The sequence below is a fragment of the Meles meles genome, chromosome 14 (genome assembly GCF_922984935.1).
Source record: "Meles meles chromosome 14, mMelMel3.1 paternal haplotype, whole genome shotgun sequence".
In the NCBI taxonomy this organism is placed as follows: domain Eukaryota; kingdom Metazoa; phylum Chordata; class Mammalia; order Carnivora; family Mustelidae; genus Meles; species Meles meles.
The window spans coordinates 26065577-26209755 of record NC_060079.1 but is presented as its reverse complement, the minus strand read 5'-3'; the positions used below and the strand labels follow the sequence as shown (position 1 = coordinate 26209755).

Sequence of the window (144179 nt, the reverse complement as noted above, 5' to 3'; positions counted from 1 at the left end):
GTGGTATTATTTTGGTAATAACAAATATTACCACAATATTTGTAAAAGATTTTTATATTACTAGGACTGTGTTTGAGGAAAAATTAAGGTACTCATAATGACAAAATAAGAATCTAGAAGTCTTAGGAAAAAACCTTGATTGAATTCAAGAACCTTATGCCCACCCATTTACGTAGTAAATATTTACTGAATACTTCCTAAGTAGCTAGCTGCATAAAGACTCCTTCAAAAAATTTATGATTCAAATAAAGACATGGGGAATGATAAATGGAACTAACATTTATTATTACACAGATATGTGTATCAGACTATATAATACAAAAATTTCATAGCAGTATGGAACAAGAGGTCTCCTACACTGAGACATTGACAATTAAGTGCAAAACAAGGTACATGGATAGATGGGTCTGGAAGGATTGTACTGGATTCAGCAACAGCAGCAGCACCTGGGAACTCGTCAGCAATGCAAAATTACCAGCACTACCCCGGGTCTTCTGGACACTCTAGAAATAAGGCCCAGAAGTCTGAGTTTTTACAAGCTCTCTGGTGCACACTGAAGTTTGAGAACTACTGGTAAAAACAATGACTCAGAGTTTCCATTCAGAAGGTGGACCACTGAAGGCAGAACTGGTTAGAGAAGATCTCAGGATCTAAGCTAGACCTGGGAAATGGGTACGAGAGGGGAAGAAGAGGTACCAAAGCAGGGTGGAGTTGTCCACATCCTACTGAATCTTTGACATGGTTTTCTCCTGGATCTTAAAGTCTTCATGTTGATGATAAGGGCAAATCCTTTCATTTTAACTGTATATGGTCTTATCCACTGGATAACCCAGTCTAGTCCTGGGCTCTGATACTTATCCAATGTAATCTCTCTGTTAAAACAGTTCAAGCAGTCCCTAGAGTCTTAACAAGATGACATTATTAATTCCTTAGCCTACAGATGAAATTCTCTCCCCTTTCAGGCTATTGCTACCCTGCTTATCTTACAAACTCATGTCACTATCTCTTGCTCTTCCCAGGACAAATGGAAGTGAATTTTAAAAGGAAAATGTCCTGAAGTATAGAAAATAGAGAGCATGAATTTTAATCTACCACCCCATAGAGAATTGCACATTTTGAAGGATTATTTAAAACTTGGAAGGCAGCTTGTTCCACAGTTGCAGCTGCAGCTTAATAACCAATCACAGCAAGCCCTCTGTAGAAATTTCTAGCAGTTTTGCAAATAGTTCGAAGGCTCATCAACCTGCTTCTCAGAAATGTCTATTTTCCCAGGAAAATTCACATTTCATCTGCCAATGTCCTACCCTCCTACACACCCATATTTCTTTCTCGTGCTCCTCAAGATCCCACGTATGGTGAGAATGAGTTACAGTTAAAACTTCATAGTTAAAACTATGCACTGCAACAGAAACAAGGCTTCCATTCCAGGCCACCCAGTGAAATCTGATAGAGATTGCCCACTTTAGGCAGAGCACACTATTCTCATTTATTCATTCAACAAACATCTGTGAATATTTCCTGTTGGGAGAGGCAAACCCATCCTGCGGTCCTGAAAATTCTGTGTGTTCTTGCTTACTGTGACAGATTGCAAGTCTCCTCCATTTCCTGATAATGAAAAAGATGAAGGCGTGGCCAAGGGTAACTGCCACATAACTATTTGTTGCCGCAGGGAGGGGAATTTGCTTGTTTCTTGCAGCAATGTTTACTGCTTGCTCAGAAAGGTGCTGGGCATTTGGTCCTGGGCTCCTCTGCTGCAATGTACATAATGTGTAGCCCCCATTAAACTCATCATGCCCCACAAGTGAGTCAGCACCCACGTTGCTAATGCTCCTGCTGTTTGCTCTTCTGTAAGTAATAAACCATGTTGTACTGATCCCTTAAGTCTTGTTGTCTCTTTTGGCTCTGAGAGAGTAGCAATGTGTTTGCTCCTTGATGTCATTTATGAGATTGGTGTTTGTCTATGACACCCACTATGTGCTAAAACCTGTGAGAGTCACTGCTGCCCAGTATTCCGGCATAGAAGGACCACAAATTCTGCACACTCAGCTTCTCAAAGCACCACAAGGGATGCTTGTATGGGATTTAGGCTAAGATAAGATATTTTCTGAACCTTCAAGCAAGGTCTTATGACAACATAAGCCCAAAGGAAAAAAAAATCTGGTGTCTGGCTGATGGGAATATCATTACCACAGTGATCACTCACCATCTGATAGGCCATGAGGACTCAGTGATTGTTGGTGGGGCACAAACAGTCTGACACAAAGTTGCGATCCAGCTGTTAAAAGTTTCACTACTGATGAACTGGGATTGTGTACAGGAAATGCATTAGCAGGCAAGGTGTAGGAGGTAGATAGAGGAATCTGAAATGTATAGAAAAAAACAGTAGCCATAGGATAGTGATCAATCAGCATCATTGGTGTTCTGGAGAAAGATGAACACCTGAAAGCCAAGCATGAAGCCTGAGGGCCTCTTTGCCACATAAGAGAAACTCTCATGTCCTATAACAGAAAAGTCTGAGTGCTGAACTTCAAAGATGATTAAGACCCAAGCAAGGCAGGTTTGTTATGCCAGGGTCAGGCCCTCACGGTAAAAACCTGGGATCCTAAATATGGGATAGGGACATGAGGGTGGACTACCCTGATGATTTTCACACCCTAGACTAACCCTCTGAAAATATAGACTTAATCCCTTCCTCCCTGTTAGGAGCTACAACACACTCCCCTACACCCACCCCTGGAGGATGATACAGAGGCCTCTCCCTGGCTAGACAACATGTACCTCCCTCAGTGCCCACATCCCTCCTGGCCAGTATTAGAGTAGGAATATAGGGGACTAGGTAAGTAGGTGAGTCCTGGCCAAGATACAGCTTATATTAGGTCCACTGAGTCCATGAACCCAAACAGGGGCTATTTCCCCAGTCCCAGAATATATATTTGGGATTGATATAGAATTAATTCTCATTTTTTGCAATAGTTGTCCTCTGTAAAGTCACTGCAAATGCTGAATTAGTGAATACTAAACCATCACTCCTCAGGGAAATATAGGACTAGGTTCCCACAAGTGTCTGGTCACAATATTTTCATCAACCAATCAATATATAACCTTGCTTTATGTGTGTTTCTGTTTAAAATATCTTATGTCCTATATACTTATTTCATTAACATTGAACTCATGGTCAATGGCACCGTAACTCATGTCTGAAGGAAGCTTATCTAACACACACTTTCTCTGTAAGAGACATCACAGCCTTCTTGCTCTTAGGAACCCTACACAGCACTTCAACACTTCAGTACTACACCTGGGGGCCATTTTAAACAGCAGCCATCCCATAAAAGCACCACAATGCAAAAAAGTGGTACTTTACAGACTACAAAAAGAACATTTACTTACGGTCTGAGAGTTGAAACAAGAAGAGAGAACATCACCTTATCAACAGACTGTATCCATGCCTGTTGGGTGACTTGAATTTTTTACAACTTTGTCAATGTCCAGTAATGACCATAAAAGCACCATGAGTATTGATTTGGGACTCAATAAATTTTAGCAAGCAGGTGAACTTACAAATATGGAATCCATGAATAATGAAGGTGGACTGTGCATGATTAACGAATGGCATTATCTTTGCAACCGAAGTGTAACTTGGTTAGCTATATAGGCTAAAGCATACTTAGCTAACCCTTGTCTGAAGAAATCCCTGATTCCACACAGTTCTGCTCTGATTTGCATGGAGAAAGTATAAGGAGGTACCAACAGCTGAACCAGGTGCTTGCAAATCTAAACACTGCATGACAGTGAAGACTCTTTCACCAGTCCAGGTGTGCGAAACACCAGTCTGAGTGATGACTCTCCCATACACTCACCCCAACTAGTGAGAACTCACAACAGGCTTTCTCTCTTTTTGCCTTCCCCACATCACTTACAACAGTTAAGAGCATGTGAAGCACAGAGGGTTTTAATCTTGAGACAAGACTTCCACCCTAGGAGGATTAAGAACACAAGGAGTTGCCAAAGCTAACCTTTCATGTCTCCCAAGGCAGGAGCATGAATCAAATAGACTGCAAAGGAGAACGCTGTTTGATGCAGCCAGGGAAGTAAACCCAGGTACAGGAAGACCAGGAAATCTAACCTGGATCCTATCCAAAACATCTTGCTAAGAGAAACTAATTTTGGCCTCCAAAGCATAAACTATTCATTATCTGGCCCTTTACAGAAAAAGTTGGCCAGCCCCCATATTAGATTATGCAGTCAATGATTTGGTAAATGCATTGGTTTCTATCTAATCTAGAAAAGAGGGCCAGAAAGAGTTTACTTTTTTTTTTTAATGGATAAGAGGATACATTTACAGTTTTGCCCCAGGACTATGTTAAGTCTCCTGCCCTCTGTCATAATAAAAGCCAAAGAAATGTGGGTACCTTGCCAAAAATCACATTAACCCATAAAATCAATGATGCTATGTTGATCAAGCCAGATGAGCAAGAGAAGACCAGCATACTATATGAATATGAACTCCTGGACTTGAGAAAGAAACTCAATGAAGATTCAGGGCAAACAAATTCCATAAAGACTTTAGAGGTTTAACAATAAGGAGTGTGCTGAGTCATTCCTTCAAAATAACAGTCAAGATAATTGGAGTACCTGGGTGGCTCAGTCCCTTAATCATCTGCCTTAGGCTCAGGTCATGATCCCAGGATCCTGGGATCCAGCCCCACAATGGGCTCCCTTCTCAGAGGGGAGTCTGCTTCTCCCACTCCCCCCACCTCAGCTTGTTCTCTCTCTTGCAAATAAATAAAATCTTAACAAAAATTAAGAGTCAAGTTATTGTTCTTTGTTCCCCCTTCCATGAAGAAAGAATACTTGGTGAGCAAATTCAGGGTTTGGAGGCAGTATATTCCATATCTAGAGTTACTGCTCTAACCTATATGCCAGATGAAAAAAAGCTGCTTTGAGTGGAGCCTCAGGTGGTTCCAGCAGTCCTATCACTTGGGCCATATGACATGGCAGACCTGTGGTGATTGATATTTTAATGGTCAGAAAAGGTGTCATATAGAATTTATGGCAAAATTTGATGAAAAAAAATCACAACTCAGTCCCTAGGGTTCTGAAGCAAGGTCATGTTATCTAAAGTGGAGAATCAAACCTTTTTAAAAACAACTTCTGGCAAGATACTGAGCCTTGTACTAGCATGGAACACAAATGGAAGAAACGGAAAACTTGGTAACTAGCATACCAAATGACCATGTGGTCAGGATAACCATCATGAGTCCTGTTAGGCTGAACAAGTCCTTAGATAAGGCAAGTCCAGCAACAGTCCAACTGGAGATAAAAATATCATTAGGGAGGGACGCCTGGGTGGCTCAGTTGGTTAAGCATCTGCCTTCAGCTCAGATCAAGATCCCTGGGTCCTGCATTCAAGCCCCACATCAAGTTCCCTGCTCAATGGGGAGCCTGCTTCCCTCTCTGCCTGCTGCTCTCCTTGCTTGTGCTCTCTCTCTCTCAAATAAATAAATAAAATCTTCCCCAAAAAAAGTCATTAGGGAATTGTAAGTTAAAACCATAATAGATACCATTACATATTCAATGGACTGGCCAGAAACAAAGATACTGAAAATACCAAGTCTTAGAAAGGATGTAGAAAATCTGAAACCCTCATATTTTACTAGTGGCTATATAAAACGGCACAACCGCTATGGAAAATTATTTGTCAGTATTTTTTTAAAGGTTTTAGTTATTTATTTGTCAGAGAGAGGAAGAGCACAAGCAGGGGGAGCAGTAGGCCTAGGGAGGAGCAGGCTCCTGCTGAGCAAGGAGCCCAATGCAGGACTCAATCCCAGGACCCTGGGATCATGACCTGAGCTGAAGGCAGACACTTAACCAACTAAGCCACCCAGGTGTCCCAGTTTGGTGGTACTCTTTAAAAATTAAATATATACTTATAACTACTCATCATTATAAAATATTTCTCTTAATCCCCAGTCATATTCCTAGTATAAAGAATACTCTATATGATACTAATGTAACACTCTAGCTTTCCTAAGTTTAGTGTTTGCATGTTTTTATCCTTTCTACCCTTAACCTGTATGTTATCATATAAAAAAATGGGCTTCTGGTAGACAGCATATAATTGAGTCTTATTTTTTTTCCAGTCTGATCATCTCTACCATTTAATTGAGAATTAGACCATTTATACTTAATGTAATTATCAATATCATTGGTTTTTAAATCTACCATCTTGCTATTTATTCTTTTTTTGTATGTGTCCATTTTATTTCTTTTCTGTGTTCTAGCATTCATTGTTTATGCACCACACCCGGTGCTCCATGCAATACATTCCTTCCATAATACCCACCACCAGGTTCACCAAACCCCTCATCCCCCTCCCCTCCAAAACCCTCAGATTGTTTCTCCGAGTCCACAGTCTCTCATGGTTTGTCTCCCCTCTGATTTCCCGCAACTCACTTCTCCTCTCCATCTCCCAGTGTCCTTCGTGTTATTCCTTATGCTCCACAAGTAAGTGAAACCATATGATAATTGACTCTCTCTGCTTGATGTATTACACTCAGCATAATCTCTTCTAGTCCCGTCCATGTTGATACAAAAGTTGGGTATTCATCCTTTCTGATGGAGGAATAATACTCCATTGTATATATGGACCATATCTTCTTTATCCATTTACCTTTTGAAGGGCGTCTTGGTTCTTTCCACAGTTTGGTGGCTGTGGTCATTGCTGCTATGAACATTGGGGTACAGATGGCCCTTCTTTTCACTACATCTGTATCTTTGGGGGAAATACCCAGTAGTGCAATTGCAGGGTCATAGGGAAGCTCTATGTTTAATTTCTTAAGGAATCTCCACACTGTTCCAAAGTGGCTGCACCAACTTGCATTCCCACCAACAGTGAAAAAGGGTTCCCCCTTCTCCACACTCTCTCCAACACATGTTGTTTACTGTCTTGTTAATTTTGGCCATTCTAACTGGTGTAAGGTGTTATCTCAATGTGGTTTTGATGTGAATCTCCCTGATGGCTAACGGTGATGAACATTTTTTCATGTGTCTGTTAGCTAATTGTATTTTATTTTCTATTTATCTTAACTCTTCTTTGGTCATTATTTCCCTTTCTTTGGATTAATTGAAGGCTTTTTTCCTTCTGTATTTATGAGTCTATTTCTGGTTGTTTATTCATTTGGTTTTTTAGATTCCACATATAAGTGAAATCATATAATGTTTCTTTTTCTATGTCTGACTTATTTCACTTAATACCCTTTAGGTCTCTCCATGTTGTCACAGGTTTTTTGTTAAATTTGTTTGCTTTGGGGGGTTCCTTTTTATCTCTGCTATTGACTAGTTATCTATATCTCTTTGTTTTTGGTTTTTAATAGTAGGCTTATGGCTTCAAATATACATCTTTAACCTGTCACAATCTTTTTTTTTTTTTAAAGATTTTATTTATTTATTTGACAGAGAGAGATCACAAGTAGACAGAGACAGGCAGAGAGAGAGAGAGGGAAGCAGGCTCCCCGCTGAGCAGAGAGCCCGATGCGGGACTCGATCCCAGGACCCTGAGATCATGACCCGAGCCGAAGGCAGTGGCTTAACCCACTGAGCCACCCAGGCGCCCTTGTCACAATCTTTTTTCAAATAAGATTCCACTTCAAGTATAATGTAAGATCCTAACAGAATTCCCCCATAGTTCATGCTATAATTGTCATACATTTTACTTCTACATGTTATAAACTTCACAATTCATTTTTTACTTTAAACAGTTAACCACAATTTTAAAAATTTTAAAAGTGAGAATAAAAGTTATTTACATTCACCCAAGTATTTACCATTTTCAAATTTTTACTTTGAATAGACGCAATTTTATATCTAGTATTATTTTTCTTCCCCTTAAGTCTTTAAAACTTCTTATAATTCTTGCCTGCTAGTAATAAATTCTCCCAGCTTTTGTTTGAAAAGATATTTATTTCATCTTCAAATTTTAAAGATATTCTCTTTGGTTATAGACTTTGAGGTTGACATTTCTCTCCCTGAATTTTGAAGATGTTGTTCCATTGTCTTTTGGCTTTCATAATTCCCCAACAATCTCCGGTAATTTTTATTTTTGGTTCTCTTTAGGTAGGGTTCTTTTTTCCCCCCTGAACTTCTTTTAAATTTTTCACATCTGTGGGTTCAGGAAATTGATTTTAATGTGTTTTGGTATAGTTTTCTTTGTGCTTATGATTTTTATACTTTAAAGTTCGTAGATGTGTCAATTTATAGTTTCATCAAATTTAAAATTTTTTCATTCATCTTTTCTTCAAATATTTCTTCTGCCCCATCCATCCCCTACTCTTCTTTCTAGGATTCCAAGTTTATGTATGTACAAAAACTTGACACTGTTCTATAAGTTTTATAGGTCACTAAGGCTCAGTTCTTTTTATTTTTCTTTGTTGTTGTTGTTTTTCTCTCTGTACTTGATGTTGGGTATTTTCAATTGTTATGTGTTTGTTTTTACTGATATTATCTTAGACAATGTTTAATATGCTACTAACACCAACCAGTAAACTTTTTATCTTAGATACCAAGTTTAGTTTTTCATTCCTATAAGTTTTTATTACCTTCCATTTCTCTTTTCACAATATTCATTTTTTAAAAAGATTTTATTTATTTATTTGACAGACAGAGAACACAAGTAGGCAGAGGCAGGCAAACTCTAGCTTCCTTAGCCTTTGTCAACTCTGATCACCGTCTCCTGAACTCACAAAATCATCATAGCCTGCTTAGGAGCAATACACAACCACTCAGCTTCATGACAGGGAAAGTGCCTTTAGGCAAAGAACTACAGTGACCACAGTATTTATATCACCCATTTCCCATCTTGCAAGAATCACAGCCTTCTGTCTCCTGGCTCTGTCTTCTGTCTCCTAGACAGTCTTCTATCTAATGGCTGAAAATAAATGTTTTTGTTTTTTTAGTTTTTTCAATATTTGGGGAGATAGTATCAAATTCAGTCCCTCCATCATGGTCAGAAAAGAAAGTCTATGTGGGGTGCATGGATGCTTCAGTCAATTAATTATTCAACTCTTGATTTCAGCTCAGGCCATGATCTCAGTGTCAAGGGATCAAGCTCCCTGTTGTACTCCATGCTCAGAGTGGAATCTACTTGGGATTCTCTCTCTCCCTCTGCTCCTATCCCCACTTGCTCTCACTCTCTCTCTCTCTCAGTAAATAAATAAATAAATATGTTTTTTAAAAAAGGAAATGAAGTTTATGAATGTATTTTGATAAGTTATATCCTCCATTTGTGAATGCAAAGTTTCATGATTATTTTATTATACATCATTTTCAACCAACATTCACCAAGCTTCAACTATATATAGCAACACTGTAATGCACTATAGAGAACACAAAGCAGCTAGGGGGAAGAGATTCCTTATGTACCAAGAAAATCCCATCAGAATCATGTCAGACCTGTCCACAGAAACCTGGCAAGCCAGAAAGAGCTGGCAAAATGTATTCAGGGCACTAAATGAGAAGAACATGCAGCCAAGAATACTTGATCCCGCAAGACTGACATTCAAAATGGTTGGAGAGATAAAGAGCTTCCAAGACTGGCAAGGTTTAAAAGAGTATGTGACCACCAAGCCAGCACTATAAGAAATATTAAGGGGGGTTCTCTAAAAGAGGAAAAGCCCAAGAATATCATTGAACAGAAATTTATGGAGATAGTCGATAGAAACAAAGACTTCACAGGTAACATGATGTCAATAAAAACGTATCTCTCAATAATGACTCTTAGCATGAATGGCCTAAATGCACCCATAAAATTGCACAGGGTTGCAGATTGGATAAAACAACAGGACCCATCCATATGTTGTCTACAAGAGACCCATTTTGAACCTAAGGATACATCCAGACTGAAAGTGAAGGGATGGAGAAGCATCTTTCATGCCAATAGGCCTCAAAAGAAGGCTGGGGTAACGAGTCTCATATCAGATAAATTAGATTTTAAACTAAAGACTATAGTCAGAGATACAGGACACTACATCATTCTTTTTTTTTTTTTTAAAGATTTATTTATTTGACAGATAGAGATTACAAGTAGGCAGAGAGGCAGGCAGAGAGAGAGGAGGAAGCAGGCTCCCAGCTAAGCAGAGAGCCCGATGCGGGGCTCGATCCCAGCACCCCGGGATCATGACCTGAGCTGAAGGCAGAGGCTTTAACCCGCTGAGCCACCCAGGCGCCCCAGGACACTACATCATTCTTAAAGGGCCTATCCACCAAGAAAATCTAACAATTGTAAATATTTATGCCCCCAATACGGGAGCAGCCAACTACATAAGATAACTGTTAATCAAGATAAAGAGTCATATTAATATGAATATATTAATAGTAGGGGATCTTAACATGCCTCTCTCAGTAACAGACAGATCATCCAAGCAGAAAATCAATAGACAAACAAGAGCATTGAATGACACATTGGACCAGATGGACCTCATAGATATATACAGAAAATTCCACCCTAAAACAACAGAATACTCATTCCTCTCAAGTGCACATGGAACCTTCTCCAGAATAGACCACATACTGGATCACAAATCAACTGACACAAAAGACTGATATTATTCCCTGCATATTCTCAGATCACAATGCTTTGAAACTGGAGCTCAACCACAAGAAAAAGTTTGGAAGGAATTCAGACACCTGGAAGCTAAAGACCACTTTGCTTAAGAATGCTTGGATCAACCAGAAAATCAAGGAAGAACTTAAACAATGCATGGAAACCAATGAGAATGAAGACACTTTGGTCCAAAACATATGGGATGCAGCAAAGGTGGTCCTAAGGGGGAAATACATAGCCATCCAAGCCTCTCTCAAAAAAGTTGAAAAATCCAGAATTCACCAGCTGTCTTTATACCTTAAAGAACTGGAGAATCAACAACAAATTAAGCCAACTCCACACACAAGAAGGGAAATAATCAAGATTAGAGCAGAGATCAATGAGATAGAAACTAGAGATACAGTAGAACATATCAATGAAACTAGAAGCTGGTTTTTTGAAAGCATTAATAAGATAGATAAACCATTGGCCAAACTAATACAAAAGAAAAGAGAGAAGACCCAAATTAATAAAATTATGAATGAAAAGGGAGAGATCACAACTAACACTAAGGAAATAGAAACAATCATCCGAAATTATTATCAACAATCATATGTCAATAAGTTAAGCAACCTAGATGAAATGGATAAGTTCCTGAAAACTATAAACTTCCAAAACTGAATCAGGAAGAAATTGACAACCTGAATAGACTGATATCTAGTAACAAGATTGAAGCAGTGATCCAAAACCTTCCAAAAAACAAGAGCCCAGGACCTGACGGATTCCCTGGGGAATTCTACCAAACTTTCAAAGAAGAAATAATACCTATTATCCTGAAGCTGTTTCAAAAAATTGAAGCAGAAAGAAAACTTCCAGACTCTTTTTATGAAGCCAGCATTACCCTGATCCCCAAACCAAGCAAAGACCCCACCAAAAAGGAGAATTTCAGACCAATATCCCTGATGAATATGGATGCTAAGATTCTCAACAAGATCCTAGCTAATAGGATCCAACAGTACATTAAAAAGATTATCTACCATGACCAGGTGGGATTTATCCCTGGGTTGCAAGGGTGGTTCAACATTCACAAATCAATCAATGTGACAAAAGAAATCAATAAGAGAAGAGAGAAGAATCACATGGTCCAACAATTGATGCAGAAAAAGCATTTGACAAAATCCAGCATCTGTTCCTGATTAAAACGCTTCAACATATAGGGATAAAGAAAGAGAACATTCCTCAACTTCATAAACTCTATCCATGAAAAACCCACAGTGAATATCACCCTCAATGGGAAAAAGCTGACAGCCTTCCCTTTGAGATCAGGAACAGGACAAGGATGCAGCATAGTATTAGAAGTCCTAGCAACAGGGATGCCTGGGTGGCTCAGTCAGTTAAGCCACTGCCTTTGGCTCAGGTCATGATCCTAGTGTCCTAGGATCAAGTCCCGCATCGGGCTCCTTGCTCGGGGCGGGGGGTGGGGGGGAGCCTCTTTCTCTCTCTGCCTCTGCCTGCCACTTTGCCTGCTTGTGTGCTCTCTCTCTCTCTCTCTCTGACAAATAAATAAATAAAATCTTTAAAAAAAAAAAGAAAGAAGTCCTAGCAACAGCAATCAGACAACAAAGAGAAATAAAAGGTATTCAAATTGGCAATGAAGAAGTCAAACTCTCTCTCTTTGCAGATGACATGATTCTTTATATGGAAAACCCAAAAGACTCCACCCCCAAACTACTAGAACTCATTCAGCAATTCAGTAATGTGTCATGATACAAAACCAACGTACAGAAATCAGTTGCTTTCTTATACACTAACAATGAAAATACAGAAACGGAAATTAGAGAATCGATTCCATTTACTATAGCACCAAAAACCATAAGATTAATAAGACTAGAACTTGCCTTTAATGAGATTCTAGTCTCCTGGGGGTGACACACTGCACACTGGTGTCTAGACAAAACATGTTAAGTATTATAACTTAAGTGTCAAAACAGTATAGAAAAAGAAATAATATTAACAGGATTAAAGATGGCTTCAAGGAAAAGGTGACATGTGGGCTGATCCAGAAAAATGAGTAGAATTTCAATAAGAAGTCAGATCAACAGAGAGTAGTAGCAAGTGCTTGGAGGACAATGACCGGTGGGCAATGTAGCCAGGTCTTGGATAGAAGAGGGAGAACAATTTAGGAGATGAGTCTAGATAAAAGAGCTAATGGACTACCAACATGTCAGTGATATATAAGGAGGGGCATAGCAAGAATACTCATAATTTTAATATTATATTCCTAAACCCTGATATTATCCACTTATCTCTTAAACCTTTGCTCTTCTCTCTCGACAGGTTCAATTAGCCAACTACTGCCCGCCCTCCACTTGTGCTTTTCATTTTTCTTAAACTTTCACCTCAGTCACTCTTGACAGGTGACTATTTCCATCAACATTCTGCCCAAAAAAAAAACAGCACATTCAGCTTGAGTCACTTCCCATGACAATGTCCTTGGTATGTTCATTCATTCATATATCATTTCATATTTAATTAGCAACTATTAAATTCCAGGCAGTATAATAGACATGCAGTAGATACAATAAAAATAAGACTGCCTTCATAGAGTTTGTATTCAGTGGGGAGACAGATAATAAGTAAACAAATAAGCAACAGAACTCTGAAATATGAGTAAATACGATATTACAACAGATAATAAGAATAACTGAGGCAACCAGCAACAGGACATGCTCACCCGAGAGTTTGTTAGAAATGGAGAACCATCCTAAACATATTAGAGCAGATATTATATCTGCTGCATCTGCACTAGATCCCACACACAACTAGCCAGTATAGAAACAAAGGGGAGGAGAGGTTTGCAGAAAAAACCTAGGTCATGATCTTTGCTGTGAACAAACATGGGTCCATAACTCAGGAGGGAGCCCAGAGCTAAAGCTGTAGATGTGGTACCTAACATCTCTAGAATGAAGCCTGGTGCAGAATTTGTGATCTTGAGATCATTAATATGGCTGTATCATTTTAAAAAGGAACTAGCAAACAAAATACTGACAGTTAAAGTTTTCAATCTGCAGAATCTTTTTTTAGAGAATTCCTGTGTCACCAAATGGGGGCTGTGATTTGGCAATCACAGGCAAATAGAACTTCTAACAGCACCTACTTGCAAAGTGGATTATACAGGAAAGAAGAGGAAGAAAGGAAAGGAAGGAAAGCAGAAGGGAAGAATGAAGGATGAAAGCTTAGAAAATCATTTATAATGCATGAAGAACAGCTGCCTTGATGCAAAAATCATATCAGAAAGAAAAAACTCATACAGTTTATCTCTCTATTCATATCACCACTAAAGCAATTTCATCTACTTGTACAAAAAGACTCTTAGGAGAAAAAAAAGCTTCCCTTTAAGTAGAAAATCTCTCTCTCTCTGGGTCCTGGTATCTTTCTCTGTTAGAATGGGAGCATCTTCTAAATCTGGAAGCTATTAAATGTAATGGTACCATGTAATATAATTAATTATAAAGTGACCCTTGGTTATCAACCACCCAAGGGTGAGCAGCAAAATAAGGGGGGAAAGTTACGAAGACTTTCAGGACCTGTCTCAGCATCTGGCCAGGTTGGAGGGAGGGTCACAGTTTAAAAATCTAAGGTTGTGTCTAATTACAGAACTGCACTTCTGAAGGTGTACATTTATTTATTAAATTCATAATATATGCTAATGATGTAAAAATTTTAAAATTTCAAATGCAGCAGAGTGAAAGACATATCTCCTTCCCATCTCTGTGTCCCAGTAACCCTCTAGATTTTGTTTGTCAACTTCAGAAATAAACTCTACATCTGCAGCCAAATATGCATATGTGTGCATACTACATTGGTAACACATATTTTTTTTAAGATTTTTTTTTATTTATTTGACAGAGAGAGAGAGAGACATCACAAGTAGGCAGAGAGGCAGGTAGAGAGAGAGGGGGAAGCAGGCTCCCTGCTGAGCAGAGAGCCCGAGGCGGGGCTTGATCCCAGGACCCTGAAACCATTACCTGAGCCCAAGGCAGAGGCTTAACCCACTGAGCCACCCAGGCACCCCAGTAACACATATTCTTAAAGTGGAAATATACTACACAAATTGTTCCACAAATAATTTTTATTTCTCCTTAATATATTTTGAAGTGTATTCCATATCTGTATATAAAGATCTACTCCATTTTAATGACTATGTAATATTCCATTACACATTTGTAATATTTTATTGAACCCATCCCCTCTTAGTAGATACGTAACTCCTTTCAATATTCTCTACTATGCTGCAATGAAGGATCCTATATTTCTGTCATCTTATAGTTGTATAACTGTACGCTAAAGTTCTAGAGGTGGCAAGTACAGGTCAAAAGGCACTCACATTTGTAATATACATCAATGCTTGCAAATGGGTCTCTATGGAGTTACCACTCCCACTATCACTCTGGAAGAATGTCTATTTCCCACACTCCCTCTAATAGTGTTAGCAAACATTTTCATATCTTGCAGTTTAATAGGTGAAAAGTGATGTCCTCGTGATGTTTCCATTTGCATTCTCTTTTAGGAGTAAGGTTGGGCATTTATTCATATGTTTGGGACACTTCTACTTCCTCTACCTTAAACTATTAGTTTTTTACCTTTGCCCATTTTTCTATGGGTTTGTTGCTCTTCTATTGAATTATAGGAGCTCTTCATATACTAGAGACATCAGTCTTCCAGATCTGCCACTTTTGCGTTCCCTGCCCAAAGAGCAGTGGCTTGACTGCACCTCGGATCACCGTTTAAGGGTTGCCCCATTTCCTGGGTCTGTTTCCAGTCTTCTCTGTGAACACCTGGTGCCACTGATAGAATAAGAACCTGCAAAAAGGTGTCCAGTCTGTCCAGTGCTGGGGGTGGAATGGAGAGCCTCATCCTCCTGAGGAACAGAAACACCATCTCCACAAGGTAGGCTCTGTGCAGTGGGCAAGGAGCACCTTTGGGCTAATGCAGAAGAGCCAGTGGGGCAAGTATGAGTTGGAGGCCCTTGTGGGGATGCCAGATGACCAGCTTAAAATGTCATCAGAAATGAAGCTCATTGGATCCTAAACATTTTAACAAATATGAACATTTCAAAGGAAACTCATGTTTTATGCTCTGCCATGGCTTCATCATTTCTATAGAGAAGAGGCTGGAAGGAACAAACTACAAAGAATGGCTGGGTTAATTGTCTTGAAATTATATTTCTTTAATAAACACAGGGCTCTTCAAAAAAAAAAAAAGTCTGTGATAGGTATTGCTGTGCAAAATGCTGTGCCAAAAAAAAAAAATCCAAATTTCTTTTCTCATTTGTTGTTTGTCTTTTGACTTTGATTTTGTAAATTTTGCCTTACAGAAATTTTGTACTTTCATTTATTTAAATACATGAATGATATTTCTCTTCAGCTTCTGGGTTTTGTGCCACACTTGAGTCTTTCCCACCATGATGAGTTTTTAAAAATTCTTCCATAGTTTTTTTAATATTTTCATTTTTTATTGAGGTATAATTGACATACAACATTCTGTTTCTTTCAGGTATATAACAAGATTCAATATTTGTATATACGGTGAAATGATCACAATAGTCTATTTAACATCCATCACCATACATAGATACAGAATTATTTTTGTGACCAGAACCTTAAGACATACTTTCTTAACAACTTTCAAATATACAATATAGTTTACTAATTATAGTTTCCGTACTGTATATTACATCCTTAGGATGTAATAAATCCCTATTTATCTTATACCTGATGATTCTTTTTTCTCCCCCCTACCACAACCCATCTAACAATGTCCCCACAATTTTTGCCTCAGGCAACCACCAATCTGTTCTCTATATCTATGAACTTGGTTTCTTTTTAAGTACTTTTATGATTTCATTGACCAAGTTTAAATTGATCCATTGTGAAATTATTTTTAGTATAATGATGTGTTCCAACACCATTTATTGAATTATCTACCTTTTCTCCACTGATTAAAAATACTTACGTTAAAAAAAAACTTACCTTTTCAAATTATAAGAAGTAACAGTTAATATTTTCTTAATTTTATAAGTATTTTAGGATAAAAACAACTATATTTTCATGTCTTAAGACATTTCTTTATGGGACAATCCAACTAGAAAATATAACAATTGGAAATATTTATGCACTCAATATAGGAACATCCAAATACATAAAACAGTTAACAAAAAACTAAAAGGAACTAATTGATAATAGTAAATAATAGCCAGAGAACTTAACACCCTACTTATATCAATGGACAGATCATTTAAACAGAAAATCAACAAGGAAACAATGGCTTTGAATGACACACTGGACCAGATGGATTTAACAGATGCATTCAGAAAACTTCCTCCTAAAACAATAGAATACACATTCCTTTGAGGGGGACATGGAACATTTTCCAGAATAGATCACACATTAGCCTACAAAACCAGCCTCAACAAATTCAAGAAGTTCAAACTCATACCATGCATCTTTTCTGACCACAATACTATGAAACTAGAAGTCAGCCACAAGAAAAAAACTGGAAAGAACACAAATACATGGAGATTATATTACATGCTAATACACAATGAGTGGGCCAACTAGTAAATCAAAAAGAAATTAAAAAGTATGTGGAAACAAATTAAAATGAAAACACAACAGTCCAAAACCTTTGGGATGCAGCAAAAGCAGTCCTAACGGGGAAATTTACAGCAATAGAGACCTATCTCAAGAAGCAAGAAAAATCTCAAAAATCAACCTAACCTTACATCTAAAGGATCTAAAGAAAAGAGAACAACAAGTGAACCTAAAGTCAGCAGAAGGAAGGAGACAACAAGAATTAGAGAAGAAATAAATGACACAGAAATTAAAAAGCAACAGAAGAGATCAGGAGCTGAATCTTTAAAAAAAAAATAAAAAAATAAAACTGATAAACATCTAGCCAGACTTATTAAGAAGAAAAGAGAAAGGACCCAAATAAATAAATCACAAATGAGAGAGGAGAAATAACAATCAACTCCACAAAGATACAAACAATCATAAGAGAATATTGTGAAAAACTATATGCCAACAAATTGGGCAGCCCAGAAGAAATAGATAAATTCCTAGGAACAAATAAACTACCATAACTGTAGCAGGAATAGAAAATTTGAATAGACTGATAACCAGCAGAGAAATTGAGTCAGTAATCAAAAAACAGAAGTCTAGGACAAGATGACTTCACAAGTGAATTCTATCAAACATTTAAAGAAGAGCCAATAGCTAATACCTATTCCTCCCAAACTTTCTCCAAAAATATATGAGGGAAGAAAACTTCTAAATTCATTCTATGAAGCCAGGATTACCCTGATACCAAAACCAGATAAAGATATCACCAAAGGGGCACCTGGGTGGCTCAGTGGGTTAACCCTCTGCCTTCGGCTCGGGTCGTGATCTCAGGGTCCTGGGATCAAGCCCCACACTGGACTCTCTGCTCAGCAGAGAGGGGGAGCATGCTTCCCCCTTTCTCTCTGCCTGCTGCTCTACTACTTGTGTTAGCACTCTCTCTTTCTCTCTCTGTCAAATAAATAAATAAATCTCTAAAAAAAAAAAAAAGATACCACCAAAAAAAATTATAAACTAATATCTCTTGTGAACATATATCCAACAATCCTCAATAAAATATTATCAAACAGAATCCAATATGTTTTTTAGAATCCAATATTTTTTTAAAAAAATCATCCACCACAATCAAGTAGGACTTATTCATGGGTTGCATGGGTGGTTGATATGTTCAAATCAATCAACATGATACATCACATTAATAAAAGAAAGGTTAAGAACCATATGATCATTTAAATAGATACAGAAAAAGCATTTGAGAAGTACAACATCCATTCATGATAAAAATCCTCCATAAAGTAGTGTTAGAAGGAACATACCTCAACATATTAAGGGCCATATATGAAAAACCCACAGCTAATATCATTTTCAATGGGGAAAAACTGAGAGTTTTTCTTCTATGATAAGGAATAAGAGAAGAGTGTCCACTCTCACCACTTCGATTCAACATAATACTGGAAGTCCTAGCTATAGCAATCAGACAAAAAGAAATGAGTATCATCCAGATTGGTAAATAAAAAGCGAAACTTTCACTATTTGCAGCTGACATGATACTATATCTAGAAAACCTGAAAGACTCCACTGAAAGCTGCTAGAATTGATAAATGAATTCAGCAAAGTCACAGGATTAAAAAAATCAATATACAGAAATCTGTCGCATTTCTATGCCCAATAATGAAACAGCAGAAAGAGAAATTAAGAAACCATCCCATTTACAATTGCACCAAAAATAATAAAATAACTAGGAATAAACCTAACCAAAGAAGTGAAAGACCTGTACTCTGAAAACTATAAAACACTGATGAAAAAAATTGAAGATGATACTAGGAAATGAAAAGACATTCCATGTTTCTGAATTGGAAGAACAAATATTGTTCAAATGCCTATGCTACCCAAAGCCATCTACACATTTAATGCAATCCCTATCAAAATACCAACAGCATTTTTCACAGAACTTGAAAAAACAATTCTAAAATTTGTATGGAACCACAAAAGACTCCAACATCCAAAGCAACCTTGAAAAAGAAAAGCAAAGCTCGAGGCATCACAATACTGGACTGCAAGCTCTATTACAAAGCTGTTGTAATCAAAACCGTCTGGCACTGGCACAAAAAGAGACACATGGTCAATAGAACAGAACAGAAAACCCAGAAATGGACCCACAACTATATGGTTAATTAAGCTTCAACAAAGCAGGAAAGAATATCCAATGGTGAAACGACTGCCTCTTCAACAAATAGTGTTGGGAAAACTGGAGAGAAACATTTGAAAGAAATTGGACTACTGGGACACCTGAGTGGCTCAGTTGATTAAGTGGTTGCCTTCGGCTCAGGTTATGATCCCAGGGTCCTGGGATTGAGTCCCAAATCTGGTTCCTTGCTCAGCGGGGAGCCTGCTTCTCGCTCTACCTGCTCTGCCTGCTGCTCCCCTTGCTTAATGCTCTCTCTGACAAATAAATAAACAAAACCTTTTTTTAAAAAATCTGGACTACTTTCATATGACACACACAAAAATAAAATAAAAATATATTAAAGACTTAAATATGAGACCTAAAATGATAAAACTCCTAGAAGAGAACACAGGCAGTAACTTCTTTGACATCAGCCATAGCAACTTTTTTGTAGATAGGCCCCCTGAGGCAAGGGAAACACAAGTAAAAATGAACTATTCTGACTACATCAAAATAAACAGTTTCTGCACAGCAAAGGAAATAGTCAACAAAACCAAAAGACAACTGACAGAATGGGACAAGATATTTACAAATGACTATCTAATAAAGGTTTAGTATCCAAAATATATTAAAAACTTATAAAACTCAACACCCAAAGGACAAATAATCCAATTTAAAATGGGCAGAAAACATGAACAGACATTCTCCAAAGAAGACACCTAGATGGCTAACAAACACATGAGAAGATGTTCATCATCAGGGAAATACAAATCAAAACCACAATGAGATACCACCTCACACCTCTCAGAATGGCTAAAATCAAAAACACAAGAAACAACAGGTGTTGAGGATGTGGAGAAAAAGGAAACCTTATGCACTACTGGTGGGAATGCAAACTGGTACAGCCATTCTGGAAAACAGTATGGAGGTTCCTCAAAAAGTTAAAAACAGAACTACCCTATGATCCAGCAATCACACTATGGGGTATTTACCCAAAGAATCAAGAAACACTAATTCAAATGAATACTTTCACCCCATGTTTATAGCAGTATTATCTACAACAGCTAAGATTTTGTAGCAGCCCTGGTGTCCATCAATTGATGAATAGATTAAAAAATAGGTGCTATATAAACATGGACGGGACTGGAAGAAATTATGCTGAGCGAAATAAGTCAAGCAGAGAGAGCCAAGTATCATAAGGTCTCACTTTGTGGAGCATAACAAATAACATGGAGGACATGGGGAGATGGAGAGGAGAGGGAGTTGAGGGAAACTGGAAGGGGAGATGAACCATGAGAGACTATGGACTCTGAAAAACAACCAGAGGGTTTTGAAGGGACGGGGCGGGGGTTGGGGGGGGGTGGGGGTGGGAGGTTGACGAACCAGGTGGTGGGTAATAGGGAGGGCACGTACTGCATGGAGCACTGGGTGTGATGCAAAAACAATGAACACTGTTATGCTGTAAATAAACAAATAAACGAATAAAAAAAATGAGAAAAAAAAGGTGCTATATATGTGATGGAATATTACTCAGCTATAAAAAAGAGGGAGGGGCACCTGGGTGGCTCAGTTGGTTGAGCAACTGCCTTCGGCTCAGGTCATGATCCCAGGATCCTGGGGTCGAGCCCCGCATCAGGCTCCCTACTCAGTGGGGAATCTGCTTTTCCTTCTCCCACTCTCCCTGCTTGTATTCCTTGTCTCTCTCTCTGTCAAATAAATAAATTAAATTTTAAAAAAGGATGAAATCTTGCCATTTGCAATGACGTGGATGGAGCTAGAGAGTATAATGCTAAGCAAAATAAGCCAATTAGAAAATGGCAATCAGACACATGAAAAAATGTTCATCATCACTAGCCATCAGGGAGATTCAAATTAAAACCACATTGAGAGGGGCGCCTGGGTGGCTCAGTGGGTTAAAGCCTCTGCTTTCAGCTCAGGTCATGATTTCAGGGTCCTGGGATCCAGCCCCGCGTCGGGATCTCTGCTCCGCAGGGAGCCTGCTTCCTCCTCTCTCTCTGCCTGCCTCTCTGCCTAGTTGTGATTTCTGTCAAATAAATAAAATATTAAAAAAAAAAAAAACCACATTGAGATACCACCTTACACCAGTTAGAATGGCCAAAATTAGCAAGACAGGAAACAACGTGTGTTGGAGAGGATGTGGAGAAAGGGGAACCCTCTTACACTGTTGGTGGAAATGCAAGTTGGTGCAGTCACTTTGGAGAACAGTGTGGAGATTCCTGAAGAAATTAAAAATAGAGCTTCCCTATGACCCTGCAATTGCACTACTTGGTATTTCCCCCAAAGATACAGATGTAGTGAAAAGAAGGGCCATCTGTACCCCAACGTTTATTGCAGCAATGGCTACGGTCGCCAAACTGTGGAAAGAACCAAGATGCCCTTCAACGGATGAATGGATAAGGAAGATGTGGTCCATATACACGATGGAGTATTATGCCTCCATCAGAAAGGATGAATACCCAACTTTTGTATCAACATGGACGGGACTGGAAGAGATTATGCTGAGTGACATAAGTCAAGCAGAGAGAGTCAAGTATCATATGGTCTCACTTATTGGTGGAGCATAACAAAGAACACGGAGGACATGGGGAGATGGAGAGGAGAAGGGAGTTGAGGGAAAGTGGAAGGGGAGGTGAACCATGAGAGACTATGGACTCTGAAAAACAACCTGAGGGTTTTGAAGGGGCGGGGGTGGGAGGTTGGGGAACCAGGTGGTGGGTTTTAGGGAGGGCACGTATTGCATGGAGCACTGGGTGTGATGCCAAAACAATGAATACTGTTACGCTGAAAATAAACAAATTAAAAAAAAAAAAAGCCAGTTAGAGAAAGACAACTACCAAATGGTCTCACTCATATGTGGAATTTAAGAAAAAAAAAAAAAACCAATAAGCAATAGGAAAAAAAAAGACAGACAAACCAAGAAACAACCTCTTAACCATAGCAAACAAACTCAGGGTTACCAGAGAGGAGGTAAGTGAAGTGGGTTAAATAGGTGGTAGGGATTAAGGAGGGCCCTTATCATGATCACCAGATGATGTATGGAATTGTTGAGTCACTACATTGTACACCTAAAACTAATACAACACCTTACATTGACTAATTGGAATTAAAATAAAAACTTTAAGAAAAAATTCAAGAAGGTATTTCCTTATTACATTAAAACATGTAAACTATACCACAAGGTTCAATATCCTAACTTGGCATTTCTTCACCTTTAAAATACACTAGGAACCTCAAACAGGAAACTGGCCAATATTTTTCTTAACTGTGAGATGCCCCTAAGAAATAAGGCCAGTTACCTGGCAGCTCCATCTATATAAGATCCCCTAAATTCCTCCTTCCTCCAGAGACTTTCAAACAAAGATCAAGACGTTCATGTCACAAAGGCAATGGTGATGGTGATCTCAGAGCCAGTGATGGCATAGAGAGGACTGAAGGGGGCCATTAGAACACGTAACCTGCTTACAATTATGTCCAAGACTAGAAAGTCCTCAGAAGTCACTGACAGAAGAAAGGAGAGAAGTTTCTGCCAAGCAAAAAAGAGCCTGACATAGAAAGTGTTCTTCCCAGCAACCGGATGGGCAAGGGGAGAGCTGGGTCAGGGCAGCAGGGATGGCAGGGGAGAGGGGAGGTGGTTAGGTAGACTGAGCTTTTTGTTTGTTTGGAGGCTGGTTGTGATTTGGGGCCGATTTTTTGGTCTTGGTTTTTTTTATTTTGCTGTTTGTTCCATGAAGTGGGTTCTGCACCTGAATGTCTCATTACCCTGAGTTGTTTTGATTGGATCCCAAGATGCTTTCCCCAGGGTATGTTTGGGGAAAGAGCTCAGAATAGTTATATTGGATCTAGTTCTGATTATTAAGTGACAAGGATAAGATAAGCTTGCTTTTTATTTTTTGCTCCCTTGAATCTGAAACAAGTTTACTGCCAGAAATGGATGCAGATAAAAATATATTTAAGTGACTGGGACTTAAGTGGGAATCGCCCACAGAAAAGATTCTCCCATTTAACATCAGAACGCAAAACAAGAAGGATGTTGGTTTTTCTATAACGGATGTTCAGCTGAATTATGTCTGTTCCCCATGGGGGTAGGTGGGTGGAGAAAACAGGATAAATACTCCAGTCCCTCCACCCCCAGGAGCAGTTAACATATATGAGACACCAGTGAACAAAACAGACAATGCCCTAACCCCCTCTAGCCTACAGTCTACAGACTAAGTCTAGTCTTAGGCCAGAGGCAGAGAGAAGAAATGCCTTTCATTTCACATAATGTAATAACTAGAAGGGACATTAAAGAGTATACAACAGAATGGGCTCATTTTTATCAGTGAGAAAATTAGTACCATCCCAAAGTCATTCATGAGAATGATGAGGCTCCCTACTGAGTGCTCTCCTCATTTACTTCTCATCACAACCACATGCAGCAGACAACACAGTTATACCCATTTTCAGAAATTTTCAGAAAGGTTCAGTCACTAGATCATCAATAAATAATTGATGAATGAATGAAGAATTCTAATGCACTTATTCTGCTGTTACAGTGTTGCTATGCTCTTTCCGCAGAAGCTCTCCCTGAGCTCTTCCCCACCAAACCTAGTCCTTTTCTGGAGTTCCCCGTCTCTGTAAATGGCCCACGTGCAGCATCAGCACAAGCCAGAAACCGAGGGGTCTCCTTAACGTCTCCCTCCCTCCACTTACCTTGAGAATCCTTCACCAGGTCCTGTTGGCTTTAACTTCGAAGATTCTGATGAGCACTGGGCGTTACACACAACTAATGAATGGCCGAACACTACATCAAAAACTAATGATGTACTACCTATTGTCTAATTGAACATAATAAAAATAAATAAACAAAATAATAAAGTCACCTAAAGGACAAAAAATAAAATAATAAAATAAAATAAAATTCTTCTGAATCCATCCACATCCTTCTGCCCTCTCCCCTCGTCCAAACTGCTATCATCTCTTACCTAATGACCACAGCTACCTCCTAACTGGGTCCTCACATACATTCTAGGCTCCCTTCAATCTGCCTTCTCGTGCCTTCCGGCAAGAGTGACCTTTTCAAAAGACAAGTGTCTTCACTCTCTTCCTTTCCTTCCTGGACAGTTGGGGCCCACATCCACTACACAGCTCGAGATCTAAGAAGGCGCCTATATAGGAACCTCCAGGATGCCATATATACTAACAGGTACATAGGACCCAAACCAGCTGCACTCTGATCTCTAACCCACCAGACTGGGAATTAAATATCACGGATTTCAGTAGCAATGAAACCTGCTGACAAGGGTCTCAGAGAAGAGACTACAGAACCCAGTAAGGAAGCAGACCAGGTGTTTCTCAGCCTCAGCTCCCATGTCATCCATAGCACCACACCGTGGTTTTCACTTCTTGCCCTTCCTGCTGAGCTCTTTGAAGACAGTCTTACCATCATCTTTTCACTCATCACAGAGTCACCTGTCCTCTGCCCAGCCCCAAGACAGATATTAGAAGACTACTGAGTAAATGCTTACATAGTTTATATTCTCAAGGCCTTTAGTCATAGGTGAGGGCTAGTGAAGGAGGCAATATACACACCCTCTTTTATATCTTCAAATACTAAAGGATTCTCTGGAGAAGTAAACAGGAAACTGATGAGAACGGCTGCCTCAAGAAGTGGAACTGATGGGCTGGGAAACAGACATCATTCAGCTGAACGTTCCTTACAGAAAAACCAATATACTGTCCTGCGGCAGACTGTCAGCCAACATTTGCAACATTGGCATTGCAAAAATAAAGACAACTCTGGCTGGTTTAAGTGGGAAGGGACATTGTTAGAAGGATGGTGGTTGGCTTTAGACTGCCCAAATCAGACTTGGGGGACTAAAAAGTCAAGGACATGTCCCAAAGCAATTCTACCTTCTTCAGTGAGGAGGAGGAAGGCAGGAAGGGAGAATCCTTTGCCTCAGAAAGAAAGAAGAATCCTCCAGCACTGCACAGGAGCTCAGGATCTAAGCAGCCAAAGCGAATTACAGTTGAGTAACTACACTTGCATGTATATATTCAAAAGCACTGAAGGCAAGAACTCAGGTATGTATACTAATGGGCATAGCAGCATTATCCACAATAGGCAGAAAGTGGAAACAACCCAAATGTCCATTGCGAGGAGATTGGAGAAACAAAATGTGGTGAATGTATATACCATGGAATATCATTCAATCTAAAAGAGAAATGAAATTCTGATACCTGCTAGAATACGAATGAATCTTGAAGACCCACTAAGTGAAATAACTCACTCACAAAAGGACAAATATCGTATAACTCCTGTTTTATAAGTAGTCAAATTCTCAGAGGCAGAAGGTAGAATGGTGGTTCCAAGGGCTGGAGGGAGGAAGAGGAAATCATTTTTTAATAGGTACAAAGTTTTTGTTGGAGATACTGAAAAAACTGTGGGTGCAGTTGGTGGTGATTATTACCCAACCTTGTGAATGTACTTAATGCCACTGAATTGTATATTTACAGATGGTTAAAATGATCAATATTATGTATTTTTAACCACAATAATAAAAAAAAAAGGATTGAAAACACCCACAACACTCATTTTCCCCTGTAGGTTCTTCTATGCTTTTATATTCATGGGCATGTATTACATATTTAGGGCAGGTTTTTTAAATCAAGGGATTTATACAGTTATAGGATGTGCTTTCAACTATGTAAAAGTGGGTCTACTATATCTTAGAAATGGTAAATTATTGAGAAAAAAAACTGCAAAAGCCAAAAACTGCACTATGTAAAAGTGGGTCTACTATATCTTAGAAATGGTAAATTATTGAGAAAAAAAAACTGCAAAAGCCAAAAACTGCATCTGTGTGTAAATATATTCATCAATGTAAATAAATTCACTCATTGCTGTTGCTCCCACAGATGCAAAGAACAGACTCTCTCCCTTTCTTCCCTCTCCTCAGAGCCCAACCCGTTTCCTGTCACACGCATCAAGAATTTCATAATTCTAGCAATCTCTCATCCAAAAAAAAATTCTTGGCACAAGATTTATCACTCCCCAAATCATAATGCAAATTATATTTTTAATGCCTGGAGTATTAATTTGAGAATGTGAACAATAATTGCAGGACTGTCACAAAAAGACTTGAAGTCTTTTTTTTTTTTTTTTCCTAAAATAGAGAGCAATGGAGGATGTGGGAGCTGTGACTAGCCTGGAGAGTGCAGGCAGCCAAAACGGATTTCCAGTAGCATTCAGGTGATCCACAAAAGATCAGGTTAAGCAGCCTCTATTTCTTGGCTGACACTTTGCACCACGATACCATAGTGTTCTTCCAACATAGTAGAAGTACGCAAGTCAAAATAACTTACCAACAAATCTTGAGAAGCCTGGTGTGTGCCCAGCACTGTAACTTCAAGTCTGTATTCTGCCAAATCTATGATGTCAAACAGAAAAGGGAAATTGTCCAGCTCTGCTATGTCCCACGTTGAACTTCCTGAGAACAGGATAGACGTTTTGTTCATCACCCAATGCCTGACACACAGTAAGCCCTTTAAAGATGTTTGAAGGGATGCCTGAAGGAGGAGATGCTGATCCGGAGCACTTGTCTCCAAAGCTGGTATGGCAAGTAATCGATGGCCTCACCTCTATAGACTGACAGCGAGCCGATCATCAGTCCAAGTCTAGCTGTGATCAGCTGAGCAGTGGCCAGGAAATTAGGGACTTCGCTCATTCCAGAAGCACTGATTGAATGGCTACTCTATTGCAGACACTGTACCAAACTCTGAGGGCACAAAGGAAAAGGAGATGCTGCCCCTGCACTTTGGCTGCTTAAGTTGATGTCAGGCTAGAGGGGAGACCAACATGTCTGCTGACAATTGCAGTGCAGAGTGGAAAGTGCTACCTACACAGACGGCAGCTGGAGCCCAGCAGAGGGAGCCCTGATGGCGGGGCCACTGAAGATCAGGAATTTCAAGCCAAGCCAGGACAGGCAGGCTGTGGTGGAGGAGGAAAGGCAGGAGGGATGCTCAGGAAGTGCCCAGAGAGCAGGCCTGGAAGGGACATCACAGGGAAAGGGGGCTGGACAGGAAGGAGCCAGGAAGAGAGCTGGAGGAGTTGGAAAATGAAAAAGATAAATGTTGCAGTGGGTAGGGGAAGGGGGCGATGGGTAAAGGAAACTTGCCTTCTCTGTTTTCCCTGGAAGAACTCTAAAAGGAGGTTGGGCAGGTTGGCTGGCTGTTTGGGGGGTGGGGTAGCACATCAGCCGTGAGAGAAGGCTGGGGACGGTGGGGGGCTTCACTGGAGCCAAGAGGAGCATCTATAAGAAGAAAGGAGGTGGACACCATTGTCATCCTGTCTTTGGGACACCGCGTTACTCTGAAGAGGTTTCTGACTGACTGTCCTCTCTCCCCACAGAAGCCAGTAGGGCCTGTAACTTCAGCTCACACTGGAACCAAAGAGGTTGGGTTGTGCGGGAAGGAGGTCAGGATCCTCGATTCTTTTCTAATCCAGAATTTCTAGTTCTGCTTCTTGAATTCAGGTTCCTCATCTGCCAGGTGAGTGGAAGGTATCTGAAGTCCATGCCAGTCCTGAGAGTCTCTGACTCCTTGACTCAGGATCCATTCCAGTTAGAGAGATATATGGTGCTATGGGCTGAATTGTGTCCTCCAAAATTCATATGTTGAAGCCCTAACTTAACACCTCAGAATGCGGCTGCTTTGGAGGCAGAGCCTTTAAAGCGATCATTAGGGCTGAACAAGTCATATGAGGGGTCCTAATCCAGGCTGATTAATTCTTTTTGGGGAGAGGAAATTGGGATATCGAGGAACACACAGATGCACAGAGAAAAGGCCACATGAGGAGACAGCAAGAAGGCTACCATATGCAACGCGAAGAGAGAGGCCTTGGGAGAACCCAACCTGACACACCTTAACCTTGGACTTCCAGCCCTCAGAACTATGAGAAAATAAATTTCTGCTGTTTAAACCACCAGTCTGTGATATTTTGCTATGGCAGCCCTAGCAAAGTAATACATATGGCAACAGACCAACTTAAAAGGTTAAATTGTCCAGGAAGAGGACTTCCTCAAGCAAAACAGCCTCTGATTCTTTTGACATTCAGCCAGTTCGCCTGGGGCCCTGTGCCATGACTAATAAGATGCAATTCAATATAACAAGTGTTTACAGAATGCCAGCCATAAAGAGAGGCCCTGGCAGTACACACCTAATTCTCCAAGGTCTTGGGATTAAGAGAGGATGGAGAAAGATCAATCAAAAATCTAACACCAGCCAAAAAAACTAAATCTCTCCTTTCTCCATATGTGACCTCCATCTTCAAGAACTGATAGATTCTCCTCTCCTGGGGCTAGCCCAGTCTCTCCTACAGGTACTCATCAGCCACAAGTAAGCATGAGAAGAAAGAAAAGTATAGAAATCCACAGACTTGGATTAGCCATTGTTACAGAAGAGAAGCTGAGGCAGCTCCCAGGGAGGGACTCCTCTGTTCAAAGGGAGAAGACCATTTAGGGAGGGAAGGAATGTAGGAAACTTGCTGGCATTTGTAATCACTAAGGCAGAAATCTGCCGAATGGGAAAGAACGGGTTGAAAACATGTCCACAGTTTTCTCAGTTGTGCCTAGAAAAGTGTGTGAAAGAGAGAAATCTCACAGCTGAGCTTTTTCTTTGGATAAAAATGTGTTTGAAAAGGGGTGCCTGGGTGGCTCAGTCAGTTAAGTGTCTGCCTTCAGTTCAGGTCATGATCTCAGCTTCCTGGGATCGAGCCCCACATTGGACTCCCTGCTCAGCCAGGAATCTGCTTCTCCCTTTCCCTCTGCCTGCTTGTGCACTTGCTGTCTCTCCCTCCCTCTCTGTCAAATAAATAAAATCTTTTTTAAAAATGTTGGAATGGAAGCAAAGAGGACTGGAAAGTGACAAGAAGGAAAGAAAGATCTGGAGTTTGTTTTATTTTTATAATTAATATCTGGTTGGAGATGAAGATCTTTGGAAGCCATCAACAACTTTTGAAGGAGAACACAGAGTCTAAATAGACAATCTCAGCATCTTCAAAAGCCAAGTTGCACACATCACCCTGAAGGATCCCAGCTTATCCACTGGGAACCTAAGCTCCACCAGGATCTCAGGAAGGTGATCTCTGCTCATGAGAGCCCAGAGATCTCACTTTTCAAGTGACAAAGTTCTTAGCTCAATTCCTGGAGCCTGGTCCTTACAAAAGAGCAGAGCATGAAGATTCACGTTTCTAAATGTTCCTTTTGAAATTCTCTCTCTTTATATCCTTCCCCGTCAGAGAAGGAAGGGGCTATCACTTGGAGTCCTCTCTCCTTTCTCAAGAAAAGCTAGGAATTGCTTCTGGGACCTGACTCTGCTCACTCCACCTTCACCTCCCCCCCGCCCAACCCACCACCCAGCCTGGGCCGGAACCTTGGGCTAAGTCTTCAGAGCGCTCAGCAACCCTAAACCTAACTGCACCCACCACCATCACTGCCCTGAAGCCCAAGGCAGGAAGGGTTCATCTGCCTGAAACTGGGCTAGGCAGCAACAACTGGTCACTGGGAGGCTCTGGGGACAATCATCTTAGAGAATCAGAAGCAGAGTCTGAGATTTGCATAAATGTGAAGCTGGTGTTTGCAGTCAAATGCTCTACCACTGAGGTATACCCCCATGAAGCTGGTGTTTGGACCTGAAAGAAACCTGATTGTTAAAGGAACATAAAGCAGACACCATGTGCTGTAGAAGAAAGAACACTGGATCAAGAGTCTCTGGGGCCTATCTCCATTGTTGCTGTGTGACCTTGAACCAGTCATCTAACTTCTCTGGACCTCTGTTTTTATTGCTAGAAGAAAGAAAGTATTAGAGCAATCTCTAAGGATTTTTCCAACCCTAAAATTGCCATAGCTTTAGTTTCTTCCATCATTCTCATTAATATTCACAGAAAACAATCTTCAGCCCACATAAGATCCTGACTCTTATCAATAATAAGTTATTGGGGCACCTGGGTGGCTCAGTGGGTTAAGCTTCTGCCTTGGGCTCAGGTCATGATCTCAGGGTCCTGTGATTGAGCCCCCCATCAGGCTCTCTGCTCAGCAGGGAGCCTGTTTTCCCCCTCTCTCTCTGCCTGCCTCTCTGCCTACTTGTGATCTCTCTCTCTGTGTCAAATAAATATATAAAATCTTTTAAAAAATAGTAAGTTATTAAAGTGTCACAGATAGGAAATACTATTTTCTGAATTTATAGTACGTGTTTTTCGTTCTTTTTTGGCTGCCTTTTTTGTGTCAAAGGAGTCACCCACCATATGAGGTATTATGGATTGAGCTATATCTCCCCTAACATTGAAGTTTTAACCCTTAGTACCTTAGAATGTGGTCCTATTTGGAAATAGGTTGTTGCAGATGTACTTAGTCAAGATGATACCACACGGGAGTAAATCAGCTCCCATCCAATGTGACTGGTGTCCATATGAAAAGAGGGACGGTGACTCAGAGACACACACCCACAGAGAAGGCTGGGTGAGGCCTGGAGTGTGTTGTCCTATGCCCAGGACCCACCAGAAGCTGGGCGGGCCCAAAATACATGCTCCCCTCGTGCCTTCAGAGGAAAGCCCTTGATCTCAGACCTCCAGGCTCCAGAAGTGTGGACAGTAAATTCCTCTTGTGGATGGCACCCAGAGCGGGGTTTTTATTAGGACAGTTCTAGCAAACTAACAGAAGAGGTAAACCCACTTGCCAGTACAAAGTTAAAAATGCCAGCTGCTTGCTTTCCCAGCCATGCCTGGTTGGGCAAGGATTTGTGACCTGGGTTCTACTGATGGGACACACCTGCACAGCTAGTAAGGCAGAGGCAGGGACTGGGAAATCCAATCAGATGACACGCGGTGGTAGTGGTGGCCACTCCACACAGCTCCAAGGGGTCATTACAAGGGCAGCTGGAGCAGCCAGCTGGATCCTGGAGCACCAGCGGTGACATCCACACCTGAGAGCAAGGGCACGGGAGTCTCTGTAGCATGAGCTCTGCAGCCTGGCGAAGGGGGTCCTCTGAGCCTGCTGGCCCTTCTAGCGCTACCTAAGTTATGCAGTGCTTTCTCACAAATTTCCTTTCCAATTCAGTTAACCAGAGGATGTTTCTGTTGCCAGCCTAAAACAGCTCATAACCCAGAGTAGGTCCCTGGTATTTCTCAATATTGAATAAACTCTGAATTAACATAAGTGGTAATACATAAACCATACATTTTTCTAAAACAGTTCAATATAATACACAAATACTTGGTGAATATCCAAACAATAATTACTGCCATTTAACGAAAATGGGCCATATATTCTGACTAAGCTCATTACCTGGGACCTCAACACAACAATGCCCTGCCCTAGCAGGCCCTCCTGACTTGCACAGATGAGGAAAGCCATGTTGGAGACTTACCAAGCCATGGAGCTAGCAGATGGCAAATACAAGTGTTAAACCCAGGCATTCTGACTATAATATGTGTGAACAGAACACTCTGGAACAATACCGCAAATACATTTTTTTAAAATGAGATAGCAAGGAAAAAATGCAAAGCTTCTGATTCTGAATGAGTTACAGAACAATATTTAAAGTTTGCTTTGATGTCCATTTGTCTGGAAAAAGAGTCACATGTGCCTTTTCCTAAAAGAAGAGAAATGAACTAGACACCCTCTGCTATTCTGGTAATGGCCCGAGGGAAATTGATGTAAATAACTACATAACTTAAGGCACAAATTATTGAGGCAACAACCAAACTGGGAAATTAATTTATCTGATAAATTGTGTTGTATCAGCTTGACTTTATAAAACTAAATTCATTTTTTAAAGTGTTAGCCATTACAAATTCTGAGATACTTCGTAAAGCTTCCGTTTGGCAAATGAGAACAGTTGGGAAAATAAATTTGTACAGTGAAGAGAGCTAAAATATCTTGTTCAAGAAAGAAATTACAATAGCTGTGAAAACCAAAGTATCGGAACATTGTCCATGTTCAAGTTGACCATCAGAATCAAAGCATTATTTATTATTTTTGAAATACACACAGTGTAAGGACCACCTGTTTATTTATCCTGCCTGACCTTGACTGCTGTCGGGGAGACTGGAGCTCCTGAAGTCTTTGCAGTTTCCCCACAGACCTTCCAACAAGGCTCCATTTAGTGCCTAGTTATTTCCTTCCTATCCTTTCCCCAACTTCTGGACTCAGAAGTATCATGGGGAAGCTGAGGGTTCTGAGGCTCGCCAAGGCAAAGGCTTAAAGTTCAAGGTTCAAATGAGGTTCAGAGAAACTGTTGAACTGAAACTACTAAACTACTAAAGCTACATGTATGATTACCCCGTGATTTAGCAATTCTACTGCTGAGTATTATACCCACAGTGTGTGCAGTTCTCCATGTGCAGTTCTCCTCCTGAAGATGTATGTGCACAATGGACAAAACCTGGACCAGATCCAAATGTACATCAATAGTACAGAGCATAAACTACAATATATTCATATATCATTATGCAACAATAAAAATAAACCACTTTCATATTCAACAATATAGATAGATATAACATTGAGTGATGAGGCTAGATACCAACACATATACTGCAGGATTCCATTTACATGAAGTTCAAGAACAGGTTACAAAAATCTGTGGTGAAAGAGGTCAGACTAGGGGTTACTTCTGGGGAGAGGGTAGATACTGCTGGGGAGGGAACATACAGGAAACTTCTGGAATGCTGTGAATGTCCTAGATACTTGTCCTAATAGTAATTACATGAATATAGGTAAAATCCATAGGCAAAAATTCAAAAGACTTGCGTACTTCTATACATATATTATCAAAAATTTTAAGGGAGAGGGTTTTGAGAGTCAGGACTTCAGTCTTAAAGTGGAATATATGAGTATAGGAGATTTCAATGAGAGGTGCTCAGGTTGCTTCAGGCTTCAATGCTCAGCATTCAAGACAGCTCAGGATTCAGAGGGTAGAACTTAAATATCTGGAAGCAAATGAAGATAATCACTACTATCTTATTAAGCAATTTCTAGGTGCCAGACTCTAGACCAAGCATTTTGCAAACACGACCTCACTTAACATTTACAACTTAATAACATAGGTCCTGTTATTATCTCCTTTTACAGAATAATGACATGTCTCGCTCAAGGTCATGCTGCCCCAAGTGGCAAAGTCAGGACACTAACATAGATCTGTCCAGGATGAAGGGGCAGAATGGTGTCAAGATGGAAAAGAATAGTTTCCAGGCTCCTCTGCTCTAAGTATTTACATTTCTTGGTAAGAGACTAATCAAAACTTCAGAAACAGAAACTCCTCTTCTCCCTTAGCCAACCAAGCAATCAACACATTAAAGTGAAGAATGCTCTAAGGAAACAAATCGGGTCCAGATGGAGTGGCTTCTGCTTGTCAGCCAGCACTCCTCCTCCCTTTCTTCTGGAACAGGAATAGAGAGTGACCTAGCAGGGGCCCGGGACTCTCTCTCCCTTGGGTACATGAAGGTCCAGTACTAACCCATGCAAGTGGAAGGAGGCAGACCAAGTCACTGAGCAAGAGCCAGAAGCTCCCACGGCCAAAGCCACAGGGCTACCTGCTCCCTGCCTTTCCCATACTTCTTGTGCCACTTTTCTCTCCCTTTTGTGAATTGCCCCAGGGTCTTTTCAATACATCCTGTGTTAGGGTACCTGGATGGTTTGGCTGGTTAAGCAACCAACTCTTAATTTCAACTCAGGTCATGATCTCGGGGTGGGGGACACAATCGAGCCTCAAGAATGGAGATTCTTGAGATTCTCTGTTGAGAGTCTCTCTCACCCTCTCCATCTCCAACTAGTGTTCTCTCTTTCTCTAAATTAGTTAATTAATTCAATCTTTAAAAATAAATAAATGAATCCTGTGTTATTTAATAGGGTTCTTTGCTACAGTAAAGGAGCCCAGAGATACCTGGGTAGCTCAGTGGGTTAAGCATTTGCCTTTGGTTCAGGTCATGATCTCAGGGTCCTGGGATAGAGCTTGCATCAGACTCTGCTCAGCAGGGAGCCTGCTTCTCCCTCTCCCTTTGCCTTCAACCTGCTTGTGCTATCAAATAAATAAATAAAATCCTTTTAAATAAAAAAAGGAGCCCAATTTGAACCAGCTTAAGTGAAAAGAGGAATTCATCAGAAAGACCCATTGAGTCTCACAAAAATCAAAGATGGAAACACAACCTCCAGAAGAAAGCATCATCCTGAGCCCTGTAGGGAAAGAACCTGGAGGTCTCTCCACATCACTCCCTCCATTTTCCCAGTGCATCTCCTTCCCTAGTCCAGGCTACCACAGACCGGGTTCCTCTGCTCCTCTAGACACACTATGGCATGTGACCAGGATTTGTACATTCCATCTCATACACCCAACAGGAAGCCCATCTCTCACCTTTATTTCCAAAATCAAAACTCAAGGTCAAGGACTGATTGGCCAATAGATAAAAGAGCCCAGGCAAGGCCAACATGGCAGGGGGTCAGGATCATGTAGAAATGAGGCAGCTCCTACCATAATCATGTGGGCGGATGAGGGAAGAAGAAACTAGTGGAAAAGAGATGGTGGGTAACAATTTGATGGGTATCTAACACATGGCCTCGCTTAAGCAATCCTTTGACCATAGTGAAAGCATCAGCTTTAGAATTAAAAGGACTAGCTCCACCATTTACCAGCCGTGTGATGCTGGGCAAACCTCTGGCTTCTCACTTGCAAAGTGAGGGTAATAATACGTACCTCATGGTCACTGCAAAGATCAAGCAAGGAAGAGCATACAAAGCACCTACACCACCACCTGACACACGAAGAGGGCAATGCTCCTAATTTTATTTTGAAATCGAAACAATCACAGGAGGACTAGGTGTGCCTTGTATATACTGAATTGTTTTTGCTAACATGGAGATTTTCCCATGCCGTGTAGCTTGCTAACTTATGGCATTTCACTGGAGTGTCCTATGCTTTCAAAAATTTTTTAAACAAAATACAAATGTTACCTTCGTGCTTGTTGAGAAAAAGCGAAAGGCAAGAGGGTGCCATGCTACAAGTACCCAAGCTAATCCCTCTCAGTGAGGCAGATGGTACTAACTTGTCCTTAGGATGTTTGGATTTGTTCATAATGAGCAGTACGTGTGGACAGTTATCAGTGAGAGCTACAAATAAGAAAGTTCTAAAGAGGCAAAAAGCTGATGAGACTATGGGAGGACTTTCTAGTTGTCAGGAAAGGCAGGTGGGAAGTCCCTCTTTCTTTTTGTCTCTTTTCTCAGAGCAAAGAGAACAATGTACTATTTTAGGAAATCCTTCTAGGCCTGATTTAACAGCTTGAACAGTTGGCTTCATGTTATCAGCATCAAGGTGATATTTTCAAAACACAAAGACAACAATACCGGCTATGATCACTATGTCAAGGCTTTGGGAAAGTGTCTAGTTAAAAAAAAAAAAAAAAAAGCCTAGTCTCTTGAAGTTTATCAGTTTGACCTATCATGATTTAGGATTCCCAGCACAAGGAGCAAGTGACTTTGGGTTCACTCCAGTATGTGAGAGAACGCCCATTCCCTGAGGCTGAATGAAGGTCAGAGAAACTGCTCCATTTATAGTGCTTGCTGGGAATCAGCGATGTGTGTCTACAGTGTTCCTATTTAGAGCAGCATTTTGTTTCTAGAAATTTATAAGCAATAACCCACATACAATTCACATCTTATATGGAATTATTGTTCTTCAGGTAAACAAGGAATTTATGCACAACCTTAAATTTTAGAAAGGACTTGAGTCTTTAAATTAAACCATTTTATATGTTTTCTTTTTTTATTTAAATTCAATTTAATTAACATATACCATATTGTTAGTTTTAAAGGTAGAATTCAGTGATTTCTCTGTTGTATATAACACCCAGGGCTCATCACATCACATGTAATGCCCATCACGCCTTAATGCCCTCACCCACCTCCCCTCTAGCAATCCTCAGTTTGTTTCCTAGTGTTAAGAGTCTCTTGCGGTTTGCCTCCCTCTCTGTTTTCCTCTTACTTTATTTTTCCTTCTCTTTCCCTAGCTTCATCTGCTTTGTGTCTGAAGTCCAACATATGAGTGAAATCATATTTCCTCAGGCAAATAAAAAATTTATGTGCAATCTAAAATTTTAGAAAGGACTTGAGTCTTCTTTAAATTAAACCATTTTGGGGCGCCTGGGTGGCTCCGTGGGTTAAAGCCTCTGCCTTCGGCTCAGGTCATGATCCCAGGATCCTGGGATCAAGCCCCGCATCAGGCTCTGTCTGTCAAATAAATAAATAAAAATCTTTTTAATTAATTAATTAATTGATTAAACCATTTTATTTAACCCATTTTAAATTGAAAAATTTCTCTTTAGCAACATGAAAAATACAATATGCTCACATGAGAATCATGGGAAACCTCCCAGCAGAGAAACCCCTTTACAACAGTCCTGGAAACGATCATCCAGCCTCTCACTCAATACTTTTGAGATGAGCTACTCCCCAGCTTGTGGTGTGCTCCTGCCGTCATTTGCCTTGTTTATGTTTTTTTTTTTTAAGATTTTATTTATTTATTTGACAGAGAGAGATCACAAGTAGATAGAGAGGCAGGCAGAGAGAGAGAGAGAGGGAAGCAGGCTCCCCGCTGAGCAGAGAGCCCGATGCGGGACTCCATCCCAGGACCCCAAGATCATGACCCAAGCCGAAGGCAGCGGCTCAACCCACTGAGCCACCCAGGCGCCCCTGCCTTGTTTATGTTTATACTCACTGGTACTTATTAAGCTTTAAAGAAAAGCAGAATCAGCCTGTCTTTCGAACTAAAATATCCTTTCAAAGATAGGACAATGGTCATCATGCCCACCTTTATCTTCTTTCTACCCAGCTCAACTGTGGGAATACTCTCAACAAGACATTTTTTTCCCAGGCACCTTAGAATTGAACTAAATAACATAGCACAAAATATGGAGGAATTTTTGGTTGTGGGATGTAGCTAATGGCTTCCGAGGTGGCATGAGCTTTCTTTGGACGCCACATCACATCATTGACTATTGCTTTAAAAACATCGGAAAATGAACTGCTGCTTTCTCTAAGATGTTTTTCACTTGCAATATACACTATTTCTGCTTTCTTTTAAAGCTACACTTACAGAACTAGTTATAGGCCAGCACTGACCTTAAACCAAACTGATTGTAAAGGAGCTGATTGCTGATGCTGGTCAGGAAATGGTACCTTTGCTGGCAAGCAGAAAGGTTACTAGAGGGCTTTTATAATAGTAAACTAAGAAAATGTCTTTAAAATTGGGCATTCTCTAGGAGAAAGAGGGAGAATAAGAAATGATGTGGGCAGCAGTTTCCTACACTGGAGGAAGAATAATGAGCCATGAAAAGAGGGAAAGTCACACAAAATTACCTTTTTTTGTGTGTTCATTAGGTGACACACCATGACAAACACTGAATAAAATGAAAAAAGAATGAAAAGCAACATGCCGTTTCTGAACCCAACCCACTGATTCAAGGTGGGGGCAGCCCCGTCACCTGCTCACCCAGAAGATTTGCTAAAGGGGAGCTGCAGTTAGGCAGACTGGTTTCAAATCAGCCTCTGGACAACGTGGCTGACATAATCCTGTGAATGATGTACAGGGAGAACCATGCTCCTAGAAATGGTCTCCAATTTTTAAAAAATCTCAAAACATTCTCATTCCTTTTCTTTATTTTTCTTTGAATAGATCTCAGCTACAGTTGGTGGAACAAGGAGGTAGATAAGAACCACTCTCCAAGGAAGAATAACTGACAAAACCCGAGCGTACGGCATGAACGTCAGAAAGACTGTTGTTTCATGATAGTCGGATATTGAGTACTTCCTAGTGATGATGTTATAAACAGATGCTTGTGTCCATCCGCACAAAATTTCCTATGTTGAATCCTAACCCCCATTGTGACGGTGTTGGGAGGTGGGAATTTTAAAAGGTAATGAGGCTGTGAAGCTGAATGAGGTCATGAATAGGATTAGTGCCCTCATAAAAGAGGCACCACAGAGCCTCCTGCCAAGTGAAGACACCGAAAGAACTAGGAACCAGGAAGGGAGCCCTCATCAGACCCCTAACTCTGCCAGCACCCTGATCTTGGACTTTCCAACCTCTAGAACGGTGAGATATAAATGTTTGTTGTTTGAGCCACCCCGTCTGTGGAACTTTTGTTAGAGCAGCCCAAACTGACAAAGACACACGATAACTTAGTGTGCTATGGATATATTTCAGAAGAGAACCATGAGGCATGTGCTCTTACCATAGCCACTCTCCTTCCTCAGAAATAAAGACAGAGTCTCTTGTATCGTGAGAGTGGATTCTGGTTAGTGTACCTTCACGTGAACTTCCTCAAGTTTGGGAATACCCTTGCCCTCTCCCCACACACACTCAAAACCGCTCACTGTTTAACACTCCTGGGAATAATTAAAGTTTAAGAAGAACATCTGTACCTGAGTGATTTCAAGAAGCATAACCCTAGAGCCCATTATTTGACATGGATACTAAGCGTAAGTACCTGCTCTGGATCTGCTCTGAGAATTTCTGGGCCATCTTGGCAGTTCCTATCTTCTCCTACCATTTTCCGTCCCAAATATCACCACTCTGTCACCTTCTATCAGCTTTCAGTCACCTCCACTCTCCTCTGGGACTAATCTGGCTGTCTGCCTGTATCACAGACCATTACCTGAAATTTTCTGTTCTTACACAGACCCTATAATGTTAAACACAGGTATCCCTAGCTATATTACAGAAGCCATGGATTTCAACCCCAGCTGCACAACAGAATCACTTGGAAAGCTTTTTAAAAATACAAATGCCAGGGGAGGAATTAAGAAGGCAGAGGAGTAGGGAGACCCTAAATTTGTCTTTTTCCTCGAATACAAGTAGATAGTTACCAAATCATTCTGAACACCTAAAAAATCAATCAGAGATCTGAGAAAAGAAATGCTGAAGTCAAGAAATAGTAAAGCAGCCACTGTTTGGAAAGTAGGAGATGCAGGCACTTGAACCCGGTGTGACATACCTGAGGATACAGTGGTGGGGAGGGAGCCAACCTAAGGAGGATACAGCCAAGTATTACAAGTAGCAGAGCACAAGATTGGAACTTTTAGAAGTCTGTCACATTGGGGGATGTCCCTGGCTTAAAGGCGTGCGGGTGGTGAAGCAGGACAGAATCCCAGGTATGACAGGGTGGTCTCAGGATCCCTGGTGTCACAAGAAGAATGGGTGGCTCCTGGTGAGGCAGAGTTTCCAGGCATAGGAGCAGGAAAGCTGGCTGAGAGCAGGAGGTCTAGGTACTGGCTCTCTGCTCTGTGTTGCTATTAACTGTGAGCCACCGTGCATTCATGCAACCGCTTTCCTGGGACTGGTCCAGCAAAAAGACCTTTTGCATGGTAAGCCCCCCTTTCTCCCTGACCCAGGGAGGAACAGCGCTAGTCCACGCCACAGAAGTCCATGAAATTCGGAGTTTTGTAACTCAGTCATGTGCCAGAGATAAAAATGCTCAGTCACAGGCAGGGTGAACACAGAGTGAAAAGAAACCGAGAAGACAGGAATGATTGATTGCTTTTCTGTGAGGGCTCACTGAAGAGCAGGGGCAGGAATTACCAGCTCTGGGGATAGAGAGCAGGGTGGAGCCATGATCATCCCACCCATCAGTGCTGAAAGCCTTCAGGGAGCAAAACAGCACCACCTAGTGGAGTCTCGAGCCACATACACCAAACCCTGCCTCCCTGTGCACTGGAGGCACATTTCCACTAGGGCAAGTGCAGCTAAAAATGACTGGAACAGGCCCTCCCCCAGAGACCAGCACAAACAACCAAATTTACTGATCATAAAGGGCTGCTAAGCTTCAGCTCTTGGGGAAAACAGTATATAGCATTCTTTGTATTTTTATTCTTTAGTCTTTTACTATCATTTTTTCAGTTATTTTTTTATTTTTAAATTTTTATTTTTATATATACCTTATATATTTTTACTTTTGTTTCCTTTCATTGCATTTTATATATGTATGTGTGTATGTATACATACATATATATGCATATATACATGTATACATATATAAAATATATATATAATGTATATATTATATATATAAATATAAAATTTCCTTTCTTATTTTGAGATCTAGTTTCTTTTATTTATTTTAAAGATTTTATTTATTTATTTGCCAGAGAGAGAGAGAGAGAGCAAGCACAGGCAGACAGAGTAGCAGGCAGAGGCAGAGGGAGAAGCAGGCTCCCTGCTGAGCAAGGAGCCCGATGTGGGACTTGATCCTAGGATGCTGGGATCATGGGCCCAGCCGAAGGCAGCAGCTTAACCAACTGATTCACCCAGATGTCCCTGGGATCTAGTTACTTTTAAATAGCAGACCAAAACACACCCAGGATCTCGTTTCTTTTTTCCCCTGTTGTTGTTATTGGTGGTGGTGGTTTTGTTATTTTTTTTTAAGATTTTATTTATTTATTTGACAGACAGAGATCACAAGTAGACAGAGAGGCAGGCAGAGAGAGAGGAAGGGAAGCAGGCTCCCTGCTGAGCAGAGAGCCAGATGTGGGGCTCGATCCCAGGACCCTGAGATCATGACCTGAGCTGAAAGCAGAGGCTTTAAACCACTGAGCCACCCAGGCGCCCCTTGTTATTTTTTTCTCTTCTTTTCTTCTTTCCTTTTCTGAACAAAATGATGATATGGAGAAAATTGCCCCAAAAAACAAATAGGGGTAGTACTCACTGCCAGGGATTTAATCAATATAGATGTAAGTAAGATGTCTGAACTAGAATTTAAAACAATGATTATAAAGATACTATCTGGGCAAGCAAAAAACAGAAGACACTAGAGAATCCTTTACTGTAGAGATAAAAGAACTAAAATCTAGTCAGGCCAAAATTTAAAATTCTATTACCAAGATGCAGACCCAAGTGGAAGCCATAAAAATGAGGATGAATGAATCATAAGAGGGAATAAGTAGATATAGAAGATAAAAGGATGGAAAATAAGGAGGAAAAGAAGGAAAGAAAACTATTAGGACATGAAGGTAGACTCAGGGAAATCAGTGACTCCATAAAGTGAAATAATGTCCATATTTCCAGAGTCCCAGAAGATTAAGAGTGGGAAAAGGGGGCAGAAAGTTTATTTGAACAAATTATATCTGAAAACTTCCTTAATCTGGGGAAAGAAACAGACATTTAAGTCCAGAAGGCACAGAGAAACCCCCTCAATATCAACAAAAATAGGTCAACAACTTGATACATTTTACTGAAGCTTGCAAATTACAAAGTTAAACAGAAACTTCTGAAAGCAGCTTGAGACTAGAGGTCCTTAACCTAAATGGGTAAATACGTAAGTAGGCTGGAAGCAGAACTATCCACTGAGACCTGGAAGGCAGGAAAGGACTGGTCTGATATCTTCAATATGTTAAATAGGAAAAATATGCAGCCAAGAATACTTTATCCAGTCAGACTGCCATTCAGAATAGGAGAGATAAAGAGTTTCCAGGACAAACAAAAACTAAATGAATTTGTGAACACTAAACAAGCCCTGCAAGAAATAGTACAGAGGATCCTTTGAGTGGAGAGCAAGCCCACAAGTAACAAAAACCAGAAAGGAATAGAGACAATATACAGGAACAGCAACTTTACAGGTAATACAATGGCACTAAATTAATATTTTTCAATAATTATTCTAAATATAAATGGAAAAAATGCTCCAATCAAAAACCAGAGTATCAGACTGGATAAATAAAACAAGACTCATCAAATACTGCTTACAAGAGAATCATTTTAGATACAAAGGCACCACCAGATTGAAAGTGAGGGGGTGGAGAATGATTTATTGTGCTAATGGACATCAAAAGAAAGCTGAGTAGACATCCTTATATCAGACCAACCATATTTTAAACCAAAGACTTTAATAAAGAAGGACACTGTATCATAATAAAGGGGTTTATCCAACAAGAAGAAGTGGGCACCTGGGTGGCTCAGTCGGTTAAACATCTGCTTTTGGCTCAGGTCATGATCCCAGGGTCCTAGGATGGAGTCCCACATTGGGCTCCCTAATCAGTGAGGAATCTGCTTTTCCTTCTACCCTTCCCTGAGAGATCACTGGTGATCTGATGAGAGATCACTGCTCATGATCTCTCTCTCTCTTTCACTTACTCATTCTCAAATAAATAAAATCTTTAAATAAATTAATAAATAACTATTGGCCTCCACCTGTAATTGAAAAAGAAAGATGATGATATGATCTGACAATTATAAATATTTATGCCCCTAACTTGAAAGCAGTCAAATATATAAACCAAATAATAATAAAATTAAAGAAACTCATTGATACTAATACAATAATAGTAGAGGACTTTAACAGCCCACTCACAGCAATGGACAGATCACCTAAGCAGAAGATAACAAGAAAACAAGTGCTTTGAATGACACCTAAACCAGATGGACTTAACAGGTATATTAAGAGCATTTCATCCTAAAGCAGTAGACTACATATTCTTCTTAAGTACACATAGAACATTCTCTAGAGTTCACATCTAGAGATCACATACTGGGTCACAAATCTGGTCTCAACCAGTATAAAAAGACTGAGATCATACCATGCATATTTTCAGAACACAATGCTATGAAACTTGAAGTCAACCACAAGATGAAATTTGGAAGGACCACAAATACATGGAGGTTAAAGAACATCCTATTGAAAAATGAATGGTTCAACCAGGAAACTAAAGAATTTTTTTAAAAAGAAAAAAAAAAAAGACATGGAATCAAAGGGCATCTCAGTGGCTCAGCCAGTTAAGCATCTGCCTTCAACTCATATTATGATCCCAGGGTTCTGGGATCGTGTCCCACATCAGGCTGCTCGGTGGGGAACCTACTTCTCCTTCTCCCTCTGATGCTCCCCCTGTTTGTGCTCTCTCCCTCACTCCACCTCTCTCAAATAAAAACTTTCAAAAAGGGATGTCTGGATGGCTCAGTAGGTTGAATGGCTGCCTTTGGCTCAGGTTATGATCCCAGGGTCCCAGGATCGTGTCCCACATCAGGCTCCTTGCTCGGCTCCTTGCTTGCTTCTCCCTCTGCCTCTGCCTGCCACTCTGTTCTGCCTGTGCTTGCTCTCTCTCTCTGACAAATAAATAATGTCTTTAAGAAAAAAAAAGCTTTAAAAAAATGTATGAAAGAAGATGAAAATGAAAACATGACAATCCAAAACCTTTGAGATGCAGTAAAATTCGTTATAGGAGGGAAGTATATAGCAATACAGGCTGTCCTCAAGATGCAAGAAAAGTCTCAAATACACAACGCAACCTTACACCTAAAGGAGCTGGTAAAAGAACAGCAAACAAATCCTAAATTCAGCAGGAGGAGAAATAATAAAGATTGATTTCTACTGTAATGATATAGAAATTTTAAAAACCAGTGGAAGAGGTCAACAAAACTAGGAGCTCATTCATTGAAAGAATAATATTGATAACTGCTAGCCAGACTTACCAAAAAGAAAAGATAAAATACCCAAATAAATAAAATCATGAATGAAAGAGGAGAGATCACAACCAACAACAAAGAAATGCAAACATTATAAGGGAATTTATGAGCAATTATATGCCAACAAATAGGGCAATCTGGAGGAAATGGATACATCCCTAGAAACATAAAGTACCAAAACTGAACAAGGAATAAATAGAAAAGCTGATCAGACCCAAAACCAGCAAAGAAATTGAATCAGTAACCAAAAATCTCCCAACAAACAAGAGTCCAGGGCCAGATGGCTTCCCAAACATTTAAAGAGTTAATACTGATTCTTCTGAAGCTGTTTCAAAAAATAGAAATGGAAGAAAAATTTCCAAACTTGTCCTATGAGGTCAGCATCACTTTGATCCCAAAACCAAAGACAACATCAAAAAGGAGAATTACAGACCAATATCCCTGATGAACGTGGATACAAAAATTCTCACCAACATACTAGCTAATAGGATCCAACAGTACATTAAAAGGATTAGTCACCATGACCCAGTGGGAATATATTCCTGGGCTGCAGGGGTCATTCATATTCACAAATCAATCAATGTGATACACTACATTAATAAAAGAAAGGATTAAAATGATGTTATCCTCTCAATAGATGTAGAAAAAGCAGTTGACAAAATACAGCATCCCTTCTTGATAAAAACCTGCCATCATGTAGGAAGAGAGAGAATATACCTCAACATCATAAAAGCCACATGTGAAAGACCCACAGTGAATATCATCCTCAATGGGGAAAAACTGAGAACTTTTCCCCTAAAGTGAGGAACACAGCAGGGATGTCCACTTTCACCACTGTTGTTTGAGTAGTCAAATAGTATTAGAAGTCCTAGCCTCAGTGATGGATAGGATAGGATAGGATTATATAGGACAGGAAAGAGAAGGAAGAGAAGGAAGGGAGGAAGGGAGGAAGGGAGGGAAGGAGGGAAGGAAGGAAAGGAATGAAAGCATCCAAATCAGTAAAGAAGTCAATCTTTCACTCCTCACAGACAATATAATGCTCTATGTAGAAAATCCAAATGACTCCACCAAGAAATTGCTAGAACTGATACAGGAATTCAACAAAGTGGCAGTATATAAAATCAATATACAGAAGTCAGTTGCATTTCTATACACTAACAATGAAGCAGCAGAAATATCAAGGAATCAATCCCATATACAATTGCACCAAAAAGGGGTGCCTGGGTGGCTCAGTGCGTTAAGCCTCGGCCTTCAACTTGGGTTATGATCTCAGGGTCCTGGGATTAAGCCCTGCATGAGGCTCTCTGCTCCGTGGGGAGCCTGCTTCCTGCCCGCCACCCCCCACCACCTGCCTCTCTGCTACTTGTGATATCTCTCTCTCTGTGTCAAATAAAAAAATAAAATATTTACCAAAAAAAAAATTACACCAAAAACCATAGGATACCTAGGAATAAACTTAATCAAAGAGGTGAAAGATCTGTACTCTGGAAACTATTGAACACTAATGAAAGAAATTGAGGAAGACACAAAGAAATGGAAAAACATTGTATGCTCATGGATTGGAAGAATAAATATTGTTAAAATGTCCATGCTAGGGTGCCGGGGTGGCTCAGTGGGTTAAGCCGCTGCCTTTGGCTCAGGTCATGATCTCAGGGTCCTGGGATTGAGTCCCGCATCAGGCTCTCCGCTCAGCAGGGGGCCTGCTTCCATCTCTCTCTCTCTCTGCCTGCCTCTCTGCCTACTTGTGATCTCTCTGTCAAATAAATAAATAAAATCTTAAAAAAAAAAAAAGTCCATGCTACCTAAAGTAGTCTACACATTCAATGCAATCCTTATCAAATTACCATCAGCATTTTTCACAGAGCTGGAACAAACAATCTTAAAATTTGTATGGAACAACGGAAGACCCCAAATAATCAAAGGAATGCTGAAAATAACAATCAAAACTGTAGGCATCATAATTCCAGACTTCAAACTATATTACAAAGCTGTAATCATCAAGACAATATGGTACTGGCACAAAAACACACAGAACAATGGCATAGAATAGAGATCCCAGAAACGGACCCTCAAGTCTACGGTCAAGTAATCTTCAACACAGCAGAAAAGGATATCTAATGGGGGAAAAAAAAACAGTCTCTTCAACAACAAATGGTGTTGGGAAAATTGGACAGCCATAAGCAGAAGAATAAAACTGAACCACTTTCTTATACCATACAAAAAAATGAACTCAAAATAGATGAAAGACCTGAATGTGAGACAGGAATCCATTAAAATCCTAGAAAAGAATACAGGCAGCAATGTCTTTGACTTTGGTCACAGCAACTTCTTGCTTTGGAGACACCTCCAAAGGCAAGAGAAACAAAAGTAATAATGAATTATTGGGACTTCCATCAGAATAAAAAGGTTTTGTACAGCAAAGGACACAATCTAAAAGGCAACCTATGGAATAGGAGAAGATACTTGCAAATGACATATCAGATAAAGGGATAGTATCCAAAATCTGTAAAGAACTTATCACACTCAATACCTCCCTCTCAAAAAAAAAAAAAAAAAAAAAAATCCATTCAAGAAATGAGAGAAGGCATGAACAAATATTTCTCCAAAGAAGACATACAAATGGCCAACAGATGCAGCAAAAATTCCTCAATATCACTCATCATCATGGCAATACAAATCAAAACCACAGTGAGATACCACCTCACACCAGTCAGAATGGCTAAAATGAACAAGTCTGGAAACAACAGATGTTGGGAAGTATATGGAGAAAGCAGAGCCTTCTTACACTGTTGGTGGGAATGCAAACCGGTACAGCCACTCTGGAAAACAGTATGGAGGTTCTTCAGAAGTTAAAAATAGAACTACCGTAGGACCAGCAATTGTACTACCAGGTATTTATCCAAAGGATGTAAAAATCTTGGTTCGAAGGGGTACATACAGCTCAATGTTTATAGCAGCAATGTCCACAATAGCTAAAATATGGAAAGAGCCCAAATGTCCACCAACTGATGAATGGATAAAGAGGTGGTGTATGTATGTATTCGTGTGTGTGTGTGTAGATATATATGTATCTATATATATATATAAAATATATAAAATGGAATATTATTCATCCATCTAAAAGAATGACATATTGCCACTTGCGATGACGTGGATGGAACTAGAGGGTATTATGCTAAGCAAAATAAATCAGAGAAAGACAAATACCATATGGAATTTAATCATGTGGAATTTAAGAAGCAAAACAGATGAACATAGTAGAAATAAAACTATAAAATAAGATAGAAACGGAGAGGGAGGCTAACAATAAGGGACTCTTAACTATAGGAAATCAACTGAGGATTGCTGAAGGGGAGGTGAGTGGAGGTAGGAGTAATTGGGTGACGGGCATTAAGGAGGGCACTTGATGTAATGAGCACTGGGTGTTATATATAACTGATGGATCCCTAAATTCTACCCATAAAAGTAGTGATATAGGATATGTTAACTAAATTGAATTTTAAGATTTTATTTATATATTTGACAGAGAGAGATCACAAGTAGGCAGAGAGGCAGGCAGAGAGAGAGAAATTGGGGAAGCAGGCTCCCTGCTGAGTGGAGAACATGATGCAGGACTCGATCCCTGGACCCTGAGATCATGACCTGAGCCAACAGCAGAGGCTTAACCCAGTGAGCCCCCAGGAGCCCTGAACTGAATTTTAATAAAAAATTAAAAACCAAAAAAATTAAAAATAAAAAAAGGCAAATACAAATGCCAAGACTTAAACCTCAGGAATTCTAATTTAATGGAGGTACTAACACCAGTAATTCTTGAAAGCTTTTCAGATGACTCTAACGTGTAGCCAAGGTTAAGAATTACCGTTCTACTGCTCCAACATACCCGCAAACTGTGATGTATATCATGAGTAGCAGCTTCTCATAACTGCAGTTATTTATGGGGCATTAGAAGGGAGATTTCTAGAGATAGCTTCTAACAATGAGTCCTAGAACACCTTCAAGAATAAGGAGAATTGAACGTTAAATGCCAGATAAAGACAATCCTAAAATTCACATGGAAAAAGAAGCACACGAGAATGCTTAAGAAAACAGGGACAGGAAAAGTTCTGAGGACTTTAAACCAGACATTAAACATGCTACAGAGCTTCTATAATTAATGTATTATTGGCACACAAATAGACAAATCAAGGGAATAGACTAGAAACAGATACAACTACATAAAATAAACCAAGCATATGAGAAGATATTTGCAAATGACATATCAGATAAAGAGCTAGTTTCTAAAATCTATAAGAAACTTTTTAGACTCAACGCCCAAAAAACCAAATAATTCAATCAAGAAATGAGCAGAAGACATATACAGACATATCTCCAAAGAAAACTTCCAGGTGGCTAACGGACACATGAAAATATGCTCAACATCACTCATCATCAGGGAGATGCAAATCAAAACTACAATGAGCTATCACCTCACACCTGTCAGAATAGCTAAAATTAACAACACAAGAAAACAGTGGTTGGCAAGGATGCAGAGAAAGGGGAGCCCTCTTAGACTGCTTGTGGGAATGCAAACTGGTACAGCCACTCTGAAAAACAGTATGGAGTTTCCTCAAAAAGTTAAAAACGGAACTACCCTCCCATCTAGCAATTACACTACTAGGTATTTACCTAAAGAATACAAAAATACCAATTCAAAGGGATACATGCACCCCTATGTTTATACTAGCATTTTTATCATAACCAAAATATGGAATCAGTCCAAGTGTCCTTCAATGGATGAATGGAGAAAGAAGATGTGGTCTATAGCTATATGTATACATACACAATGAAATATTACTCAGCCATAAAAAAAGAATGAAATCTTACCATTTGCAACAACATGGATGGAGCTAGAGAGTATTATGCTAAGCAAAATAAGTCAGTCCGAGAAAGACAAACACCATAATAATTTAAGACATGAGCAAAGGAAAGAAGAAAAGAGAGAGGTATACCAAGAAACAGACTCTTAACTAGAGAGTGTTAACAAGCATGGTTATCAGAGGAGAGGCGGGTTCGGAGGACGGAAAAGTAGGTGATGTGAATTAAGGAGTGCGCTTGCTGTGATGAGCACCAGCTATTGTGTAGAACTGCTGAATCCCTGTAAGGTTCACTTGAAACTAATAGTACATTGTATGTTAACTAACTGGAATTTAAATTTTTTTTTAAAAAAGCAAAATGCAAAAAAACCCACATATGTAGTATGCCACCTTCTGTGTATTTTTTAAATAAGAAAAATGCATATTTTCCCTCACTATTAATACCAACAAAAAGCCAGAACTAGTAAGCCAGTAAACAATGAAATTGATTACCTGCAAGGCGCAGGTGAGAAAGAAATATAAGACTCATGCTTCCGAGCATAATTTTTTGGTATAGTTTTTACTTTTGAAAGCATATTGATCTCTTGTTCAAAAAGAAACACTGAATCAGTAATAATGGGAAGAAAAAAACCCCCAAAATTGAAAGCAAACTGAAACAAATGAATCTAATTGTATCTCAAATGAAAATTATAGCCACACTGAAGGGGAAAAAATAAACAAGGAATGTAGGTGATTTATGAACACAATCTAGTAAAGTATTTGTCTATAACCCCTCAGTCGGAGGCAGGTTAGGATACCAGGTGAGGAAAAAGATGTACAAATAAATCCTAAACTCTTTCTAGTAGCTTTGCTTAATGGTAAGGGCGAAACAACAGGGGAATGATTTGGGAGGTATTAGACTCAGCAAAAGAGTAAATATGTTCATATTGTTGAAATACAGGATCCTCATTGTGAGGAGAGACATACAAATATTGATCTGGATTCATAAAAGGGTTCTGCAAAATGCTCACCAATCATTCCTTTCTGTTGTCACCTTGAAGATGCACATTTTGTTGGGCTACTTGTGCTTTTCATAGGTCACTTGATGTCGATGGTGTCATTAGGCCTATAAAATCTAAAGCTTTCATCTAAGCCTACACCTTCCCCGAGGTCCCCCAGGGCAGGAAGGCACTGCCCGCCTCACCACACCGTCACTTCTCTGCAGTTCTCTAAGCAGAGTCTCATCACTGTGACAACTACGTCCTAGTAAGAGGAGCAATTTTTCCCTCTAAGCTCTTAAAAATGGCAGAGACCTGAGTCATATCTGTATCCTCAGGTCCCACTAAAAAAATCTAGCACTTGATAAATGTTGGTTCAACTAAACTGAATTGCACCTCTTTTGCTGTAGGCCACCGAAATCCTTCTGTGGGAAGAAGAGTATAAATAAATCTGAGGGGCACCTGGGTGACTCAGTGGGTTAAAGCCTCTGCCTTCGGCTCAGGTCATGATCCCAGGGTCCTGGGATCGAGCCCCGCATCAGGCTCTCTGTTCCGTGGGGAGCCTGCTTCCTCCTCTCTCTCTGCCTGCCTCTCTGCCTACTTGTGATTTCTCTCTGTCAAATAAATAAAATATTTTTAAAAATAAATATATCAATCTGAAATATGAAATTCAGCGGGGAGTCGGTGCTACCTCTCAGGAAAAGAAACAATCCTCGCAAATGCTCTTTTGTGGCACAGCAGAAGATAGGGGAGGGACCTCTCACCAATAATGAACTAGTTGGTTTAACTTTCAGAAAACAAACCACTGGTGCTGTCTTTCAGGGTGACGGAGATTTTCATGGGAGAAAAAGCAGCTGATTATTGGCTGCTTAATTACAGCATTCTTGGCAGAGAAATGGAAAAAGCAGTATAGTGAGCTCTGTTGACCTAAGGCAATAGCTTACAGGAATATTAAAGCAGATTTTATACACAAATCATAGTCTCTGTAAGTTATTTACAGACTTGTGTTCTTTGCTGATTAAATGTACATCAGGAGTGAGCTGCCGGAGTCACTTTTAGCAAAAGACAGAAAAGATCTCTTACCCTTGCAAATTAATGCATGAGATGCTCATTTAATTTTGCCACCTCTAAGGGGTTCATGCCTCGTTCCTTCTCACAAGGTCTGGTGTTCTTCCTACTCCTATGCAGTGTTAGCAGCTTTTGGGGAATGTGATTATAAAAGCACTATCCAATTATACATTTGGCATCCGTGTCCTTAACTAATACTCCAGCTTTGCTGTAGGTTACCAAGTATCATATTTTCCTTTGTGTCAGTTTTTCTCACCACCTCCTAACTTTGGGCATAAAATCTATTGCTGGAACCAATACATTTCAATTTGGAGGCTTGAGGAATGTGTTTATCATCCCACCCCACCCCCACCCCGCAGCCCCTGCAGATTCAGACATACTCAGAATCTGGCCTCAGTTCCTGCCAGGGTCAGAGGATGCTTTAGCCCTGAAGTCACAGACCTTTCCAGTCTGGAAGATTCGTGCCTGTTCATCAGTGCAAGAGAAGAGCAAAAAGAAAGTTAAAGAATAGAGGGGAAAGGTACGCCACCAGAAGGGAAGAGTAGAAAGGGGGCATGCGTACGCAGGAGCTGCCCCTGCTCCAGTCCTCCTAATAATCAGGTGGAGAATATTTCTGAACTGAATTTAAGGTTCTTCCCGAAACTACTTTCAAATGATGGAATATTCTAAAGCCTAGCATCACTTCAACTTTAAAGCCAGCGAGGAAGAGAGGAGCTATGTAGTAGTATGAAAAACACAGATTTTGATGTCTGAAGACCCAATTCATGGAACTGTACTCTGACATCTTATTAAGCCACTCAGCCTTCTTAGAATCTCTGTTGTCCTCATCCGCGAAAGGGGGATAACACTTGCCACCGATATTGCAGTGAGCCCCAAATGATTATGCACAGGAGAGTATCTGGAAACTATACACTGAGCAACGGTTTAGTTTTCATTTCAACCATGGATGGAGGGATGGTTACCATACCTGTATTTCAGGGATTCAGGGAACTAAAGGACAAATACAACAAGCAAGATCATGGTGCCACTGATTTATATTGTTAAGTCACATTCACATTCTCATGTATCTCTGCATATTTCTGCACATTTCTACCCTCTGCATATTTCTACACCGAATAACAAAATGGGGAGTTTAAAAGGAACATGAGCATTTCTCAAATATTTGAAGGACAGCCATGTGAAAGAGGGTTTAAATAGATCTAGAGCAGCTCAGAGATAGACCCTCACACTAGCAGATAAAAGCTATAGGGAAACAGATTTCAGATCAGTACAATAGAAATCTTTCAAGTATTTAGGACTATTTGAAAATGGGATGGCTCCCAGGAAGGGAATGATCTCCCAGCTGGTGAAAATACTTAAGTTGAAGGGAACATAAGTGGGCAGGGACTCCTATTGCTTTGTTCACTCTTGCCCCCACCAGTGCCCAGAACAGTGCCTGATACACAGAAGAAACTCAGATGTGTTGAATAAAGGAATGAGCATATGCTGTGATCACTTTGACTCAAAGACTACAATTTTTTGATAGGTGTTCAATAAGAATTCTCAACTCTGCTGAGTTTAAGTCAGTTCAGCAGCTCAGCTGGGAGTTTCAAAAGCCACAATCATATAAAGATTTTCTTCAGGTCAATTTCACAGACCCAGAAAGGCAGCTCCACGTCCTCAAATGACTACCAGCAAGACCTATCTCATCATTACACTTAAAGTATGGGATGAAAAGCAGATAAAGAAGTCAATCCTACACAAGTCAACCGACAAAATCAAATGGGATTGAGGAGAGGGGTGTGGGTGCTATACAGGTACAATTCCAAATGGCTCTGAAGTCAAGAATGCTCTCCTGCCCATCTCTCTGATACTCAGCACAGTGTCTGGTACAAAGTACATACTCAAAAACCATCTGCTGCATTCAGTTAAACTGAAATATCTGACAACCACTAAACTGTCCTCTCTTTTCTCATTAGGTTCACATCCATTCTATGCTTATTCTTAGCTTAGTTTGATTTTATTGCATGTCCTGCTCCCCAGCTACCTTGTGAACACCATGAGGAATCGTGCCTCTTCTTTATCCTGTATAGACCAGGGTACCCCAGGACATTATATAGGAGGTGCTCGATTAATCTTTGTTGAATGAACCTTGATTAATATTTGTGGAGTGAACCGAATGAATACTGGAAGTAGATCCCTGAAATAATCATGTCGGTGAAGAATTCTGGAGTCACAGAATCTTTCAGTTAAAAGAGATCTTAGCAATCCTTTCAGTTACTTATTGTTAAGTATTCCCATTTAGACTGAACAATTTAAGAAGTGAAGGAATTTAATCTACATAAAATAACAGTAAATGCAATAGTGATATCAAGAATGTTTCTAATAATGAAATTGAGACCTAAAGAAATAACCAGTTTTCATACAAAGAGAAAATAAATTTGTGAGGAATTGACAGGATAAAGAAAATGGATACTTGGGAGGTGTAATCCGTAAGGAATTCTGAGCAGAATTTGGGCTGAGGTAGTAGATTAGTTAAAAAAAAAAAAAAAGTAACAAGGCTTGTTTCTATATCTTTCTTGGCTTTCTTGGCTTTAAAGTTCCTATCTCCCATGAAAAGGATATCTTTTTACTTCTTAGTTCAGGGAGGGTCCCTTTCACATGGGAAATGAGTTTTCGCTTTGGAGGGACAAAGGAAGGTCTGTCTTTGCACTGGCTCTTTCTCAAGTAACTTTTATTTAAAATAATATGCCAAGGCAGCACATTCTGGGGCAGCCTGTCCTTCACTGATGCAATGGTAATTGCCTGGCCTATGTTTAACTGCCATTAACCTCACAGGATTTCTGACACTGGGCAGCCCATTTCTCATTATGATACTGAATTTTTAGTTATGTTGACTTGAAGAACAATGGATCCTTTTAATTTTTTTTTTTAGTTGAACTTGCTCATCTCAGAAATAACTTGGATTTCAGTCAACCTTTCTTTCAATGAGGAAATTTCACAATAATGGACTTCCTTCAAACGGCATTTCTTTTACAGGTCCCCTAAAGGACTGGCTTGCTAAACTCTGCCCGAGTAGGCAGGCTGAGGGACATGGCTAGAAGTTAAATCACCTGGCACCATTTAACGGGAAGTCAATTTTGAAATCTTCTCACTACACTGTGTCATCAACAATGATATTTCTATAAGATGGGCACTAGGCCAAATGCTGTACCATAAAAATAACATGTGTCTGTGGTAGCATTAATACTCAGCCAAACAACTGATCTCAGTGTGCAGTCAAGTACACCAGAACAGGCCTCAAGGGGAGAATTTAACCACAGGGGGAACCCCAAGGAAAGGTGCCGTAACAGGCACCAGAGGTCAGGAATGCTGGGTCTGCCCGGAGAGGAGTCACATACAGCGCCCTATCTGTTCAACGGTCTGCACAGGCAGAATGTTTCACGCTGACTTCACACTGACCTAGGATACAAAACACATGAGAACCGACAGCCCGGGCAAGTTAAGTCTACGGTTTTTAAAAGGTTGATTCATAATGAAAAGGCTCTCACAAGCTGAAAAAATGGTCCTTGTCAGTTGAATCACACTTTATAAGAAAGCCATGACCAATTTGTTTAAAATGCTCCTTTGGCTATACTCTTCAGTATCCCTCCCAGAGTAAATGTTAGTTCGCAAACTCACTTCCAAACACAGAGGGACAAGGAGAGCCTGAAGAAAGGGGCAGGCCACTCCAGACTCTCAATAAGCAAGAGAACTTACTTCCGAGGCTCCTCCTGGGCAGCTGAGAGACAAGCAGATGTCCTCACCCGCCTGCCAGGATCTTCCAAGTTGACCTAGAGGCCTGCACTGGGTTCGGTCCCAGTAGTAGTCCAGATAGTCTGGACTACACACGGCGCTTTCAAGGCGGCGTCCTTGAAAATGGCTCTGGCTGTGGGAAGGGCCAGCAGGCGGAAGGTGCATTTCAAGGATGGGGAGCAGGTGAGGAGCTTCTGATTGCCTGGCTCTAGGTCAGAGGTCAACCAGTAATCACATGCTCTGCATTCATAACTCAAGCTTGAACTAACACCAAAATTAAGCCTTTCAAATTATATCATGAAAACCAGAAACTATAAATATCAGTACACTTGATTATATTAAAAATTACATTTGGAAAGGATAAATACTGTGTGATTCCACTTATATGAGACATCTAAAACAGTCAAAGCTGGGTTGCCTGAGTGGCTCAGTTGGTTAAGTGTCTGCCGTTGGCTCAGGTCGTGATCCCAGGGTCCTGGGATCCAGCCCTGTGTTGGGCTCCCTGCTCAGTGGAAAACCTAAGGCTCCCTCTTCCTCTGCCTGCACTCCCCTGCTTGTGCTTCCTCTCTCTCTCTCTCTGTCAAATAAATAAACAAAATATTTTTTAAAAAATAGTCAATGTCCTAGAAACAGATTAGAATGGTGGTTGCTAGGGGCTGGGGGAGGGGAAAATAAAGACTTGCTATTCAATGGGTATAAAGTGTCAGTTATGCAAGATGGGTAAGTTCTGGACATCTGCTGTACAACACCATGCTTATAGTAAACAATACTGTAATTCCAATTTTGTTAAGAGGCTAGATCTCATGTTAAATGTTCTTACCATGATTTTTAGAAATCATGTGAGATAAAATATGTAATGTATAATAGACAAATAGCTAATCTCAAATATGCAAAAAGTTCGTATCAATTAGAATGAAGTCAATAGAAAAATAGTCAACACGGAAATGGAAGTTACACACATGTGCTCCTGCACAAATGAATAGCAAACAGATGAAACTCATCAGCGTTAAACAGGGAAGACATGTCTTTGGCCCACTGCAATTAGCAATACACTGTTGTCAAAGGCATGGAAAACTGTCAGACACTGTGAGTGGCAGACGAACCAGGACAGACTTGCTGCAAAGCAGCTGCTCAGCGACTGCCATGAAAATGTTAAGTATAATTATGCTTTGACACAGCTAATCCACTTCAAGGTGTTTATCCAAAGGACAATTTATGCACCAGGGCATTCACCTCTTTTGTTTAGAATGTTAAAAATGTAGCCAACAACTGTCAATAATGTAAGACTGGGTATGTAAAACAATGATGCATACATCCTCTTGTGTGTGCAGTCATTAAAAATGATGTAGACCTGTACTGGCCACAATAGAAGGATGCCTAAGTGTTTACTGAAGAATAGCACAGTATCTAGAGTTCGACCACATTTACGTAAAGGGATATTCATGTATCTGTGCACATATGCTCATGCATAAAGACTGGGAGAATATTACCAAACTGTTAACAGTTGTTATCTCTGGGTTGTGGGGCTGCAAATTAATCTTATTTGTCTTGGTACTTCCTGTATCAATGAGGTTTTTATTTGTTTTTACAGTGAATATGTATCATTTTCATCGAAACAAAGGCCTCTTTTTCCAAAGGCTAGTTTCATCAAACACATATATCAGAAACAGAAGAAAAAGATGCTTTTCTGCTTTTAGAACTCACCATAGGAATAATCCTGAGCCATTCAAGGTTTGTCTAGAGTTCCCTTATTATGAAATGTGCCATCTCGTCACCCTGGAACTGTCATCCTGAACAGCAGGACTGCAAGGTCTCAACTAGTGATCAGTCAACTCCTACCAAAGACAATGATGATGTCAGTGTGTAAATCAGCAACATATAAACCAGACATGAAGCTCAGGCCATGCCTGGCCCTCTCCCTGAATACCCCAATTTGCTCAACTGATTTTGTGTATTAGCACTGACTGGACTCCAGAACACACAGCGGTCTGTGGCTTTGTTGACTGATGGCAACTGGTTCACAAATTTACAAAGCTGTGAGTACTATCATATTGACTAGAAACTATTCAATGTTGAGCCTCCCAACACTGGATGTTTGTTTATATCCTACTTCCAATTTTTGTATTCACATTTTCACAACTGGATGTGATGGAGCTTTACTCAGTCCTACTCAAAATGTGACCTGTGGACTGATGCTGATCCGACCCACAAATAGTTCACAAATCTGCAAGAGATAAGCAGATATTTAAGAGTAAGCATTTAGGAACTTTTATAGCAATTGGAAAATTTATGCTGTTGAATAAAAACAAAAGAATTGGAGCTCCTATTTCGTATGCTTTTTTTAAAAAAAAGTTATTTCTTGTCATTATTTTGGTTGTATTTTATAAAAGGATTAGTCCATGACAGATTACAAAATTTTAAATTTCTAATTTTTGCAAAATGGCCCTTCACTTGAGTTTGAGATAAGTTGGCTTTCGTAACTAATAAACAGTAGTATGGATATATTAGTACATCAAGTTTCCTATTGCCGCCACAACAAATTACCACCAACTCAGCAGCCTAGAACAATACAAATTCATTATCTCACAGTTCTGTGGATCAGAAGTCCAGATAGGCCTGTCTGGATTCTCTGCTCAGAGTCTCATGAAACCAAAATCAAGGCATCAGCCAGCTTTGCTGTCATAAGGAGGCTCTGGAAAGAAGCCAATCCAAATGCATGCAATTGTTAGCAACACCCAGTTCCTTTTGGTTGTAGGACTGAGATCTCCATTTCCTCGCTGCCTGTCCGCTGAGGGCTGCCCTCAGTTAAAGGCCTCTCTGTGGTTCTTCCACCTGAGAGAGATTGCTGCATCTCAGAAGCAGCAATAGCATATCGAATTCTCATGTTGTAATCTCTCAGCTTCCCCTCTGGCCACCTGTCTCTCGCCTCCACTTGGAGAATGTTCTCTGCTTTTAAGGATTCATGTGATTAGACTGGGCCTTGCTATAACACTATTTGTCCTTCGAAAGTGTCCTTCCAAAATTCATACACTGAAACCCGATGCCCAATGTGGATAATAGTAGGAAGTGGTGCCTTTGGGAGATGCTCAGATCTAGAGGGTGGAGCCCTCACGAATGGGATGAGTGCTCTTATAAGAAACCCCAGGGAGCTCCCTAGCTCTTCTACCAGGTGAGGACACAGCGCCAGTAAACCAGGAAGCAGGCTCTCAGCAGACACTGCATCTGCCAGTGCCTTGAGATCTTAAGACTTCCCAGCCTCTAGAACTGTGTGAAATAAATTTCTGTTGCTTATAAGCCACCCAGTCTACAGTATTTTGTTATAGAAGCCCAAACAGATCAAAACAGGCCTATGGGGATAATTCAGAATAATCTCCCTATTTTAAGGTCTCCATAGCCTTGTCACATCTGCAAAGTCTTTTTGACATGTAATGTGACATACGCATTGTTTCCAGGGAGTAGGTGTGGATATCTGTGAAGGGGCCACTATCCCGCCTAACAGGAACAGAGTGAGGCGAAGTCCAAGAGTGCTCACATATCTGCTTGTTCATGTAGGGAACCTAAAGGCTAAAGCCAAAGGCATGAAAACAGTAATGATGGAAATGACAGAGGTGATGTGGAGGGCAAACCAAACTCCTCTGGGAAGTAACAAAATGGATCCTGGTAGGGTCAGCCCATCCAGTTTCATGTCCCAGGATGGCTGCCTACAGATGAAGTTGGCTGCTGACTGCACAGCCAGTGAGAGTATCCCGAGAAGGAAGTCAAGCCGGGGTGGCACACAGGGTGGGGCTCCCACCCCACTAACTGTGAAGAGGAGGCAACATACAGGAAAACAATAATGTGCACACAAGATTGGAAGAAATGAAAAATAGAAGCTGGTTACTTGTGAAGAAATAAAAGTTGTTCACAGTCTAATCTCCTTGTGAGGCCAGTCATGAATAACAAAGATGCTCGAATTTCCTCAAAGTGGAAAAAGCAGCTGACAGAGCTAGATTTTTGAAAAAGAGAACAAAGACCACCATTGCTTCAATGCTGAGAACATTCAGACAGGGGGCAAAACCCTGGCACCCGAGGACACTGTAGCTTAATTATCTCAAGTCCCTCTGGGTCACCACAGCCCGCCCTCCTCCAGTCCTCTCTCTGGCTGTCACTTTGGACACCAACTTTTAAAAAATTATTATTTTATCCTTTCACTTTCACCTCTTCATTTTAAATCACACTTTAGACAAAAACTGATTTACCAACCTTTTGCCTTTCCTCGTTTTATAGTGCAAACCTCTAAATCTTATTTCGATTTTTTACCACCACACAATAAATCACACAAATCTGAAAACTGATTTTTCCACAGGTCCTATCTCACCTCCTTACATTTCAACAGGACAAAAGAACATGACTGTAATTGTAGCATACCTGCTAATATTTATGCCCATTATCTTAAAATTTCTTTAAATAGAATTATTTGCCAGACAGAAACAACTCACCAAAATATTTTAAAAATACTGAATGCTTCAGGGGCGCCTGGGTGGCTCAGTGGGTTAAAGCCTCTGACTTCAGCTCAGGTCATGATCCCAGGGTCCTGGGATCGAGCCCCACATTGGGCTCTCTGCTCCGCAGGGAGCCTGCTTCCTCCTCTCTCTCTGCCTGCTTCTCTGCCTAGTTGTGATTTCTCTCTGTCAGATAAATAAAAAAAAAAAAAAAAAAAAAAAATACTGAATGCTTCAATGTCCTGCTGGGGTTACTGGGGTTGTACAATCTGCCTGCCTGCCTTCATTCATGCTTTCCTTCCTTCTTTCTTTTCTTCATTATTTTTTCTTTTTATTTTTTCACTCCCTCCCTTTGTTTTTACATGTTTTTCCCCTTAACATGTGGTTTTCTAAAATCCCATCTGGTGTAAGGTATGATTCTATCAGGCTTGGTGTCCTGGGTTCCGCAAGCTGTTAATCATAGTCAAAATTGGTCATATTTTATGCAGAAAGTGGAGTTGTTCATATGGATTTACTCAACTATAACAGAGAGAATTCAGATGTTAAGTAAATAGGGTTTTTTTGAGGGGGGGGTTGTTTTTTGTTTTTTGTTTTCCCCACAGGAAGCAGGCAGGGCTGTAGGGACAGAAGTATCAAGCCCATAAAAAGAATATTCAGGGGTGAAAGCATGTTTGTGGGCTGCAGTAGGAGGGTGTGTAAGTGGCTACCAGGCCATTGTTTCCATTCTCCATTCACAGAAGTTCTACTTCCTGCCCACAGCTACACCATCACGCTTACCAAGTTGTTATGCCCTGTTTCAGTTCCACCAAATACTTTTTGGTCCTTATGTTTCTTGACTTCTTAGCTATAATTGACACCATTGATCACTTTAACCTTGAAACATTCTTTCCTTACCTTCCCTGATAAATGTTCTTGTAGTTTTCCTGGGCCCACCACTGAAGAAGCCAAGGCACTCTCCTCCTTAGATTTTTGAAAAAGAGAACAAAGACCACCATTGCTTCAATGCTGAGAACATTCAGACAGGGGGCAAAACCCTGGCACCCGAGGACACTGTAGCTTAATTATCTCAAGTCCCTCTGGGTCACCACAGCCCTCCCTCCTCCAGTCCTCTCTCTGGACTGCAAGCATTTGAAGTCTTCCCATCTTCCTCCCTACTACCTCAGTCTTAGCAGTTACTAATCTGAGTTAACTCAGCATCCAGTTTGTTCTTTTTGCTTCCAACATGATGTTTGGATGTTTTATTTTTTTTTTCTCCTTTTCTTTTTTTTTTTTAAAGATTTTATTTATTTATTTGACAGAGAGAGATCACAAGTAGGCAGAGAGGCAAGCAGAGAGAGTGAGAGGGAAGCAGGCTCCCTGCCGAGCAGAGAGCCCGATGCGGGACTCGATCCCAGGACCCTGAGATCATGACCTGAGCCGAAGGCAGTGGCCTAAACCACTGAGCCACCCAGGCGCCCCTGTTTGGATGTTTTAAAATATGTTCTAAAATGTCAACAAACTAATACTTCTCCCTTCAAGAATGGAACCAACAATGTCCACAATAACCAAACAATGGAGAGAGCCCAGATGTCCATCAAAATATGAGTAAATAAAGAGGTTGTGGTATATATATTCAATGGAATACTATGCAGCCATCAAAAAAACTGAAAATCTTGCCATTTGCAATGACGTGGATGGAACTAGAGACTATGATGCTAAGTGAAATAAGTCAATCAGAGGACAAATTATCATATGATCTCTCTGATATGAGGAATTTGAGAGGCAGGGCAGGGAGTTGTGGGGGGTAGGGAAGGAAAAAAATGAAACAAGATGGGATTGGGAGGGAGACTCTTAATCTCACAAAACAGACTAAGGATTGCTGGGGGGGTGGAGGAATAGGGTGGCTGGGTTATGGACATTGGGGAGGGTATGTGCTATGGTGAGTGCTGTGAAATGTGTATGCCTGATGATTCAGACCTGTACCACTGGGGCAAATAATACATTATATGTTAATAAAAATAAATAAGCCTGGACTCAGTGAGTCATGTCTAACAAAGAACATGACAGAAGTGACAACGAAATGAGAACACAAAAGGCAATGTCACTCCTTCCTCATTCCCTTGGATCCCTGGCTCTGGGGGAAGCCAACTGACATGTCACAAGAATTTTCAAGCAGCCCTGTTGACAGGCCCACATGGGCAGAAACTGAGGCCTTTGGACAACAGCCATGTGAGAGAGCCATCTTGGAAGTAGGTCCTCTGGCCCTAGTCAAGCCTTTAAATGACTGTGGCACCAAAACCAGCACCTATATAAACTGCTTCCAAACTTCTGACCCTGACATAGTAACTGTAAGAAAATAAATGTTTGAAAATCACCTAGTTTAAGGGTAATCTATTATGCAAGAATAGGTAACTGAAACACTAGTATTACTGATAGCCTGTATTATATCCTCCCTATAATACCAAGTATTGTTTTAAATTCCTGACTAGACTAATACAAAATGCCAATCTTTTGAGTTTGTCATTGGCTGGTAATTTTTGGAAATTTTTTTTAAATGAAAAGCCAAAGGCTTGGACTTTTAATTATAACTTTATCATAATTTTCAATAGTTTAATGGCTCTAATTTAGTATTTTAATACATGAGCAGGAAGGGCAGACTGATAATGATATATGTATAGTTGGTTTAAATATATATTTTATATATTCTCTTTACAGAATGTCTCTTCCTTTCCCCCAACCAACTCCATCCCTGGTTGTCCTCTATCTCCCTCTCCTTACCCAATAATTCTAGTCAAGATCAGAAAGGAGCTAAGGAAACAGATACACTGAAATTTAGAAACTTGTCCAAACTCATATAGACAGTAAGTAGTAGAGCCAAGGTTCAACTACAGAAACCACTTTCAAATTCTGCACTCATAATCACTATGCTGTGCAACCTATCATAGTATATATATCTGATCACATGTTAACATCAAAATAGGTAACAAGCTCTCATATTTATCAGTACGGTTACAGAGCCTACCACTTGGTTGGTATTTCCTTCCATGGTATTAACAATGTTAATAGTTAAGTATCAACTGTTCTGAGTAGTGAACACAAGATTAATACACACATACATATACACACACAGAGCGACACAAAAGAAAACATGACTGTTTTAAAGAAGGTACCAGAAGGTACAGAAATAAACAACAAAATTCAAGGGAATTATTTGTAGGTAACTCCATAATACGTAATGTCATACCCCAGTACATGATCTACAAATCAGTTCTTGAAGATAGTGTAATCATGAACACATCACCTTCTACTGTGTTTACTTAGAAAAGAAATGAAAAGAAAAAAACATTAATCCAAGTCACATTGGGAGATTTTTATTAACTTAAATTGACATTGTTAATTTTGTCTGCCAAGTTCTTACTGAATATACCTTTATTTGACAAACCTACCCGTTCTTATCAATACCACAGGATCATGAAGACTTACAGTAATCAGTGTTTTATAATGCTTAAAAACAATGTTCAAATAACAAGTTATTTCACTGACATACTTAAAAGAATATTTTGGGGAGTGTTTGAAAGCTCTTTTTATAAATAGTAATTGATATATTTAGATACGTATTTGGTTGTTGAAGATAAACACTTCTAATATAAAACATTGTTTTAACACATTGCTCTGCTAATGAGACTAGTTATCAGATATAATATATTTCTAACACTAAAGAATAAAGCTTTATCTTCATATTTATTTTATTCATAGGACTCTCATCAATGAAGAATGTTGAATCTAACAATAAACTGGCATATTGCGAGTGACATTCTATAGAAGTGAAAAAGAAAGCTGCAACAAAAGAAACTAGATCACTGCATTATACATTCTTTATACAAACAGCCCACTCTGAACAGTAGAATTAAATGCAGACCAAATGCTTTTAAAAGTTTTTGTGCCTAGCTGGCAATTACAATCTCCGCACACTAAAGAGAAAAGGAACAATAATAATACAGAACACAGTATTTTTAACGATTATCGCACATTTAACACCTTAAGCCATCCACTGGGTTCTCCAATCAGATTGGCAACTGAAATTTCACATCCACCTGGGCTTGCTTGGCTAAGGTCACTATTTCAGAGAGCTTTACAACCTGGAAGGAAAAAACAAAGCATCTTTGTTTCCTATTTCCACGAAACCATAAAATCAGAACTACCAGTAAATGTGAAATTAATGCACATTCAATCTTTCTCACTTAAAACATCTGTGTTATTCTGACATTTTATAAATCACTTCACACTCTTACAAGCATTTGCCACTCTTGAAGGATAGTCTAATCTGAGGCTCTTCATAACTCACACCTCAGCTCAATACCTTCTGTATGTATGTGTGTGTGTGTGTGTGTGTGCGCGCGCGTATATATATATCTCTACTCTTTTTTATTACCTAAATTTTATCTATTTTAAAGACAGAAACAGTGATTGTCTTAATTGGACACCATACAGTGAAAAGCACATCTAATCAAAAGTCTGTTTAATAATATGTATATAATCCTAACTTGCAATATCAGAATAGGAGCTTGAGTTTAGAAGTTAGTATTTCATATTTTGCCAAGCTGAATTCCAATATTGTGTCTATAATCTGTGTGAGGATAGCCAGCTGGTACCATACAAAAGATTAAAATTAAACATGTCTAAAACAAAACACAAATTCAGCTTCTGTCCTCCCCAGGTGAGTAGGTAAGAAAAGGTTTCAAAGTTAGGCCCCCTGGGTCCAAATTCCATTCTAATGTTTATGACATGTGACCCTGATGAATAAGTTAATTTATTTGGCCTGTTTCCATATCTATAAAAATAGAAATTGTATAATCAAATATAATGCGATAATACCTGAAGAAAAACTTTAGCATTGCAAGCACAATAAGTGGCAGCAGTTGCTACCACCATCACAATTATTAATATTGTCATACTTCCATAATCTCATAGTCAGTAGAAAAGCACTGCAGTTACAATTTAATCAACTGTTCACTTTTGTCTTTCATGGTCTACTTGATCAAGATTTGATTGATTCTTCTCCTTTTTTCCCATGTCCACAAAACTTTCTGAAACACTTTTGCTCTACCATTCCCTTATTCAAAATCTTAATCTTTAAACTCAGGATTGAGGGGCACCTGGGTGGTTCAGTCAGTTAAGTGTCTGCCTTTGGCTCAGGTCATGATCCCAGGATCCTGGGATAAGAGTCCCGCATCCGGCTCTCTGCTCAGGAGACAGCTTTCCTTCTCCCTCTGCTGCTCCCCACCACCGCCCCCCGCCCCATTCTCCCCCTCTCTCTCCCTGTCAAATAAACAAAATCTTTAAAAAAAAAATAAAATAGGGGCGCCTGGGTGGCTCAGTGGGTTAAAGCCTCTGCCTTCGGCTCTCAGGTCACGGTCCTAGGGTCCTGGGATCGAGCCCCGCGTCGGGCTCTCTGCTCCGCAGGGAGCCTGCTTCCTCCCCTCTCTCTCTCTGCCTGCCTCTCTGCCTAGTTGTGATCTCTCTCTCTGTCAAATAAATAAATAAAATCTTTTCAAAAAATAAAATTAAATTAAATTAAAAAATAAAGTCATGATTAAGTATAAATCTGTCACTAAAGTGCAGCTGATTTTTATTTACTAGTGTGTACTTTCCCAAAGTATGTCCCAAAGAATGACACGAGACCTTTACTATTTTTATGAAATGATATCACATTAACTCAGCAAATCTCAAAAGCCTACTGCTGATTAAACCAGACAGCCCAGAGGATTCCATGAAATGACCATAAACAACAGTTGGAAAGAATCAAAATTTCTCATTTAAAAACATCTTTATGCCTACTATGGAGTGTGTTTCAAAACAGACTACTAAATAAAAGAAATGACATAAAATATGTTATCATCATACAATGTGAGAAAGTGGAGATACAGATATATATGTGTGTATACACACACATATTACTTGCGTATTATTTTTGAAAAGTAAAAGGATGAACTAAAAACCTCTTTAAAAAACTGGTTATGTGTGGGGAAGGAGGAAACAGGATATATTATAAAAGTATAAAAAGTATAAAAGTATAAAAGCTAGATTCTCTGAATATACCTTGGTTTAGTTTCAACTTTGGAACCATGTAATATTTATATAAAACAAAAATTCCTTTAAAAATAAATGAGGGGGCGCCTGGGTGGTTCAGTAGGTTAAGTGCCTGACTTTGGTTCAGGTCCTGATCTCAGGGTCATGGAATTGAGCCCCACACTGGGCTCCTGGCTCAGCAGGGAGTCTGCTTGTCCCTCTGCTGCCCCCCACCTCATGCTCTCTCTCTCTCTCAAATAAATAAAATCTTTTAAAAAAATAAAAATAAAAATAAATAAATGAAACTAACTTAGACTCTAAAATAAGCCAGCTAATATTGCCAATAATGAGTGTTTCTGCTAAATATTAGGAGCACTGAACTGATTATACCTATCATTCCATCTTATACACTTTGCAAATTTACCCTTAGATAATGTAACGTAGCATGTTTACCATTTTAGCAGCTTCATCCAAGTCGTCACAAGCAAGAATTTTAAGTCCACTGTCTGCTATCAGTGCCTTAGCATCATCAACTCTTGTACCTGGAAATGATTTATACAAATATAAAGATGTTTTAAATACATGCTTAAACTCATTTAAAATGCAGGTCACAATATGAAATTTCAACATAGGAGTACTTTCATCATCTAAAATAAATGCTTCTAAAACCAAAGAAAATACTGTAAAATTCTGGAGCTACCTCAGGAAATATCTTGCCTTACCATGTCCATGGTAACTTAGGCAAGTCAGAATTTAAAACAAAGCACAACAAATAAATAACATACTAAATTATACCAACCAAAACTATAAGCAATTTTCCCCCAATATGAGAAATATTTTCTAAACCCACATCTTAAAAATTTCCTATTACAGGGAAGCCTGGGTGGCTCAGTGGGTTAAGCCTCTGCCTTCGGCTCAGGTCATGATCCCAGGGTCCTGGGATCGAGCCCCGCATCAGGCTCTTTGCTCAGCAGAGGGCCTGCCTCCTCCTCTCTCTCTGCCTGCCTCTTTGCCTACTTGTGATCTCTGTCAAATAAATAAATAAATAAATCTTTAAAAATTTTAAAAAAAATTTCCTATTATATATTAACATTTCATTTAAAAGATAAAGCTATTTGAAAACTCTATTTTAAATGAATTGAACTCCTTGGAATTAGGAACTTTTACACAATCAAAAGTTCATGGAACAACCACAAGGTATCTTTTACACTCACCTTGTAACCGTACCACAATAGGTATTTTAATTTCTAAATCCTTTACTGCCATAACTATACCCTGTGCAATAACATCACACCGCATGATTCCTCCAAAAATGTTGACCAGAATAGCCAGTACCTGTGAATAAAATGGTTTTTGTAGATTAAAATTTAAAAGGAGTATGGGTCCTTCCTTCTCAAGAAAATACTAGTGTCTGTGCCTTACGATACCAATTAATTTCATGGTAATATTTTTCAACCAGACCATCACATTCTCTGCAGCTCCCACCACTGAAGTTTATGCAGTCCACCATGTACCAGAACTTACTCTCCCCAACATGGGTGATTTCAATACCTGGCTTATACAGCATCTTCTCTCCTAGCCCATATGAACAAGACTCCCTGATCCCATTTACTTGTTTTCTATTAAACAGCCATTCACCAACACGACTGCCCCAGATCATGATATAAGATAACATTACATGCAAGATCTCCAATTTAGGGGCGCCTGGGTGGCTCAGTGGGTTAAATCCTCTGCCTTCGGCTCAGGTCATGATCCCAGGGTCCTGGGATCGAGCCCCGCATCGGGCTCTCTGCTCAGCAGGGAGCCTGCTTCCTCCTCTCTCTCTCTGCCTACTTGTAATTTCTGTCTTTCAAATAAATGAATAAAAATCTTAAAAAAAAAAAAAAGATCTCCAATTTAATATTCACCACCTAGCATTCCTTCTTCATTTATCCCCACCAACTCAACCAAATTCTCACACACAGCAGAACCTCAAAATCACTCAGTTTCTCCTGAATACCCACTCCTAGCTACACTTCACATCCAAATCTCAAGGCCTGTTTGGATCAGCATTCTTACATCATCACTGATAGTCTGAATCACTGTTCTTCTATCATTTCCCCCCAAGAAATCTTTTTCTATTTTTAAAAAAAGAGTCTTAGTTCATTTACCTACACCAGAGCTTCCAACTAGCGAAATACAAATGGGTTACAGACATACCAAGATACTGTTCCCCTTTACCCACAGGGCAGCTAGGAAGATTCTGGGACAGCTAGCACCTCTGTGCCTCTGGGTCAATAGCCTCTGTCTACAAGCAACCTTCTCCATCTATCTTCTATAGCCCACTGAAATACCATTTTCTGTGAACGACAGGACATTAAAAAGATTGAAACACACTAACTATACTATGCATTCCTTATCTTTACCAGTATTATTTCTAGACCTTGAAGAAATGAAGAAATAGACTAGAATTCACAGTGACCTTGGACACACCCTCCTCTCCTCCCTCCCACCTCATTCTGGATAGCTTTGATACATATCACAGGCATCACCTAACACTCGTGCCTTAAAATGTCTCTACCATGTCACTTTTATCTCCGGTTCAACTAATGATCACCAAGGCTAAATCCTTGACTTGACCAGAATGAATGTTTCTAGAATACTGAGTGTATAAATCCCACTCTCTGCTCAACCTCTCCTTTTGCCTCTCACCTCCAGCTCCATCAAACCCAGTCTTTTTCTCTTAAAAGCGTTTAGTCTCTCAACCTTGATCTAATCTCCCAGACTCTCAGCAGCTCTGGTTTTCTACACTACAGAGCCTGGATCCTGTGACTCAGTGATCCAGTGACACTGTCACCTGCAGGCTAACCTTCCCCATACCTATTCCTCTCAAGACCAGTCTGCCTCTGCCATCCCTTCAAATAATGCACTCTTGGATGATTCTAGTCAATCAGTTTACTCATTGCAACTTCAAGGAAAACCTAAAAAGTTAAAACAACAACCCGAAACATCAGCATAACCTAAAGAGCAGTACAATAATGACTCTTCATTAACGATCCTTTCTTTAGTGGTCTGCCTCATACCTCTCACTTTCTTCATAAGCCTCCTATCCCACCTTCAAGCTAATTGTTAGATGTGATCTTCCTTTCTCCAGTGACACCTTGAGGAAGGAGTTAAGCCCCTCTCTAAAGGTAATTTCATATCTCATTAGTGTGTTGTATCTCCTCCAGGTCTTTATTCCATTAGCTAAACTCACTTTCTTCTTCATCCTCAAATCTCTTCTCTCCTTAGCTAGAAACAGCTCATATTCTTGGTCTTCTAAACAAATAAGAAAGAAGTATACACTAAACACTAAAGTTCTCCTCAACCCCACCTCCATTCAACTGCTAACACTATGTCCTTCTGTACCCCCGAGGGTTGCCTCAATGGCTCAGTCAGTAAAGCCTCTGACTTTGGCTTAGCTCATGATCTCAGGGTCCTGGAATAGAGCCCTATAGGGTGGGCTCCACACTCGGCAGGGGGTCTGCTTTTCCCCCTCCCCCAACTCAACTCATGCTTGCTTGTCCTCTCTCTCTAATCTTAAAAAAAAAAAAAGAAAAAGAAAAGAAGAAAGAGAAAAAGAAAGAAAAAGAATAAAAGAAAGAAAGAAAAAAATACCCTGAAAAGGGTAATCTCTGCTAGAAGTCTCTACTCCCTCAATTCCCAATCAGAGTTAACCTATTACAACCTGGTCTCTGGCCCTTCTTCCCTATTGTTCTTGCTAGGGTTCCCAATCATTAATTCAGTCCTTACTCTACCTGATCATTCCTATAGATGGGACACTGCTACCTACCCCTCACTTCTCAAAACTCTCCACCTTGGCCTTAGATGTCATTGCTCTCTCCTGATCTCCAGGAGATCTCTCCTGGACTCTTTCTCTATTTTATTGGGTCTTCCTTCTCTATTCAGTCCTTCAGCTCCAGGGGTGGCAGGGGCTCCCATTCTTGGTTTTAGCCTCTCACCAACTTCCTAACACTTCAACTTTTCTCAAAGTACTGAGGACTTTCTTAATATATAGCCAACCATTATAAGAAGTATGGTATCATTATTATATTGCATAGTATCATTATAATCACCCGCTAGAGACACCACAAGCCAAGTTCAACTCAGTCAGAAATACCTATTTCTCCACTTCGCCTCTGACTACACAAAATGCTTGCCACCAAATGATTCTCCCCAGACAGAAGTCCTTAATGTTAACCTAACCAACCCTTCTCCATGGCTTCCCAACAAAAAAATGAAAAAATGAAGTTAATGATTCTGTCTCAGAAATGCCTCTAAAAGGGTACCTGGGTGGCTCAGGGGGTTAAGCCACTGCCTTCGGCTCGGGTCATGATCTCAGGGTCCTGGGATCGAGCCCCACATTGGACTCTCTGCTCAGCAGGGAGCCTGCTTCTCTCTGCCTACTTGTTATCTCTCTCTCTCTCTCTGTCAAATAAATAAATAAAATCTTTAAAAAAAAAAAGAAATGCCTCTAAATTAGGTTTCTTTGCTTTATTCTTACTGACACTACTTCTGAGAGGGACCTCTTCATAGTTTTGCACAAGCAGGTATATAACAACTGAACTCTCTCTCTTGCCAGTGCCTCCCTCCGCTCCATTTCATCCTCTACTACCAGAGTTACCTTCTTTAAAAAAAAAAAAAAAAAAAAGGTAAAATAATAAATAAACAAACAAAAAGGTAAGGGATATTTTATATATAGATATATATAGATTATATATATATATATATATAGATATATATATATATATAGATATATATAGATATATATATATATATATATAGATTTATATATAGATATATATATAATATCCCTTACCTTTTTGTTATATATATATATATATATATATATATCCCTGTGTATGGATTAGGATAAGGGAGTTAAAATCCAAACTTCTTAACTAGATACAGATACAGAAATCTCTACAATGCGGTCTCAATTTGCTGACTTTAATCATTCATTCTCAAAATGCTGTATTCTTACACATAAGCACCTTACCATTCCATAAACACAGTGGTCTTTTTTGGATTCTATATACCTTTTTTTTTTTTTTTTTAAGATTTATTTGTCAGAGAGAAAATAAGGGAGAGTGCACAAGCAAGGGGAGCAGCAGGTAGAGGGAGAAGTAAGGTCCCAGCTGAGCAAGGAGCCTGATGAGGGTCTTGATCCCAGAACGCTGGACCATGACCTGAGCCGAAGGCAGACACTTAACAGACTGAGCCACTCAGGCATCCCTGGACTCTACATTCTTTGGATATTCTCTTCTTCTTGCCTAACTCATTCAATTTCTCAAGACAGCTCAAGGAATCATTCATTTAGTGAAGGTCTCCCTGATTCTCCTACTAGTTACCAGCTCTGACTTCTATTCTTCCACAACACTACAGTCAGTTTATCACCCCAGTCAGACTATAAATGCCTTAAGCAAAGTAACCATGCATTTCCAAATCCAAGTACAGTGTCCAACACAAAGAGACATAATAAGTATCCAGCTATTTCAATGCTATCCACACTGTCTCCCTGGGTTCCTGGCCTGTTTCCAACTCCAATGCCCTTCTTGTCAGTCCACAACACTGGAATTCTTACGCTTTTCTCTATTCTTGTACCTAGACCCTAAAAGCTCTGCTTAGAAGAATAATTAAAATTCTAGTTCACCGTAGTAAGTACTCAACAGTTAAATAATTAGATAACGCTCTGCTTTTAGAGTTTACCAAAAGAAGCTACAGAAATACAGTTCCAGTAAGATTTTTTTTTAAGATTTATTTTTTGAACAGTTATTAAACAAGGAAAATAAAGCACTGTTATTTCTCATTACAGTTCAGTGCTTTTTGTAAAACAAAATATGGCAAATAGTTCCAGAGGCTCAAAGAGTGGTAAAAAAGATTTTTTAAAGACAATTAAAATAATTAATTACTTTAGAGTCTAACACCGTAAGTAAAAAGGTACATTGTCAGCAGCATCAATAATAAATACTTATTAATGACCTCTGTATGCACTGAGCACTATGCCAGCCACAGGAAGAGGCAACAGTGAGTAAGAAATACTCCTCATTGGGGCACCTGGGTGGCTCAGTGGGTTAAAGTCTCTGCCTTCGGCTCGGGTCATGATCTCGGGGTCCTGGGATCGAGCCCCACATCGGGCTCTCTGCTCAGCAAGGAGCCTGCTTCCTCCTCTCTCTGCCTGCCTCTCTGCCTACTTGTGATCTCTCTCTGTCAAATAAATAAATAAAATCTTTAAAAAAAAAAAAAGAAAGAAAGAAAAGAAATACTCCTCCAATGAAGAATTCTCGGTACTGAATTCAGTAAAACTAGTTCCACAGAAGCCACTATCTTATTTTTCCATAAGTCTTATAAAACTCACAATGGCCACACAGTAGATATACCTCTTTAAAAAATGATTAATAATATTGTGTATCTTTTGGATCATTATGCTTCACATCCCTTGTATTCTGATAATCACTTATAAAATCATAGTTCTAATTTATGGCTTATCTATATATGAAAGATTAATACAAACATTAAAATGAGTGTTTTAGAAGAACACCTTATGTAAAAAGTGGTTCAAGGTATGCTAGCCAAAGAAGACAGGAACAGACATTTCTGCAAAGAAGACATCCAAATGGCCAAAAGACATATGAAAAAGTGTTCCACATTACTCGGCATCAGGGAAATACAAATCAAAACCACAATGAGATACCACCTCACACCAGTCAGAATGGCTAAAATTAACAAGTCAGGAATCGACAGATGTTGGCAAGGATGCGGAGAAAGGGGAACTCTCCTATATTTTTGGTAGGAATGCAAGCTGGTGCAGCCATTCTGGAAAACAGTATGGAGATTCCTCAGAAAGTTGAAAATAGAGCTACCCTACGACCCAGCAATCACACAGTGGGTATTCACCCTAAAAATACAAAGGCAGTGATTTGAAGGGGCATGTGAACCTGAATGCTTATAGCAGCAATGTCCACAATAGCCAAATTACAGAAAGAACCTAGGTGGCCATTAACAGATGAATGGATAAAGATGATGCGGTGCGTGTGTGTGCGCGCGCGCGCACACACACACACAATGAAATACTATGCAGCCATCAAAAGAAATGAAATCTTGCATTTGCAATGACATGGGTGAAAATAGAGGGTATTATGCTGAGTGAAATAAGTCAATCAGTTAAAGACAATTATCATATGATCTCTTTGATATGAGGAATCTGAGAGGCAGGGCAAGGGGTTATGGGGGGTAGGAAAGGAAAAAATGAAACAAGATGAGACTGGGAGGGAAACAAACCATAAGGGACTCTTAATCTCACAAAACAAAGGGCTGCTGGGGATGGGGAGGGATTCGGGATAGGATGGCTGGGTTATGGACATCGGGGAGGGTATGTGCTATGGTGAGTGCTGTGAAATGTGTAAGCCTGACGATTCACAGACCTGTACCCCTGGGGCAAATACATTACATGTTAATAAAAATAAATAAATAAATAAATAAATAAGGGGGGAAGAGATATGCTAGCCAGAAAACTCAAACTATATGTTCTGACATATATTTACAAATGGGTGAACTAGATGGCATGTGAATTATATCTTAATAAACTGTTTCTCTAAATATATATATAAATATATATATATATGCAAACAGAAACAGAGAAAGGGAGTGTGAGTGTGTATGTGACATATAAAAGCATTAAAAAATAAAAAAAATGATAAGTCAATAGTAACAAAAATATTCTCTGGATAGAATTAAAGGTAATTTTAATTTTCTTCTTTGTAGCTTTATAGATTTTCCAGATCTCTGGGCTTTTGTGATCAACTACCATCTCCAGCAGTTTTTCATAGGAATGGCTCCCATACTAGATCACTACTATTCAGAGTACTACCTAATACCATATAATATATCTTCATCTTGTTTTCTAAATTACAGCAGGAAACTACCTTTTTTTCTAGTCAACTTTTATTGCATTGATTTCAGCAACTCTTCTAGTTAGGTCTTCTGAAATTTAATGCTCTACTACTGTAATGACCACATCTACTAATTAATCAAGTTACTTCTTGTCATTCAAATTCTAAAACATAAGCCCTGCCCTTACCTTTTTATCTGAAGTGATAAGTTTAAATGCTTCTGTTACTTGATGGACTGTGGCACCACCACCAACATCAAGAAAGTTCGCTGGAGTCCCTCCGTGAAGTTTTATTATATCCATTGTGGCCATCGCCAAACCAGCACCATTTACTGTCAAGAGGGAAAATGACTTGTATAAACAACAAACACAAAGAAAATAAATTAAGTTCAGCCAACCCACCTTTAACATAACAACACATGGTACCTAGACAGCCTATATTTCCATCAAGGCCAATGTAGTTGAGATCTGCCTTAGCTGCACCTTTCTCCCTTTCATCTTCCTGGGTCCAGTCTTGTAAGTCAAAGATTTTCTTCTGGCGATAAGCTGAATTAGAATCAAAATTGATCTTTGCATCCATGCACAGCACTTTGAAGGAAAAAAAAAAGAAAATGATCTTAATTTCAAAACAAACACAATAAACCAATAGTGAAATGTTCTTAGTTTAGGAGAAAAAGGTTTTGTATTGAAAATCTTTCAATTTATGTTCAAAATGTATTCAAGCTGTTTATTAAAAAAGAGTATTTGGGAATTAAAATTGCTCTATCAAAGTTACTAGTTATGCATCCATCCTAGCCTGATAGTAACGGATAAAAGGGAAAAAAACACTTCAAAAATACTTAAAATTTGTTTTAAAGTTACTAAAACCAAAACAGCCAAGCACCTAGCTATCCCCCTTCTCATGTGCCTTGGACCCCACTGTCTCTTACCTACGGAAGGACATTGTTCTAGCAATTCTATCCTTCTTGCATTATAAATTGCCCCCTTTTTTTAACTTTTTTTTTTATTTCTTTTCAGCGTAACAGTATTCATTGTTTTTGCACCACACCCAGTGCTCCATGCAATACATGCCCTCCATAATACCCACCACCTTGTTCCCCCAACCTCCCACCCCCTGCCCCAAGACCCTCAGGTTGTTTTTCAGAGTCCATAGTCCCCTTCCAATTTCTCTCAACTCCCTTCTCCTCTCCATCTCCCCATGTCCTCCATGTTATTTGTTATGCTCCACAAATAAGTGAAACCATATGATAATTGACTATCTCTGCTTGATTTATTTCACTCAACATAATCTCCTCCAGTCCCGTCCATGTTGCTACAAAAGTTGGGTATTCATCCTTTCTGAAAGAGGCATAAAACTTCATAGTGTATATGTACCACATCTTCCTTATCCATTCATCCGTTGAAGGGCATCTTGGTTCTTTCCACAGTTTGGCGACCGTGGCCATTGCTGCTATAAACACTGGGCTACAGATGGCCCTTCTTTTCACTACATCTGTATCTTTGGGGGAAATACCCAGTAGTGCAATTGCAGGGTCATAAGGAAGCTCTATTTTTAATTTCTTGAGGAATCTCCACACTGTTCTCCAAAGTGGCTGCACCAACTTGCATTCCCACCAACAGCGTAAGAGGGTTCCCCTTTCTCCACATCCTCTCCAACACATGTTGTTTCCTGTCTTGCTAATTTTGGCCATTCTAACTGGTGTAAGGTGGTATCTCAATGTGGGTTTTTTTTTTTAATATTTTATTTATTTGACAGAGAGAAACCACAAGTAGGCAGAGAGGCAGGCAGAGAGAGAGGAGGACGCAGGCTCCCTGTGGAGCAGAGAGCCCGATGTGGGGCTCGATCCCAGGACCCCGGGATCATGACCTGAGCCGAAGGCAGAGGCTTTAACCCACTGAGCCACCCAGGCGCCCCTCTCAATGTGGTTTTAATTTGAATCTCCCTGATGGCTAGGGATGATGAACATTTTTTCATGTGTCTGATAGCCATTTGTATGTCTTCATTGGAAAAGTGTCTGTTCATATCTTCTGACCATTTTTTGATATGATTATCTGTTTTGTGTGTGTTGAGTTTGAGGAGTTCTTTATAGATCCTGGATATCAACCTTTTGTCTGTACTGTCATTTGCAAATATCTTCTCCCATTCCGTGGGTTGCCTCTTTGTTTTGTTGACTGTTTCCTTTGCTGAGCAGAAGCTTTTGATCTTGATGAAGTCCCAAAAGTTCATTTTCGCTTTTGTTTCCTTTGCCTTTGGAGACATATCTTGAAAGAAGTTGCTGTGGCTGATGTTGAAGAGGTTACTGCCGATGTTCTCCTCTAGGATTCTGATGGATTCCTGTCTCACATTGAGGTCTTCTTTCCATTTCGAGTTTATCTTTGTGTAATGGAAGAGAGTGGTCGAGTTTCATTCTTCTACATATAGCTGTCCAGTTTTCCCAGCACCATTTATTGAAGAGACTGTCTTGTTTCCACTGTATATTTTTTCCTGTTTTGTCAAAGATTATTTGACCATAGAGTTGAGGGTCCATATCTGGGCTCTCTACTCTGTTCCACTGGTCTATGTGTCTGTTTTTATGCCAATAAACTGCCCCCTTTTTGCTATTGGCTAAATTCCAATGATTTGCAAAAACGCTGTTATTTCTCCCACCATAAAAAGAAGAAAAAAATTATTTGCCACCTCTTCCCTCTTACTCTTCTCTTCACATACAGCAAAAGTCCTTAACAGACTTGTCTATATAAAGCAAGGGTCAGCAAAATACCAGTATGGCTCAGGGGCCTGAGACTATGCCTATTTTGTATGACCTGTGAGCTAAAAACAGGTTTCACATTTTTACATATTTTGAATGGGTTTTAAGAAAGAACGGGTAAAGGAAGACGAACAGGATATGAAGAAAAGCAGCAGGAATGAAAACCATAAGTGGGCCACAAAACTGAAAATATTTATATCTGCCAACTACTTTGCCTAAACTCCCATCATCCTCCTTTAAATCCACTCGAATAAGGTTTTACCTCCAGCACTCTACCAAAATAGCTAATATGAAGGTTACAGCAGCCAACTTCATCTTTCAGTGCTTTATCCCTTCCTCACTCCAATATAACTACAACATTCTCCTTGCTATCCCTGATAAAAGGCTGAAAGACCAAGCAGCTTAAGCCTACAAGGCTACCCAAAACAAGAGACAGAGTTTGAAATCCAGCTAAGTTAACTACTAATAACAACAAAAAAACAACACTCTTTCAGAGGAAGATAAAAGAATTCTGTCTCTACACCACATCTCCCAAAACATCCAATATACGACTAGATCCGTGAAGGAAAATATGAACACCGATAAAGAAAAAAAGCAGTCAAGAAGAACCTAACCCAACACAACCCAAATTTGGAATCAGAGGACTCCAAAAGCTCTTTTAAATACTTTTAAGGACTTAAAGGGAAATACGACCATAATAAAGGGCCAGAGAGATACCTTAACAGAAAATAAAACTATCAAAAGAAGCCTAGTGGAAAAATCTAGAACTAAAAAGTTCAATACCTAAAATGAAAAGTTCTCTGGATGTGCTTAACAATGTATTTATTGGAGATGGATCAATGAACCTGAAGACAGATAAACAAAAGTTACCCAATCTGGATAAAAAAAAAAAAAAAAAAGTGACCTGTTAGACAGTAAGAAGTTATCCAACATGTGATACTGGGAAGAGAAAGGAAGGAGAATGGGACAGGAGAAAATATTTGAAGTGATGAAAAAAGATATATCAAGCTAGATTTCTATGTCCAGTAAAAATATTCTTCAAATCACATAAATAAATTTTCAAAAAATAAAGACCTCATCAAATTAATAAGAAAAACTATCCATGTTTCTTTTGAGTACTGTAATAGGCTGAATAATGCCACCCAAAGATAAATAGGTCCTAATACATGTGAATGTTACCTTATATGTTAACATTTTTACAGATGTGATTAAAATAAGGATCTTAGAAGATTATCCAGGATTATCTTGAAAGGCCCTAAATTACATCAAAAGTATCTTTATAGGAGAGAGGCAGAGGGAGATCAGATACACATAGAAGAGGAAGAGGCAATGTGACACAAGAGGCACAGACTAGAATGAGGTGGCCACAATCAACAGAATGCCACAAGAAGTTACAAAAGGCAAGGAATGGAGGCTTTCCTGGAGCCTCTAGAGGGAGCACCTTGAATTCGTGTGACATTGATTTTGGACTTCTGGTTTCTAAAACTCTGAGAGACTAAATACCTGGTGTTTTAAGCCACCTAGTTTGTAGTAATTTGTTACAGAAGCCACAGGAAACTAACACAGTTACCAAAGGACATCAAGAGGAAATCTGCAGTCTACCAAGGAAAATGTATGCCCAATAAACATGAAAAATTCTCAACATCACAAGTAACCAAAGAACTGAAAAATAAATTAAGACATTTCCTGATTATTAGTTTGACAGAGTTTAAACCCAATATAAAACTTACTTCTGCCACAAGTAGGCAATGAAATGGACACTCTGTATGTTAGACCAACTTTTCCAAATGACAATCTGGCAAAATACATCTCAAAATGTTATTATCCTGACCCGATAATCAAACATATGTGAAAATATTATTCCTCTTTGACCCAAAAATTCCCCTTCTAAGAATCCATACGAAAGATAATGAAGACTGCAAAGATTTATATACAAATAATATACAAGCCTTTAAAAACTGAAAAATATTTAACATCAAAATATTCTATTATATAGGTTTTTTTTTTTTTTTTTTTAGGATTTTATTTATTTGACAGAGAGAGATCACAAGTAGGCCAAGAGGCAGGCAGAGAAAGAGGAGGAAGCAGGCTCCCTACCAAGCAGAGAGCCCGATGTGGGACTCGATCCCAGGACCCTGAGATCATGACCTGAGCCAAAGGCAGTGGCTTAACCCAATGAGCCACCCAGGCTCCCAATATTCTATTATATAGTTTTAAGTTTAAAAAAGAAAAGATACAAACTGAATAGACAACATGATCCGATTACAGAACAGACTGAAATGAGCTACTAAAATATTAAAATAGTGTTAGCTAATGAGGTTTTATGAATTTTTTATTGGTGCAAATTTTCTAAAGTAAATATACAATGCCCTTAACCAAAAAAGGAAAAACAATCAAACAACAACAACAAAAAAAAAAAAAACCTCCTTCAAAATATATAGAAATACATACAAAGAAGAGAAACTAAATACAAAGGGAAAAATGGTTTTTAAGAGAACAAAGACATTCTCTTAACAAGAGAATATGGCTGCAGAATTCCACTGCTGAAAATAATTCAGGAATCTTGCTTTCAACGTTTGGAATGTTTCCATGAGGAAAAAAAAGAAATACCTGTTCTATACAAATAATTCTCCTTCACTTAACATTTATTTTTAAAATGTGCCTTTACTTTCTAAAAAACTTAATTTTTTAGTTTTATAAACTACCCATATGATCAAAAGAGAATTTACTCATTCTTTATACAACTATATAAATGACCAACCAAAAATCAATTTCTATAATAAAGAATATAACTAGAAGTATAAAAGTGAAAGATGATCTACAAATGCTTAAGAGATTAAAATGTCCAAAGTGATTTGAAACAAATCCAATAAATTACAGTAATAAAAGTTGTTAATATAAATGATCAAGAAAAGGGGGGAAAAAAGAAAAGGGGGGAATGGGGTAACTGGGTGATGGGCATTAAGAAGGGCACATAATATGATGAGCACTGGGTGTCATATGCAACTGATGTATTATTGAACACTACATCTGAAACTAATGATGTATATATGTTGGCTAATTGAATTTAAATAAAAACAATCAAGAAAAACTTAAGCTACAATAATGCAACTTATATTTTTATAACTTACATATAACTTACATATATAACTTTATAATTTTTATAACAATAAAACAACTATACATGGAAATTGTGATAATTCAGAATCTTTAAACACATGCAAAAGAAAAGGTATCAAAGTGACAAGCTAATCTTACTTCTCCAGTGGATAAAAATATTAAAAGGACTCAAGTATCAAAGTGTACCCTCTGTATAATAAAGATCCATGATGACTCTAAAGTCTGAAACTTGTGAGAGACTAAGATGGCTAATCTCCGTAACTACAGCCATTTACTCATTACCACACTGGATACTCTAATCAGCACTGCCCAAAAGAACTTTCTGCAATGATGGCAATATTCTATATGCGTGCCATCTAAGATGGTAACCACATGCAACTACTGAACAGCTGAAATGTGACTGGTTTGACTGGGGAATATTTTAATCACATAATATTTTAATTAATTTTAATTGCCACATGTGGCTAGTAGCCTCCGTACGGTACAATATAACTTTAACACACTCCCTGTGTGTTTATTTTAATAGGTATCTTTAATATTTGTTCACATTCATTCTATTTATTTTAAAGTAAGTTTCTACATAGGAGTGCCTTCACTCCATTATGAGTTAAACTTCCTTAGTGAAACATATGATTAGTAAATAAATATATCATTAATGTTTGATTAAAAAAAAAAAAAAGATACCTTACCAGATCCATCTGAATCCTCTACCATTGGATTTATTTCTACCATAGTTGCATCATATTTCAGGAAAAGGTTGTAAAGCTTGACCATATTTTCTGCCGCAGAATCCACAATATTAGGTGGAAATCCCATCTTCTGTGCAAGCTGAAATTCATTTGTCTCTTTATTATAGTATATCCAATCAACATTAAATTCTTATAAATAAAAAACCTTATAATTCATCATTAAAATGATAAGCATGAATCATTTGTAGTCCCCAAACATGAATGACTGAAATAGCAACTACTACTACCAAATGGTTAAACAAAACTTTTTATTCAAAATTCTCACAAGGCAAGTAGTATGCCCATTTTACAAATGAGAAATTTGTAAATTTAGAAAGGTCAAGTGACTTGCCATTTGCCTAGATTCCAGCTCCAGTGTTTATTCCATAGCCTCCATACTGCCTCTAAGCCTTATGGTAAACCTAAGCTGAAAGAAGAGGCTTATATTTTATTAAAACGAAATATAAAATGTGGACTGACAATCCCAATAGTCCAAATGACAGCAAAAATATTAAACCATCTAATCTTACCTTTTAGGTAATTTATGAAGAATATCTACCAAGCAATGAGGACACATTCAACCAAATCAGTGTTACTGCATTCATTCAAAAATCTACTAAGCATCCAATACAAGTGAAGCCCAAAAGATACAGGTACTTACTTTAGCTTTGAATCTAACAGAAGAGTTTATAGTACTGAGCAGAAATCCCTAACTAGATATACCTGAAGAGCTTTTTTAAAAACACATATCCCAAGGTCATAACTGAGAAGTTCCAGTTCACAAGTTCTATAATGGACCAAGCCATCCGTAACTTTTGAAGTTCCATAAGCAATTCTGAACCACTCGTACAGAAGCTTCATGTCTGTATGTTTATTCTAACTGCTGCCACTGCTCAAAAATACTATGGAGGATGTTCACCTTTTTTCCAACTGCTATCCAAGGCTGCAATACATCTGAATTTTAATTACAGAAAAATCTTAAATTCTTTAAGGGTGAATATGGTTTTTGTAAAAGATCAAATGCCAATAAAGCAAGCTAAGAAATGTCATTTTCTATTAAGACTTATTTCAGGAATGCCTGGGTGACTCAGTTGGTTAAGCATCTGTCTTCAGCTCAGGTAATGATCCCAGGATCCTGGGATAGAGTCCCACATTCAGCTCCTGGTTTAGCAGGGAGCCTACTTCTCCCTCTGCCTGCTGCTCCCCCTGCTTGTGCTCTCTCTCTCTGACAAATAAATAAGTAAAATCTTTAAAAAAAAAAAAAAAAAGACTTATTTCAAATAAAGAATAGTAAGAAATAAATGAGAAATAATGAAATTTGATTTCATTAAGAAAGATTTTCACTAGGTCATAATCCACCATTTTAGAGCTAAACATTTGAGAATTATGACAGAATCTGATCAAACTAGAATGACATTAATTTACCAAATGTGCTAGGTACTATTTCTGTTCATCACTCAAAAAGCTATAATCTTAGTAGACTATGCCTTCGACTATTCTTGTAAATCAAATATTCTTTCTCATCTAAATTTAGCCATCCAGTCATCACTCTCACATAACTACCTAATGAACCTCTCTGTCCCATTTAAAGATTTATACCATTCTTTTGTCTAAATGACATTATCAAGGTAATTTCTCTATCTCCTCTAAGCCTTTGTGCCAGTCAAAAATTCCTGTCCTATACTTCAGTATCATAAACTTATTGTGACATAGTTTTCCACTAATAGATGGTAATTTCATTCAAACTTTAATATTCAAACTTTTTTTTTTAAGGTGGCACTTATTTTTCATATCCAAACTAAATGATTTAATTCAATAGGAGTATTACCAACCTTACCAAGAAACTCTCACAGGCCATGGTATTAAACTTCAAGGTTGGGCTTTTTTTTTTTTTTTTTTTTGGCAGGGGATGGGGAGGATCAGTGGAGGGGTGGAGGGAAGAAGCATACAAAAAGGACAATACAGAATACTAGTTATATTGTGGGCAAAATTTATTCTGTATGTGCAGATACTAAAAGTCATACCTTTCATTAGGTTCTCAAAAGCATCCATAAACCCCCTGCCAAAATAAAATCACTGACCTATCATAGGGATACATAAGACAGTGTCCGTACTATTCCATACAATTTTACAGGAAATAAAGGGGAGGTTAAAACATATCAAATGCTACCACGGGAATGTAAAATCCAGACTGTAATAAAAAATAATTACCCCAGTGTCTTCAACAAATGAAAGAACACAAAGAGAGTAAGGGAAAGATAACCTATAAATTAGAAAAAGACCTATGAGACAATAACCAAAAACTCAATGAAAGACCTTATATGGATCCCAGCTCAAACAAATTATAAAAGAAAAAATGAAAAATTTGAGACAAGGGGATGTGAATGACTGGGTAAGTAAGTAATGATAATAAGGAATTATTATTAATTTTACTAGGTATAACAATGGTATAGTGTCTATTTTAAAAGAATTCTTACCTTCTAAAGACAAGTAATAAAATATTTATGGAAATAAAGGAAATATTGTAGATACTTCTAAAAGTTTCAATTTCAAACAAAATATTCAAAATTTTTAAAAGTTTCGTCAATCACTTCACTAACTCAAAGTTAATTCTCTTTTTTTTTCTTTTTTTTTTTTTTTTTAAGTATTACAATTATCCAATAAAGCTAGATAGAAATTTTTCGGAATACCACATACCCGGACAGCTTGTTCCTTCTTGATGCCTTCTACAATATCAATAGGTTCTTTAAATATGGCCTCAGGAGTCTCAGCAGCAACATCTTCAATGTTGACACCACCTTGAGAACTTCCTATTAATACAGGACCCTCCAAGAGGGGAAATAGACAAAACATCTAGATTTTATTATGGACCCTTCATTAAATGTTAAAACCTATTTATGCACACTACCAGACTTATGCATTTATCACTCCCCACTCCTATTTTTAAATTTCCCAGAGAATTTCTCCTTATACCTCCTGCACAGTGCCCCTTTATAAGTATTCATTTGAAATAAAGGCAAAGAAGTAAAAAAAGTAAAGGAAGACAAGAGATCACCTGTGAAGGAAAAATATTAAAAATATACACAAAACTTATACCAAATAAGTTAATATAAACACATATATATAAATTATAATCTGTGCATTTTTCTTAAGAACTGAAGGGCAATTGAAGTACTATTTAAAGAACATTTTTTAAAAATCATAAAATAAAAAAGATACTGATATTTGAAAAGGAGAATCTGGGTGCGCCTGGGTGGCTCAGTGGTTTAAGCCTCTGCCTTCAGCTCAGGTCATGATCTCAGGGTCATGGGATCGAGCCCCACATCGGGCTCTCTGCTCAGCAGGGAGCCTTCTTCCCCCACCTCCTCTGTCTGCCTCTCTGCCTGCTTGTGATCTCTGTCTGTCAAATAAATAAAATCTTTAAAAAAAAGAGGGAGAGTCTAATGAATTAAAAATTTTATAAGCTCTAGACGTACTGCAAGTTAATAAAAAAGAAAGTTACCTACCTTGAAAGAATAATTCTGGCTATTATCATGAACAATATAAGAAGGTAAGATACAAATACTAAAAAATTAAATTAACTTTTAAGTCCTCTAAAACCAATCAAGAAAAACCCTGGGAGCAAAATAATCTAATAGATTTGTTAACTTACACACAAAACTGGAAATAACCTTAACATGCAAAAACAAGGAAGTGGTAAAATCGTATTACTGAAGATTATTTAATGATATAGGAAAACGATCTCAGTAGTGTTACATGGGAAAAATTATATAAAACTCTAGATTCTATTCTCAATTGTTTGGGTTTATTTTAACATAAAGTATGTCTAAAAGTGCCCCCACTCACTAATCACATAACCTGAAAAAAAAGATGGGAAACCATTAAATGATAAGACTTTTATTATTGTGTGTCACTATTCCACACCCCCCCCAATCTTTTTTTTACAGTGAACATAGTATCTTAATGGGGGGGGGGGGGAAACAAGGTGATTTTCATGGGAAAAAAGCAAAAACAAAAACAAAAGACTATTTTTCTACCCCAGCAATTAGTGTGCTTCAGTAATTAGTGTGCTTCAGTAACAAAATCATCTCAAGACATAATGTAAAGGAATAGTATTGTATTCATTACTGTCTGGAGAACAAATGAGTCCTTCAAATCCTCAAAATAAGGCAATAGCCAGAGGAAAAGAAAGAACCTATTACTTTTTAAGAGAATTAACTGTTACTTGGGTGAAAAATGACTTAAAAAAATAGTACCAGTCTCCATGGAGAAAAACTGGGAGGCTAAGAAACGGGTGGGTGGGAGATTTATATTTCCTTGTATATCTTCATACCCTTTAAATTTTATATTATGGGATTAGAATTCAATATGCATGTATAACAGTTTGGCTGGCCTTTGTCCCCAGTGTCTGGACAACCTTTAAACCTTCCACTACATCTCACAGTTTATGCTAATGAAGTGACTCATGGTGGGCCCCTAGTTAATACAAAGGAGATGACTCAGGTAGGCCACAGGCTAGGACAGAAAGACAAATACTGTGATTAGAGGTTTTGGAGCTTTAAGGCACACAATATCTGCACACCCTTCTGGGAGGAAAGGGGGTCTGGATATTAAGTACAACCAAGCAGCCAATGATTTAATCAATCGTGCCTACTTAATAAAGCACCCCCCTAAAACTATCAGCATCAGAAAGATGGTAGATTAGGAAGCCCTAGACCTCATTCTCCCACAGACATACTAACTTAACAATATATGATCTGAATTTTTATTGCCTTCTATGAGAATAAATCTCTTTATGAGAATACCAGAAACCAATTAGGAAATTGTAGTACTTCAAGTTCAAATGCAATGAAACAGGTAGGAAAAGTCATTTCATTTCATCCAAGTCAGCCCCCTCCCCTAGGCTGACACAGCTAAAGATCAAGGGAAAGAGCCCAATGCCGTTTCTTCTTTGGGGAGAAAAGGGGGAAGTTGAATGCACATCTAACATTCCTGCTTTTCAGGGGGCTATGAAAACTACTAATCAATATCGTTGATAAATATTGATGCAAAAACTCTCAACAGAACACTAGCAACCAATTTCGGTAACACACTAAGAGGATTATATATCATGAATAAATGGTTTCTGTCTCACCTGACTTGGAAGACTGACTGGGGAAAGCATACTCTAATTGGTGGTGGGGGAAACACGACACAACCGAGAACAAAAGAGAGCTCAGCATCTTAGGATGCTGTGGAACTTGTAATACTGTACCACAGAACTTGTAATACTGCAGAAAGAAGTCAACATAGCTCCCAGAAGTTGGTAAAAAGCACCCAGCTCAGGGAATTTTTTTATTTTAACCACTCAAGGAACTAGGAAAAGAACCTAAACTCAAAGTTAGCAGAAAGAAGGAAATAATTAAGATTAGAGAATAAATAAATAAGAAAATAGAAAAAATTAATAAAACTAAGAGTTGGTTTGTTAAAAAGATCAACAAAATTTACAAACCCTTAGGTAGACTAATTAAAAATAAGAAAAAACTAAAACAACGAAAATTAGAAATGAAGAGAAGATATTACAAATGGATACCACAGAAATAAAAAGGATCATTCAAGTCTACTGTTAATAATTACATGCCAACAAACTGGATAATCTAGAAGAAATGGAAAACTTCCTAGAAACAAATCAACCAAAAATGAGTCCTAAAGGAAAAAAAAAAAAACCTGAATAGACATATTATAAGTAAGGAGATTAAATCAGTAATTTAAAAATCTCAGAACAAAGAAAAGCCCATGATCAAAGGGCATTACTGAAGAATTCCACCAAATATTTAAAGAACTAACAGCAATCTTCAAACTTTTCCAAAAAACTGAGGAGAGGGGAACACTTCCAAACTCAGAGAGATCAGCATTGATCAGACAAAGATACCACAAGGAAACTACCAATCGGTATCGCTGACAAATATTGATGCAAAAACTCTCAACAGAACACTAGCAACCAATTTCAGTAACACACTAAAAGGTTTATACATCATGAATAAATGGGATTTATTCCTGGAATGCAAGGATGGTTCAACATTCAAAAATCAAAGTAATTCATCACACTAACAGAATCAAGTTTTTGATGCAGAAAAGCATTTGAAAAAAATTCAGTACCTTTTTATAAAAACACTCAACTAGGAATAGAAAGAATTACCTCAACATAATAAGTTATACATAAAAAACCCACAACCAACATACACTCGATGGCAAACAACTGAAAGCTACTTTCTAAGGTCAGGAAAAAAGTCAAAGATGCCCACTCTCGCCACTTTCTTCAACATAGCATTTGGAAATCCTAGCCAGAACACTTAAGCAAGTAAAAAAAATGAAAGGCATCCAAATAGGGAAGGAAGAAGTAAAATTACCTCTGTTCACAGATAACATGATCATGTATATAAATACCCTGAAAACCCACAAAAAACTAAGAACTACTAAATGAATTCAGCAAAGTTATAGGATACAAAAATCAACGCACAAATATGTCTTGCATTTCTATATACTAACAATGAACAATCTGAAAAGGAAATTAAGAAAATGATCCCATTTACAATAGCATCAAAAAGAATAAAATACTTAAGATAAGCCTAACCAGAAAGATAAAAGACTTGTACACAGAAAATGATAAAACAGTGCTAAATGAAACTAAACAGGACACAAATAAACAGAAAGACATCCTGTGTTCATGGATTGGAAGACTTAATATTGTTTAAATGTTCAATACTACTGAAAGCAATCTACAGATTAAATGCATTCCTTATTGGCACATTTCCCCAGTACAATCTTTTGTCCATCATCCATTTTCTGCAAAAATAGAAAAAAAAACCCTTAAATTCATATGGACTCTCACAGGACCATGAAGAGCCAAAATAATCCTGACAAAGCAAAACAAAGCTAGAAGCATCATACTTCCTGATTTCAAACGTATAATAAAGCTACAGTAATCAAAACAGTATGTTCTGGCATAAAGATAGGACATAGAGGCCAATTTAACTGAATAGAAAATCCAGGAATAAATCCCCATGCATATGATCAAATGATCTCTGCCAAATGTGCCAGGCTATACAATGAGGAAAGGATAGTGTCTTCAGAAAATGGTGTTGGGGAAACTGAATATCCACATGCAAAATAATGAAGGTGGACCCTTATTTTACACCATATGCAAAAATTAATTCAAGATGGATTAAAGACCTAAATATAAGAGCTGAAACTGCAAAACTTCTAGAAGAAAACATAAGGGGAAAACTTCATGACCTTGGATTTGGCAATAATTTCTTAGCAATATTTCTTTAGCAATAATTTCCTTTGCCCAATTTAAAAATGGGCAAAGGACTTGAACAGACATTTCTCCAAAGAAGATGTAGATCTTCATCAGCTTAGGATAGCAAAACAAAATGCAGTAAACTCGGTGGTTTAAACAACAGACATTTATTTCTCACAGTTCATGGTTCACACCCATACTAACCTCCTTATCAAATGGTTATTCAGCCACATCCTCCATATTCTTTTCCAAATAGCTTTCTCACTTTTTGCAGTATAGGCAGACTGAGAATTTTCCAAATCTTTTTAAACTCTGGTTCCTTTTTTGCTTAGCTAAACAATTCCTTCTTCAATTCATTTCTCTTTTCTCACATTTTACCAAAAGCAGTCAGAAGGAACCAAACTGCTTCCTCAATACTTTGCTTCATAATCTCCTCAGCTAAACATTTATCCCTCCCAATTCTACCTTCCACAAAACACTAGAACATAAACACAATTCAGTCAAGTTCTTTGCCACTTTGTAACAAGGATCACCTTTTTTCCATCATTCTTTATTTCAGGCTGAGACCTCAAAAAAACGGCCCTTACTATCCATATGGATATTTCTACTAACATTCTATTTGTGAATATTTATATATTTTCTAATAAAATGGAGGTTTTCTCTATAGCTCTTTTCTTTGAGCTCTCACTGGAATCACTTTTAACAGTCCCTTCATGATAATCCTAGCTTTTTCTACCACATACCTCAAAACTGTTCCAGGTTCTACCCTTGACCGAGTTCCAAAGCCACTTTAGTGTTTTTATGTTTTTGCTATTCTTATAGCAGCACCGTAGCAACATCACCTTACCTAAACCTAATTACCAAAGGAATCACCTCCAAACATATCACATTAGGGGACGAACTTCAACATAGGAACTGGGGTGGGAGATAAACCTCAGTCCATAACAAGAGCCAACAAGTATAAGAATGGATGCTCATTATCATTAAAGAAATGCAAATCAAAACCACAGTGAGGTATTACCTCACACCCATAAAGATAACTTCTGTTTAAAAAACAAAAAAAGGCATTGGTGGATGTGGAGAAATTCGAACTCTTGAACCCTGTTGGTAGAAATGTAAAATAGTGGAGCTACTGTGGAAAATAGTATAAGGTTGCTCAAAAAATTAAATACCGTATTATCATATAATCTAGCAATCCCACTTCTAGGTATATCCAAAAAAACTGAAAACAATATCTCAAACAGGTATCTGCATACCCACGTTAACTGCAACATTATTCAAAATAGCCAAGAGGAAGAAACCTGATCGTTCATCAACAGATGAAAAATAAAATAAGAAAAATCACATATACATATAATGGAATATATTCAGCCTTTTAAAAAAAGGAAATCCTGGGGTGCCTGGGTGGCTCAGTGGGTTAAAGCCTCTGCCTTCGGCTCAGGTCATGATCTCAGGGTCCTGGGATCGAGCCCCGCATCGGGCTCTCTGCTCCGCAGGGAGCCTGCTTTCTCCTCTCTCTCTGCCTGCCTCTCTGCCTGCCTCTCTGTCTGCTTGTGATTTCTGTCTGTCAAATAAATAAAATATTTAAAAAAAAAAAAAAAAAAAGGAAATCCTGACACATGCTAAGCATGAACGTTGAAGACTATTACGCTAAGTAAAATGAACCAGTCACAAAAAAGAAAAATACGGCATGATTCCACGTACATGAGGTTTAACTATATCTAAAACAATCAAACTCTTAAAAACAGTAAAATGGGATTGCCAGGCGCTAAAAAAAAAAGCAGCAGAAGGGGAACTGTTCAATGGATATAGTTCTAGTTTTGCAAGATGAAAAAGTTCTAGAGATTTGCTGCACAACAATATACATAAAGTTAACACTACTGTACTGTATACTTAAAAATGATTAAGATAGTAATTTTAATATATATTTTGATCACAATTAATAAAAAAAGAAAACACAACTCTAGACCAGAAACTTGATGAGGTCCTGTGGTTGGCAGTATTTCCTTTCTGTGCACTGTCATATGTCAATACTCCAGAAGAATGACAGGTACCTGAGGACAATGGAAACTTTATGCTTGGAACTCTCCCAAACCTTGCCCTGTGCATTTTCATTTGGCTGGCTGGTTCTGATTTGTGTCCTTTGGCTGTTGTAGAACTGTAATCATAAGTATAATACTTTCCTAAGTTCTATGATTCACTCTAGCAAATTATGAAACCTGGAGGGGTACTAGAAACCCTAAAATTTGTAGCCAGCTATTAAGCACACAGGTTATCTAGGGAACCCCAAACTTGAGGATGGTGTCTGAAGTGAGTGAGCACAGGCATGTGGAGGCCTGTATCCTTAACCTGTGAGGTTTGGCCCAACTCTGGGTACATGGTATCAGAATTCACTATAATACACACAGACAAAATTTTTAATGAAAGAATTCATTGTGCCTCCTGAGACTCAAGAAGAGAAAAAAAGAAAGCTACACTAAAAAGAAACGCTCAAAATTATAGTCTAATTTTTAGTTCCCCTATAAATTTCAAATGAAAAGGTATTTTTCACTTCCTTTCTAGAAAGGCAGTTCATAATTATAAGCTTTTACAAAGATCTAAGGTAGGGGGAGACAGATTTAAGAAGACCATGTATGACTAATATCACGCTACTGAAGTAGAATATAGGTAAATTAATGTACAGATAACCCCAAAATACAATTTTATGCAACAGATGAGGCAGAAACCAACAAACTTAAAATATTTTAACATTTTAATTTTATTTTATTTAATATTTTATTTATTTATTTGAGAGAGAGAGAACAGCAGAGGGAGAGGGAGAAGCAGACTCCTCCTAAGCAGGGAGCCCAACACAGGGCTCAATCCCAGAACCCTGGGATCATGACCTGAGCCAAAGGCAGATGCTTAACCATCTGAGCCACCCAGGCACCCCTGGACATTTTATTTTAGTTTTACCTTTTTAAAAATATCTATTGATAAGAACCATTAAAAGCCACAAAGAAGGCAGCACTATTAAAGGGGAAAAGATATTAAATTCTCACTGAAGTAATGATCAAGTCTCCAAGATTTAGGTGTTAAGTTGGGAAAAAAGACAAAAAAAAACAAAATATGAAATAATAGTATAGAAAAGAAAGTGAACAGACTCTTAGTGTACTAATTCCCTAACCAATTAGAAAGAAACCCCAAAATTATAGGCAGCTGATCAGAAGAAAGCTTACATAGGTAAATATAGATCAATTAAAACAATTACTATAGGGGTGTCTGGGTGGCTCAGTGGGTTAAATCCTCTGCCTTCAGCTCAGGTCATGATCCCAGGGCCCTGGGATCAAGCCCCGCATGGGGCTCTCTGCTCAGCAGGGAGCCTGCTTCCTCCTCTCTCTCTCTGCCTGCCTCTATGCCTACTTGTAATCTCTGTCTGTCAAATAAATAAATAAAATCTTAAAAAAAAAAAACAATGACTATAGTTTTGCATTTGGTCATGACTGCTGAATGCATGCTGTTTCTGTTTAAACAATTGGTTTTAAGTTTAAATTTTAGTAATAAACTTTCAGAACTACTTAAGTTCAAGCAAATAGCTGTAAATTCAAATAAATTAATAATGCTATTTTCTCCTTCTTAACCTAAATTCTTCTTTTCTTTGGTCCTACAAAAAATTTTGCCTTAAAATAGGTCTGAATTTTAAATATGACAAATAAGCCACTTAATAAAAATGTCTTTTGAGAATAATAAAAGTGGGGTGCCTGGATGGCACAGTTTGTTAAGCGTCCAGCTCTTGGTTTCAGCTCAGGTCATGATCTCGGGTCAGGAGATCAAGCCCCACGATGGGCTCCACACTCAGCACAGAGACTGCTTAAGACTTTCTCTCTCTTGGGCACTTGGGTGTCTCCATGGGTTAAAGCCTCTGCCTGCAGCTAAGCTCATGATCCCAGGGGTCATGGGATTGAGCCCTTCATCAGGCTCTCTGCTCAGCAAAGAGCCTGCTTCCTCCTCTCTGACTGCCTCTCTGCCTACTTGTGATCTCTGCCTGTCAAATAAATAAAATCTCAAAAAGAAAAAGACTTTCTCTCCCTCTCCTGCCCCTGGTCCCCTCACTCTCTCAAATAAATCTTAAAAAAAAAATAAAAGTATGGAAAATAAAATTTGCAATTCTTGAAGCATTTGTTATCTATTCCAGGCAAAGTAAAAAACTCGATATGGTTAAATGCACCACTCATTTATAGCAGATTACAATGTTTTACTAGAAAGAAAAAATTAAAATAGCAAATGTAATTTGCTAAATTAGATTTGTTCAGGCCAAAAGTACCCAATAGGTACTGGGAAAATGTTAAGAAATATAATTTTGAAAAAGTGCCAAAACAGAGTAGGTACTTAAATTGATTTTTTTTTGACATACCATCCCTATGGTAAATATCTACCCAAGCTTCCTGAAGTAACACATATTAAGACGACCAATAGAGCCTATGATACACTCCTAAAAAGAGAAAAGGAACAAAAACAATTTTTAATGATCAGCAGACTTTTATAAACAGAACTGTAATTCAATCAGAAATGTTCGTTTCTTTTTAGTTTAAATAGACTGATTTTTTTTCTTAGAGTTCCCAAAATGCTTGCCATATCCCAACCAACACTCCATTGGTCTAATGTGATAACATCAAAGAACACATGGCCAAATGGTTTCATTGGTACTATCAAATTTTTATTTTTCTAATTTTTTTTAAAGATTTTATTTATTTAGGGGCACCTGGGTGGCTCAGTGGGTTAAAGCCTCTGCCTTCGGCTCAGGTCATGATCCCAGGGTCCTGGGATCGAGCCCCACATCAGGCTTTCTGCTCAGCAGGGAGCCTGCTTCCTCCTCTCTCTCTCTCTCCGTCTGCCTCTCTGCCTACTTGTAATCTCTGTCTGTTAAATAAAATAAATTTAAAAAAAAAAGATTTTATTTATATGAGAATGAGGGAAAGAGGGAGCTAGGGAAAGAGAGAAAGAGCACAAGTTGGGGGAGGAAAAGAGGGAGAAAGAGAGGGAAAAGCAGACTCCTGGCTGAGCACAGAGCCCAACACAGGGTTCAATCCCATGACCTGAGTCAAAGTTAGACACTTAATTGACTGAACCACCCAGGCACCCCACTGGTACTATCAAATTTTAAATCTCAGTTATTACAACTATGCAGTGTGAAATAAAAACATTTTTCCCACACAAGACTCAAGAGAGTTCTCTAAAATTTCAAGTCCTTAAATTGAACTCAAATTTGATCCTTTTCCCTAATGCATTTGGTTATGACTCTTCTCTCAGTGGTCATTATATTTTTAATAAAATGTTTTCAGTGTGTTATAGTTGTATCTTTAATAACACATATTCAGTTTGCCATATTTACTACAATCAAAATGAGGTACTCTGAATGTTTAATATTATAGGACTCATAACTCATAACCCTAAAACAAAAAGTAAAAACATAATAACTAACAAAATGAAACATGTTGATAGACAACATCAATAGAAAAGAAAATACAGTGAAAATAAGTGAATTTGTAAAAATATAGTTTTTGTAAATGTGTGTAATATATAAGATTATTGTCATGAGACTTCTAAAGTAACTTACAAAACTAAATTCTACCACATAGAGAAACCTATACTGATAAAGACATCACTTACAAATAAAACTGTCTTTTATCCTATATATCCTGAGTGGGTTTTTACTACCATCTAGTGTTATATCTTAAAAAATACTTTCTTGTAAAAATTAAGTTACAAAAGACACTTTACAATATTACTCAAACATTACTAGAAGATTTAATTAACTGTAGGGAAAAAAATCACAGTATAGAAAATAGCTGTTTTTAAAAAGCTGCCTTATGTAAGAAACCTATTTTCATTACTCTTAAAATTTTTGTTGTATTAATTGTGTAATTGTGTAATGTACATCAAATCCTTTCTAGGGCTTCCAAATACATACCCAAGTTGCTTCAAAAGACAAAGTAGCTACTACAAAGATTCAGCCCATTAAATCTAGCCAATGCATTCAAAAAGCCAGAGAGTTATAGTATAAAATGATTATCAATGTTCTCTCAATGCCAACAGGTCTATGAAAGGACTTCCTCCTCACCTGACACCTTAAATGCTAGCATTTTAGGTTCCATAAAGAGAGAAAAGCAAAGGTACAGTTATGCTCCTTAGAATCATATTGTTTGCTACTGAATGTGAGTCATCCTTCAACTTGCCAAACACCAAAATGACTAGTGAAATGAACCCCAAACCATTATAAAAAAACAAAAACAAAACACCAAGAGGTAAGATGAAGCCATGGAAACACATTCTTTTAATGGGTTCAGAAACTATCTTTGTTAAAAGATTTTACTCTGGGGCACCTGGGTGGCTCAGTGGGTTAAAGCCTCTGCCTTCAGCTCAGGTCATGGTCTCAGGGTCCTGGGATCGAGCCCCACATCGGGCTCTCTGCTCAGCGGGGAGCCTGCTTCCTCCTCTCTCCCTGCCTGCCTCTCTGACTACTTGTGATCTCTGTCTATCAAATACATAAATAAAATCTTAAAAAAAAAAAAAAAAAAGATTTTACTCTGCTAGAAATTATTTTCTTGGGCACCTGGGTGATTTAGTTGGTTAAGCGACTACATTCGGCTCAGGTCATGATCCCGGGAGTCCCAGGATCAAGTCCTGCATCGGGCTCCCAGCTCCATGGGGAGTCTGCTTCTCCCTCTGACCTCCCCTGTCATGCTCTCTCTCTCCCCTCAAATAAGTAAATAAATTCTTTAAAAAAAGAAAAAGAAAAAAAATTATTTTCTCAGTCTATGGAATCTAGAGATGAATCCAAAGAATTTAAACTGCTTTTAGTACATTAACAATTTAGAAGTCCTGTGGATTCTATTTCAGCAAGGTTTTGCCTACAGCTTTTTTTAACCACAATATTACATATTAAATTTTATATCATTAACCATGCAGGGTTTTTCTTTAAATGACACAAAAATATTATGCTCATGACATATACAAATAAGATTATAGATCATACCTTTTTAATCCTTCCCATACAAACAGAAATAATCAACCTTTGAAATTGAATGTAGTAAAATCATCCTGAAGGTATCATGTCTACAATTACTCACTTGAAATGACCTTTCCATTGTTATTGCAAAGTAGTATTCTCTCCGGGGATATCGTCTCTCACAAACCAATACTTGATTGCATATTCTGCCTTTTTCTCCTGTTTGCTTGGTAAACAACTTTTTCCCAATCATTTGTGAGGAAACAGCTTTTGCTTCTTCTGGACTGAAAAAAGAAAAAGAACTCAAATTTTTTTTCTCCTCCACTCAGAAAGACAAAAACATATGACAACCAAAATTTTATCTTACTTAATATTTCCTTTAATTTTTTTTAAAGATTTATTTATTTGAGAGAGAGAACACACCAACAGGGGGAGAGGCAGAGGGAGAGAAACTCAAACAAGACTCTGTGCTTAGTGTGGAGCCCAACATGGGTCAATCCTAAGACCCTGAGATCATGCATGACCTGAGTCAAAATCAAGAGTAGGACACTCAATTGACAGAATACCCAGGAACCCCATTCATTTAATATTTAAATTTTAGTATTCTCATCAATTCAATAATAAGGGATAATTTTTAAAATACATTTTTTCTTTAATAGTGATGATTTTTCTTTAAAAAGCAGGACTTACGAGAAAACTATCTTCACTCCTCCTTTGAGGCCACTCTCAAATGTTCCTTTTCCTCTACCACCAGCTAAAACCTGTGCCTTTATCACGACATCTTTGGAACCTAGAAGAAAAACACTTCCATTAGATAAGCAGCATGGAATAGCATGCAAGATGTTACTGTTATTAAGCATAGATTAAGTGATGTTATTAAATGCTGTAAAGACTCATTTACCCACAATGTCAAAAAATGAAGTAGTCCACATAAATAATTTTTCTAGATTAGAACATTAAAATATTCACCATCTAAAGATCCACAAGTTAAAAAATTAGCCATTCATATGACACCATTTCTTAAAGTAGACTGAAAATAATTTTATTTTTCCTTAACACTATCTAGTGTTTTGGAAGATATTAAAAGTACAAAAATTAAGACTCAAATGTCCCTTTCTGTTCACATGTAAAATTGCTGTCCTGTGAATATTTGAGTTAAAAATGCTACTCTGAGCAGAATATACCTTATAACTTAAGGTAAAACTGCCAGTACTGATACCAACTTACATTGTTCCAGTAACAGAAAGACTTGTTAATACACATTCTTAAGCTACACCGTTATGAGGGGTATTATCAGGAGTTAAACTATATTTATCAGAAGATTCAGGGATGTTACATTTATAAGTCTTAAATTTTTCATTTTTTATAATACTTTTTAAAAATTTTTAAATGAAATTTTTAAAATAAATACCCTGAATTTTTCTTAACAGGTAGACTGATCTCTCTTCTCTCTTCCTCTTTCTAATGTGCTGAAGAAAAGCATCAAACCAGCTGGTTAACCTGGGTACCCCTCATCATTCATGGTCCAAGGCTACTCCTCTTCAAGGGGCATTCTCGATCTCCCCAGACAAGGAGAATTTCAGAATCTCATTTTGCCTCTTACAGCATTTTGCCTATACTAGCAGTGCAACCCTTATATTAGTTGTGGCAAAATAATAACCTTATTCTTATTGGTCACAATCCTAAAGAAGTCCCTTGTATGTAACTACCAATCCACGCACACACCATGCAGAATGCGGGGACTCTCACCTAATCAGATAAACCAACAAAATTAAAGAGGTAACAAACACAGTTTCTGATAAAACCAGTAAAAACTGACCTAAAGTTTACACCTAAACAATTATTTAAAAAGAATGTTTAGAAAATTTATGATGTAAATGAGTCTACATTTAGAAATTAGAAGATGGCCCTTAAGTCAGTCAAGGATGTTTTTTATTTTTTATTTTTATTTTTTATTTATTTGACAGAGAGAGATCACAAGTAGGCAGATAGGCAGGCAGAGAGAGAGAGGAGAAAGCAGGCTCCCCGCCAAGCAGAGATCCCGACGTAAGACTCGATCCCAGGACCCTGAGATCATGACCTGAGCCGAAGGCAGAGGATTAACCCACTGAGCCACCCAGGCGCCCAAGGATTTTTTTTTTTAAAAGCTCTCTTTCTCACACCCCATACCCATCTTTAAAATTTATCCAGAATCTTGACCACTCCTCATCACCTAGTTTGAACCCCAGTCCCAATCACCATTCTATCTCACCTAGATTACCCCCGTCCCTGACAGTATTCTCAAAGCAGCAAAGAGAGCACATCACTCCTCTATTTAAAACCTTACAGTGAATGCCCATTTTACTCAAAGTGAAAGTCACACTCCTGACAATGACCTACAAGGATCTATATAATCCCCCAGTACCCTTACTATTTGTATCTCCTAAAACCTCCTCATCGTTCACTCCACTCCAGCTACACTAGTCTCCACTGTTCCCAGGCATACTTCCGCCTTCAGGATTTGGCTCTTACGCTCCCTCCTCCTGGAATACTCTTCATCAGGTACAGGAATCCTCTGCTTTTCCAAAGTTGGCATTACACCACTTCACTTTTACAGAAGACCTACATCAGTTACCTGTTTTCACTAACCAAAAGAAATCCGAAAGTGAACTTTCCTTCTGCAAAAATATCAGTGTTGATTTTGCAGAGAGCCATTACAGAGGCAGCATGTACCCCAAGCCACAAGAGTGGCCAAGCTCTTTACCCAGGAACCATACTCAGCATCCAGCCACCAAAGCTTTGACCGTGCCTGTGAGCATCTGTGCTTTAGCCTAGGAAGGGTCATTTACTGGGTCTGAGAACGCTTGAAATTTTTTCCTCATAATTAATGCTAACTTCTTTCACTTTATGCCATTTTGGCCTACAAAAGGTTTCACAAGAATGCTCGACTTTCAGATACCAGAAGATACCTGTAACCATTTGAGAAAGGTCCACATTCCTTTCAAGTTTTTCTTCTTACATCTCATTATCCATTAGGCTTACCCTGATCATTTTACTTAATAGTACAACCTGCCCACCAGGAACCAATCCTCTTTACCCTGCTTATTTATTTTCCATAGAATTCATCACCTTCAAACATAATACATAATTTTCTCATGTTTACCATTTATTGTTTTGCTCCCCCACTAGAATACAGGCTCCAAAACAGCAGAATCTTCGTTGTGTTCAGTGAAGTTCTCAAGCTCCTGGGAGCGTTCCTAGCATATATTTTCTGAATGTTGAATAAAAGAACATTTAAAAATGGAAAGAATTCTTGCATACCTTGATTTTCCACTGCTCTTTTAAAAACTCGGAACTGGATATACTGGGACCTGCAACTAAAGCTGATTAGAAATGCCTGGTTTACACAAGACAGACCCTTTTCTATCTGCCATAGTCCCCACCATTCCCAGGTAAAAACAACTAATATTAGATGAAGAATAGAGAAAGCTTTAAAAATGTCCTTAAAATGAACAATAATTTTCTTATTGGAAAGAAAACAGGTAGCCTTTGGGACAATGGCAAATTACAGAGTTCATGCCCAAACTAAAAGGAGCAGCCACTAGTCATTTTACCTGTTTCTGGTTACCTGGCTTTTCCAGTACTTTAGAAATATTCATTTTATCCAAAGAGGATAAATGTAACCCCAATAGTGTAAATATAACATAAAAATGGGCAATTGTTAAACTGGTGATTTGCTGGGCTAACTTCAAACATTCCTAACTGAGAACTTAAAAAACTGACCTATTAAAGTAATAAAACTCTAGTTTTTCAAAATCCACTTTAAAAGACAAGAAGTCTCTTCCTCCACAAAGTGTCAGTTTCCTTTCTTTAGGAATATAAATTCCTTAAGGGCAGAGAAGATTCCTCAAAAGTTCCTTCTAAAAAAGCCCTTCACAACAAAAGAAACACCAAAAAAATTTAATGAATACAGCTTCATCAAGACAAGAGGGATTACAAGAGAAATCTGAGGACAACTGATTGAAACAAAGATTTTATTCAATTTCATTAATTTGTTCAACAATTACATCTATATACCGGTTACTTGCTGGAGCCATAGATCTACCAAAGAGCAAGAGAGACCTACCTGCCCTTAGAGAGCTTACAGTCTTACTAGATGTGGTCCTTTGCTCTAGTCAGACAAGGCCTTTAATGGATTCCAAGGTTGTCTTTAAAATATAGTCAATACCCCTCCTAGCTTTAGTTAGTCATAAATGTCTTAAACGTTCTTCATATATGTCATTAATAAGGCACTGAGGAGAAAAAAAGGCAAAGTCCTATTTTATGCCTTTAGAAATCTCCCTCTAGGCTGTAATTCATTAATTGGCAACCTTTGCACATGTTTATTCAGTCAGACAAAAATTCCACCTTAATTATACTAGAATCCTATACATTAGGACTAAGACACAGAACGGCTGAGTAAATTAAAAAACAGACTAATCTATGCTGACTGTAAGAGACTCACTTGAGATATAAGGACACAAACAGACCGAAAGTGAAAGGATGAACAAAGATATTGCTTGCAAATGGAAACCAAAAGAAAGCTGGAGTAGCTGTACTTATATCAGACAAAATCAACTTTATAACAAAGACTGTAACAAGAGACAAAGAAGGGTGTTACATAATAATAAAGGGGTCAATCCAACAATGGGATGTATCATTGGTAAATATTTATGCACCCAACATAAGAGCTCCTAAATATATAAAGCAAATGTTAACAGACATAAAGGGGGAAACAGATAAGCAATACAATTAATAGTAAGGGATTTCAATACCCACATACATCAATCAATAGGTCACCCAGACAGAAAATCAATAAGCAAACACAGGCCTTAAACAACATATTCGCATGGTCTTAATATATATATACAACGTTCCATCCAAAAGCAACAATACATATTCTTCTCAAGTGCACATGGAATATACTCCAGGAGAGATCACACAGTAAACCACAGAACAAGTCTTAATAAATTTAAGAGGACTGAAATCACATCAAGCATATTTTCCAACCACAATGGTATGAAACCAGAAATGAATTAAAGGAGGAAACCTGGAAAATTCAAATACATGGAGACTAAACTGCATGCTGTCAATGGGTCAATGAAAAATCAAAAAAGAAATAAAAAATACATTGAGACAAACAAAATGGAAATATACCAAAATTTATGGAATCAGCAAAAGCAGTCTAAGAATTCACAGTAATAAAAGTCTATCTCAAGAAACAAGAAAAGTCTCAAACAAATTAACTCTGCACCTCAAGGAACTAAGAAAGAAGAACAGATGAAGCCCAAAGTTAGTAGAAGGAAGGAAATAACCAAGGTTAGAACATAAATAAAATAGAGATTAAACAGACAATGGAAAAGATCAATGAAAGTAAGAGCTGCTCTTCAAAAAGATGAACAATATGACGAACTTTCAGCTAGACTCACCACCAACAACAACAGAAAAGAGTGGATTCATAAAATCAGACACAAAAAGATGAGATATTACAACTGAACACTCAGAAATACAAAGGATAAGAGACTATTATGATCAATTACATGACAACAAATTGGACAACCAAGAAGAAATAAATTCCTTGAAACATACAACCTACCAAGACTGGGTTATGAAGAAACAAAAAATCTTAACAGATTATCAGTAAGGAGAATGAATCAGTAGTAAAAATCCTCTCAACAAATGAAGGTCCAGATCCAGATGGCTCACTGGTGAATACTACCAACATTAAAAAAAGAATATCAATCCTTCTCAAACTCTTCCAAAAAATGGTGGGCGCATTTGCAATTCATTTTACAAAGCCAGAATTACCCTGATACCAAAACCAGACAAGGATGCCACAAGCAAAGAAAACTACAGACCAATATCCCTGATGAACATAGACAAAAATCGTCGACAAAATATTAGCAAACTGAATACAACAATACATTAAAAGAATCATATTCCATCATCAACTGGGATTTATTCCAGGGATGAAGACTGATTTAACGTCTACAAATCAGTCACTGTGATACACTTTACTAATAAAATGAAGGGTAAAAAATATATGGTCATCTCAACAGATGCAAAAAAAAAAAGCATTTGGCAAAATTCAATATCCATTTATGTAAAAACCTCAACAAGGCAGTATGGAAGGAACATACCTCAACATAATAAAGGCCATATATGACAAGCCCACAGCTAAATATCCAACTCAACAGTGAAAAGTTGAAAGCTTTGCCTCTAAGATCAGTAACAAGAGAAGGAGGTCCATTCCTGCCACTTTAACACAGAACTGGGAGTCCTACCTATAACAATTAGGCAACAAAAAGAAATAAAAGGCATCCAAACTGGAAAGGAAGAAGTAAAATTGTCACTATTTGCATATGACATGATATTATATATAGAAAACCTTAAAGATCCCATCAAAAAACCATTAGAATAAATGAATTCACTAATACTGCAGGACACAAAGTCAATACACAAAAGTCAATTACATTTCTATACATTAATCATGAACTATCAGAGAAATTTTAAAAAAAAGTCTCATCTACAACTGCAGCAAAAGAATAAAATACCTATGGATAAATTTAACCAAGGAGGTAAAAGACCTGTGTACTGAACTGTAGACATTGATTAAAGAAACTGAAGAAGACAAAATTGAAATAATAGTTAAAATGTCCATACTACCCATAGCAATCTACAGATTCAATTCAATCCCTATCAAAATTCCAATGGCATTTTTCACAAAATAGAACAAACAATCCTAAAATTAGTATGGAACCAAAAAAAAAAAAACCCCAAGTAGCCAATGCAATCTTGCAAAACCAGGAAAAAGCTGCAGATATCACACTCCTGGATTTCAAACTACATTACAAAGCTACAATAATCAAAACAGTATACTACTTACATAACAAAACAGAGAGCCCAGAAATAAATCCATATATATATGGTCAATTAATTTATCAAAAAGGAGCCAAGAATATAAAATGTAGAAAAGATAGTCTCTTCAATAAATAGGGTTGGGATGGGGTGCCTGGATGGCTCAGTTGGTTAAGCGTCTGACCCTTGATTTTGGCTCAGGTCATAATCTCAGGGTCCTGGGATCAAGGCCTGTGTTGGGCTCTGCACTCAGCAGGGAGTCTACTTGGAATTCTCCCTTTCTCTCTCTCCCTCACCCCCACACTTGCTTGCTTTCTGTCTAAAAATAAATCTTTAAAAGTGTTTAAATAAATAACTAAAAGAAATGATGTTGGGAAAACTAGACAGCCATATGCAAAAGCATGAAACTCAACCACCATCTTACACCATACAGAAAAATTAACTTGAAGTGCATTAAAGACTTGAACATAAGACCTAAAAATACCCCATAAAATTCGAAGAAGAAAATAGATGTGGCAAGCTCTTTGACATTAGGTCTTGGTGATGATGTTTACAATCTGACACCGAAAGTAAAAGCAACAAAAGCAAAAATAAGTGGGATATATCAAATTAAAACACATCTACATACCAAAGGAAATAATCAACAAAATAAAACAGCAACCTACTGAATGAGAGAAAATATTTGCAAATCATATCATAATCATAACTCTGACAATATCCAAAACAAACAGAGAACTCAAGCAACTCAATTATAGGAAAAAAAGTGATTAAACAACAGGCAGAAGATGTGAAGACATTTTTCCAAAGACATACAAATGGCCAGCAGACATATAAAAAAGATGCTCAAAATCACTATTTATCAGGGAAATCCAAATCAAAACCAGAAAAATGATGTATCTCATACCTGCTACAATGGCTATTATAGAAAAAAGACAAGGAATAACAAGTGTTGATGAGGATCTGAAGCAAAGGGAACATTCGTGCACTGTTGATAGAAATATAAATTGGTGCAGCCTTGTGGAAAACAGTAAAGAGGTTCCTCAAAAAAATTAAAAATAGAACTACTCTATGATACAGCACTTCCACTTCTGGATATTTATCTGAAGGAAACACTAACTTGATAAACTACATGTACCCCATGTTCACTGCAGCACTATTTAAAATCACCACGATAGGGAAACAACATCCCTTGATGGATGAATGGGTAAAGAAATTATGGTATATGCACATGGTGTGTGTGTGTGTATTCAGCCACAAAAAAAGAGTAACATTTTGCCATTTGCAACAACATGAATGTGTATCTGATGGCTAAGTTAAGAAAGCCAGAGAAAGACATATTCCATATGAATGGAATCTTATATATGGAATTGGAAAACAAAACAAAACAACTAAGCTCACAGATACAGAGAACAGATTAGTAGCTGCCAGAGGAAGGGGGTAGGGGATAGGAAAAATGGATGAAGGCAGTCAAAATTAAAGAAAAAAAAAAAAAGAAAGAAAAAGATGGGACTTAAGACCCATTTCAAACTTCTAACCTCATAAGACATAAGTTTATGTTTTAAGCAATTAAAAAATATGTAGCAGATATAAGTACTATTATTAATGAAATTTAGAATTTGGCAATTAAAGTCTACTCTAAAAAAAGATCAACAAAATATGCAAAAAAGACAGACTAGTCAGGCAACATAAATTTCACTAGGTTGAACAATTTTCAAGAAACAAAATGATTACACTGTGTCTAACTTCAAACATGGAAAGTCAATTCACTTGCAATTCTATTTAGGGTAACAGAGAAACTGAGATGTATTTGTAGCTGAACTATGTACTACAGTTTCCCCTTTTAAAATTCTATGAAGCACAGCTTTTAACAGTTCCTCTGAAAATTAGAACAAAAATGGGAGAAACTTCCCAAGCCTAAAAGATACTATTCTTGGCAATACAGAATCATGAAATCAATGAGAGGTCTACTATAGACTTATCATTAAAAATGGATATGAGGGGGACACCTGGGTGGCTCAGTGGGTTAAGCTGCTGACTTCGGCTCAGGTCATGATCCTGGGGTCCTGGGATCGAGTCCCACCTCGGGCTCCTTGCGCAGCAGGGAGCCTGCTTCCTCCTCTCTGCCTGCCTCTCTGCCTGCTTGTGTGTACTCTCTCTCTCTCTGACAAATAAAATCTTTAAAAAAAAAAAAAAATGGATATGAGGGGGGAACCTGAGTGGCTCAGTTGGTTAAGACTGCCTTCAGCTCGGGTCAGGATCTCATCCTGATCTCATCCCAGGTCAAGTCCCACATCAGGCTCCTTGCTCAGTGGGGAGTCAGCTTCTCCTTCTGCCTGACGCTCCGCACTGCTTGTGCTCTATCTCTCTCTCTCTCTAATAAATAAATAAATAAATAAAATCTTTTTTTAAAAAGTGGTTATGAGGGGACACCTGGGTAACTCAGTTGGTTAACTGCCTGCCTTCAGCTCAAGTTGATTCCTGGGATAGAGTCCTCCATTGGGCCCCTTGCTCAGCAAAAAGCCTTCTTCTCCCTCTGCCTGCTGTTCCCCCGCCTGTGCTTGTGCACACACAAGAGCACTCTCTCTGACAAATAAATCTTTCCAAATAATAAATAAATAAGTAATAAAATAAAAATGGATATGAAAAAGGGGAGCCTCGGTGGCTCAGCTGTTTAGACCTCTGACTCTTGATTTTGGCTCAGGTCATGATCTAAGGGTCCTGGGATCAAGCTCTGTGTCAGGCTCTATGCTCAGCCAGGAGTCTGCTTGAGATTCTCTCTCTCCCTCTGCCCCTATCTCTGTGCATGCTCTCAACCCCTCTCTCTCTCTCAAGATAAACAAATCTTTTAAAAAATGGATATGAGAAAACCAGTCTATTAAGACACACACACACACACACACACACACACACACACACACACACACACACAGGAAAAGAAAAGAAACTAGATTTCTTCCCAACCATTCTTCCATCCCTAACCTCAATTATTCATAACAGGCAAAACTAGCCTCCAGGCCAGTGTATCCAACTTTTTTCACATCACGATATACACAGAAAATTATAGAATTTGTAGGGAATACTGGGGAAAGAGGCCAGGGCTATTTCAGGAGGAGTCACCAGTTGTAGGATCAGTGGTTCCAGACCCCATGCTAACTCACAGAACTGAGGGGAAGCAAGTTTGGCCCACCTGTAATGCCTTTATATCTCACTGTTTCAGTTGGTGATGTAAGAGTTCTAATAAATGGGAATTAATACTTTGTGAGTTGTTCAAAAATTCAAGAAGCAGAGTAGCCAAAATCAAAACTGGGAATTGCTAGCTAGATGGACAGAGCCGGGTGTATTTCTAAGGCACCTTATACCATACCTTACTAGATCCTATAAGCAACATTTTCTGACATTAATGACTCCCAACAAAAGACAAAACTGTCCTCAACATCTTCCTAGTAGTTGCTAAATATATCTTTTAAAAGTAGCATTTCTGGGGCACCTGGGTGGCTCAGTGGGTTAAAGGCTCTGCCTTCGGCTCAGGTCATGATCCCAGGGTCCTGGGATTGAGCCCCGCACTGGGCTCTCTGCTCAGCAGGGAGCCTGCTTCCCCCCTCTCTCTCTGCCTGCCTCTCTGCCTACTTGTGATCTCTGTCTATCAAATAAATTAAAAAATATTTAAAAAATTAAAAAGTAGCATTTCTGAGTCTCCGAATTTAAAAGACCTCCTTAATCACTAATCCCACTTCCATACTATAATCATCATCTGCAGTGTTACTTGATAAAAACATACTTTCTAGATGAACAAGATACCTTCTGTTCCAAGGGGCTCAAAATCAGAGCTGTCTACTTGCTTCACATTAAGTCCTGGTCCCAGAGACCTTCCCAGAAATACTCATAATTAGAGTATACCCTGCACATGTTAACCATTCTTTCTTCCTTTAATCATTCAAGCATCATTAAAGCTTATAAGGAGTAAGGAAACCAAGAAACTGGTAGCCAAATAAATCCTACTTGTTTGATGAAAAAGCTACTACACAGATTTTTTTTTGACAAAACAATGAATTTTGACTAAATGAGCAAATATATGGAAAATACAGAAAAATGAATTATAGTGATTCGGAAATAGAAAATAAGAGTTTTTACCAACTTCATTATATATATATATCAGGCCTTACTGACACTGGCACAAAAAACATTTTAAGCTTCAGCATTACAACAAAGGAAAGAATTGGTAAACAAAAAATCATCAACGCGAGGGATTAGACTGATAAAAATAAAAGAACAAAATCAAGGGTCTAAATTTCATTCTTAAGGACAGAAGGGCAAAATAAGAAAACCTTATACTTTCTCAACTGCATTTCCAAGTTTTCAGCTGACCCTTCTTTAGAAATTAAAGTTTAGGTCATATAGATAAGATCAAATCTCAAGAGAATAGTTATTAATAAGTGGGCTTTGCAAGAAATACTACAGAAATACAAAGTACAATCACGAGTTTTCTTTGCACTTGACCTTTAAGAGCCTCTACTATACAGTGTTTTGAAGGTAAAAGCGAGGCACATCTTTTACCATGCACAAGTTCCAGCTACAGGTCACCATTAATTAACAAAAATTTCCCCCAAATTAGTATCAATTTACAAAAATCTTTCAACGAATAAAAAGAAGTATGCTTATAACCTGAATAAAGAGGACTCTCTGCTCAGCGGGGAGCTTGTTTCCCCCCTCTCTCTCTGCCTGCCTCTCTGCCTGCTTGTGATCTCTGTCAAATTAAAAAAAAAAAAAAAAACAAAAAAAACTTTAAATCATTAAAAATGTAAAGTGAAGGCTACCTTCTAAAGTCAGTATTTTTTTAATTATGAGATTAATATAAATTAACAAAATTCAAATTAACAAAAGCTATTTAGTTTTCTGTTAGCAATAAAAGACTTTACTAATAAACATGGGCAACTACTTAATTCATTAAACAAATATCAATAGTTTTTGAGTACATAAGTGTCAGGTACTCTTCTAAGAGTTTAGGATACATCACTGGACAAAATAAGACAAAGAAACCCTGCTCTCATGGAGCTTACAGTCTAGCACTCAGCTTCGCCCCTCCCTCCCACCACTCTGGTTCCATACTTTTCCTGTCAAGAGAAAGTTGGGGGAGTTTTATTAGACCTCTTTACAGCCATATAAACAGCTAAGATTTTCTTCACTATTTTCTTGAAGAATCATCACAGACACCCAGTCTTTTAAGCTTTAGAATATTAAACAGAACTTTCTTCCCATAATTATACTCCAACTAAAGACAGGACTTTAAAGGCTTCCTAATGCCAATGTAATTGGTTCTTAAGTTACTAGCTCTATGGGAGCTCAAAATAATCTCATAATTTCAGAATGTCAATAATCATAAAGTTCCACCTTCCCTTTTAAGTAAATAAAATTTATTTTTTAAAAAATTAAACAAAACCTATAAGCTGTTATAAACTGTAAGTAAAGTTTATATCTTATCAGAAGTGCCCATGTCAAAGTGGCCTAAGTTTTTCTTAAGTTAGTACCTAATTTTTTGGCAACTGCATAAGCTTCATCTGGTGATTTTGCCACATGTCCTTTGGGAATGGAGACACCAGCTTCTTGCAATAATTCCATACTCATGTATTCATGTAGTGAGAGATTCCTTTGTTGCTGCTGCTGTACTTGGAGTCCATGGTTGTTAAAAAATCCAGAACTTCCCAGAACCTAAAGAAATTGGGGACATATTATATATGTCAGTAATTTGGAACTTATTAAAAACACTTTCTCAAAATACTTTTTTATATACAGTACTTGGTTCTTCATAACTGTAATAAAAGTGTTACATTAAACCATCAAAGAATAATATTCAGAGTACCTAAATTATAACCTAAGAGCTAACCTACCAGCTAAATATCAAATGTTACCCTTGTAGTTTTAACTATTTTCTCATCATGTCTAGTCTTACTTTTTATTTGAGCTCCACTACCATATCCCTAATGACCTACAGAGCATTTCTACCTCAATGCCAAATTCAGCAGATCTAAAACCAACCTCATCTTTTCCAACAAACCAAAAATCCTTCCCATTTTCTTCTCTCCATCATTCTTCCAGCACCTAACAAATCACTTGGCACTAGATATGTGGTAGTTGAGTGATAGTTGAGTGATTCCTCTTTCAAACACATAAGACTAAACCCTGGTTTCATTTGTAGTGATCACTGTGGTGTGCTACTCAGATTCCCCTTTCATAGCCCAGCTGCTGGGAGTGCTGGTACTGACAGCTCTCAGCTGAGTCCTCTCACTGGCGCTTCCTTGCCCAAAGTCACACCTTCCCATTGTCAGCCTGCATCCAATGACTGGTCGCTGGGGTTTAAGGTAAGGTTATAAGGTCCTAGCACCTCACCCCAATTTGGGGTAATTCTGAAGGACCATCTTAGTTCCACATCTCCCAGAGGAAAGGCAAAAGTTCCTACTGCAACTGCACCACAGTTCTACTTCTCCCTCTACTCAAGCCTCCTTCCCTCACTCCCACAGGTGTTGATCCAGACACCACTTTCCAGTTGATTTCCTCAATGAAACTCTTCATTTCATAGCCTGTAAATATCGAAATTCCTCAATCCTATCAACTTTATATGACAGTATGTAGAACAAATTAAGTGCTATGAAAACCCTGGAAGAATGAATTGAAATTACACATTTAAGTATTATCTATACATTTTCATTCTCTAAACAAGGAATGCAGCATACTGAAACACAGCTCATATGAGACACCTAAGAGCATAAGAATTGAATTTAAAGGGATCATATATACAGTCTATTTCTTTTTAATATAAAATATTGGAAACCATTTACTGATAGTCCATGTTATAGACAGTTAAGAGAATTAGAAATCTGCAGTTCTGGACTATCAACTATTGCTTTATTAAACAGTCTTTCTTGAAGGAAGAAAATTACCTGGGATGTTGTCTAAAAATGCAGATTCTGGGGCCCCACTCGAATCTACAAAATCTCTGGAATGGGCCTCAGGTAATCTGCATTCACAACAAGTCATTCACCTGATTCTTAAGCACCCTACAGTCTGAGAACCCTAGTCTAAAAATCAGTCACACCAAGTAACAACTTGTTTTTGTTTCACCTGGTAAGCTAAAATCCTGAATAACATTTCAGCAGAGAAACTCAACTCCCTGATTTACTGTCACTTCCATATTAAAAACCAGCAACATCCCAAACCATTCATTATACATCTACTTTCTGAAATCCCATTCCTGGGTATATACACAACAGAAATGAGTTGTCTACCAAAAGGCATATTCATAAGAATATCCATAGTGGGCTTATTCATTAAAAAATAAAAATGACTCAATCACCCATCAACAGAAAAAAAAATACAGCATATTCACATACCAGGATCCTACAGAGCAATTTTTTAAAAATACCTGTTGCTCACAAAACAATGGATTCATCTCAAAGACATAATTTTGAGGAAAAGAAACCAGATACAAGAATACATATTTATATTTTTTAATATAGTTCAAAACCAGTCAAAATTAGTGATAGAAGTCAGTCAGAATTAGTGGTCACCTTCTGTTGGGGAATACTGATAAGGGGAGAGGACATGGGTGCTTCTGAGGGCTGAAAGTATTACATATCTTGATCTGAATGGTGGCTACACAGATGTATACATACATAAAAATTAATCTAGCTACCCAAAGTTGTACACTTTATATAAATTAAACCTCAAAATAACAATAAAAATAAGGGGGGAAGAGGAGTACCAAGCAGAGCTTGGTAAAAACAGTTATACATTCAAATATTTTTTGAATGCCTATATACCAGACACCGTGCAAGGGATGTTAAAAGAATAAAACCGACTCGGTCCAGCCACAGAATTCATTTAATGTAAATGAGCATGTAAATGAACACCTACAACACACACATGAGCATTCAGAGTCATTACGTGGCACCTAATTAGCTGGACAGACTAGAAAAAATACAACAGAGGCCTGATCCCAGCTTGAAAATAAAACAACTTAGGGCTACTGAGTGGCTCAGTCAGTTAAGGGCCCGGCTCTTAGCTTCAGCTCAGGTCCTGAGCTCATGGTGGTAAGATGGAGGCCCCAGCAGGTTCCAGGCTTAGCTGTAAGTAGGCTACCCCTCTCCCTCTCCGCCTGCCCCGTCCCCCACTCGCAGTTGCACTCTCTCTCTCTCTCTCAAATAAATAAATCTTTTAAAAAATCAATAAATAAATAAAAATAAAATAACACTTTGGGAACAACTGTGAAAATCTAAAACTAAATTTCTATAGTATGATAACTACAAATTTCCTAAATATAATAACTATGTTGTGGTTATTTAGGAGAATGTCTTCACCTTTAAAAGGAGTGTACTATGGGACGCCTGGGTAGCTCAGTCAGATAAACGTCTGCTCAGGCTCAGGTCATGATCCCAGGGTCCTGGGATGGAGCCTGAGTCTTGCATCAGGCTCCTCCCTCTGCCTGCCTGCAGCTTCCCTTGCTTGTGATCTCTCCCTCCCTCTCTCTGACAAATAAATATCTTAAAAATAAATAAATAAAAGGCGTGTGCTAAAATAATATCTAGGGATAAAGCGCCATGATATCTGCCAGCTAGCCTCAAATGGCTGAGCAAAAATAAATGAATGTAATTTTATACATACATGCATATATAAACATATATATATGCACATGAATGTAGTCTTTTAAAGATAAAGCAAATGCGGCAAAATGTTAAATATAGATGAAAGTAATATATATGCTCACTGTACTATTGCTGGAACATTCTATCAGTTTGAAATTTTTCCAAAAAAAGTTCAGGGTAAACCAATGACACAAAGCTCTAAGTATATTTTTAGTTTCTTTCAAATATCTACATTCACAAAGAATCAGTAGTACTCATACTACTGATTCTTTGTGAATATAGATATTACTCATAAGGTAATGCTGCTAATTTTTATACCCCTTTAAAGGTTTTTTAATATCTGAAGTGTGGATAATCCTTTCCTTGCACCCCTAGAAGTTATGACTTGAAATACGCTTTTTTAGTTATGCTGGTAATAAATATTCCTACAGAATCACAAGGATTCCCACATTTAAGTCTTTGTCTTTCTCCACATTATCACTTAGAAGATTCCTACTGCCAAAAGGCCACCAATTCCTGGCCAAATCCCTATACTACCACCCATTTAATCATCCACCCATTTAATCATTCACCAATTAAAAGGGGAAAATGTAGTTACTGCAAAATGTGATTCACGATGAGAAAATATTTAAAATTAGTTCATCTGCTCATAACCTGAACTATATTATCAGACATACACTGGACAAAAGATACAGAGAAACTGGACCAGGGTTAGAGAACTAAACATAATGTTTAAGAATATTTGCTAAACTCAATGTGTGACCTTAAACAAGTTTCCTAGGATCCTGCACCTCTGCGTCCTCATCTACAAAAGCAAAGGGTTAGATTAAGGGCCTTCCAAATTCTAAAGCTGTATTTTTTAATGTGTGGGTGGAAAAGAAGAGATGTTGTAAGACAATAAACTAGGCACCTCCATATGGAGAGACAAGAGCTTTTAAAAGAATTTTCCAAAAGGACAGATGAAAACATGTTTGTTCACCAAGTCTTCATTTTCTAAAAACAAGACAGCACTCTTTAAGACTCTTAAAAAGGAAGTTCAAGGCCAAAAAATATCACTTCTCCTATTGAGAAGTATACTCATGTAATTCACTGCCTCCGGATTTAGAGTATTAAAAAAAAAAAAAAAGTCTAAATCAATTCATTTTTGTCATGTCCAAGGAGTTAATTTCAGAACGTAATCTAAAACTCTGGAATTGACTTATGAAGCAATCATGCCCTTTCACAAGTTTCTTAGTGTCAACATTGGAAAGAACAGGCCAAGTCCTCCGGGAAAAAAAATTGAAGAGCAGATTCAAGCACACAGGCTTTGGAGCCGGACGGTTCTGGAATTACGCCTTAGTTTTGCCCCTACCTGCTTTGTGACGGAGCCCGAATTACTAGCTCTCCAGGCCACAGTTTCCTCCTCAATGATGAGGGTATTAATGACGCCCTTATAGTGCTGCTGAGAAGCCTAACAAGAAACTACAAGTTAAATGCCTAGCTCAGTACCTGGCCCACGGTAAACACTCCAAAGACCAAAGCAAACAAACACTTGTGATTATTGTGCTATACTCGACCCAGAAATGAAGTGATCCAAAAGACAACTGCCTTACTTCCCCAGCTGGTAAGCTGGTAAACATCATCTTATTACCACCCTTAACAAACAGAACAGGTGGGAAACTTCCCTGCCTCTTCGCAGAACAGACCAGTCAACAAGATGATCCTGTGAAGACATTCCCACCTATGACAGCTCCCGAGGGACATAAAAGTACATCTGAAGGGCATTTCCCCCCTCCCCAAAGAAGGGCCGCAGAAGCCTCTGCCCACTGCGCGGGGTGAGGTAAAAGCAGCAGAAACTGCCCAGGCCCCCACACCTCCACTTAGAAGCTCCCCTCACCCGCCTCCCCGCCGGCCCTCAGAAACTGAAAGGGCAGCCGCAGCCGAATAGCCCGACTCCTCGCGGGCTGAGGACGAGCAGAGCGGCGCAAATATGAGCCCGCTCGCAGCCACAGCCACAGCGGGCAGTCCTCCTGGGCAAGCCGCCCGCGGGCCCGGCTGGGCAACCCCATGTCACCCAATGTCACCTATTGCGAAGTGACCCCGAGCCGGGCCTCACATCCCCTCACACCTCACCCACAGGAGCCACGTCTCCCACCTCGCCCTTCCTCCTGCCGACCCTCGAAGAGATAGCGGGCTGGGCCGCAATACCTGGGCGGCGGCCCGCAGCGCAGGCCGGGACCCGCGGCTCCTAAGGGCGGTGGTAGCCAATAACCGGCTGTAGAACATGGAGGCCGCCATTTCTGAGCCCGACCCCGTCCCCTCGGCGCCGTGCGCAGGCGCAAAAACGTGAGGCGCCCGGCGACCCAGCTGCTCCCGACGCGCACAACAAACCGTGGCCCCACCCATGGCGGGCGGGACTTCTGCTTAACTCTGCAAATGCGGATTCCGTCAGCAGAGATTGCCAGTTCAAGCAAAGTTAGGCTTGACAGGCACAGAGCAAACTTTGACCTTTAGAGTTAACCACAGCAGCCTCAATATGCGACCTCTGACCAGAAAGCAACCCGAACACTTCCTCGTACAGTGGTAAGATGTGGTACTGGAAAGATGACCAGCCTCGCCATCTGTGTGATCCCAACTTCTCTGAGCCTCAGCTGCCTTATCCGTAAGATGGGGTTCATTGAAAAAATAAGTGCTCAGTGTCTGCTTTGTGCCAAAGTCTGCGTTGATACAGCAGTCAATAAAACACCGATTATACTTTAAAAAAAAAAGATCAGCCACTAGTTACCAATCCAAATGGCGCACAGAATTGCCTAGGAAGCTTTAGAAAAACTTCCTTCACCAGACCCGCCTGAGGATAGAGTCAGGAATCTATATTTCTTAGAGCTCTCAGGTGAATGACATACACACTGAGCATTGAAAACCCTGAGATGAGACGTGTGCCCCATCAAGGCTTGACCACTGGACAAATGGCACCTATTTTCCTCTGGATAGGTGGTTTTAAAATGTGTCGAAGAGTTTTCAGTGTAAAAGATGTTAACCCAGGAATAGATTGGAGGGACTGGCAAGCATTATACAGGCTCTGGTAGCTGCTTCTGAAGTACAGTGGCCCAATGCGCACAACAGCACTGTATAAAGAAAAAAAGGAATCTGAAACAGTCTACCAGCTTAGGGAATGGAAAAAGGCTTTCTGCAGTCCCCCAAATCTCTGAGCTCTTAAAGGCAAAACTTTATCACGGACTTTTTCATTTCACTGCACTTACGCAGGACTGTCCTCAAAGCTCGCTTCATCACTAAAGGGTATTGTGTACAGTTAGAAATAGGGAGAGTGGGAAAAGGACATTGGTAGTTCAAATGTCTCTTGCTCTACCCTTCTACTGCCAATCATTGCCAGTCAAATAAAATCTGGATAATCTGTCCAAAAAGCTGGGGCTGGGACCTACCAGTTTCTGTTGGAAACACCTATCCCATCAGATATGAATAGGACATACTTATTTTCAAGCTGTTTTTTTAATTGCTAGTAAACACAGCAGTTGAACTACCAGGTATAACAAACCATCTGAGTCCAAGGACAGTTATTTAAAGGGCACACGGGTAAACTCAGAATAAGTCAACGTGCTAAAATAAGATGTAAGGCTTTACCCCTGGTAGGAGCCTGAGTGGCTCCACACCTTTCAAGATTGCATCACAGGTGAACCATTATACATCTCTCCTGTTGTGCCCTCTTCAATCCTAGCTTAAAAACAGGGAAGGCAGAAGCAGAAATATGGAGTAAGTCAAGAAGTGAGAAAGAGAACATGCAGATTATGTGGGACTGGCTCCTTTGGAAACCTAAGCAAGAGGCAGAGATGCACTCCTTCTTCAACACTCCTTGACTGTGTTCAGAGCTCTGTATGCCTGGATACTGCACTAAAAGAATTCAATGAGGGGGCACCTGGGTGACTCAGTGGGTTAAGCCTCTGCCTTCGGCTCAGGTCATGATCTCAGGGTCCTGGGATCAAGCCCCACCTCGGACTCTCTGTTGGGCAGGGAGCCTGCTTCCCCCTCTCTCTCTGCCTGCCTCTCTGCCTACTTGTGATCTCTCTCTGTCAAATAAATAAATAAAATCTTAAAAAAAAAAAAAAGAATTCAGTGAGGTAAAATGATGTGACTCCTACCTGCTAACCTTGTTTCATTATCAGGCGATCAGCCTTAAAAAATGAAATTTCTTGGGGCGCCTGGGTGGCTTAGTGGATTAAGCCGCTGCCTTCGGCTCAGGTCATGATCTCAGGGTCCTGGGATCGAGCCCCGCATCAGGCTCTCTGCTCCACAGGGAGCCTGCTTCCTCCTCTCTCTCTGCCTGCCTCTCTGCCTGCTTGTGATCTCTCTCTCCGTCAAATAAATAAATAAAATCTTTAAAAAAAAATGAAATTTCTTTACTAAGAAACTACCTTTTCCACAACAAACACTTTTATAATTTTTTTCTACAAGGATCTCAGAAACTAGTAGGCAGAATATTTTAAGTAGAACATGTAGAGGTGGAGAGTATATGAGGAAGGGGGAAAAAAAGAATTGTACTTCATGTATAATGCTATTCTTATGGTCGACCTGTAGTCCCCCACTTTGTGTATCTCTGCCTCTACCTGGAGATTAAGGATGGGCGTGGTGTGCAGGAAAAAGAGGAAAAGGAATTTTCAAGGAGAGACTTTAATTTTTTTCACAGTCCTTTCAAATCATTAAAGGATATAACATCTGATGTAACAAAATCATTGAAGGTATAATAATACCACCACCACCCCCCAAATTTTACTGCCTAGAGCAAAGACTTATCCAAACTGTTCTATTGGTTAGGTGATGGGGATTGAGGAGCGTACTTGCTCTGATGAGCACTGGGTGATGTATGGAAGTGCTGAATCACTATATTGTACACCTGAAACTAATATAACACTGTATGTTAACTAATTGGAATTAAAATAAAAACTTTAAAAAAATCTTTGAACTCACTTAACAAATAACTTTGCTATATTTGAAACAAATATAAATGGAATTATAGAAGAAAGAGCTGACTTGGAAATGTTAGCAGTGCCTATCAGTGTTAACACCATCTAGATTCAAGAAACTAAATATGTAGCCAGTTAGTGGGTACAGACTTACCAACACAGGTGAAATAAGTGGCTTTCATGAATGACATTGAAAATGCAATGGATAAAATGATGGAGACTGATTCAAACTTAGAAACAAGTATGACAATTCACTAAGGTACAGAAAAGATGTTTGGGTTGTATTGCAAGTTATACAAAAAGGAGGAGGCAAGTTTGAAATGTAGTTCAAATTATTCTTGCTAAAATTTTTTTAAAAGATTTTATTTATTTATTTGATGGATAGAGATCACAAGTACGCAGAGAGGTGGGCAACGAGAGAGGGAGAAGGAGGCTCCTTGCCCAGCAGAGAGCTCGATGTGGGGCTCGATCCCAGGACCCTGAGATCATGACCTGAGCTGAAGGCAGAGGCTTAACCCATTGAGCCACCCAGGTGCCCCTCTTGCTAAATTTTATTACAGAGAAGTGAAATGCTTGAAATTCTCAAAAAATAATAAATTGTCCTATTGTGAACAATATAATTACCAAGTGTTGCAGAAACAACTTCCAATATATCTGCTTACCCTGAACTTATATTGATGGCTGAGTGAATAATGGCAATTTACTGAACACTTAGTTTTTGGTGCCAGATAATTACATACTTTTTTTTTCTATCCTTTATTTTGTCATGAGACATTTTCAGAATTCTCTGGTTTTCAACTTATTCCATTTTACCCATCCAATCTGTGCCAAAAAAGAAACAGTTACCAGATTTATACAGAGTATAAGGGTGAAGGAAGAGGACATACAATGTTTAAACAAGATTTCTCTTAGTTCTCTTAAAGCCTCAGAAGTAATAGTAGGAACACTTATCTAGACCACCCTAGAATGGAAGTAGGAAAAGACAGAGAGAAACACATCTTAGTAATCCTCACAACCTGCATTTTATAGAAGGGAAAATAGAGGTTCAGAAGCAATAAGTAACTTGCCCAGAGTCAATAGCTTTTAACTATTTAAATAAAGTCAATAGCTTTTAGCTATTTAAAAAAAGCTTACAGCTTTTTTTGATTGTTCCAGCACATCTGAACCCAATTCCATATGGCAAGGTGAGAATTCGAGAAAATAACTAAGATTCATATCATCTTATCATTTTCATTAATCTTTTACTTTTCACTCCATTCACTACCTAAAGGAAAGAATGATGCTGCAGACCATCAGAGGACAGGTTCTGAGGTGTAAATGCAAGGGCTGAGAACTGCAAAAGACTGAACTTCAAGTCTCAAAAGCCAGAACAAAGGAGGACTCAAGGAAAGTGTATGTCCCAGAAATAGAACTGGAATTTCCTCTCTCCCAGAGAATATGGAGAGAGGAAAGCAAGACATTCTGGTGGTTCCTTGAGGAGGGTCCCTGTGTCGTATACTTTCCAAGGCCATTGTGTCCTGGATAAAGGGTTATTCCACTCCCAAAGAGTTTTGGGGATCTAAACAAGGGATACTGGAAGAAGACGCAAAATCCCGTGAGCACACTGGTGGCACCGAAGGAGTGGAAACTTCTGACAGGCGACTCTACCTTTGCAGATGGAGCTAAATCATATTCCCAGGATTGTACCCATCCCACCAAAGCTTGGGAAACCTGAAAGGGCTTCCAGAACCCTTGACAGCTATTTAGACAAGCATGGAGAGATGGCGGATGGAAACATGTAAGGATAGACCTGTAAGGAACAATGACACAGAGCATATGGGAAGAGGGATGTGACAATAAATGTCAGCTTAGTTATCTAACAATACCCAAGACTAGATGTTCCTTGCTCATCTGTCAGTGCAATTATCTCCTGGATCTAAGGAGGAGGGAGACAGATAGCTCCTGATTTACCAGAGGTTAATTTTCTGGCAGTTGATGTAATAAGTTTAATAATAGAATTCAACTTTAGACGTACAAAAAGAGTCATATCTCTCCTACCTATGAAAATATGAAATGAACTGGGCATCTCTGCTCCACTGGGAGCAATGCTGAGGGAAGAAGGTTTGTCCTGCCCCAGTCTTGTCAAACTTTCACTCTGAGGCTCTGAGAGGAAGTTGCCTTGAAGAATCTCCAGAACCAGAACCCACTTGATAACATGGTATAGTCAGACCGGGGGCTCTCTTAGTTCTCTTGGTTCTCTTAATGCCTCAGAAACAATAGTAGGAACTTGGTTCCTACTTGGTTGTTATGTGAGGTTGTTATGTGAGGACTCCAGATTTCTTATCTGCCTGATCCCAAGGCACATGCTAAGTCCACATGGATTCAAGGAAATTGTCTTCCGAAAGTGTTACAATATGTCACAAGCCATATCCAGCTTCATACAACTGGATGTCTTAAGTAAAAATAACAGGGAGAAAGGTGACTGAAAGGCCAGCTGTTTAAACCAAGATAGACTGAATGTGACTTGAGGGTTCTAACTAAATTATTAAACTGGACTGTTTTGAACCAGACTGAATATTTAAAGAATTCTCTACAGACCCATATGCAAACTAGTGACAAAGAGTTTGGGGAGAAAAATGAAAGGAAGGAAGGAAGGTGAAGGAAGGAAGGAAGGAAGGAAGGAAGGAAGGAAGGAAGGAAGGAAGGAAAAAAGAGAAAGTAGGTCATTATTTCTGTGCATCTGAGTTGTAATGTGAGTTAAATTTGTTAAATTTAAATTCTGCCTTAGCGCATACAATACCATGCTGTGTAAAACCATAAGAAGGGTACGTGAGTTATATACATCTTTGAACATCAAACACAGGACAGGCTGGGAGGACAACACTGCTCTCCCAATAAAGTCCCGGAATTGGGCAGGGGAGGAGCCCTTATGCCTGGCTACCCTACCCTTTAACTGGGAATCTGGAAAAACTGGAAAGGAGATGTGGCAATACAAAGCTCTGTTAGGGTCTAATGCTGCAGAGACTGCTGGTATACCTTGGTCAACTAGTTGGGAACCCTGCAAAAGGGAATTGTGTGGATTCTCTAGAATAGAGTGGCAACTAAGTGGGTTGATTTACACTTCTCTTGTATGATTCATAAACATCAGCTTGGTGTCTTTTTTCCTTCATCACTATTTGTATTTCTTGTGGATCATGCCACCTTTTTACATATGCATAAATATTCTAGGAAAAAATTGTTTCCTAGTTTGCTTAAATACAACAAAACTATTTTGTTACACACTGATAATTGACGTGAAATGCTGGGGTTCAGGAACGAACTGTCAAGAAGGATTTCTTGAGATGTCTTTGGTGCAAAATGGGTGCTTCTATTAAAGCTCAGGGACAGAATCCATGGGCAGTAAGAGCTGCCCTGGGGTGTGTGTGACTGATTACATACTTTCAAGTTGGGAGAGGGTTAGGGATGATGTAAGTCTCTAAGGAATTTGGAAGAAAGGCATCCAGGACCTTGAGAGGCTAGTTGTTGTTAGGAGAAGGTCATTTACTACTGCCCTATAAAACCTTAGTCGTGAGAGTCTTCAGATGTTTAACAGTAGGACATATGCTTGGAGGATGATTGCTAACATATATCTTGCAGTAGGTAGAATGGGTAGAGATAAAGGGAGTTTCTAATGGGACCTTCATATATTAAAGTAGACTTACAGAATCCTGGAGGTCAGGCTAATGTCAAGCTAAGCTTGCCTTTTGCCTTTAGCAAAGTATGAACATTGAGGCAGTTGAGTACCTGGAGGAAGGTCACACTGCCTGTCCCAAATACTTGTCAATGGGCTGTAAGTTTAAGGAAGTTTAATTTTTTTTTTAATTTTGCCTTTGTTCTCCACTTCAATAATGAGAAGCTTCTGTTGAAGTATTCATCTACAGGGCACTTAAATGTCAGTCACTGCTCCAAGTCCCCAGAACGCTGAGACAAAGACATTCTCCTTGACCTCAGTACTTCCCTGGCCTGATGCTATTCTATTTTCACATCTTTACACAACCCTACAAAGTACAGGGAAGACCAAGCTATAACATGTAAACAGACTTTACTGAAGGCTTCCAGGCAGTAAAATTGAATTATAAACCCAATAAATGAAAACTTTAAACTGGCTACTAAATGTGACTCCTGAATGTCACAGATGTCCTTGCCCAGCACTCCCTTTAGCCCCTGACTTCCTACTGTGTGTTAGGAGTAACCTACTCTTTTACAGGATGCCTGTGACCTTGAACATGCTGTCCCAGTCCTCCCTTCCCTTCCCCCACCTCCCTGCCCCAGCTCAGGCTCCATCCTAAGGCTAGCTCCCAGGAAACTCTATAATCTCGAGAGAGCAACTCCACACACAAGAATGACAAATTTTAACACTGGTAAAATAGGGCAGTTTAGCTCTGTGCAGCCTTAGAACTCTCTACTGCTTAACTGCCAACTTGAATTTTTCTTTCTGCATCTCCACATTGCATTTTTCTTTCTTGGCTTTTTTCTTTTTTAAAGTCAGATTATTGAGGTATAATATATATATATATACAGTAAATTTCACCCATTTTAGTGTATCATGCTGCGTTTTGAAAAACACATAGCCATGTTTTCACTGCCACAATCCAGATAACACAGTTCCTTCATCCACATCTCTCATGCCCTTTTAGTCAAACTCCTCGCATGCTCAGCCCCAGGCAAAATTGACCTTTTTGCTATGTCTATAGTTTTGCCTATAACAGAATGGCATAGAAATGGAATCATACATATGGTCGTTTTTTATATCTGATTACTTTCACTTAGTATAATGTAAGTTTATCCATGTTAAATGTATCAAAGTTTGTGCCTTTATATTGCTGAGTGGTTTTCTATTGTCTGAATTTACACTGTATGAATGTACTACAGTTGACTTATCCCTTCAGCACTTGAAGAACATTTGAGTTATTTATAGTTTTTGATTATTATGAATAAAGCCACTAAAATATTTACATACAGGTCCAGAAGAGAATGTAAGTTTTCATTTCTTTTAGGTAAATATCTTAAATGGGATTACTAAGTTGTATGATAAGCCAATGCTTAACATTATATGAAACAGTAAATTGCTTTCCAAAGTGGCTGTACCATTTTGCATTCCCACCAGCAATGTGTGAGAGTTCTTATTTTATAAACTTTTTAAAAAATTCTTTATTTAGGGGCACCTGGGTGGCTCAGTGGGTTAAAGCCTCTGCCTTCGGCTCCGGGTCATGATCCCAGGGTCCTGGGATCGAGCCCCGCATCGGGCTCTCTGCTCCGCGGGGAGCCTGCTTTCTCCTCTCTCTCTGCCTGCCTCTCTGCCTACTTGTGATTTCTCTCTGTCAAATAAATAAAATATTAAAAAAAAATTATTTATTTGACAAGAGATTTTTTTTCCCATTTTATTTATTTTTTTTCAGCATAACAGTATTCATTGTTTTTGCACAACACCCAGTGCTCCATGCAAAACGTGCCCTCCCTATTACCCACCACCTGTTCCCCCAACCTCCCACCCCTGACCCTTCAAAACCCTCAGGTTGACAAGAGATTTTTTTTAAAAAGATTTTATTTATTTATAAATTGTCAGATTGAGAGCAAGCGAGCATGCACACAAGCAGGGGGAGCAGCAGGCAGTGGGACAAGCAGACTCCCAGCTGAACAAGGAACCTGATTGGACTTGATCCCAGAACCCTGAGATCATGACCTGAGCCAAAGGCAGACACTTAACTGATGGAGCCACCCAGGCATCCCAACAAGAGATTTGTGTGAGAGTTCTAACTGGACTTCAGCATTTGGTATTACCAGTCTTTGTGGTTAAAAACAAACAAACAAAAAGCCTTATTCATTCTAAAAGATGTATACAGGTACCTCAATGTAGTTTAAATTTTTAGAGATTCATCATGTTGAATATATTTGCTTGTGTTTATTTGCCACCCATATCTCTTTTTGGTGAAATCTCAGTTCAATAATTTTGCCCATGTATTTATTGGGTTGTTAGCTTTATTGTTGGGTTTTGAGTACTCCTTACATATTCTAGATCAAAGTCCTTTATAAAAAAATGTGCTTTGCGGGCACCTGGGTGGCTCTAGTGAGTTAAAGCCTCTGCCTTCAGCTCAGGTCATGATCTCAGGGTCCTGGGATCGAGGCCCGCATCAGCGGGAAGCCTGCTTCTCCCTCTCTCTCTGCCTGCCTGTGTACCTGTGATCTCTGTCTGTCAAATAAATAAATAAATTCTATTAAAAAAAATGTGCTTTGTGCAATGGCCAAGGTCGCCAAACTGTGGAAAGAACCAAGATGCCCTTCAACAGACGAATGGATAAGGAAGATGTGGTCCGCATACATTATGGAGTATTATGCCTCCATCAGAAAGGATGAATACCCAACTTTTGTAGCAACCTGGACGGGACTGGAAGTGATTATGCTGAGTGACATAAGTCAAGCAGAGAGAGTCAACTATCATTTCACTTATTTGTGGAGCATCACAAATAACATGGAGGACATGAGGAGATGGAGAGGAGAAGGAAGTTGAGGGAAATTGGAAGGGGAGGTGAACCATAAGAGACTATGGACTCTGAAAAACAACCTGAGGGTTTTGAAGGGGTGGGGGGGGTGGGAGGTTGGGGAACCAGGTGGAGGGTAATAGAGAGGGCACGTATTGCTTGGAGCACTGGGTATGGTGCAAAAACAATGAATACTGAAAAGAAATTTAAAAAAATAAAAGTAAAAAAAATGTGCTTTGCACATTTTTCTCCTAAGTCTGTAGCTTGTCTTCATTTTGAAAAATAGTTTATATCTTTGTTAGTTCAGGCTTCTATAATAATATGCCATAGACTGGGCAGCCTAAGCAATGAACATTTGTTTCTCACAGTTCTGGAGGCTAGGAAGTCCAAGATCAAGGTGCCAGCAGATTCAATTCCTTGTGAGAGCCCTCTTTCTGGTGTGCCACCTTCTTCTAATGCCCTCACTGTTAGGAAAAGAGAGATCAAGCTTTCTGGTCTCTTGTAAAGGCACTAATCTCGTCATGAGGACCCCACCTTTGTGACCTCATCTAAGTCCACTTATCTCCCAAAATCCCCATAATCAAATACATTTGGGGAGAGGACTTCAACATATAAATTTGGGGAGGGATGAAATATAATCCACTCCTAATGGTATCTCTCAAAGAGAATAAGTTTTAAGTTTTGATGAAGTCCAAATTATCAGCTGTTTTTAACAGATCATGCCTTTGGTGTCCTAGCTAGGAGATCTATGCCTAACCCAGGTCACAAAGATATTCTCTTATAGAAAATTTTTACTTTTAGGTGGTTTTATTTAGGTACAGTCCATTTTGAATGAACCATTATATGTGGCACCAAGTATAAATGATCTTTTGTTTTTGTTGTTCTAACACCATCTGTTAAAAAAAGTCTATTTCTGGGGACACCTGGGTGGCTCAGTGGGCTGAGCCTCTGCTTTTGGTCCAGGTCATGATCCCAGGGTCCTGGGATTGAGCCCCGCATCGGGATCTCTGCCTGCCTCTCTGCTTACTTGTGATTGCTGTCTGTCAAATAAATAAATAATCTTTAAAAATAAAAAAGCTATTTCTGGATTCTCCATTCTGGTCCATTGATTTATGTGTCTATGTGTTAATAAACACCACACTCTCCAGGGGCCTGGGTGGCTCAGCTGGTTAGGCATCTGGCTCTTGGTTTCAGTCCAGGTCATGATCTCTGGGTCTTGGGAACAAGTCCTATGTCAGGCTCCATGCTGGGCATGAACCCTGCTTAGGAGCCTCTCTCTCTCTCCCCCTCCCCACTGTGCTTGCTCTCTCTCAGTATCTAAAATAAATAAGCACATGCATACATACACATACACACATGCACGAATACACCCCACTCTCTTGATTAGCGTGGCATTATCCTGGGTCTTAAAATCAGGTAGTACGAATCCTCCAAGTTTTTCCATTTAAAAAATTGTTTTGATTATTCTAGTCCTTTGCATTTCTATGTAAATTTTAAAATCGGTCTATCAGTTTCTACTGGGGGGGAAAAGCCTTGTGAAATTTTGCTTGGGGTATCAAAAATCCATTTAAATCAATTTGAAGAGATTTAACAGTTTAACCATATGTAGTCTTCTGATCCATCATCATGGTATCTCTCTCCTTTCAGTTAATTTCCCTCAGTAACTTTTAATAGTTTTCGGGGTACAGGTTTTGCACATCTTCTGCTAAAGGTATCCCTTAATATTTTGCATTTTCCACGATATTGTTTTTAAAATTCAGTTTCTGAATTTATTAAATATTCTTTACTATTCCTTATTTTATAACAAAGCATTGAAGGTCTCATGTAACTTATTGAATACTGTACTGGAAGTGAAAAGCAGAATGGTTGTATATGTACTAGGAGCTGAATCCTACTGCAGCTGGCCAGCATCATAAGATCGCTACCCTGGGGGGCGCCTGGGTGGCTCAGTGGGTTAAAGCCTCTGCCTTTCGCTCAGGTCATGATCCCAGGGTTCTGGGATCGAGCCCCGCATCGGGCTCTCTGCTTGGCAGGGAGCCTGCTTCCTCCTCTCTCTCTCTCTGCCTGCCTCGCTCCCTACTTGTGATCTCTATCTGTCAAATAAGTAAATAAAATCTTAAAAAAAAAAAAAAAAAAAGATCGCTACCCTGGGAAAACATAAAAATTCAAAATTCAAACTATGGTTTCTACTGAATGTGTACTGCTTTCACACTATCATAAAGTCAAAAAACTATAAATAGAACCATCATAAATTGAGGGACTAGCTGTATATGGAAATATAATTGATTTTATGTATTTACCTTGAATCCTGTGAACTTGATAAACTCATTTTTTTAGTAGCTTTTTGTGGATTCCTTAGGATTGTCTGTGATTGAAGACTGTTACTCTTTCCTTTTCAATTTAACTATGTTTTATTATTTCTTGATTTTATTGGTTGCGCTAACTAGAACCTCCAGCGATGTGATGACTCAAAGTGATATCCTTGCTTCTCTCAAATCCTAGTCTTACACATTGTATTAGTCTGCTAGGGCTGCCATAAGGAAGTACCACAGACCAACTGGCTTAAATAACATTTATTTTCTCACCGTTATGGAATCTAGAAGTCTAAAATCAAGGTATCAGTGGGACTGGCTTTTTCTGAGGCCTCTCTCCTTAGCTTGCAGATGTCTGTCTTCTCCCTGTGTTTTCACATGCTCTGCCTGCATTTAACTTAATCTCCTCTTCTTTAAGGATACCAGTTATACTGGATTAGGATTCACCCTAATGACCTCATTTTATCTTAATTACCTCTTTAAAGGCCCTATTCTCTAAATACAGTCATATTCTGAGGTATTGGGGATTAGGACTTCAACACACCAATTTGGGGCAGGAGAGCATGACTTACCCCATAACAATTGTTATGGGGTAACAACCGTTAAATCAGATGTTAGTTGTAAATCTTTTAAATGCCCTATATCAGGTTGTTAAAATTCCCTTTAATTCTAGTTTGCTTAACTCTTTTTAAAATCATTAATAAGTGCTGAATTTTCTCAAGTTTTTAAAATCACCTATTTAGATGATTATATGAGTTGGGGCACCTGCATGGCTCAGTGGGTTAAGCAGCCTCCTTCTGCTCAGGTAGGTCATGATCCCAGCGTCCTGGGATTGAGCCCCACATCGGGCTCCCTGGGGGACTCTGCTTCTCCCTCCCCATGCTCTTGTGCTCTTGCTCACTCTATCTCTCTCCCTCCCTCTCAAATAAATAAACTCTTAAAAAAAAAGATGATTAAATGTGTTTCTTCTTTCTCTCTTCTAATGTAGTAAATTACAAGGGTTGATTTTTCAAATATTAAGCTCACCTTGTATTTCTGGGAATAACTCCTTTCAGTTATGGTACATTATCCTTTCTATATGATGAGGGAGCAGGAGGCTGGCTGAGGACAAAGCAAAAGCTGGCACCTTGCACCCCCTCTCTACCCGCTCCCCTCGGTAATATGTGTGACATTCCTCAGGCACCTCTAACCGCCCTAAAAGAAAAACAAATAGTTAACTTGCAGAGATCACAATCCTGCAAGATAGGAGTCTCCCTTGGTTTACCAATGTCCTGGAGATTTACAACAAAGAAGCTATTTTAACAATAGCACAATTTCCAGAGGCAAATAACTCAGTTCCTCAAGCCCTAAATAAAGTTAAATTTCTTCTAAACCCAAATCTCACTAACAAGGACACTTGATGGGAGAAATGTGAAACTTTATCTCTAGATCTCCAAGATAGTGTTGAGAATCATTCCCGAGCATATGGCCCACTAATATACAACTAAAGGGTCTCACAAGAAGATTTTTACTACTAGTAATAAATAACCTTTCTCCCAACAATAGTTAGTCCCTTGAGGTCCTGGAGACCTTGCTTCCAAAATTCCTTAGAGACTAACATCATCCCCTTTGTTCTCACCTACCCAACTCCTGTGTATATAACCAACCACTCTTCACATCCCCGGGGCAGCAGTTCTTTCTGCCCACGGGTCCTGTTCCCGTGCTTTAATAAACCACCATTTTGCACCAAAGATGTCTCAAGAATTCTTTCTTGGTCATGGGCTCTGAACCTCAGCCCACCAAACCTCACCTAGGTTCTAGAACTTCATCATATATGTTGCCAATTTTTATTTGGGAAAATATTATAGAATATTTTTTGGTGCATAACATATTAAAGGGTGTATTTCTGGGTGGAAGGAAAGATGCTGTACAAATATGTAGTCATTTACCAAAACATGAAAAAGAAACATATTACTTGAAATATGTAGGCAAATATCAGGAACAATAGTTCAAAGAGTAAAAGTGAATGGAAACCAGGACTAGTGGGTAAAGTCATCCCTACTCATCCTTACTTGTTATTCTACCATTTGAGTTTTAAAATTACGTGTGCATTAGTTTGGTAGAAGTAAAACCTGATTTATATTAATGAAAAAAAAGTAAATCCTCCCCATCCAGAGACTAGTCATTTGTTCTTTTTTAGTTCATTTTCATTACAACTCTAATTCAGCTGGGATGTTTTTGGTGGGTTCATGGTGTGCAAACCTGTGGGACAGGTTCTCTCTTTCCTTCCCCCAAAACTAGCTCCTCCCAGCACAATTTATTGTCTTTAATTTTTTTTCCATGTTGTGTTAATACTTTCAATAACTTACACCAGGTTGTTCCTATACCATTTGTCCTTGCCCTGATACCATGCTGACTTGAGCTATAGATAGAATGAATTTACTGTGGTGGAGAATCTCATCCAAACAAAAAAAGAAATGGGATATGCAAAGCCCAGAGGTTTATAAAGGCGGACAGCTGGTAAAGGCAGGGTTTGGAGTAATCTGAGAGTAGATATTGATGTAGAAATTGCTAGGGTTCGGGGCAAATGGTCAGGAAAGAATTCTTGAGATGACTTTGGTGATTTTATTAAAACAGGAAGACAGGACCTGTGGACAGAAAGAGCTGCCCCGAGGTTGTGATGTGTGACTGATTATGTACTTTCAAATTGGGGGGAGGTTAGGGACGGCAGGAGCTTCCAAGGTATTTTGGAAACAAGGTTCCATGAGCCTGATGGGCTGTTTGGGAAAGGTCCTGTATTACTGTTTAGTAAACAGTCCTTAGACCTCTCAGAAGTGTATCAGTGGGCCATAATCTTGGGGCATGATGACCAACATTCAGGAAATTTGCAAAGGAACTTTTGTATGTTAAAGAAGGCTTACAGGATCCTGGGGCGGGAGGTAGGGGTGGAATCCTCAGGTTGATTGCCTCTTCCCCTTAGCAAAGTATTACCATCCGAGAAGCTGAGTTCCCAGAGGAATGTCACTCTGCCTGTTTAAGGACTTAACAATGGACTGTAAGTAGTAAGGAAATTTAATTTTTTTGTCTTGGTTTCCCTTATCAGGTATGGATAGTTAATGTTGAAAGTGCAACAGTAAGTGGCATTACTTAAAACAAAACCTTGACAGGCAATCCTTGGGGGAGGAATCATAAGCTTTATAAACTTAGCACCCAAAGGTAAGCCCCCCCACTCAAGCTTCCATTTTTGCGCTAGCGCAGGCTCAGAGAGAAATTGCTGGCGGCCCAAGGGGCGGGGCAAACGTCACTTCCCCCGGCTTTTGCCGGCTGCTCCGCGCTATGACCGCCAGCCTGGAGCCTCCCCAGCGGCGCCCTGGAATCGGGATTGGAGTAGTGATAACTAGCAGCGGGCATCCTGGTTGTGTTCTCCTGGGCAAGAGGAAAGGGTCAGTTGGAGCCGGCAGTTTTCAACTTCCTGGGGGCCATCTGGAGTTCGGGTGAGCAGCCACAGGAATCACCTTAGAAAATCCTAACGTGCGGCGGAAAAATTAACTCGCTCCTTGCGTCCGTCCGTGCGTCTTTGCGTGTTTGCTGACGCTGCGTCATCTCGCACGTTCCTCTGCTCGCTCCCTGGGCTGATAAGCCCCGCCCACCCCAGGTGCACGCTGGGAGTGGGCACTGAGCTGGGGAAGGGTGGGAGGGTGCTGCCTTAGGTGTGAGTCCCGCCATGTAGTCCCTTTCGGCTGGCGTCTGCTTGGTCACGGGCTAGTGTTTTTGCTTTTCTAGTGCATGCACTTAAGGGACGCAAAGTGGGTCTTTCTAAATTTCGAGCAGTCTAGTTTTGCCAGTGAAGGCATTTGCACGGTTTGGCTGTGCTTTAAACTTCCATGCATGGACGATCTCTTTCCTGCCTGAGCAAATTTACTTGCACCCTGACCAAGCAGATGGGGTAACCGAACTCTCTGGGACTCAGTGTCTTCATCTTTACAGTCGGAAAGTTGGAACAAAGTACTCTTTAATGTCCCTCTTTGCTTTGGCATTCTGTGGTTTGATGATGGATCCAACCAACAAAGGAAGTTGGGCAGTTAAGGGTCAGGTCTACCCAAGGGTGCAGAGCCAGTGATTGTGCTGAAAGGTGGGTTCTGAAGTGAGAACGGGGTTAAAGTCAACAGCAGATAAACAGCATCTAAAGCGTTCAGAGTCAGCACTTGTTTTTCCATTAGTGTCAAAGTTCCAAACATGCATAAAAGTAGAGCACATAGCTGGTGAGTCCTCATTTACCTGTTACTCAGCTTGTTCTTGTTTCATCTCTATTACTCACATAATGTAAGTCACATAAAGGGACACACGCATCCCTTGTTTTCTACACTCTTCTAGAGGAAAACTCAGACATTTATTATACCACCCTAAATAGTTCAGTATGTATCTGTAATAGGCTTTTTAAGAGATGTAAACTTGTTTCCTCACCTTAATACTATTTTAACACCTTAAGATAATCCGTTAACAACCTGTGATACTCAGTCTGTACCGTTTTTCCCCAGTTGTCTTGAAATTGTCTTTTTATTGTTTTGTACCAATCGAGATCAAAGGAAGAATACATATTACATGTACTTTGGCATTGATAAATTTCTTAAGTCTCCAGATCCAACAGTAATCTGCCCCCCACCCTTCCTTTTCCATGCTATGTTGAAAATTTGAGTGATATGGAGAATTTCATACATTCTGACTGTATTCTACTAAACTATTTGTTGTAAACTGCTGGTTAGAAGTAGAGGCTTGATCCTAGTTCCCTTTAATCAGACTTTGTCTTTTATGAAACATGGAATTCTTATCTCACAGCATATGGAATTTTTGAAATGGTCTTCAGAATTTTAAAAGGCAACAATAAATCATTTTTATATAAGATAAGGCATCAGTTAATAACTAATAAAATTTCACACACACTGTATTGTGCTTTGTCAATTGTTGGTAAGCATTAGGTCACAAACAATGCACTAATTAGAATATATAATTACTGGAGCAATGGCTAAAGATAGATTAATAATAACACAATAAAGTATTAGAATCTTTACTCAGATATCCAATGATAATAGCCAGAATTGAACTTTAATGAGCTTTTTACTAAGTGCTAGATATTATGCTAAGCTCTTCACATGTTTGCTTTCTCTTATCTTTATATGACTCATACACTGGCCTAAGGTTGACGGGAAACAGATAAGAAACGGCTTTATTTTCTCCGACCATTGTCTTTAAACATGATTTGTCTTTTCCCTTCTCTGCTGCTCTAAGACATTTCCTGCAAATTCTATTGTTTTCCTGTCACTTGATTATAAAAATAAATCGCCCTTCGGTCATTATGATCCACTTCCAAGCATTTGTCTCTCCCAAGTAGTGGGGAAAAGGAGAAAGGAGGTGGGCCTCCTTCTCTTCTCACTGTTTCTGGTTTTCTTTTGTGGAGGGGGCCAGACTTTTTACATGACTAATGCTGTTGTGATCTACCCATGGGTACCCTCTGGATACAGTATTCATAGGTGTGCTCTCTTTCTCAGTGTATATTTGTGGGTTGTTTGGAAGTCCTATAAGGATGTCTATACTACACAGTTCTCTGACGTAGGTGACCGATTTAACTCTTGCTTAGCACACTGTCTTGCATTTTCTTTATGTTGGGGTCCCCAGTAGTCTCTTGTAACATCTGTTGGGCCCAGAGGAAATTCACAATGGAAAATAATGCCTTCACTGTCACTCTTTTTCCTTGCTCATTCCTCATGGGCTTCTCTAGCCAGTCTCCTCCTTTCCAGATTCTCAAAGTGGGATGAAACCTCAGCCTGTGTCTTCACATGTAACCCTAAACACCAAGGAACACATTTTAGACTTACCCAGACCTCTTACCTTTCTACCGCCTCTACTCTGATGTACAGCATTTGAGTTTCCACAGTTCCACATGTCTTTAGCAGGGGAGTAACACACCAGTATCTCCTTGAAAGTCACACCCAATCTCTGCCACCAGTTTTCTTGGAGCACCTCTCCCTTGGCCTTGGAGCAGAGTTGTCCCCTCATCAGGAGGAAGGGGAACATTGCTACTATGCTTGAAAATTCGTAACTTTTCTCCTTCCCCCAAATCTCCTATCCTTCTTATTATGTAGACTGGGTGGGGTGAGATCAAAAAACTACTCAGGCCTTTGGAAACCTTTGAGTTTAGATGGCATCTGTTTGCTCTTTTGCCATACTCTTTAAAATTTAAAGATGCTTATTGCCTATTGTCCTCAATTTTGAGGATTTATCAAAAATTCTTAGACTGCAGAAAAAGACACCATCCACGTCTTGATACACTTACAACAACCCGGCGAGAGAGTGGCATTATCTCTTTATTTGTGCAAGGTAGAAAGTAATGGACTTTGACATCAAACCTAGGTCTAGCTGACTCCAAAGCCTGTGCTCTTTTCTTTCTTTTTTAAAGATTTTATCTATTTGTCAGAGAGAGGGAGCACAAGCAGGGGGAGCTGCAGGCAGAGGGGGAGGCAGGCACCCCACTGAGCAAGGACCCTGATGATGTGGGACTTGATCCCAGGATCCTGGTATCATGACCTGAACCTCAGGCAAATGCTTAACTGACTGAGCCACTCAGGGATCCCAGTCTGTGCTCTTAACTGGTATACTAAACTGTCTCCTGATTGCATATGGCTTCTGGGCATGTGAAGTAGTGCTGAACTGGCTAAAGGGTCATTTATTTTTTTTCTCAATATGAGGTCCTTTTTGTCTTCAGATAACTTCAGATACCTTATACTTCAGATGAAGAGAATGTCAAAGGCAGGGTTGTTGATTGATTGATTATTTTAAACATAAGCCAATTACAGTTCTTTTTGCTTTAAACTAGAAATCCCCAGCTAAGTTTCATGGCAGAAAAATAAATTACATAAACAGAATCGAATACAGTTTTTGTGCTTCTGTTTTCCAGTGAAACATGGGAAGAATGTGCTCAAAGGGAAACCTGGGAAGAAGCAGCTCTTCACCTGAAAAATGTTCGCTTTGCCTCAGTTGTGAATACCTTTATTGAGAAAGAAAATTACCATTATGTGACCGTACTAATGAAAGGAGAGGTGGATATGACTTATGACCCAGAACCAAAGAACACAGAGCCTGAAAAAAATGAAAGTAAGAGAATTATATATAATCATGCATCATCTTAGAAAATCATATCATCTGGGTATTACAGTATGTTGCCATGGGAAGAGAATTAGAGTCTCTTCATATAGAAATGTAAATATACTTAAATCCTGAGAATATAAGCAGGAAAGAGAATGGGCTCCCTAGCCATACTACTTGACTTGCATCCTGGTTTTTCCACTTAGAGATTTGCAACCTTGGGCAAGTTATTTAAAGTCTCTGGGCTTCTTTGCTCCTCTGTGATGAGAGTAACCACCTCAGATTGGGTTGTTATAAGGATAAGGATAAAATGAATTAATATGCTTAAGGAACCAAGGGAACACCCTAAGTACTCAGTAAATCTTAGTTTTATTGTTAGTGTTTGATTTTACTTCAAACCGATTTTAAGGAAAACATGTAAGTTGCCATTGTCCTTATTCTCACCTGTAGAAGGGTGTAAATTTCCTTGTACAGGGAGGGGCAAACTGGACAAACAGTTCTCCTCCGTGTTGGGTCAAATGCTCTGAAAGCTGTCACAACAAGCGGTATCATTTACTGTGTGCTAAGCATTGTTTTGAGGGCTTTGCCTCTATCACCTCTCTTCACATTTCATAAAACTCCGTGACAAAGAGTAAAATATCAAACATCATACATATTATTTGCCGTATGAAACCTGACCCCAGTGGTCTTGTGTCCTGAACCTACCTGTAAACATTTAATTGATTCTCTAATATGGAGGAATCTTTTCATTCAATAATTAGTTCCTGGGTACTGTGTGCCAATTAGTTTTAGGCACAGAAAATGCAGTGTTGGGCGGAATAAAGTCCCTGCCTGCCCTCTCAGCCTTGACATTTTATTGGGCAGGGGGGGATAGCAACAAATTGACAGGTATTTTACCATGTAATTATAAGGAATAAGGATAAAAATAAAACCATGGAAGGATAGGGACATCTGGGTGCTGCCTCAGATAGGGTGATCAGGAAGGGTTCTGAGAAGGGGGATATATGCAGAGGCCTGGAGGAAGTGATCTTTCCAAAACGAATAAATCATCCCTGAAGTGTCCTGCGGATTGAATTGACTGAATGAACAGAAGGGCATGTTCCCCCCAAATGTCTATTGAGTCATATACAATTTTTTTTAATAAAACAGATACCTACTTGAAATCATCTAAAGTGAACTAGCAAAGTCTGACTTTGACTTGAAAAATCATCTAAAATGAACTAGCGAATTCTTACTTACTATGCTCTAATACCAAATGTGTGGCTTTTCTCCTCACTCCAAATAATTCTCCAGACATCATTTGGGTGTCTTACAACTCAGTCGAATTCTTAACAGTGTCTGGAGTTAGTCTCAGAGCCCCAAAGTTAAGGAGCTCAGTCCCATAAGAGTGCCCCCCCCCCCGCTCAAATGCCAGTTGCACGTCCTGGCCTCCTGTATTTCTGACTGCCTGGCTATCCATCAGGCTTCCCACCACCTCTTCCTCAGGTTGAGTAATTTGCTCAAATGACCTGCAGAACTCAGGAAAACACGTTGCTTACATTACCAGTTTATGACAAAGGAAACAACACAGGAATAGCCAAATGGACGAGAGGCACTGGGCCAGGTCGGTGTGGAGAAGGAGGCAGAGCTTCCATCCTTTCCAGGAGCATGACACCCCCCTGGCAACTTGATGTGTTCACCAACTGGGAAGCTCTCTGAATTCTGTTCTGTAGGGTTTTCATGGAGGTTCCTGTGTAATGGGACTATTGCATATTATTATTTTTGCAATTGACTAAATCATTGTCTGCTGGTGATTAACTCAATCTCCAGCTCCTCTCCTCTCACCTTAGGTGAGATGTGGGTGCCTGGGAAGTCTTTCTGGTCACCAGCCCCCATCCGGAAGCTATCTAGGGGCCTCCAGCAACCTATCAGCTTATTAGCATAAACTCAAGTATGGTTGAAAGGGGTTTATTATGGGTAACAAAAGTTGTCCTTCTCATCCCTATCACTTAGGAAATGACAAAGATTTCAGGAACTCTGGGCCAGGAAACAGGGAGGAAGGCCAGATATCTATTTCTCACATCACAGTAACACACATAGAAATACCCAAAAAGTACCCAGAAGCCTTCGGTTGGCCTAGGGTAACAAAGAAAATCATTCATGCCTTAAGAGAGGAAAGCAGGACACCTAGATGAGAAAGGTACCAGTTTCCCTGGGGGAGCTCTACAAGTTCTGCTCTCACACACTAATTATCCTGGATAAGTTGAGGACTAGGAGAGAGAAGAGAGTCCAGGACAGTAACAGTGGGAACAAAACTCAATAGTCTTGATATCCTGAAGCTGTGGGGAGGAGCAGTTGCTTACTTGGCTTTTTAACATCAAGTTGAAGTGTAAATATGCAATATTTCCACTTTAACACTTTTTGCAGGACTCCGTTTCAGTTATATTTCATATAACTGAAGCAGAATATATTTCGTATAACTGAATTTTTAAGAATGCGTTTGAGGCATCATTTACTCGGGTAATAAATAGGCACAGATTATTGTTGTCTTAAAACAGAACCCTAAACTTGGAAGGAATGACCATTTCCTTATTTTTATCTCTGCTACCGGCAAAAAACACCTGAGACAAGATGAGACAAAATGATGAAATAGTTCAGTTTTGCATTCTTAGTGTCCTTGGTAAGAAGCAGACAGGGAAAGTGTTAATTTGTAGAGAAAGCCTGGGGAGAAAACACAGGCATGGCTGGCTCTCCCACCAGCTCTGACCTGTCACCAGCCAGCTGCCTGTGTCTCTCAGGCCCCCATTCCGTCTGGTGTCTGCAGGGATTTGCAGAGATTTGTGGAGCTGAGCCCCTCCTATCCCCACCAGGTGCAGAGTGCTGGCTGGCCTCTATTTTTAGTTATCTTCCCCTGATGTTCAGAAGGCATCTCAGGTTCAAGTGTTCAGCTTCAAATCATACTTAATGTTTTCCCTTTACTGAACTGTGAATACATAAAGAGCAGAATTTGGGCTCATTCACCTTTGCCTGGCTCCTATTCAGAGTACTTGTTCAGAATGTGTTAAAGGAAGAAGGGAGGGAGGAAATGAGGTTCTCAAATCTGGTACCTAGACTGGGCTACTTTTTAACAACTTCTAAAACACTATTCTACTTTATGAAGTTCTATATAAGGGTTTTTGTTACTCTACTATTGTATGTATTGTTTTTCTCCTCCTAGAATATGGTAGGTTTGAGTCCTTTTTACATGCTTTGTGATTTTTTTTTTTCTTCATTTCTGTAACTTTTTTTTTTAGCTTGTCTCCTTTCATTTGGTTGACCCTCTCACATGCTAGTAAGCTGAAATCAAACAGTATGATTTTATAAGGCCCAAGTTTACTAGCAATAAGTCAGATTTGACCAGAAAAAAATCCTTCTACTTTGTCCCTCAGTAACAATATAACGGGCCTTATTTTCACTGTTTTGCCAGCTGAGAGCCCTTGCTGATGACCAGCTGCACCATAGCGGAGGTGCAGTGGCTCAGTGGTGGTGGTTTTATTTATAGTATAAGCCTGCAGTCTCTCTCCCATGCTCACTGGATCCTGGATCTGGATCACCCACTTCCGGTTGCAGGTTAGGGCATCTTTCCTCCTGCAGCGAACTATAATTAGGAGGATTAGCCAGATGCTTCATGTTCTCCAAGACAGGATAAACTTTACAGACAGCTCTCTTGAGACTCTGGTAATTCAGCAGCTGTCCTGACATTGTTCGGTGACACCTGTCTGTCGCTCTCTCCCTCGCTCCTTCCTTCCCTATTTCTTTTAGTCTGTGCTCACAGGGGCTGATCACTCCTTCCTGAACTTGTTCTAACTTCATGGATTCTCTGTCCCCTGCCTTCTCAGAGCAAAAGTACATGTCTGTATTTTATAGGCAGAGAAATACTTAGTGGAAGTAACTGCATTTAATTAAACATAAGTATATGCATGTGATCATGAGGAAACGTAGTTTGAACATGGAGTGTACGTCTTAATAATATATCTATATATTCACCTTTTAGGAGCATCTGTGCTTCCATGTTATTTACATGTAAAGATGTAATTTATTTGAGAGAGAGAGTGCACTTGCATGTGAGCAGGCAGAGGAACAGAATGGGAGGGAGAGAGAGGGAAAGAATCTTCAGGAGATGCCATACTGAGCTCAGGGAGTCCATTCTGGGGGCTTGATTGCACAACCCTGAGATCGCGACCTGAGCCAAAACCAAGAGTCGGTTGCTTAGCCCAGCCACCCAGGCACCCCTTATGTTATTGACATTTGAATCATCAAAGAAGGGGTGCCTGGGTGGTGCAGTCAGTTGAGCAGCCAACTCGGTTTGGGCTCAGGTCCTGATCTCAGGTGATGAGGTGGAGCCCCCTGTCCGGCTCTGCGCTCAGCGTTGGAGTCAGCTTCAGAGTCTCTCGACCCATCCCACCTATGTTCTCTCTCCCTTTCTGAAATAAAAATAAATAAATAAAAATAAAAAATCATCAAAGAAAATACTGTTCTCTAGAATGTTTTTCTAGAATTTCATGGATTTCACAACTGGTAGAAACTGTGAAATATTTCCTCTTTCAATGATTTTTTAAAAATCTGCCCCGTCCATACTGTCTTTCTATCTAAAGTATACCACAACACAGAGAATACTTCTTATTCTCTGCACGGCTTCCATTATCTTTTAGAAAGATGGAGGATAGCTTAGAAATGTCATAATTCACCTTATCCTGTATGTAATCGGTTTATTTTAATGTAGTGTTGTAACCTGTCATATATAAAGTTCTGTGCATGTGGTTTAGCCAAATATTTAAGCAAAAATTGAATGGTCCTCAATCTGGGTTTTACCATAACAAGATCCTTGTAAACTTGGCTTCAAGTTGAAATAACAGCATGTTTTAAATGATCACCATTCTGTGAAGATCATTCTAAATGCAAATTATATTGGTACAGCAGAGCTAATGCATAGCATCACTACAATTAGTAGCATGCTATTATTAGTAGCAAGTCATTTTTAAATTTAATTAATTTTTTTCTAAAGATAGGTTAACTTGCCAAATTAAGTATTGTTTTCTTCCAGCAAATTAGTTGATTTGGTATCTTTCTTTTCTAGGTTGGGAGTGGGTTCCCTGGGAAGAATTTCCTCCACTGGACCAGCTTTTCTGGGCACTGCGTTGTTTAAAGGAACAGGGCTATAATCCATTTAAAGAAGATTTGGATCATTTGGTAGGATACAAAGGACATCATCTTCAGGGATACAAGAAGATAGCCTGATTTATTTTTAAAAGACAAGATAAGGTCCTGTTAGAGAGTGAAAAATATCTACATTTCAGAAGAACTCCATTTTATCTAAAAAGTTCCATATGATTGTCAATTTATTTGATCTCTCTTAATATATCCATCACCCTTTCAGCCAGTACTTGTGAAATATTTTCTGGCATTATGTCATGAAGTGCACTGCAGACTCAGTGTGATTAAATGGTGATATTGTGGCAATTCTCCTTTCTGTATTTTTCTGATATTTACTGTGCAGTTTTTTGTTACCAGCTTGTATGGAGTGGAGGGCGATAGAATTTGCCTTAGTGTTTCCATTCAGAGATCCTAGTTCAGATGCTGACACAGTATGCCTGCTGCAGAATTTACCTGTTTGATTTTCCTCTTCTGTTTTGTTTAAAACACAGTTTTTGGTACTGTACTGTGACAGTCCTTGCAACTGCAGCAACAGGATAGGTCTTTAGGGTCTATTTCCCAGGGTTCTGATTCAGAACCTACCTCAAGAGAAGTGAGACTAACTGCCCCAGATATTATCCCATCATTAACAGGCCATGTAATTTTGGGTTTCCTCACATAATCTCTGTGAGATCTAACTTCCTTATATGTAAAAAGAAGATTAGACTAAGGCAGTGGTTCTCACGGTGTGGTCTGGGGAGGTCTGTGAGACCCTTTCAAGGGCATTCAAGGTCAAACCTGCTTTCATAATACTAGGACATTATTTGCCTTTTCCACTGTCATTCTTTAATGAGTGTACAGAGGAGCTATCCAGAGGCTAAGGGGCAGTGATACTGTAACAGAGGGAATGCAAGAAGAAACCAGGCTAGCCTTATGGATTAAACTCTTCCATAGGTTTATCTCAAATATAGTTGATTGAGAAGTCATTGATTCTTTTTTTGAAATTTAAATTCAATTAACATATAATGTGTTATTGGTTTCAGAGGTAGAGGTCAGTGATTCATCAGTCTTATATAACACCCAGTGCTCATTACATCACGTGCCCCTCTTAATGTCCATCACCCAGTTACCCCATCACTCCATCCTCCTCCCCTCCAGCAATCCTTAGTTTGTTTCCTATGATTAAGAGTCTCTTACGGTTTGTCTTCCTCTTTGATTTTATCTTACCTTTTTTCTCTTTTCCCGGTGATCCTGTTTTGTTTCTTAAATTCCACGTATCAGCGAGATCTTATAATTATCTTTCTCTTATTGCCTTATTTCCCTTAGCATAATACCCTCTAGTTCCATCCATATCATTGCAAATGGCAAGATTTTTTTTTTTTGATGGTGTAGTATTCCATTGTGTGTGTGTGTATATATGTGTGTATATATATATATATTATATATATATATATACACACAACACATCCTCCTTATCCATTCTGCTGTTGATGGACATCTGGGCTCCTTCTGTAGTTTGGCTGTTGTGGGGAATTCATTGATTCTTTATGCTGGTACTTATTACCAAGCAGAATGTTATAGCTTCAGAGACTTACCACAAACCTGTAGAGTTTTTCCACATCAGCTACTTTAAATTTTTAATAGACTCATTTGGAGCTTGTGAGGTTGTTTATTTTAAATTCATCCAATTAGGCGTAACGGTTTATTTCGATGGAAATTAAAACTTACTTGGGCTCTTATTTATAGGAGAAGGTGAAAGGATAAGTTTCATATTAGAGGGGGATTGCATTTACCCCAGCACCTAATATTAATATGCCCAGCTGGCATCCCATAATCACTCAGTAAATATTTCTCTAAATAAGCAGATGAATGGAGGAGGATTTAGAATTCTTATGTAAGCAGTTAATTCTCAGATGATTTGACAATTGCCTTTAATGGAAAAAAACTAATGCTGACCACTAGCAGTATTCTGTTAAGACTAAATGTCAGCTGGAGTTCCTGAGGTACACCTCACCCTGCCAGTATGGTGGGGAACCTGAAATATCTCTTCTTCTGTTTGCTAGATCGAGCCCTGAGGTGTCCTGTATCCCCAGATAAGCAAGTGCAGTATCCTGGCAGAAGCATTCCCAGTAGAGCATGATGTGAATTCAGCCTCCCTTAGCTCCACTTGGAAGAGACAGTTCCCTGGTAGCTTGACTGCTAGCTTTCCAAATAAGGCAAACACTTTCAGATGAAATAATTCTCTTTGGGGCAGTAAGTATCATATTACCTGGGGACTGTGGAGAAGGAAAGCTCAGGGAGTCATCTGTATGGGAGAACACAAAGTCTTCTTCCAACATAAAATCAACATAAAATCAATCAATCAATCAATACTGCCTTCTAAAAAATAATAATTAGACTATTTACGTTGTATTGAATTTGAACCCATCACACTTAATCTCAAATTCCCATTTTAGATTTTTTCCCCATTTTTATGTTTAAAGTGTTTTAAGTATTTGGTTTTTTACATACTAATATTGCTCATTGTTCAGTATAAATATCATTAAACACCTATCACAGTACTTGGCACACCTCTCCGGTTGGCTAACTGACTGAGGTAAAACACACATGACAAAATTTACCCTCTGACTTATTTTTGTATATCTAGAGAGACTTTTCAAAAACTTGAATCTGATGATCATTTGGCTTGTTTCCAATTGAGGCTGTTACAAATAAATCTTCCGTGAGGACTTATACTTGCTTTCTTTGGGGTTCACATGTGTACTTAATTCTGTTGGATGTAAACCGATGAGTGGAAAGGCTGGGTCAGAGTACATATCTTTGCCAAAGAAATCTTAATATGCATAATTTATAAGGTGCCTCTTCAGACCTTGCTGGGGTTATTATATAACATGAGATATATATATCCTGGGTATATATATAATCCTAGATATATAATATAATGTAACATAACATAATATAATATATAATAATATATATTATCCTCTTAACATTCTAGAATATTTTTTAAAGATTTTATCCATTCATTTACTTGAGAGAGGAAGAGAAAGAGAGCACGAGAGAGGGGGGAGGGTCAAAAGGAAAAGCAGACTCCCTGCTGAGTAAGGAGCCCAATGTGAGACTCCACAATCAGGACCCAAGCTGAAGGCAGTTGCCTAATCAGCTGAGCCACTCAACCACCCCAACTCTCTAGAATATTTTAAGAAATCCAAATTCTGAAATACATTTAGACCCCAGGGTTTGGGGTGAGGGATTGTAGAGCTATATATATAAATGCGAAGTGAACGTGTACACCGCAGTTTGATTTCTTTAAGGTACATGTGAAATTCCCTTTTCTTTAATCCCCTGCCCCATCAGCCCTCATAAGGAATCCATATCCCTTCGTCCTCTGTATTTTACTGTTTGGGTTTATTTGTTATCATGTTCTTTGTCTGTGTTGGTTTGTGAGTGAAAACACAGGCTTTCCTGAGGAAGAAACAGTAAGTTTGTGAAGAATTGACAAGACACTGGGATGGGATGGAGGGGAGGGGAGTTAGCCATGAGGGCTCTATACTATATTACAAATAGCAAATATTCCCTCACACTGACCCCATGTCAGTCTAGGAGGCTTTTTCAACACAGCCAGAAGCACCAATGTGAGAGGAACATAGTTGAGACCTATTCCATGATCGCTAATGCTTTGACTTTATATATGAGAAGGTAAAGTAGCTAAGACATTTAAAATGGAGGTTTCCACAAAAGATTTAGAAGACAGTATGCCTTATTTCAGGAATATAAGTACCCATTTTGTGGCAACAGATTTCATTTAAACGGCCATAAATTCTGTTGTTACAAAGAAAATCATTTTCCCATATAAACATTGTAATTAGGAAGATATATCCTGTCCAAAGATTTGGTCTCATAAAAACTGCTGAAAAAACTACGCGTTAAAATGATGGTAAACATCAACATATGCAAATCAGTCAATGTGATACAATGTATTAATAAAAGAAAGAACAAGAACCAAATGATACTTTCAACAGATACTGAAAAAGCATTTGACAAAGTACAGCATCCTTTCTTGATCAAAACTCTTCAAAGTGTAGGGACAGAGGGTACATACCTCAATATCATTAAAATATGTATGAAAAACCCACAGGGAATATTCTCAATGGGGAAAAACTGAGAGCTTTTCCGCTAAGGTCAGGAACACAGCAGGGATGTCCATTGTATTCAACATGGTACTAGAGGTCCAAGCTCAGCAATCAGACAACAAAAAGAAATTAAAGGCATCCAAATTGGCAAAGAAGAGGTCAAACTATCACTCTGCAGATGATACGATACTTTATGTGGAAAACCCAAAAGACTCCATGCCAAAACTGCTAGAACTCATACAGAAACTCAGTAAAGTGTCAGGATATAAAATCAATGCACAGAAATCAGTTGCATTTCTATATACCAACAACAGGACAGAAGAAAGAGAAATTAAGGAGTCAATCCCATTTATAATTGCACCCAAAACCATAAGATACCTAGGAATAAACCTAACCAAAGAGGCAAAGAATCTGTACTCAGAAAAATATAAAGTACTCATGAAAGAAATTGAAGAAGACACAAAGAAATGGAAAAATGTTCCATGCTCATGGATTGGAAGAACAAATATTGTGAAAATGTCTATGCTACCTAAATCAATCTACATGTTTAATGCAGTCCTATCAAAATACCATCCATTTTTTTCAAAGAAATGGAACAAATAATCCTAAAGTTTATATGGAACCAGAAAAGACCTTGAATAGCCAGAGGAATGTTGAAAAAGAAAGCCAAAGTTGGTGGCATCACAATTCCAGACTTCAAGCTCTATTACGAAGCTGTCATCATCAAGACAATATGGTACTGGCACAAAAACAGACACATAGATCAGTGGAACAGAATAGAGAGCCCAGAAATAGACCCTCAACTCTATGGTCAACTAATCTTTGACAAAGCAGGAAAGAATGTCCAATGGAAAAAAGACAGCCTCTGCAACAAATGGTGTTGGGAAAATTGGACAGCCACATGCAGAAAAGTGAAACTGAGTCATTTCCTTACACCATACACAAAAACAGCCTCCAAATGGATGAAAGACCTCAATGCGAGAAAGGAAGCCATCAAAATCCTTGAGGAGAACACAGGCAGCAACCTCTTTGACCTCAGCTACAGCAACTTCTTCCTAGAAACATTGCCAAAGGCAAGGGAAGCAAGGGCAAAATGAACTATTGGGACTTCATCAAGATCAAAAGCTTTGCATAGCAAAGGAAACAGTCAACAAAACCAAAAGACAACTGACAAAATGGGAGAAGATATTTGCAAATGATATATCAGATAAAGGGCTAGTATCCAAAAGCTATAAAGAACTTATCAGACTCAACACCCAAAGAACAAATAATCCAATCAAGAAATGGGCGGAGGACATGAACAGACATTTCTGCAAAGAAGACATCTAGATGGCCAATGGACACATGAAAAAGTGCTCCGTATCACTTGGCATCAGGGAAATACAAATCAAAACCACAATGAGATCCCACCTCACGCCAGTCAGAATGGCTAAAATTAACAAGTCAGGAAATGACAAATGCTGGCGAGGATGTGGAGAAAGGGGAACCCTCCTACTCTGTTGGTGGAATGCGAGCTGGTGCAATCACTCTGAAAAACAGCATGGTGGTTCCTTAAAAAGTTGAAAATAGAACTACCCTACAACCAAGCAATCGCACTAGGGGTATTTACCCTGAGAATACAAATGTAGTGATCCGAAGGCGCACGTGCACCTGAATGTTTATAGCAGCAATGTCCACAATAGCCGAACTATGTAAAGAACCTAGATGTCCATCAACAGAAGAATGGATGATGTGGTATATATACACAATGGAATACTATGAAGCCATCAAAAGAAATGAAACCTTGCCATTTGCGATGATGTGGTTGGAACTAGAAGGTATTATGCTGATCTAAATAAATCAATCAGAGAAAGACAATTATATGATCTCCCTGATATGAGGAAGTTGAGAGGCAAGTAAGGGGTTTGGGGGGTAGGAAAGAAAAAAAATCAAACAAGATGGGATCGGGAGACAAACCATAAGAAACTCTCAATCTCACAAAACAAACTGAAGGTTGCCAGGCGGAGGGGGAGGGAGAGGGTGGTGGGGTTATGGACACTGGGAAGGTACATGCTATGGTGAGTGCTGTGAAGTGTGTAAACCTGGCGATTCACAGTCCTGTACCCCTGGGGCTAATAAGACATTATATGTTGGGGTGCCTGGGTGGCTCAGTGGGTTAAAGCCTCTGCCTTCGGCTCAGGTCATGATCCCAGGGTCCTGGGATCAAGCCCCGCATCCAGCTCTCTGCTCAGCAGGGAGCCTGCTTCCTCCTCTCTCTCTACCTGCCTCTCTGCCTACTTGTGATCTCGCTGTCAAATAAATAAATAAAATCTTTTAAAACAGAAGACATTATATGTTAATAAAAAATAAAAAATTTTAAAAAATGATACAAAAAAATAGTTGTTAATTGATACTGATTAACCAAATTCAGTAAAATGGTCTTAAGTGTATGTATATATATATATTGGTTATACAAGGGGCTTTAGAAATGACCTTATATATGCCAAATTGAATCTAAAAAAGCAAATATCTTACTAGGAAAAATATTCACTAAACATTTAGTTAATAAAGTTTATACAGGCCCTTGGGTGATGTAATGGGCCAAATTGTGTCCCCATAGGATATTGTGATTTTGGTCATCTGAATTTCTCATATATAATTTGGTTTTTGTCCACAGTTCCTGGCTTACAGCTTCCAAAACCCTTATAATTTCCCAAGCATGGAGAGTGATAAAAAGTGTCTTTTTTTATGTTAATATGGATTTGGGAAGGTGCCCCAGTTGGAGGCTGATGCCAATGGAGCCAACTGATTACTGTGATTACAGGGTTGAAACTTGCAATCCTCCTCTGGAGAGGGGAGGGGCCTACAGCCTGAATTAATCATCAAAGTTTAACAATTTAATCAATCTGGCCTAGGTATTGAAGCCTCCATAAAAACCCAAAAGGGCATAGTTCAGAGAGTTCTTGGTTGGTGAACACATGATCTGGGGAGTGGCATGCCTGGGGATGGCATGGAACCTCAGCCTTTCCCTATGCTTGCACAGTGCATATTTTCTATCTGGATGCTCCTGAATTCCTTTTGTAACAAATCAGTAATCTAGTGAGTAAACAGATTTTTTGAGTTCTGTGAGCCATTCTAGCACATTAACCAAACCTAAGGAAGGGATCTGGGGAACCTCTGATTTATAGCCTGTCAGTCAGAAATACAGGTAATAACCTGGGTTTGCGATTGGCATCACTGGATTGGCACATGGAGAGAGGAACCAGATTCTATGGCCAGGTAGTGTCAGAATTGAATTGAATCATAGGACACCTTGTCATTGTCTGGAAAATGGCTTCTTGTTGGGGGGGAACACCCTCTCCCCCAACATACTGGGATTAGTATCAGAACCCCAAACTCCAATGTGGGAACCCTAAACCCCAAGACCTCAGAATGTGACTATATTTGGAGATAAGGCCTTTAAAGGGATGAGTAAGTTAAAATGAGGCCATTGGGGTGAACTCTAGTCTGTCTACTAGAGGAAATTTGGACCCACAGAGACACCAGGGCTGGGGGGGGCGGCGCAGAGAAAATGTCATGTGAGGACACGGCAAGAAGGCAAGCCAAGAGACTTGCCAAACCTCCCAACGCTTTGATCTTGGACTTTTAACCTCCACAACTGTATGAAAATAAATTCCTCTTTAAGTCAGGAGTCTGTTATTTTGTTATAGCATACCTAAGAAACTTAACAGGTGGCCTAAATATCATGGCTTAAGGAACTGTAACGGAACCCACAAATGTTTGCTATTGTTGGTTCCCACACACCTTCCATGCCTGCCATCCTTGAATTGGAGCCTCAGAAGCATCAATGCCATCTTGCAGAACAGAGTCCAAACTTTTCTGTTTCTTGGCATTTTAAAACGGTGGAATGTTACTTCTGTTACAGAAAACAGAATGTTAACATGAAAAAAAATACCAGAAATGGGAAATAGTACAATGAACTTCCATATATCCTACGCTCAGATTCAGTATTTGCCTTATTTGCTTTAGCTCTCTTTCTACCTCTTCTTCCGTGTGTGTGTGTGTGTGTATGTGTTTATTTTTTAGGCAACCAATATTTTACTATACCACATAATACACACGTTATGACTGTAATTTATGTATATTGGCATGCCGTTGAATTCACATTAATAAAAAGTAAAGAAATTGAACTGTGAGATAATTTATACTTTGAGTTCCAGACTAGGCTACTCATTTCATCCCTTGTTTTATTCAAGGTACCAATCTAAAAATGTAATTTTGTTTCCAGGAAAACTGCTGAAGTTGGAAGACAAATGTTTTTCTACAGAGGTCATTTCATTGAAATGGAAAAAAAAAAAAAGGAAAGGAAAAAAAGTTGGAAAAATTGAATTCTCAGTTCATTGCAAGGATGGAGATTAACAAAAACTATATAGAATCTCAGGAAATACACATTATTTTAAAAACTGTATACATGTGGATCTTTAAAAAAGATCAAGAACCTACCCAAAAATGTTAATTGATATGATCTCTCGGTAGAAGGCTAGTTTTATTTTCTCCTTTGTAATTTCCTATATTTGCTAAACGCTCCCCTATGAATGTTGTATTACTTTTGCAATCTGAAAAAAAATATAACATACACTAAAATAAATCAAGCTGTGGTTATATAAGCATATTCTTTAAAC

General features: G+C 39.0%; 2 protein-coding genes across 3 annotated transcripts; one reads left to right on the top strand and one right to left on the bottom strand.

The window, feature by feature from the left end:
* Positions 1-62345: 62345 nt before the first annotated feature.
* Positions 62346-111691, bottom strand: SUCLA2 (succinate-CoA ligase ADP-forming subunit beta). The gene is made up of 11 exons (XM_045978424.1): positions 111539-111691; positions 106241-106421; positions 94530-94629; positions 93961-94123; positions 82267-82395; positions 79531-79669; positions 73401-73562; positions 73164-73306; positions 66280-66400; positions 65519-65607; positions 62346-63135 (listed from the first exon to the last, which is right to left on the bottom strand). Exons 1-11 carry the CDS (start codon positions 111626-111628, stop codon positions 63061-63063), a joined length of 1392 nt encoding a protein of 463 aa, XP_045834380.1. The 5' UTR covers positions 111629-111691; the 3' UTR covers positions 62346-63060.
* A 14713-nt stretch (positions 111692-126404) lies between these two features.
* Positions 126405-135712, top strand: NUDT15 (nudix hydrolase 15). 2 transcript variants are annotated; one of them, XM_045978147.1, is made up of 3 exons: positions 126405-126588; positions 130047-130243; positions 135330-135712. In XM_045978147.1, the coding sequence occupies exons 1-3, from the start codon at positions 126431-126433 to the stop codon at positions 135488-135490; spliced, it is 516 nt and encodes a 171-aa protein (XP_045834103.1). In that variant the 5' UTR covers positions 126405-126430; the 3' UTR covers positions 135491-135712. The 2 variants fall into 2 exon arrangements, with proteins under 2 accessions (XP_045834103.1, XP_045834104.1); XM_045978148.1 differs by having other exon boundaries at positions 126408-126537.
* The last annotated feature ends 8467 nt before the right edge of the window (positions 135713-144179 follow it).

Coding starts and splice junctions, on each gene's coding strand:
- SUCLA2 (XM_045978424.1), bottom strand. CDS start 111,628: ATGGCGGCCTCCATGTTCTACAGCCGGTTATTGGCTACCACCGCCCTT. Junction 94,124..94,529: donor GGAGTGAAGATAGTTTTCTC/GTAAGTCCTGCT, acceptor TTCTTTTTTCAG/TCCAGAAGAAGCAAAAGCTG. Junction 73,307..73,400: donor TGGAAATATAGGCTGTCTAG/GTACCATGTGTT, acceptor CCCTCTTGACAG/TAAATGGTGCTGGTTTGGCG.
- NUDT15 (XM_045978147.1), top strand. CDS start 126,431: ATGACCGCCAGCCTGGAGCCTCCCCAGCGGCGCCCTGGAATCGGGATT. Junction 126,589..130,046: donor GGGGGCCATCTGGAGTTCGG/GTGAGCAGCCAC, acceptor TCTGTTTTCCAG/TGAAACATGGGAAGAATGTG. Junction 130,244..135,329: donor AGAGCCTGAAAAAAATGAAA/GTAAGAGAATTA, acceptor TTTCTTTTCTAG/GTTGGGAGTGGGTTCCCTGG.